Source organism: Setaria viridis, chromosome 4, assembly GCF_005286985.2.
Source record: "Setaria viridis chromosome 4, Setaria_viridis_v4.0, whole genome shotgun sequence".
Classification (NCBI taxonomy): domain Eukaryota; kingdom Viridiplantae; phylum Streptophyta; class Magnoliopsida; order Poales; family Poaceae; genus Setaria; species Setaria viridis.
In genome coordinates, this window is record NC_048266.2 from 10,753,537 (window position 1) to 10,859,883 (window position 106,347).

The window sequence follows — 106,347 nt, forward strand, 5'->3', positions numbered from 1 at the left end:
CAGAAAGAATTCATGAAGGAGTGCAGGCATAACCAGTATGTAGTCTTAAAACCGCTATTGTTCACATTATGATTTACCGTGTATACATAGCTTAATAGCATGCATTTTCTCTGCTGCCTTAAATAATTATGCACAGACAATTCTCTAGAAAAAGGAGGGCTAGAGGCAGACTCAAAGTTCTATTTAAATATATTGTAACAAAAAATTAAGGTGGGAGCGCTATAGAAAACACTTGTTGGCATTGTGGCTCACTTCATATGATGCAACTCGCTCCTCCTGTGCATGGAACCTAAAAGTCAAAAAAAAAAAAACTGGCGCGCACGAATCCTAGAGCAAAGTTGATGGACGAAATATTGCAACCGAGCATTTGTTATCCCGTGGTAGTTTTTCACGCATTTTTTTTTTGAAACTTTCGTTTTCTACGCTTTCAAGCTGTCGCTACACGGCAACATTTGCATTTTGGTTCTGCAAAACGATGGCAGAGCATCCAAATCCAGACCACAGAGGACAGAGCGCCAGGCTAAAACAGAACATAACCTGTTTCATAAAAAAGCCGCAAGAAAAAAAAGGTTTTCGAGTACGTACAAAGGCTTTGATGAATCATCCACCATCCGTCGTCAACGAGACGTGAATGGCAGGCAGTTTTACCTCGGTGCCGGGGATGATGACGGGCATGGCGGCCTCAGAGACGGGCTCACACGTACGACGCGCCTCGCCCTCGCCTCCCGCCACGTGGAGCGCCGCCCCCGCGGGCGGCCTCCCCCTTCCCCCTCCGCCCCCGCCCTTTATAAATGCGAGCCTGGCGCCGCGCCGAGCTCACCTGGAACAGAGACGGCAGCCACCGTCGCAGAGAGCCGCAGGCCCGCAGCACCTGACGACTGTGAAGAGGGAGAGTGAGTGAGGGAGGGATGGGGAGGCAGCCGTGCTGCGACAAGGTGGGCGTGAAGAAGGGCCCGTGGACGGCGGAGGAGGACCAGAAGCTCGTCGGCTTCCTCCTCACCCACGGCCACTGCTGCTGGCGCATCGTCCCCAAGCTCGCCGGTGAGTGAGATCCCCCCTGCTTCTTGCAGTTCCGCTCCGCGCATGCGGGCGTCGCGTCCCTCTGTCTGACCAGTGTGCGATTCGTGAGCTCCTGGTGCAGGGCTGCTGCGGTGCGGGAAGAGCTGCAGGCTGCGGTGGACCAACTACCTGAGGCCCGACCTCAAGAGGGGCGTCCTCTCCGACGACGAGGAGCGGCTCGTCATCGACCTGCACGGGCAGCTCGGGAACAGGTGATTGATTGCGAAAATTCTCCATGGTTTTTTTGGCCCTCGGTTTGACGTGGAGCGGCTTCGGGTCTCACCGCCATGGCCGACGCGTGCAGGTGGTCCAAGATCGCGGCGCGGCTGCCGGGGAGGACGGACAACGAGATCAAGAACCACTGGAACACCCACATCCGGAAGAAGCTCCTCCGGATGGGGATCGACCCCGTCACGCACCTCCCGCTGCAGGAGGCCCCCGCTCCTCCTCCTCAAGAGCAGCAGGAAGACCAGCCGCCGCCGGCGCCGCAGCAGCAGCAGCAGCCACCGCAGCCGCAAGAACACCACCAGCCGCGGAACGACAGCGGGCTCATGCTGCAGGACGACGACGCGGGGGAGGAGGACCTGCCGATGTTCCAGCCGCACGAGGTCGCCACGGCGCCACCAGCACCGCCGACCGCGGCGGCGGCGGCGGTGAGTAACTGCGGCTCCGTCTCCTCCGCCTCCGCCGGCTCTGTGTCCGTGGTCTCGCCGTCCTGCTCGTCCTCGGCCTCGGCCCCGGCGGCGTCCGGCGTGGAGGCGACAGAGTGGCCGGAACCCATGTACCTGTTCGGCATGGACGACGGCATCATAGACGCCGGCTGCTGGGACGGCCTCTTCCCCGGCGGCGGCATGGGCGTCGACCCGTTCGACGGGTACCCCGGCGGCGGCTTCGACCAAGACGACGACTGGCTGTGACGCGCGTGATCCTAATTCCTAGCAATGCACATAGATTCGCCGTGGCTTCTTTCTTCGAGCTCGATTAGCAGGATAGCTAGCCTAGCTTTAGCCTCCATGCTTTCTTAGCTCTCTTTCGACTCGGAGAGTGCGCTGCCATGGCCGTCGATCCCATGCTCTGCCGTTGAGCTTTAATCGAATGTTGATAAACAAAATTTGACAAAAATCGGAAGTTGATTGTGACGCGTCTGATGATCGATTCAGCTATCCAGTTCGGTCGGTCGGTGGACGCCATTGCCATGCCAGTCTCCACTCTCCGGAGCTAGCTCTGTGACGTGCGCGTCGCGGCGTGCGCGCGTGAGCCGGTGGTGTCAGCTTCCGAGTTCTCATGCGGCGGTGCTCCGGACTCTCTCCGGCCGGGGGTGATGGTGCCGGTTGTCGCCGCTTCTTGGACCGCTACCATACGTGGGTACACGCCAAGATCGTGGTTCATTCACTTCCGGTTAATCCGTGCTAGTACATCGTTTTTGATGTGTTTCGAAATGTGCGCCCATCCATCTACTGCCTCTGGTCAAACAAGCATGTCATCGTAAGAGAGTGCTTGCAGTCAACCTCGACGACTTTGGTCACTGCTCGTATTTCACTTCCAGGTGTGTGAATTTCAAGCTTCTGAATTTGGCGTGTAGGTACCTTCTCGTAATTTTTACACACTACTTGAATTCTTGACAAAGGAAGCAAAAGTTACCGGCTGTGTTATATAGTACTGTACTACAATACAAGTCAAATTTGATGTCCGATGGTAAGTTGGTAACGGTACCAAATAAAGTGGGGGCAGTTTCAGGTATAGTAAGGAGGGCAGGGACGCAAGGCTGATGAATGTTGCAAGGAAGGCTAGTTGGCGATTCTTGAGATGGATTACAGCTCCCTCATATCGTAATTCTCTTATTTGGATCCGACAAACGGCGATCTCGTCAGGATTTCATCATTAGGGAGGCCCGGAGGCTAAAGAAGTTGGCCAGAGCCTTCCGCCTTTTGTCGTCCAACATAGGAAGTTTATTTTCTTTTCGTAGAGCAAATCGTTGCTGGGAAATGTAACTCTGTTTATGAGTAATTTGTAACTCTGAAAATGAGTCATTTTTTTAAAGAAAAATTATGTTGCTGGTTGTGGTTTGAACTCACAATCACAGGCAACACATGGCGCAGGGGTTTCTCAGTGACTCAGCGTGACTTCACCCTGACGTCACGGTGGCGCCATCTTCCCGTGGACATGAGCGATCGAGCCCCACGAATCCACTACCTCTGTCTCGAGAATCTCTCTCTATCCTCGCTCGAGCTCCTCCTCATCATTCGCAAATCCTGCTGTCGATTACACACCACAACCCAAAGAGGCAAAGAAAGATCAAGTGACATCATGCAGCCGTGGTTACCTACAGGATTACAGCGCCTAGAGATGCTGGGGCAGAGCATGATCTCGCCTTTTGGGCACTATTACGTTCTGCTGCACTTCAGCTCGCGGAGGAACTGCAGCGCGGCGTGCGCGGCGTGTCAGGTGGGATGGTATGCGTCTGCCGGATTTGACATGCTCCGCTCTCGGTGAACTACTGTGGACGGCAATGTGCTTAGTGATGAACTGAAGATAAAATATGCTCTGGCTCGACCTCCTTGCTGTTGTCACGGGCCGGGGCACCCGTAAGATGTGAAATCCTTTCTGCTTGCGAGTTGCGACAAGTAGTAGTCCAACGTCACAAGTATGGTCACGGAAATTAAAGAGTACTACTGCACTGGTAACATTTATATTTTATTAAATTGGGGATCGCCGAAACGATGGTCACCTCGAATGCTGATCGTAGGTTAAAAGCCTTAGCCTTGCGGGTTCCAACAGGAACAGGAAACACCAAATCTCTTAACCTCGCATATCTCCGGTTATTAGGATGCTTCGAGGGTAAGTGATGTCAGCAACAATGTTTGGTCCCTCTTTGACTAACCCTCGAGTGTTCAGAAACTTCTCCAAACAATCAGCTCGTTGTGTTTTGCTTTTTACACAGGAATAAGCACGGGACAAGATCCCTCGAAGTAAAGATCCTTCATCAAAGCTCAACGAAGTTGGTGCCTCAAGATGCGGATGAAGTCCCAAGGTTAACAGGGTGGAGGTGTTGGAAACGTGAACACGTGGAGAAGTTCAATTTGTACACATATTCCCCAATAACTTTTATGTACAACATATTTTAGGAATATAGTGGTTGAACAAGGGTACTTTCGGAATGTAAAGTAGGCCAAAAGTCACTATAAAAGGGGAGCCTCCGAAAAGTAGGCCAAATGTTACTATAAAAGGGGAGTCCTACCCCGTTGTAGGAGGGGTCACTTTTTCCAATTGAGAAGCGAACTTTGTTCCCGTTATAATCCAAAGTCTGTTCAGTGTCAAATTCCTTTGAGACCAACAGGGTGCCCACCGTGTTCTTAGCCGTAAAACAACTCATGATGCCACAAACGAAGAAAAATAAAACCGCACCACAGGGAGCCGCCGAGGGTGAAAGAGAGAATCATGTGGCTCAAGAGAAAAGACCTGTCCCCATTGACCAAGATAACACATATACTATAGAGAAGTTAAAGAGAGTCGAGACCAACTTAAGAACAAGAAGCGAGAAAAAAAGAGCTGAAGCAGAAGCAGCAAACTTAGCACAACCAGAGTCAAGCACAAGAAATGATTAAGTCGGTGCAGCAGAAAAAGAGTTGGCCATTATTTTGGGGCAACTCGAGGCTTTGAAACAAGCAAAAGAAAAATTTTCTCAAGAACTAAAAGAACAGCAACTGGCTGCACAAAAGATAGCGAGGCTAAACCAAGCAAAACAAAAATTTGCATCACTACAAGAGGAACCAGATGAATTGCAATACCTGCGAACCACGCCTCAGCAACCACAACCACAAACAATACCCCCGAGGCAGCAGCGTGCCATCAACCCCACAAGCTTTACGTAAGCAAACCCAAGCTTCGCAGCACATAATGCACCAGTAATGACTGTGGCATATGTAGCAATTGACCCAAGCTCTCCACTCTCTATGGGCCTGCAAACTGCTCTTTGGCCACCAAACTACAAAACAATCTCTTTACCAACATTCAATGGGCAAACCGACCCTCGCCAATCCTCATGAGCTACGAAGCTACCATAGCCTCGGCGTGGGGAGATGATGTGGTCTTGGCCAAATCTTTGATCATAGCATGCGAAGGCGCAACGCTCAATTGGTACTCTTTACTTCCATCGTAATCTGTGTACAGCTGGATAGACCTCAAGACAAAATTAATTCAAAACTTCCAAGGTTTCCACAGAGCCGTAACAAATGAAGGAGATTTGTTCAATTGCATCCAAAGAGATAAAGAACCCCGGACAAGTTATATCAACTTGTCAAAAGATTTGTTCAGTTGAAATCCTAAACACTACATGTTGATGAAAGTGTAGCAATAGCAGCCTGCATTAAAGGGCTGAACCTAGGGCAAATAGCCTCTCATCTTTCAAGAGAGAAGCCCAAAACAATGGAAGCACTATTCGCGAAACTAGAAAAATACCTGCACATCGGATGAGGATCACAGGAAAAGAGTAATGGAAAGAAATAATAACAGGCAAGCGTATAAAGAGCAAAGATGGCCACCTCCGAAATACAACTTCCAATAACGCCAACAGCCATATTCGACTCATCACATATTACCGAACGAAGGTGCTCAAGCCTCATAGCAACAAAATTAGAACCAAAGCAGGCACCAATCACATCAAGAAAATCAAGGTAGTGGGCAGAGAGGAGGCCACACTAGCAGAGGAAGAGGCTGAGGTAGAGGACCTCCAAGACCAAGCAATCAAAACAACAAACCTTGAATGTTCTATTGCACCTTTCATGGCAAACAGCTGGATCACGCAACTGATTTCTGCCCAGAGATGAAAAAGACTTTTGAAAGAATAGCCGAAGAGAAGAGAGCAACCGCAGCAACAACACCTAAAACTATCCACCGTACTTCTTTCTGGCCACAATAGCCATATTACCCAGCTTACTCTAAGCCAAACTCCAACACCATTCCCACATCTACCCTCGCAAATTCATTCACCAACCCTTTAACTACCAACCAACTATGATGTGGAAACCATCGCCGCAATTTCAATCTCGAAGCCGACCAACCTCGCAAACTGCAAGTTTCGCTCCACCTCAGCCTCTGCAAGAAATACCAATACCTCCACCAAACTTGCCAAATCAAATACCAAAAGCTGAACCCAACAATGGCCAAAACAGCAATCCAAAAGCTCTTCCCTCCTACGGCATGATTATGCCAATATCAGGTGGCTCCTCTCAAAAATTCCAAGACACTCGCACCACCAAGTCCAATTCCTTGCCTACCTACGACATGATTATGCCAATAGCAGGTGGATCATCACTAGAATTTGAGAACAAGAAGCAAAAACAAAATTCCTTCAGGCAGATCCATTCAATCATCCCCGATGGACCACCAGCCAAACCAGAATGGGCACACATGCAAATCTCCTGCACGGAAGAAGACTTCAAACTCAAAACAGCCTCGCATAATGATGCGATGGTGATCGAGGCTATTGTTGCTGGACGGACAATTGGGAAAGTACTAGTTGACAATGGAAGCTTAGCAGATATCATTTTTGCAAACACGTTCACAGAAATGAAAATTGATCCCCACCTACTACAGCAAGCAGAGGTGCCATTACTTGGTTTCGGAGGAAAGCCAGTGCAAGCCTTGGGGAAAATCACATTACTAGTATTATTTGGAAACCTAGACAACATCAGAACGGAACACATAACGTTCGACGTTGTGGAAATGTACTATCCATACTTTACCATCCATACTTTACCATCTTTGAAAGGGTATTCATCAACAAGTTCGATGCAGCGATAAGGCAGTTGTTCTTGTGAATGAAGATCCTAGTTCTGAAAGGAGTCATCACAGTCTACGGCGACCAGTAAACAGCTAGGGATATTGAAAAAGGTGCAACCCTGGGGCAGAAAAATGTACACCACTTGGCAAGCTTCAGCGAGGCTGAACCCTCAGAGAAGAAAAAGCCATACGTCGAGCCTAAAAGAGATAAAAAAGGTGAAAATGAAGGTTGACGGCAAAACCAAAAGAGTGTTGCTAGACAAATATGTCCTCGATAGAGCTGTAACCATCGGTGCCAACCTCGAGCCCGATGAAGAAAAGCAGGTAATTGAATTCTTGAACAAGAACAAGGATGTGTTCTCATGATCCGCATATGACCTGCAAGGAATTGATAGAGATATAATAGAACATAAGTTAGAAATAAACAAAGGCGGGAGACCAAAAAATCAAAAGCTTCAAAAAAATGTTAGAAGAAAAAAAATTCAAGCTATCAAAGTAGAGGTTCAAAGGTTAGCTGATGCAAATGTGATATGCACGGTTATGTATCCTGAATGGTTGGCAAACATAGTTCCAGTCAAGAAGAAAAATAGCAAATGGAGAATGTGCATAGATTTCACGGACCTCAATAAGGCATGCCCTAAAGATGACTTCCCATTAGAAAGGGTTGACAAGGTGGTAGATAACGCTACAAATAGTGTAATGTTGTCACTACTAGATATGTTTTCAGGCTATCACCAAGTCCGAATGAAAAGAGAAGATGAGGAAAATACGAGTTTCATCACCCCATTCGGGACATACTGCTTCATGAGAATGCCCGAGGGGCTCAAGAATGCGGGGTCAACTTTCTCAAGAATGATGGCAATAGTGCTAAGCACACAGCTTCAAAAAAACATCCTAACTTACGTGAATGATACCGTGGTAAAAAGTGACAATTGTAAAGATCATATTTATGACCTCGCATAAACTTTTGCCAATCTGAGGGCAGCAAACTTAAAGCTGAATCTAGAAAAATATGTATTTGGAATTCAATGAGGCAAGGTGCTAGGATGCTTAGTCTCAACCAAGGGCATCGAGGCTAATCCAGACAAAATTCAAGCTCTAATTGACATGAAAGAACCGGTTTCAGTAAAAGATGTGCAAACATTGATAGGAAGAATAGTAGCCCTCAGCAGATTCATTTCGAGAGCAGTTGAAAGAAGTCTACCCTTTCTACCCTTTTCCCAAGTCTTGGGAAGCTCCAAAAAGTTCGAATGGGGAGAGCAGCAAAGCAAAGCTTTCGCAGAATTGAAAGACTACCTAACGAACATGATAAAATTGTGCCCTCCTAAACCAAAGTCTCCTTTGTTGTTGTATTTGTCAGCCTTGAGCTCTGCAGTCAGTGCTGCCTTAGTGCAAGAAAAAGAAGTTGAGGGCAAACCAAGACAAACTTTAGTATATTTCACCTCAAAAGCATTATTGGGGTAAAAAATGTTCTACTCAGAGCTAGAAAAAATCACTTATGCTGTAATCATGGCAGCACGCAATCTAAGGCATTTCTTCAAGGGCCACAGAATAGTGGTGGTCACCAACCAGCCACTACATGATATATTCACAAATAGAGAAGCCTCGGGGAGAATAACAAAATGGGCATCAGAATTGTCTGAGTACATGGTGGACTTTGAGAGAAGAAGTGCAATCAAATCACAAGTTTTAACTGATTTCATAGTTGATTGGACATCCCCATGCAATAGTGAAACCGATGAAATCGAGACTCCATGGGTTATACATTGCGACAGAGCTTGGTGTGAGAAGGGGTAGGAGTATCAGCAATAATCACTTCACCCTCGAGCGTTAAAATCAGATAAGCCATGAGGCTTAACTTCAAAGGCAAAGCAAAGTTCACCAACAACACCACAGAATATGAAGCAATGCTTCTAGGGCTAAGGAAAATGAAGGTGCTGGGTCAGCAAGTGTTCATAGTAAAATCAGATTCCAAAGTGATTCAGGAGCACATCAAGAAAAAAAGCGAGGCTAGAGAGCCAGAGCTGGTTAAGTATTTAGCTGCAGTAAGAGCAATGGAAAAGTATTTCAAGGGGTTCACTGTTCAACACATCCCAAGGGCAGAAAACGATGACGCGGACAAGTTAGCAAAAGCAGCTGCACAAAATCAAATCATGACACCCGATGTATTCTACGAGATCATACATTCCCCATCAACAAAAGAGCAAGCTCTGAGGGTTGTAAATGCAATCACCAGGTTCGATTGGAGGGATCCAATCATGGCCTACCTTGGAGGACACTACGAGCCTCATGACGAGGTTGAACTAAAGAGAATGAAGCAAAGAGCTAGGGGCTATGCCATGGTAGACGATGAGTTGTACAAATCAGGGTTATCAGCTCCTTGGCTGCGCTGCATAACCTTAGAAAGTGGCAAAGAGCTATTAGCAGAGATTCACAGTGGGTTCTGCGGTCTCACATAGGAACCATAGCTCTGGTAGGCAAAGCCGTGAGGCAAGGGTTTCTCTGGCCAACCGCAATCCTCGATGCCCGAAGCTTAGTAAGAACCTGCGAGGCCTGCCAAAAGACAACTAACCAGCAAAGAGCGCCCTCACTGCCCATACAACTCATACCACTGTCCTGGCCTTTACAAAGGTAGGGAATGGACTTAGTTGGACCACTACCAACTGCTCAAGGCAACTGCAAGTTCGCCGTAGTAGTAGTCGACTACTTTACAAAATAGATCGAAGCTAAACCACTAGCAAACATAACCTCAGGCTCTATGCAAAAGTTCTTTTGGCAAAACATCATCTGCAGATTCAGAGTTCCTAGAGAGTTAACAGTTGACAATGGAAAGCAATTCAATTGCAATGACTTCAGAGAGTTTTGTGAAACCATGGGAACCAAAGTAAAATTTGCATCAGTGTATCATCCACAGTCTAACAAGGCTATTGAAAGAGCAAACGGGATAATCTTTTTGAGTATCAAGAAATGTTTATATGACCAAAAAAAGGAAAGTGGGTTGATGAACTACCTAAAGTCATATGGTCTCACAGCACCACAACGTCAAGAACGATCGGTTTCTCTCCTTTTCCGGCTGCTTTATGGCTCTGAGGCTATGACACCAGAAGAAATAAAAAATGAAAGCTTAAGAGTGCTCAAGATCGAGGTTACATCAGACAATGAGAAGGTTGATAAAGATATGATAGAGCTTGATATACTCTAAGCAGCAGAAAACCTTGACAAGTATCAACAAGAAACAAGAAAATGGAGGAATAGGTAAGTAGTAAGAAAAGAAATCAAGGTAGGAGATTTAGTCATCAAAAAGAGAAAGAACTAAGAGAACCTCAGGAAGTTACAAGAAACTTGGGAAGGTCCCTATGTTGTCATTCGAAGCAACAGGCCAGGATCATTTGACCTAGCAGATCAGCTTGGAGCAGAGTTACCACATTCTTGGAATGTGGACAACTTACGCAAATACTACCCATAGTCGCGACACTTGTAAAAACCCTCGGCCTGTGAATCTATAAACAATGTCGAGGGTAGAAAATTTAATTTCTCGCATTTACTCTCTTGCAAACGGATCGTACTCTTTTCCTTAATAGGGGGGCTCCACACTGGAGGCAAGATTTTTAACGAGGTGGATCCATGTAAACCTTTACATTTTAATGAAGTACAGTTCCCCCTATCCTCGTGTTTTTCAAGCCTTGAAAGGGCTATTACATTGCGTTTCCGCGAAATCGAGACTTGTATTTCCGTGCAAGCTAAAGCCAAAAGCAAGAACAAGTTGTGGCAAAATGTTGCATTTCCATGCGACAAAAAACTTGCGTTTCCGCACAAGCATTGGACAGAAGCAACAACAAGTTGCAGCACCAATTTTACTTTTTGAATACTTCAGACTTGGTGTTTCTGCGCAAGCTCTAGCCAAAAGCAACAAGTTAGCATTAGTTTTACATTTTCAGCACCTTTCTAAAATTCTATCTAACCTCGCCGGACTCTAAGCTTTATGGTCGAAGCAATCAAGAGTTGCAATTTCGACCCGACTTATCGTTCGATTTTCTAAGTCCAGAAAACTCGGAACAAGTTTTTGTCGACTTATTACTAGCATACTTGAGTATGGAAACTTTGGTAAAAGATTACATCCAATCCGAGGATGACCCAACCACCGATCATGGGCATCAAACAACATAATCCTCGCACAACGGAATGAAAGAGGGGGTGACATTTTTTTGCAGAAAAAGTTTTCATTCCTTTGTGTGAAAATTATTTCATAGCACTAGATCAATGACCCCCTCGAGGCTAATCAAAGTTTTACTCATTACACAACTTACTAAACAAACATGCTTGACCTTTACTAACTACAACAAAAGCTTCACAAAAGGAATAAAGGGGGGGTGACATTTTCTCATGGAAAAAACAGCATTTATTCTTATATGCTATGATTTTTGTTTCAAGTAAGGATGACAATTTGATTACCTGACCAGCTTTCAAACCTTGGAACTCTGCAGCATCACACACATAGGCAAAGTCAAACTCATGACTTTGTGGGCTAAGGGGCTCTGTCTTCACCCTTGAAGCTTTAGGTATCACATCTTCCATCACACCTAGAGCATAACCATTGCGAGCCTCAAAATAGCAACCCAGCACAAAGCTTTGCACAGAAAAATGTTCATAGCAAAAAACACCAGAAATCTTGAAAACTAGCATCAGGATGAAAAGAACGATAGAGACGCCAAGCGTGACCACTAGCAACAATGTTTCCACGATGAAATTGAAGAGGGAGTACGTCCTACGCAGGCCCATCACCTAGGACCTGCGCAGGTTAAGTTACAACCGGTAAATGTTTTAGTTCTTAACCCTAAACTATACATCAAAAGACTAGTCCCCAATTAAATCTAGCCTCGAGCCTACACCTCTTGCTGCTCTGAACCTCCAGCCTCGTCCTTCTCCCTTAACTCCTCTTCCTTGGCCTGCTCAAAACAATACCAATAAGAAAGTAACCAAGAAAGGCGCAGAGTATAAAACAAGAGAGAAAAGTATGAACCTGCACAAAGGTGTTCACGGGGAACGTGCTGTGCATAATCACAACCAGAAGCTTTGCAAAACTCTTTCATGAAATTTCTCTTCACAACCTTAACTTGTTTCGATGTCTCCTGCGCATCGAGCTTCGAGGCCAAAGAAAACTTATAGCCACGAGCATCGAGTTTCATAAGGTCTGAACACCCTCCACCCACAAGCAGCTTCAATATACCCTCGCAACACAAGGAGGCCACATAGTCGCTAGCTCCTGCAATAACTAAGGGCAAGTACTCAAATTCTTGATCCATCCAATCAAACATTTCCTTGGCACCCTTATCAGCAGGGAAAGGAAGAGGCTCTGCCCCAAACTCTGCCAATGCAAGCTTATACCCATCATGAATTTGTGAAAAATAGGCTTTCAGCAGTTGTTTCTGCACCATCAATAAAACCTTTTTGAGCCTCGAGGTTCTTCCCCAATTTGTGAATCATTGTATCCTTTTCGGTGCAAGACTTTGCAAGCTCCTCATTGTTTTTCCTTAGAGGACTAATGGTCGTCGCATCTCTCTTGATGGTGCTGCGTAGCTTCTCAAGAACCTTGAGGTTGTCTTGTGAGTTCTTTTCCAAGGTTTCCACTTTATGAGCAAGATCGTTGCGTTTGTAACGTCCGTAAACATTTACCAAATTAAATCACTCGTTAAATATGCATTCCAAATCTTTTCCGACCGCTGAGCCCCGACAAATCTTTTCCTTTCCATCGGACCTGTCGTTCCGGCCCCGACGTCGTCAACCCTCTTTTTCCGCTCCCCGTAATTTTCGCCGCGTGCCCGTCCAATCCATCACGCGTGCCGTCAAATCCCGCAACTTTCGCCGAGCTGCCCCTCCCTTTTTTCTCCTCCTTTTTCCTTTTCTTTTTCCCTCTTCCTTTTTCCTCTTTTCCCTTCTTCTTCCTCCTTCTTCCTCCTTCCTCCTTTTTCTCTCTCTTCTTCCTTTTTTTCCCCTGCCGTCCTTTCTTTTTCCGTGGTGCTTAGCGCCTGGCTCCTGGCGCCTGGCGCCCGAAGCCTTGGCCGCGCCGGCCGTGCCCAGCCCCACCGGCGCGAGGGCCACACTGACCGGTGCCGCTCCCGGCCGCCCGCTGCAGGCTGCCCGCTCGCGCCCGCGCCAACCCGGCCGCCCACTCGCGCCCGCACGCTCCCGGCCGCCCGCACGCGCCTGCACGCGCCCGGCCGCCGCTCGCCGCACGCGCGCCTGCGCTCACGCGGCTCCGTCACCCGGCCGCGCGCGCCTGTGCCACGTCGCGCCCACCCGTGCACCTTGGGCCTTGCGTGTCGCGCCGGCGCCGCCAGCCGCGCCGGACCGTCCGTCGGCCGATCTCCGCCCGTCCCCTCCCGGTGCACTTCCCCACGAGGTCGCCGCCCCCTGTGCCTCCTCATCGACCACGCCACCACGCCATCCATGAGCACACCCACCCCGGCACGCCACCGGCCGGAAAAGTCCCGGCCACCATCATCACCACCGGCCGCCCCCTCGCTAGCCTATAAAAGGGGCAACGCCCCGGTTCTCCGCACCACCACCGCCGCTAGTCTCACCGCCGCCCCTACCCTGCTCCCTCCCGTGCGCCCAACCGCCACCTCCACCGTGCGCCGCCGCCCTCACCATTGCCGGCCGCCCCTTCTTCCACCTCCCAATCCCCAAGGTGAACGGCAAAATGGGACCTCAACGCCTCCCCCTCCCTTTCCCCACCGTCGGGGCCCGCCGCTGGCAAGGCTCGGCCGCCCGGCCGGCCACCGTCGGCCACCCCCCCCCCCGTTTTCCACTTCCTGTAACCGGCCAAAGGAAGAAGAAGCTCCTTCAATTTCGATCTACCCCTCTAGTCTCATCTATTTACAATCCGGCCCTCCTACCTCTCGTGGAAAAAGTCTCACAGATATGCCCTTCCACCTTTCAGAAATAATTACAAATAAGTCCCTGGTTCTCGCGGTTTAGTCCTAAATCTTATTTTAAGCCCTAACACCCCTTTAACCTGTCATTTCATGCGCCAAACTTCCTCCAAATGATCCCAAATTCGACCATGGCCTCCTCTCATATACTTCCGCCGAGGCATATCCAAATTTTATGAAAATACCATTCCTACCTATTTTCCGTTCGCATTTCCTGTTCGGAGCTCAACGGGTAAAATCTTTTTCCTTTTTATTTATTCTGTGCTTGTTTGTGTGTGCCGTAGATCGCGAAGCACCCGAGGAGGAGCACGAGGAGGAGTTTGACCGCGAGCTGAAGCCCGAGGACCAGTACCGCGAGTAGGAGCTCCCGGAAGGCTTTGAGAACGGCAAGTCCAACCTGATCCTTTGATGCATATTTAATACCCAGTTTTTCAAACACAACCTATTGGCCTGTTTTATAAAATGCATATTATTTTATTGCAAGACATGGTTGGATAGCCACCCCTTGGTTGTTATGATTATTCCTTGTTGTCCTATATTTATCTCTAAATATGAGTTGCTCTGTTTAGATGATAAATACTGCTAGAATGCTTAGGAACTCGTTACTCAAATTCAATCATGACAACATCTATTTATTCGAAAAATAAATGTGTGAGTGTGTTCAACTGAGGAGTTGGGTTTTCGGGTGTAAAGAGAGGTGGTGCGTGGATGAGATGGATGGGCGTTTCTTGTGTGGAATGCCGGATTGTTGAGCTCGTACCTTAGTGGTTGAGCAGAGTTGGGAGATATCCATCTTGTCGTAGCTAAGGACCAAGTTGATGTGTCATCTTGCCTAATTCCACCATCGTGCAACCACTCGACCGTTGTATGGGCAACGGCTTAGCATAAACCCCACTAGCTAAACTGTTAGGCTTCAGGTGTGCTGGTGAGCGACGGGAGCCCATGGAAAAGGACTAAGCTCTTGGTGACTTAGGTCCAGGTTTCGACCTCGTGGATGGGTTGCTAACCCCTTGGGTGCTTCCGTGTTGACTAGTCAGTGTTGGCTAAGGTGGGTAATGGCTTTGTTAGGATCCGCACCATCACTAAGGTGATCGTGAAGCGGTACCCTACTTGTGGGAAAAGTTTACAACCTCTGCAGAGTTAAAACCTATCCGGATAGCCGTGTCCACGGCATTGGACGAGTTACGGCTTGGTCACATACTAGCATTTGGAGGTGGTTGGTTTTTATGGTGTGTGTTGGATTTTGGAAGGGTCCGGCAGTTGTGCCGTGCGCTATGGCGGGCGGGGAGTCCAGTAGCGATAAAACTTGGATCCTTTGTGTAGGATCAACCCCACTTAATGTTTCGATTACTAAATAAAATGCATTGTGAAAATTCTTTGAAATAAAACCCTGCATGTGTCAAAAATCTAGCTTTATTGCAAATAAACCTTAACCATGTCCTTGTTGAATCCTATGCATATTCTTGCTGTATCCCCCTCCATGGATGGGGTTGGACTTGTTGAGTACTTTTGTACTCACCCCTGTTTTGTTGCTTCAGAGGAGGATCCGGACTTTGTTGCCGAGGACTTCGAGTAGGAGGTTGCGTCTGCACCCAATGCTGCCTGCGGTGTTGGCCCTTTTGCAGGATGCTCTCGCTGACGCATAGTTCCGATTGCAGCCCGGAGTCCGACTGGACTGCAACTTGGATTTATATTGTCATCGCTTTAGTTTTGCTTTGGGTGTGGCTTACGCGCCCGCTCCTTCGGGAGTTGTATGGTTTCTGAACTATTTGTTGAATAAATGTGTTATCAGCCTCCTGGGACTAATAATTGGATCACATTTAGTCTCTACTTATGTGGGGACGCTTCAATATCGTCACAAGAAGGTTTTTATTCTTCTTAAGCTCAGCATTTTCTTCCTTAAGTGAGGTACAAAGACTATCCAACATGGAGTTCTCTTTCCTCAACCTCGACATTTCAGTCTCGAGCTCAAGAATTCTAGCACTCCACCCAAGAATAACTTTCTCCTTATTTTGAAGCCTGTTAATAGCAACCTTACCAGTAGTTACAGCCTATAAAAAGCAAAAAAAGCAAAAAGTGTATCAAGGAAACAATTTCAAATGGTCAAGGAAAAATACTAAAAACAACAACAAAAGTCACACCTTGTAGCCGAGGGTAGCCATAATCCTCGCCAAATGGTCAGGTTCATAACAGCGCAAGGACTTTTCATATTCTACAAAATAAAAGTGAAAATCTTAAGCAAAGGTCACATAAGAAAAGAGAGGCAGAAGAGAAGTCCCATAAATACTAACCCTCGGGATCAAAATAACTGCCCCGGGTGTCACTTTGAACAGAAGCCTTAACCCTCGTAGGAGTTTGAGGATTTTTCTCTTCATCTTTAGCAAGTTCACCCTCCTCAAGAACCTTGGAAGAAACATTGATCTTAGATGTCTCCTTCAAAGCTACTTCCGCCGTCTCACCTACAACCCAAAGTGAGTCCCTCGATCCCCATAGTAGTGGAGGATTGAATGGATCATCGTCCTCACCTAACCCGGCACATGGACAGCCAGTAATTTCTCCTAAAGATCTGTTCCAAAAGCCTTATTGTAGTCTAACACAGACTGAGGCAGGCAAAACCCTTAAGCAAAGGATCCACCCTAAGAAGAAACAAGGGTTTGAGATATGGCTCCCCAGCCGTACCAACTGTATTTTGCAAATCCATAAAAAATTTAGAAGAGGCACTGCTAGCATCCGCAAAGCTAACACCAGCCAGGTTTGTATTTTCAAGATTACTTGTCTGAGTAGGCAGTGACTGCTCCATGAATTGCTTCGCTTCAGACACAACTGGCAGGACAACGCTAGCTTTTGATACGGCTCCAACATCCTCGTGCTGCGTTCCCCCATCAGCGGAAACATTACAAGCTTTATCTTCAACCAAACCTCGCAAGGTGAAACTAAAGAAAGATCCTCGTCCAAAAAATTGAAATCATCCTCTTCATCATCCAAGACATTCATAATTCTAACACCAGATTTTTTGCCAGCCTTCTTCACTTTCAGCCTAGCTAGGGCTCCAGCAGCTTCAAGTTTTGACTTCGAGGCATCAGACTTAGCCTCGGGCTGTGGTGTTGCGAACTCGGAACCCTTGACAACCTCGAGCCTCTTGCTGGAAGAACTAGATTGACCACTAGAAGAAACTTGGCCAAGCAGACTCTTTTTCTTTGAGAGCTTCAAGAACAGGAGTCTTGGACTTCTTGCCAACCTCAACCATGGGCATAGCAGACGAATCTTCTATTTTCTTTTTCTTTTTCCTTTACCCCCATTGCCACCAACCTCCATGGGGGTCACACCGGGATCATGCATCCGTTTCGAGGGTTTGTGAGGTTTAGCTTGAGGCTCAACCTCCACACCCATCTCAAAGAACACACGGTTCATACGATGGCCGTGTGTTACAATCTTCCACGTAGCATGATACTCATTAATATGAAAGGGCACAAGGATCTCAACAGTACACCTTTCTACCTCTTCCACAACGGGACCAGCACTCGTCCCTTTTGGCAAACTCAAGTCGAACCGAGGGAAAGGAACTGGCTTGTGATACCACGCCATAGTCTCCATTACAATCTCAGTGGGAGCCCACCCATCAGAAAGGGGCCAAATATCCGCAGCAAGGAACTCCTTGACAAGGTCCCAGCAACAGCCGAACAAGCGAGGACAAAAGCATCCTCGCAAGTCCAAAAACTTTTCGTCCTCCCAAAAGTAGGAACCGATATAATGTTAAGAGGAGACATCGAGCAGTAGAATGGGTAAAATGGTTCCCCAAAGCCACATACCTCGGACATGTCACAACCTTGACGTAAAACTAGTAAGCAAGCCACTTATCAGCCAATCTATTCTTCTACGCCACGGGAAGCTCGACCCTAGAAATCTTCTTGCTCTCATTTTTCCTCTGAGTAGTAAAGGTGCAACAACCAAATTAAGTTTCGTAAACCTCATCATCATCATCATCAAATTGAACTTCCTTTTTTTGAATATGAAGTTCATGAAGCCTCGCAAATCCATCAACATCTATCAACCCACCAAAAATGCGCTCGACCCAGAAAAACTTAGAAAGCTGCACAATCGCGTTAGGGGTAAGTTGGTGAAGCTTGGCCCCGTATCTGTCCATGATCTGCGGCAACATCTTATCACATGGGAAACGAAGTCTGATGGTAAAAAAATCTCTGAAAAAACCACAGCCTCACCGGGTTCGGGTTTTGGCACAAGCTCCTCGCTAGGCGGCCTCGCAACATCCTTGGGAAAATAGCCCTTGCTGACATAGAAATCTATTGTATTCTAAGAAACAAGGGAACATCCAAAGTGAAGCGTCGGCACATAAGTATCCTTGCTAGCCATGACTTCCGAGGGATCAGCCTCGACGTTTGACAAATCCTCCCCACTATCTGTATCAGACGAAACCTCTTGATGCTGAGAACCCTCACAATCTTCTTGATGATCAGAAATGTCTCGTTCCCTCGTTTGCTCCTCCAATTCTGAGGAAGTCATCAGCCTCGCAGTCTGTTTGGTATGAGCCAGCTGATGGGAAAGCAAGAAGAGAACAACTAAAACTTAAGTCAAGAAACCAAAATTAACGTAAAAGAGTAAAACGAAACAAACTGAAAGAGCATTACCTTCGAAGGAAAGGAGAATAAAAATATAAACCACATGAATCTCAAAGCACCAGACAACAGCAAAAGGGACTCTCAGCAAGATGCGAGGATAACCTCGAGAGCTCCCCCCCCTCCTTTTATAGGGGAGGAAGCATGCGCAAAAGGACACCTCGAACCATGATCCAAAGACGAAGAGGCACCAAATAAAAAAATGACATGTAAGGCATACAAGGTTACCATTGGCTCATTTCTCCTCCGACGTTCGAGGGTGACGTTTTTGGTAAGTGATCTCAAGGTTCGCGGGTTCGGCCCGTCGGAGTCGACCCTCGCCCTCGAGGGGCTACTGTTGGGGATCGCCAAAATGATAGTCACCCTCGAACGCCGATCATGGGTTAAAAGCCTTAGCCTCGCGGGTTCCTACAACAGGAACAGGAAACACCAAATCTCTTAACCTTGCATATCCCTAGTTGTTAGGATGCTTTGAGGGTAAGTGATGTCGGCAGCAATGTTTGGTCCCCATTTGATTAACCCTCGAGTGTTCAGAAACTTCTCCAAACAATCGGCTCGTTGTGTTTTGCTTTTTACACAGGAATGAGCACGGGACAAGATCCCTCAAAGTAAAGATCCTTCGTCAAAGCTCAATGAAGCTGGTGCCTCAAGGCTAGGTGCTCAGCTCAGGACGCAGATGAAGTCTCGAGGCTAGGTGCTCGGCTCAGGGCACAGATGAAGTCTCAAGGCTAAGCGCTTGGATCAGGATGTAGATGAAGTCCCGAGGTTAACATGTGGGAGGCGTGGGAAACGTGAACACGTGGAGAAGTTCAATTTGTACACGTATTTTCTAATGACCTTTATGTACGGCATATCTTAGGAATATAGGGGTTGAACAAGGGTACTTTTAGAATGTAAAGTAGGCTAAAAGTGAGTATAAAAGGGGAGCCCTACCCCGTTGTAAGGGGGTCACTTTTCAAATTGAGAAGCGAACTTTGTTCCCGTTGTAATCCAAAGTCTGTTCGATGTCGAATTCCTTTGAGACCAACATATATTTTCTCTGCTTTGTAAATTGTTAAGCTGTAGGCATCCACACGGTTTAGTTTGAACCACTACTTTTATATGAAAAACTAATTAAGAAAATTAAAAGACTACTCTACTGGAAGATGTTTTCAAAAAAAGAAATCCAATGGTGTTATGTCGATATGATAGATCCACATAGTTTTTTTTTCTACCACCAATTGTGGCAATTAGAGAGCTTCGACCGCATGTTCGTATGACACCATAATAAACCTATAAAGAAGCATAAGTACTCCTTCCAATTCAAAATACATGTTGTCTCACGATGAGAACGCCACCTTGTCCAGTCACACTTGAAGGTGTCATACGAACATGGCGACCTGTATTTATCTTTTTACCACTACTATTTACATATTGAAACAATTGTAAAAGTATATAGCATATCGTAGAAGTGTTTTATTACACAGTTAATTGTATATATTATTATCTTGTTTTCACTCCAAACTCGTGAGAAGACATTTGTTTTAAATAATGGAAAAAAGTCCAACCTTTTGCATTATATGATATGCATATGGCCCCAATTCATTATTACGAAGATTCCTTTTATGATAAGGGAGCAAACAATCTTAGCCTCTTAGGGTGGCAACAGGCTTAGCACATATCTTACGATTAAACCGTAATCCATTTCGGGAAGGACGGCCATTGCCATTTGGGAAAGCTTGGGTAGTAAAAAATTCCATATTTGATTTGAATTTGTATATGTCAAAATGACATATATTGATTCATGGTCGCTTCCAATAGTCCATTGTTCCCGGGCCATAGCACTAGGATTTTACACTAAAAAACTACATTCCATCAATTTTCGAAATGTTTATTACTTATTGGCTTACACTACACGCTGCAGTAAAGTTGTAGGCTAGCTTACTGTAAGAAAGATAGGGAATCGTTCTTTCCATACTGAAGGTCATGGCTCAACACCCGTTGCTTGAGGGGAGATCAAGTGATTGGCGGGAACACCTCAAGTCCTCAATACACGTGTCCTTTGAGCTGACTATCATATATGAAGCTCCAATGCCATCTGGAATTCAGCATAATCATACTACGATATCTCCGCACGGTACCTCACGTCTAGTCGTCTAGGCTCCACAACAGCGACGACTGTACAGTAGCACCTCTCTACCGAAAACCTTGCTGCTCCTGCTGCACTAGTCGCGCTGCGGGGCAGAGCGGGCGTACAGCGACGGGGGAGCGGCCGACGCAGCTCCAAGTGGCCGTCTTGCTGGCCTCTCTAGCGACCATTTTCGCTAATATTCTTCTGCTATATAGGGCCCAAAAGGAGTTCATCTTTTTGGGCATGTGTCAAACGTTACAATGATGGGGCAACTAAAATCCGGCCTCACTACTGCCGTCTCTCACTCCCATCGTGGGGCGAGTGACCTGTGGGCCCTACGTCTCATTGTCTCATCGTGCACATATGTCATCTGATCATCAGAACGGAGGTCATCATCGGAGCCGGGAGGGGCTTGTAGGGCCAGCATGGTTTTTGTGGAGGCATGCATGCATGCATACCTTGGGGCGGTGGCCCCCAAGCCGGATGTGCATGTGTCTGGTTCAAAGTTTTTGTGCGTACTCAGAGTTTGTACATGATATCTACAGCTATGAAGTTTCAACGACGACCAATGATTGCATGCCCGAGGGATATCGCGCAGATGAAAGAGACGGTCCACGTCATGTATTATATGTGCGATTGCTGGCAGGTGCAGACTTTCCTACGGATGACGTGTCATGACAAACTGCAAGAGACGGCATCGATCCCAGTCCCAGCTGGTTTGGAGGAGCTGGGACGAGGTGGCTCGAAACTACAAATTGTTTCCCGGGGCGGGGGGGAGTGGGCGGCTGCCATGCAAGAAAGGCAACCAAGGTGATGATTTTTCCTTTACTTTGGAAAACTAGAAACGACTCGGTCGATCTTTAACAATTAACATCTCTGAAGTTTCCTTGCCAAAAGATATAGCTCACAAAACACTTGGTTTTGTAGAGTACTGGGCACTGGCCGAGGGTTGTGGCGGAGCAAGCTAGGATCAGAGCTGCTTGGAGCTGCGCTGGTGCACAAGCTGCGCGTGAAGGGATGAGAAGTTGGTGATGCTTCTGCTTCTTATGTCCCAGATGCTTAGCTTTGTTTATCCTAAGCTATTACTTGCCTGATCCTCGTGTCAGTATCCTTTAATTAAGTAGTCCAGGACACTTTCGTGTGGAGTTTGTATTGTGAAAATCAGAGGTGCTGTGGAAGCGTTGAACCCCTTTAGGGGCCGCACCTTTGTTTATATAAGTGATAATAGCTATTACTGTGGCATGTACAAGATCAGCTGGCGGCCAGCCATGAGTTTGTTGGTAATCTAAACTAACCCTAGATTACATACAACAACCTTCAAGATATGCATCAGGTTAACAACAAACTATGGCCGGTCACGGTCACACCCTGAAATTTTCGAATTTCAGGATGTGAATAAAAAGAATAAATAAATAATAATTTTCTCATAATTTTAAAAATTTTCCCACCTTTATTTTTCTTTACAGGAAATTTAGTATAGGAAACTAATTGTTTGCTTTTCTAAATTAAATAATGTTGTTCTATGTCTGCGCATTCATGTCGCTGCATCTTGGTATTTCTTGAGTGCAAAAGTTTGGAAAATGCGTTTAGACGTTGCCCAGACTCTTGTGAGGATTTTCCATCTTTTTCTGGAATTTATTTTCGTTTTTCTAGAGCTAAATCCAATTTTTAGAAGGCTCTAGAATCCTTTTCACGAGCTCCAAATATTTTATTTGTATTCTTTGTGTCCCAATCCATCTCTGAGATTTATCTCAGATTTTTCGGAATTTTCTAGGTATTTTTCTCGCTTTAGAAAATGAGTCCAGCTATTTCTGGAATTGTTTTCGCGCAGATAAATAAAATCAGAAATTCCGAAAATAAAAAGTCAACTCGAAAATATCTTTTTCCGAGTGTGGCCTATATATATATCACCGCGTTCGTCTCGACGCGAGGATTTCAGATCTACAAACCTTTTCACGAGTAACTCCGTAGATCTGAAGTCAAAGTTCGGTCTTCGTCAAACTCCGGCGAGCTTTTCCGACGAAACCGTGGACTTCCGGCGAAAACCGACACCACCATGGAGTTCCTCTCTTCGAGCTCTACGCCGTGGTGTGGTGGATTGCATGAATCCGATGTCGGCTCCGTCGTCTTCCCCAACTCCGGCGAGCTTTTCCGCCGCCATTGGTCATCTCTGGCCGAAAGTGAGCACACCATCTTGTTCGTCTCGTCGATATCGTTCCATTTTGCCGTTCATGCGCGAGATCGGGCTTCGTTTCCGGCTTTCCCATCTTCCTCTCTCTTTCTCCTGTTTCTGTGCAACGGGAACCGTGACCATGCTCCTGGTTTCTGTTCGTGCGCACGCCGCCTGTGCGCCATCACCGGCCGTGCCCTTGGCCCCTAGCCCGGCCACCGCTGCACCATCCACCCGAAGCCCCGCCGCACCGGAGCCCCGGCAGGCCGACGGCCAGGAGCTGCGCCATGCTCCTGGCGTGAGGAAGAAGATGAAGGCTGCTTTTCGATCTAGCCCCTAGAGAATCTGTTAATTTTTGTTCATATTTCTTGTGTCTTTCAAACCTTGTAGAAAACCCCCTGTAACTTTCAGTTCCTTGCAATCTGATCCAAGCCATCCTCTTTTGCAGATCTAACCCCGAAGATCCATCTATTCGCAGTGACTATTCTCTGAGTCTTGGTAATCTTCTCAGCTAACCCTCCAAGTCTACGGTTAATTACGTTTAGACCCCTGCAACGTCGTTTAACCCATAGATTCTACGTTTTAGCTCCGTTTTAATCCATTCAAGTTGCGTTAGATGCATAACAATGTAAATTACACGTTAGTGGTAATGTTTTCCTTCACACATGTTTTTGAAAATAAAATTTATATTAAAATTGATTAATGCCTGACAAACGAGTTCTTCTCTAAATAAAATCCATTTAGTGTTAAACATCATTTTTCATAATAATTGTTAATTTGATTAATACCTACTTCATACCCTCTTCTAAATAAAAGCTAATTAAGTTATATATTGGTTTTTCATAAACTAAAGTTAATTTGGTTAATGCTATCTAAATAATTCTTCCAATTAAAAGCCACTTAGAGTTATACCTCGGTGTTACATAAATTAAATTCAATTTGATTAATGTTTATTCAATTTGTTTTCTGAATAAAATCTGTATAGGTTATATCTCGAGTTTTCATAATTAAATATTAATTTGGCTAATATAAATATAAATGTGTTTTGAATTTAATCTACTTAGTTGAACTCGAGATGTAAAGCTATACGCTTAGATGTCTACATGTATCTTATTTTTAAATTAAATGTTTAATTTGCATAAATTGTACTCAAATATTTATAAATAAAATTGGACTTAGCTTTACACCGTCTTTTCTTATGAAAATATAAATATGACTTGACTAATTCTAACCAAGGATATTCCTCTGAAATATCTTAACATTGCTTTTCTCAACTAAAATAAATGAATCTTGTAGCTCTTATCTTTCTTTTATAACTCAAAACTCTCGATAGCTTTATCTCTTCAACCATAGTTCCGTTTTAAGCGTTCCTTACGTTCGCGTGGCCTTATATCGAGCCTTGTTGTTTAGTACGTTCTTTTAAAGCTTTCCTTTTGTTTTGGTGTATTGTTCTTAGTTGTACTTGTTTGTTGCTTGCATGTTTGTGCCGATGTTTGCTCCGAGTAGAAGGATCGCTGTTCGGAAGTTTTGAAGAGTAAGAGCTTCAAGAGAGCAATAGCTGAAGAGCAGTAAGAGTAACTTTCCGTTGGAGAAAGGCAAGTGTCCCTAACCATCCCTCTACCTATGCTTTGTTAATAATAATATGATAATTGTTAATCGGAACATGGAGAACCACCCAGGAAAACAGTGCTACCACAAGACTAAATGGCTCTGGTCTTGGCTGAATAATTAGAAACCTTAGTCTGGGGTGACCTTACTCGTGATGAGGCAAGAGGGGGGACTGAGTTGTTGCATTTTTGCCTGGGATGGGTGGTGCACGCCAGACACCGAAACCTTAGCGGGTTACCACTGATTAATGAATCTTTGTAAAGGCCTCGTAGCGTCCCTATGCAATCACACCTCGGAAGTGTGGTATGATGCCTAGCTAGCATCGCATGGTTGGGTCCAAAGTTCTTTGAACTTTTACGCGACTTGTGGGTAAAGATGTGCCACCTCTGCAGAGTGTAAAACTGATCGATCAGCCGTGCTCACGGTCAAGAGCGGCCTGGACCCTCACATGATTAATTAAACTTGAAGATGGACTCAAATCGTTATTATGGTTATTTCTTGTGGCCTTGCTGAGTACCAACCATAAGTGTACTCACCCTTGCTTACTGCTGCTCAGAAGACGAAGGTGTGTGAAGTATTCCGAAGATGATGCTGAGTTCTAGGCGTACGCAACCCCCAGTCGATTGCCTGTGAAGTTTGGAGCCTCCGTCTCCAGTATTTAAGCTGTGTATCTCTGATGGTTTCGTAAGTCTTTATTTATATCTTTTTACGTGATACTGTTGCTGTTATTCACTTATGATGTCACTATATGTATGAAACTTGATCCTGGCATACATATAGGTAGCACTTGGTTTTGTCCTTAAAACCGGGTGTGACAGTCACCTAACTTGAATGACACGTTACATTGTTTAACACCCTCCCTCAATTACTGCTTTCCTAAGTTGAGATTGTACTTGAAGTTCTCCAATTGTCTGATCGGGAGAAACTTTGTAAATCCATCTGCCACTTGACACCTGACGGAACAAAGTCAACTTCCAAGAGTTTTCTAGCGACTCCCTCACAAAGTGATAGTCAACTTGAATGTGCTCCGTTCTTGCATGGAAGACAGGATTAGAAGTAAGGTATTTAGCACCCATATTATCACACCAAATTCATGCCATTGTAGGACTCTGAATGTGCAGTTCCTTCAAAAGAGTTTGCACCCACATAACTTCAGCAGTAGCATTAGCAATGACTTTATACTCTACTTCTGTACTCGACCTAGACACGGTTGCTTGTTTCTTAGCATTCCATGACACAAGATTATCTCCCAAGAAAACAACAAACCCTCCTGTTAACCTTCTGTCACCTAGGCATCCTGCCCAATCTGCATCTGTATATGCACTTACCAGCATGGATGTAGACTTACACAACTTTAAACCAAGCTTGGAACAGGATTTAAGATACCTTAATATTCTTTTACAGCCGCCCAATGAACAGTTGTTGGAGCATGTAGGAATTAGCACACCTTGTTTATAGGGAAAGCAATATCAGGCCCGGTCAATGTTAGATACTGGAGAGCACCTACCACACTTCTATACTGAGTAGAATCGTCTGGTCCCAAAGGAACTCCCTCATGTATGACAGCTTTTCACTAGTAGACAATGGTGTGCTTACCGGCTTGCAGTCTCCCATACCAACCTTCTTCAGGAGATCCGAGACATATTTTTCCTATATCAAGAGAATTCCATTGTGTAACTTGTGTACCTCTATACCAAGAAAATAGTGTAGATCACCAAGGTCCTTTAGAGAAAAGTCCTTTTAAAGATCCAGTAAGAGAGCCGAGACAGCTTCCTGTTTGGAGCTCACCACAATTATGTCATCAACATAAATAAGGACAAATGTCATAACACTCCCTTGATTATAGAAAAATAGAGAGGTATATGCTTTAGAACCTTTAAAACCAAGATCACATAGTTTCTTACTCAAGCAAGAGTATCATGCTCGGGGTCCTTGCTTCAATCCGTAGAGTGCTTTATCTAATTTACACACATAGTTTGGACATGTCTGATCCTCATATCCAGGTGGCTGCTTCATGTAGACTTCTTCTTCAAGGACACCATGAAGGAAGGCATTTTGCACATCTAGCTGTCGAAGAGTCCAACCCCTCAAAACAGCAATACAAAGAATAATCCTAATAGTAGCTGCCTTTACTACAGGACTAAAGGTGTCTTGGTAATCTATTCCATAGCTTTGCTTGAATCTCTTTGCAACGAGTCTAGCTTTATATCTATCCAAGCTGCCATCTTGTTTTTGCTTGATTTTATAAACCCACTTACAATCTATGACATTCCTACCCTTTTGAGGTGGAACAAGGTGCCAGGTTGCATTCTTTTGTAGGCCTATAAATTCACGATCCATTGCACTTTTCCAATTATTATCTTGCAAGGCATCTTCTAAATTATATGGCTCACCAGTTGTTGTAAGAAAACTGAACTTATTGCTATATTTAATGGTACCATCAGTGTAAGATTTCTCCTTACGAATACCACTTTGCAGGCACGTCTTCAGTCTTGTGTTCCCCATTGCCGAAGAGACCATAGAGGATCCGAGCTCCAGAGTCGAGGCAGATTCGTCGGGAGGCAGTGCAGGGGAAGATTCACCTCCAGGTGGGGCGGAGCCGGTGGCGGTGGACTTGTGGCGGGAGGGACACCATTGCCCGCGCGCTCCCCAATCGTCGGACACGTGGCCGGTAGAGACTAGGCGATGCGTGAGGTAGCACTGCCAGATGTCCCTGGAGCTTCGGACACGGTGCACGTGTCAGCCAGTGACGGGTCCACCGGTGGAGGATCCGCCCCGGCAGAGCCTGTCGCGCTTGGTTCGGTGCAGGAAGCAGATCCTGTATAGGCAGATCCTGTATAGAGGATGTTGGCGCAGGAGGATCTGCTGGCATAGGCGGATATGCTCCGGCTTCCATGCCCAGCCCTGTATTCTTAGTATTTGATGTAGAAAGCTCTCGAAAAGCACCAGTTTCTTCACAAAAATCATTAGCAGATAAATTAGGGAAATTAGTCACATGATTACTCAGTTGTGAGGCCCCATTGCCTAGAGTATTTGGATTTAAAAGAGATGGATCAAGAAGAGAAATTTATGTTTGTAACTGCCTACCTGCATTGGAGTGGAGTTTAGAGAAAGGAAATATGGATTTATCAAAGACCACATCTCTAGAGATAAATACCCGACCAGATGAAGGATCAAGGCACTTAAAACCTTTGTGCAAGCTGTTGTAACCCAAGAAAGTGCATTGTGTAGATCGAAATTGAAGTTTGTGAGAGTTGTAGGGGCGTAGGTTGGGCCAACATGCACAACCAAAGACTCGTAGAGATGTGTAATCTGGTTTCTGATGGAAAAGGTGCTCTAGGGGTGTTCCATGCTGAATAACTCAGCTAGGAATTCTATTGATTAGATAGATAGCAAAGAGAAAAGCATCACCCCAAAATTTGAGCGGCATGGATGCATGGGCGATACTTCCTTTCAGCGGATCCATTTTGTTGATACGCATGAGGACATGAGACATGGTGTGTGATGCCAATTTGTGTAAAAAACAAGTTTAATTTTTGATATTTCCCTCCCAAGCTAGTTTGCATGGCAATAATCTTTCTATCAAACAATCTTTTCAACCAAATTTTTAAACTCATGAAACCTTTGGAACACATCAGATTTGAACTTCAAAAGATAGATCCAAGTAAAGTTACTATAATCATCAATAAAACTAACATAATATTTGTCCTCCAGCTGAATTGGGTGCAGGACCCCATACATCAGAAAAGACAAGTTCCAAAGGATGAGAGGAAACACTAGAAGACTTGGGATAGGGTAATTGATGGCTCTTGGCCGTTTGACAAGCATCACACACTGATTGTTTATTCAAATCAAAGAACAAGGAAGATTAAAACTACTGATAACTTTCTCCACAACCGGGAGAGATGGATGCCCTAGGCGACTATGCCATTGCTCAATGGATGGCCTAACAGCTCCAAAGGCTTGCTTTTATTGAATGTGTAGATGGCAGGGGATACAATCCTTTATGGCAGCTCCACGTCCCGACCCGCCATGTTGGCCGAATAGTGGGAGGCAGCGCCACCATAGATCAGCTCCATGCGATGTTCGAAGCTAAGCAGCTACGCATACACCTCTCCGATGGACATCGATTCTGCCCTAGCGATGAGGGACGTCACAACGGGGTTGTAGTCATCGGGGAGGCCGGTGAAGATGTACGAGATGAGTTCGTTGTTGTCAAGCGGTTTGCCGGAGTTGGCCATGTCGTCGGCGTAGGAGCGCATCTGCTGACAAATTCAGCAATGAAGAGGTCACCCTTTTTTGTAGTGGCTAGGGTGATCCTTGTGTTGATGGAGCGAGCCTTTGTCATTGAGGAGAACATCACCTCGACTACGTTCCATACCTCTGCAGCAATTTTGCAGGATGCTACCTGGGACAGAATGTCCCTAGTCATAGATGAAAATAGATATCCCAGTACCTGTTGATCTGTGGCCACCCATTCTTCATGGGCAGGATTGACCGTGATGACTTCCTTCTCGGCAATCTTGGCCTTCACCATGGGCTCGGGGGCCTTGACTACGCCTGTGAGGAAACCCTCCAGACGCGCGCCCCTCACCACGGCCCGAACTTGCGCCTTCCAGATTGCATGGTTCGCCCTAGTCAACTTCTCGGAGATAGCTTGACCGATCAAGGGATTGACGATGGGAGAGGATGAGGAGCTCAACATGGCGAAGCTTCGGATGGGATCTATTGGTTTGTATTGGCTCTGATTACCATGTGAAAATTAGAGGTGCTATGGAAGCGTTGAACCCCTTTAGAGGCCGCACCTTTGTTTATACAGGTGATAACAGCCATCGCCGTGGCATGTACAAGATCACCCGGCGGCCAGCCATGAGTTTGTTGGTAATCTAAACTAACCCTAGATTACATACAACAACCTTCAAGATATACATCAGAGCAAGTACATTGCTATACGTCAGCGGTCTCATAGGTCGTCTCATGGAATGCCATGTAAGAATTTTGATGATGTGGAGAAGAGAGAGCGAGGAGAGAGAAAGTGGTCGTGGTTTCGCGAAACAACCGCCTCATGAGCTAAATTTTAGGACTACGAGACAACTCAACAACCATTGCACGATTTGTTGTTGCCATGCAACTTATAATATTTCTTTTTTCATAAGCACAAATTAAGGAATTATATAGCTCTACCAGAAGACAACACATTGTACGGGTTGTCTGTTGAATCGTCTCATAATTACGTGTTAATGCATGATACCGCCTATTAGATGACACCAATGTACTTGCCCTCGGGCTAACAACAAACTATGGCCGGCCACCTAACTTGAATGACATGTTACATTGTTTAGCATCTAGAGAGCGAGTGAAGGTACGGTGCATGGTAGTCGCCCAAAGAGAATCTGGAGAAGCTGGCAGAGAGAACTCAGGGAATCGTGGCGCACTCGAGACATGTGTGCATGAACGAGATAGATCAGCAGCTGCTCGAAATGGATACCCTCCAACTTTGCTAAATCCGTAAAGCACGCCTAACCTACGTACCATATATATAGGCACCATATATACGCCAATTCGTAAAAGCCTAGGACTGATCCACATCACGCAAAGCCCTATACACGAAAGACGAAATAAACGGATCACCCGTCAGAGGCTGATATCGATCTTCCCGATCCCACCATTCAATTACGGATATGTGCTTGCACCTTATCTTCTTAACAATCTCTCCCCAGTTTCTACCACATTCTCGTTCCCTTTTGCTCTATCTAGTCCGGATGCGTGTGTGCTTGCTGGATGCCATAGCTGCAAGCTGCTGCTAGCCATGCACGTACACACCAACAGAAAAAGTCATCTCTGTGTGCAGCTCAAGCAAAGGTGATGGGATCATGGGAAAAAGGGTTCTTGGCTGCAGCATGTTGCTCTCGTGCTGTGTCCCTGTCGTGATCTTGACCCGCGTCAGAATATTCGCGGCCAAGGATTGACAAGTGTGTGAAAGATGGGAGAAGACTGGGTCAATCAATGCAACTAGTAGCTGTCGTCCAGGCTCGCAGCTGACGGCGACGACGATCGATGCTAGCTAGTGGGTGCGCGCCGCGGCGGGTGTGAGAGCCGCCGGTGGTAGCTAGCAGATGGACAGCCGCGTTCGCCGCCACGCGTAGTATATCGTACCGCGCCTGTAAGGCAGTAACGACAGTTCCCAGCACGCATGGTGTGCCGTTAAAGATGGGCGTGGAGCAGCCGAGCAGGTCGAGCCAGCGGATTGTCGAACTGGTCCGTGAAAACATAGTAGAAAACGATCCTCCATAAAAATCTCGAAAAGAACTGGTGCAGCGAACGTGATCCTATTAGACCATAGTTTGTGATTTTGGTGATTAAGTGATAATACATTGGGACTAATAGTTTGTCAAGCACGTGCCTTGTAGGTTTTTCAGATTTCAAGTATGCAAACCAAACCATGGCAAGGTCCAAATCATGGTATTCAAGCATCCAAACTATGGTATTCTTGATAGCCAAATTATGGCATTCAAGCATCCAAGCCATGGTATTCAAGCATTCAAGCTATGGTATTCGAGCATTCAAGCTATGGTATTCAAATGACCAAACCATGATATTTAGGATTATTCTGTAGTATTCAAGCATCCAATTGATAGAGAAAATCCAGAGATGTTCCGATGGACCGAATCAAGCATCGGAGCAATTGGTACAATGGGAAAATCAACTTGAGTTCCAGGAAGCATCGGATGATCCTACAGTAGCGTCGGAGCCTTTCACAGAGAAGGCAGAAATTAACCTATAGCACCTGATGTTCCGATGCCCTATGGAGGTGACCGTCGGACGAAGCATATGTACTTTGCGAAGTTCCAGAGAGGTTTTGGACAAAAATCCTTCAACACCGGATGTTCCGATGGTACCATCGGATGAAGCGTCAGATGAATTTTGGATGAATCAGCGAAGAACTTCGCGCAGAGGCCAATAGCTAGTTGCACCGAATGTTCCGATGCATGCCAAAACAGACCATCGAAACAACCGATGATATACTTTAACTAGCTGTTGGAGCAACGGATCTTTGATGCCTTGGGCTATTTATACCCCTTCCACTCATCCATTTGAAATTGCTGGAGTGTGCAGGAATCCATTGGAGATTAAGACTCATCAAGAACACATTCAAGCCACCAAAAGTACTTAAGTGATTTATCAAAGGCTTAGCACAAGCTTAGGAGAGTGATTAGTGCTAGGATAGGCTTAGAGAAAGAGAGAGTGCAAGGTGTGCCTACCTTGTGATCGGTTTTAGGAATAAACCACAGTTGTAGAAGGTGTGCCGGAGCCTTGGAGCCTTGATGGCTCACTGGCAAGTCTTCAACCCTCCGGCTTAATGTGGAGCGGCGTCAACGACCGTGTGCGGGGGACGTGGAGACCCCCTTCCTTCGTGGAGATGGCATTAAGGTGACCGGGGAACTTGGCGTGAGCGTTAGTGGCCAATCCCTTGTGGCAAGTCAAGGGGTGTCCCGAAAGAGACTTGATGACCGAGAAGTAATACTCTTGTGTGAGTACTTCAACAACGTGGACTAGTGGTGGCCTAGTGCCTATCGATACCACGAGATAAATCATCAAGTTAAGAGTTTGCGTCCCTTGCCCTTACCTCTTACGTTTCCGCATTTCATACCTGCAATGCAACTCATGTGCCTTTACTTTCTTAGCGTAGTATCCTGGTAGGATTGGCTCTAGGTTGCAAAACTTGTTTGGGATAAGGGTTTCACACTAGATCAACTATAGTTGTACAAGTGTTTCACACTAGATCAACTATAGTTGTACATCTTGATAGCATGATCTAGTTTAAGTTTGATGCGAAAGTAGTGGAAGTCATAGGTTAAGGTTTTAAGTTGCCTAAGGGGGTGTTTGGGAGGAGAGGGCTAAATTTTAGCCCCCGTCACATCGAATGTTTGGACACTAATTAGGAGTATTAAACCTAGACTAATTACAAAACTAATTACACAACCTCTAGGCTAAATCGCGAGACGAATCTATTAAGCCTAATCAGTCCATGATTTGACAATGTGGTGCTACAGTAACCATTCACTAATGATGGATTAATTAGGCTTAATAGATTCGTCTCGCGATTTAGCCTAGGGGTTCTACAATTAGTTTTATAATTATCTTATGTTTAGCCCTTCTAATTAGTATCCGAACATCCGATGTGACAGGACTAAAATTTAGCCCACTCCTCCCAAACACCCCCTAAGTCACCCCTTCCCTTCTTAGACTACGAGCATCGATTCCTTTCAATTAAATTCGGGACTAAAGAGGTTTTAATCCCAGGTCTAAATTTCATAATACGCAAAAATCTCGAGGCACATTAGTTTACAAGCGATCGGACGGAAATCGATTTCGGGCAGGCTATCGGCCGTCCCTTCCACTGCACCTCCTCTTCCGTTCTCTTTTGAGACGTGCGCGAGAAGATATGTGCAACAAAAGAAATGAGTGAAAAAATTTCACAAACAAAATTTAAAAAAAATTGTCCGCATGAGAAAAGGAAAACTAGAGGGAAAATTTTAGAAAAAATAAACATTAGGGGAAAAAGTTTAAAGAAAATTTTAAAAAAATTAGGAAAGATGTTCTGGAACAAAAAATTGAAACAAAAATTTTGGAAATTTTTTTGAGACAAAGATTCATGAAAAAAAATTAGAAGCAAGATTTAGATAAAAAAATTTGAAAAAAAAAGAAAAAAGCAATCAACTTGGTGTCGGCGGGCGAGCTCGCCTCGGCCCAGCGCTGACGCTCCCGGTGGGGGAGCTCCCGCGGATGCCCGTGTGCCACCATCCCAGTGGGACCTCGGCCAGAGGACTGCTCGACACCGTCTTTGGCAGGGGAGCTCGCCCCCAACAGATCGTGCGCTAATCGCTACTCCCTCCATCCCAAATTGTAAGTCATTCTAAGAATCTTGGAGAGTCAAAGCATCTCAAGTTTGATCAAAATTATAGAGAAAATTATAAAGATTTATAACATCAAATAGGTATACTATGAAAATATAATTGATGAAGAATCTAATCATACTTAGATGGCATCATAAATGTTATTATATTATCATATAAATTTGATTAAACTTGAGATACTTTGACTCTCCAAGATTTTTGGAACTAGATGGATGAGTATCATTTAGCGCGACTGGTCGCAGTTAACCTCATCCTTCTAGTTTCTTTGAATGGGCTGGGATCTCCACCAGAATGAATAAACCACAAATTGTGTAGCTCCTCCTCACACATGGAGGAAAGTAACCACAGCCCAAATGAAGTAGTGGCACCGATAGGCCCAAATGAAGTAGTGGCGGACCATTAAACAACGAGCCCGATGCCACTTCCTTTCAATCTGCGATTAGCCCAATGCGGCAAAACTATTGTTTTTGCAAGGTTGACTGAGCCATGGATAAAGTAGCTCAACATCACAACAAATTTAACTATTGCTGGACAAAGTTTGATCTCTCGCCAACGCACAATTGTAAATCTACTAAATATGGCCCCTAGTTGAGGACGCATGTAGGCTAAGCCTGGGCGTAGTTGCATTTTCTTTGAAAAGCAAACAAGATGTGCGTTTATAAAAACTTGTGAAAAAACTTCAGAGACCTTGCGTAGCCATGGAAAACATTTTACACAAAATTTTCCGGAAAAGGTTGATCACATGTGTGCTAAAACAAAATGAGAAACTTGAAACTTGCAGCTGAATGTCTTATTATTAGCATACTGCATGCATTAGCATTCAGATGTAACATGTAATCACGCACTGTGTACTGCACCACGGATGTGTATTACTTTCTTAACATTTTTTTCAAGCCATCGTTTCATCACGTTTTCTTTCTTGTGCTTGGTGATCTGTTTTCTCGATGATCCACAAATAAACGACCCCAGATCAAACATGTGCTCTTTGAGGGCTCGAGAAGAAGCCTGTCTGCCGCTATCCGTCGATGCGCACAGCGGCAAAGGCCTCCAGTTTCTTCCGGTGCTGAATCATCTCCGGCTTGTAGCAGAAAACGACGTACTCGCCGTACTCGAATGGCCTGTAGGCGGCGGGGTGGTCTGCGCCCACTGCCTCGTCGATCGCACGAACGACGATGTCGTCTTTCGGGGAGGAGAAGAGGATGGAGGAGTACCGGGTCTTGTCGCCGCCGGCCATCACCACGCGGTGCAGTGGATTGAACACCCGACCATTCGTCAGGACCTTGAAAGTGTCGCCGGCGAAGATGAGGAAGGAGCCCGGGGACAGCGCCGGGCGAGCCCAGCCGCCCTCGCCGCGGCCGCACTCCACCTCCACGCCGTCGATGTCGTTCTGCGTCAGCACGGCGAGGAAGCTCGTGTCCCGGTGCGCGGGGAGGCCGACGACCCTCCCCTCCGCCGCGCCGGGCGCCGCGTACTCCGTCAGCCGGAGCTTGAACGCCGTCGCCTTCGCCTGCTCCTCGATGTACTCGGCGGTCGCGCCCACGCCCTCCAGCACCATCCGCCGCACCACGGCCTCCAGCACCGCCACTCTCTCCGCGTACGCGTGCATCGACTCGCTGCAGCAAATTAAATTTAACCCGTTAGCCCCTGGCAAGCGTTTGGACGCCGACGAGGACGACCTCGAGAGAATCTTCACCAGAAGGCGGTGTTGCCCGTGTCAGGCCACATGAGGTCGGCGAAGGCGCGGACGGCGTCGACGGAGAGCGGGTCCACGATGGCCAAGCTCTCGTAGGGCAAGCCGGGGATGGAACCGACGTAGCCGCGGTACGGCTTCTCGCTGGTGTTGCGCGCCTTGGCGCTCACGGGCAGTGAGAGGAGAGACTCCACCGCGCCACCCGCGCCGAGCACGGCGGCGCTGAGCTCCGGGGTGATGAGGCCGTCCATGACGGCCTCGAAGCAGCCGTGCTCGCAGAGCGCGTCCATGACGGCCCCGCGCACCGCGGCCCATTTGGCGTCGTCGGAGGTGCCTCCTGTGGCTGGATCGATGCCGGCGAAGTCGATCCTGGGGATGCTGCCGTGCATGTCAGCCATCGTCTCGATCTCTTTAGCTTCCGCGGCCGACTCCGGAGGAAGTTGGCTTTGTGATCGAGTGATTGTTGGCTAGCTTGCCAAATTCTGCTGTTCCCTAGCTCGTCAATCGTGCCTTTATAGAAGTGGATTGCTAAAGTCCACTGAGATTTTTTTTAAACTAATAACGCAGAAATTTTCACATCGTACTGAACCTCGAACAAAAGAGATATAGGGATGATAGTCCTCGTGCCTCTTTCACAATCCAACTCAATTTATCTATTTTTAACCCAAAATCATATATTATTATGGCACAACTCTTATTGAGCCCGATTGTTAGGTTAAATTAAAAGAGTACTTTTACCACCTCCAGATATACCGTATACGCTTTTCAGAATTGAAGTTTTGGTGCCAGCCATAGATTGGCTGCTCTTGTGTAGTGAACACAGGGAGATTCGGTTGTCTCGGGAGCTTCTCAGCTTGCAATATGCTTGCTCTGTTCTTTATGTTTGTTTTATACCCTCGTGAAGGTGCGTAGGGTGATTCCGTTGTCGCAGGAGCTTCCGGTTGAGATATGCTTCCTCTATCTTTTGGTTTGGTTTTTACCACACGTCCTAGCTAAGAACTGTTTTGGAATTGTCTCTTATGCAATCCTATAAAGGACAAACACAATTACATAAAAGGAAAAAAATGTCCATCTTACATTTTCACTACCTCAAACAATCAATTTGAACTTTTAACAATGAATTTGACAAAAACTAACTAAAGACAACCGAAGCAACAAAAAGGAAGGAAAGACAAGGCCCGGTTAGATTGGTACCCCAACACGCGTTCCACTCGAGCAAAGCCATGGAGCTATTCCCGTGGCCTTGGTGCTTCTTCATGCTGCTGCTCCTCGTCATCCTCCCTGCTCTTGCACTCCTCGAGCTGCAATCTCATCTGACTCGTCGAGCTTCCGCGCCAGGGACAAGGTTGCCGCCTGGCCCGTGGCGGTTCCCGATAATCGGCAGCCTCCTCCACCTGCTGACCACGGACGACCCGCGGCTCGTGCACCGCGCCTTGGCCGCCCTCGCGCGCCGCTGCGACGCCCCCGTCATGTACCTCCGGCTCGGGGAGCTGCACGCCGTCGTCGTCTCGTCGGCCGACGCCGCGAGGGAGGTCGTCAGGGAGCACGACGCCAACTTCGCCACCCGGGCCATGACCGCGGCCGTCAGGGCCACCGTCGGGGACAAGGTGGGGATCGTCCTCTCGCCCCACGGCGCCATGTGGCGGAGGCTCCGAAGGATCTGCACCGCCGAGCTCCTTAGCGCGAGGCGCGTCCGGTCCTTCCGCTCCGTCCGCGAGGACGAGGCCGCGCGCCTCGCCAGCGCCATCGCCACCGGCGAGCGTCAGTTGATCAACGTCAGCGAGCTGGTGTCTCGGTTCGTGTCCGACACCGTCCTGCGCGCCATCATGGGCGAGCGGTTCAGGTGGCGGGACGAGTTCATGGTGACGCTGGCGAAGGCGATGACGAGGGGCGCCGAGTTCGGCGCCGCAGACCTGTTCCCGTCGTCGAGGCTCCTCCGTGCCGTTAACGGCGCGGTGAGGGAGTCCAGGGCGCTGAACGCCAGGCTGTTCGAGCTGGTGGACCGCGCCATCGATCAGCGCCGCGGGAGGAAGGCTGGAGCGGATGCCGAGGACGTCGGCGCCGACGATGCACGCGACTGCTTGCTCGATGTGCTTCTGAGGTTGCAGGAACACGACGATGATCTCGATTGCCCTCTCACAATGGCGACCGTGAAAGCTGTCATCCTTGTACATGCCACGTCATAGCTCCTGCTCTTTCACTTTTCTGTTTCCGACCAAACAAAATACTGCTTTACACTCTTTAAACTTACGTACACGTAGGAAGTGTCGATTAGTGACGAACTTCAAGAAACACGAGAGGAGATCTTAATTTGACCTCTTCTTGAAACACCTTTGCAGGACATGTTTGGGACCGGGACAAGTACAACATCGACAACGATCCAATGGGCCATGTTAGAGCTCATGAAGAATCCGAAAATGATGCGGAAGGCGCAACTAGAGATACGACATGCCTTGAGATGCAAGTCACGGGTAACAGAGGATGACTTGATCAACCTGAAGTACCTAAAGCTTGTCATCAAAGAAACATTAAGGTTGCACCCACCAACATCCGTGCTTTTCCCAAAAGCTAGTCAGGAATGTTGTAAGATCCTTGGGTACGATGTGGCAGAAGGCATGCTCATGATCATGAATGTCTGGGCTATTAACAGGGACCCAAAGTACTGGGTTGATGCTGAGGTTTTCAAGCCAGAGCGGTTTGAAGGAACTTCGGTTGATTTCAGAGGCATAGACTTCCAATTCTTACCATTCGGGGGAGGAAGAAGGATGTGCCCAGGCATGACGCTTGCACATGCAAACATTGAGTTAGCACTTGCAACGCTTCTACATCACTTCGACTGGCAGCTTCCACATGGGGTCACACCCAATGAGGTAGACATGGCTGAGAAATTTGGCGTGGATGTTCACCCGAAGAGGGATGTTTACCTCTGTCCAGTCCTAGTTGTGCCACCTGAAATGGAGTCCTAGTTCATTAGTCTTTGCAAGTAATAATAGGGTATATATGATCCAATAAGTTGTATATTATTTGCATGTTCTTCAGGACTTGGTGCAACGCTTTACAATTTCAAAATATTGGAACTCCTTAAGCCATAAGCCACTACCGGAAACCGAGATAATGCCGAGTGTTTTTACAATTGCCGAGTGCAAACTATCGGGCACTCGGCAACATACATGTTTGGCGAGTGTATCTAAATAAACACTCGGCATTTAAAAAACACTCGGCAAAACACACGTTTGCCGAGTGCCACAAATAAAACACTCGGCAAATAGCGACGATGACACTCGGCAAAACGGCGCACTCGGCAAATCTATATCACGTGACAAGCACGCGCGGCCGCCGTTACGTAGCGTGGCCGGTGTTTGCACTTTGCCGAGTACCCGTTAGCGGCACTCGGCAAACCGTAACTTTGCCGAGTGTCGGTCCCAGCGGCACTCGGCAAAGGAAACCGTTTGCCGAGTGTTTCCCGGCGGCACTCGGCAAAGGAAATCGTTTGTCGAGTGTTTTCTGTAGACACTCGGCAAAATCGTAATTTTTTTTCCTCCCCTGCCCTCCAAACTTTTTCCACTCTCCACACACAACATGTGATACTACATGTTCAAATTTCATATATTTTTGGATCAGTTTGCTATATTTAATAAATTTATAGCACATATAGGATTTTTTCGGTTACGGGCAAATTTGAACTGCAAGTGTTTTAAATAATGGAATAAGTTCAGTGAAAAAAATCTTATTCATGTTAGTGAGTCCACTCTGGGGCCTTACCCAGAAAACGAAAAGAAATTTCGAACATCTTGGTCATAAAATACGACCACAAACGTGTGGTCCAATGATTTATAAATTCTAGAAAAAACAAACGAACTCTGAAAATCACGAGATTTGTCAAGATCTCATGATGTCATCCATGGAGACTTAAAAAAATTGAGAAGGTTTCGCACCTTCTGTCACGTACGACGCTAACAAATCGGAGCATCTCGAGAGAATAGTCTAGAAGTTCAGAATGAACTGTTAAGATTTGGAGTCAAAGTGACGGTCGAATTAGAGTTGGAATTCAAAACTTTTTGTATAGGCAATGGACAATATAGATTGGTTCCTTTCAAATTTTGCGAATTTTTCGTATCCGTTTGATAATTTTAATGTATTAACTCCAATTATAGATTTTAAATTGAGATAAATTAAATTTGAGCTATAACGGCCTAAAATAATGGAACAATATTCATAGAAAAATCAAATATGAATTGTTAAGTGAATTTGACCATGTTTTTTGAAGTACATCGAAAAAATTTAGTAAAGCACGTTATTGAAGGTATTTATACATGAAATATAAAAGGACTTTGCCGAGTGTTTTTGAAAATACACTCGGCAAACTTGGTGTATGAACCCACCAACAGCGCATATACCGTTTCCCCAGTTGGGTAAAAAAATATAAAAAAAATGTTTGCCGAGTGCTCTAGATCTGGGCACTCGGCAAAATGTAGTTTGCTGAGTGTTCTGGATCCGGGCACTCGGCAAACCCTGATGCCTATCCACCCGGCGGCATAGTCTCCTCACTCGGTGAGCCACATTTTCAAACAGTTTCCCCGCCGCCGCCCTGCCCCGTACGCGCCGCCGCCGCACCCGCCGCCCCGCACCTCCGGCGGACCTGCTCCGGCTCCCCTTGGCCGCCACCCCGCTCGGTGCGGCCGCCCCTCCCCGCCCGCGGCTGGCTCCCCGCCCGGCCACCCTCCCCTGCCCGTGACCGACGTCGGCCCAGACGCCCTTCCCTGCCCGCCACCACCGCCGCGGGCCCGGCCGCCCCTCGACTGGCCTGCGCAGCTCCGGCCGGCCGACCCTCCGCCTCGGCTCCTCCGGCCGGTGCCCCTCCATCGGCGTCCCTCCACCAGCCGGCCGCCCCTCCGCCCCGGCCGCCACCGCTCCCCTGCACCCGGCCGGCTCCCTTCCTGGCCCGGCCGCCCCTCCCCTGCCCGCGGCCGACAGCCCTCCCCCGGCCAGCTCTCCCCGGCCATCCCTCCCCTGGCAGCCGGCGCCTAGTAATTCTCTCTCTTTTGAAATTAGAAATTAAGAATTAGGAATTAGAAATTAGAAATTCTATTTTGAAATTAGGAATTAGGATTAGGAATTAGGTATTAGAAATTAGAAATTAAAAAAATAGAAAAGGACTTTCTTTTAGAAAAGATAGAGAGGTGGTATTGTAAGGACTTTACTTTTAGAGATGAATTAGAAAATGACTTTCTTTTAGAAAAGATAGAGAGGTGGTGTTGTAAGGACTTTACTTTTAGAGATGAATTAGAAAATGACTTTCTTTTAGAAAAGATAGAGAGGTGGTATTGTAAGGACTTTACTTTTAGAGATGAATTAGAAAATGACTTTCTTTTAGAGATGAAGTAGAAAAGGACTTTGTAAGTTAAAGTCCATGTCAATATAATGCAATTGTACCAAACACTTGCAATAAATATGGTTGTCGACCATTGTGCTGTCTCTTTGGTGAGAATGTGGTTGTCGGCCATCGTGCCATTTTTTTTGTTGCAGGTTTTGGAAAAACCTCCCCGTGCAGGGGAGGTGCTGCCGAAATTTTGACTTAACAGTACAATGTTTCTTTTCTTGCAGGAGAGGCTCACAAGGACCGTCCTCGACTCGTCATTTTGCAGGATAGCAAGGTGAGGCATCTTACACTTCTCTTTCCGTTTGATGTTCGTATATCACGTAACCTAGTTAGGTGTCTCCCGTTCGAAAGAGATATGGTTGCAAATATGCAAATATTTGCATATCTATAACTGTATCTGTTTCGAATTGTCCACGTTTTTTGGACAGCCTGAGGATGTGTCGGTGCGGTTAGTTTCCATGCTCTACTTCAATCCGTGACAGAGTTTTGGCAGCACCTTCCTGTTGTTCTCCGGATACACAATCTCCGATCCTGGACGTGTATTTGGAGAACAGTGGAGAGGTGCTGTCGAAATTCTATCATAGATCGGAGTAGGGCATGGAAACTAACTGCACCGACACATCCTCGGGTGGGATTAGGACCTATCTTCACCTATTAGACAGTGTAGGAACATGTAGGACCTATCTTCACCTATTACTCGCTGTTATGTTAGAGGATGGATGACCGTGAGTGGATGTACACGGGCCGCTCTAGTCAGGATTCATTGACCGATGAATGGATTGAAAAGACTGATGCATTCTTGGAACAGGCGTTTGCCAGGGTCAAAGGGGCTAGTGCCACTTGGTGTCCGTGCAGTAGATGTGCAAACATGCGTCGAAGAACCAAGCTAGAAATGGGCAAACATCTTGTAAAGAACGGATTTACGCCAGACTACACCAGGTGGATCTACCATGGTGAAGCCAATCGTGGGAGAGACGAAGTGTTGAGACAACGCATCGAGAAATATGATGATGATGCCGGGGTGGGAGACATGTTAAATGACTACCATGAAGCACAATTCGATGAGACACGTAGGGAGGAGGAGCTAGAGGCTATCGCAAAAGCGTATTACAACATGTTGTCTGCGGCACAGCAACCCCTGCATGGTCATACCAAGGTTTCTTAATTCGATGCCATTGCATGCCTAATGGCCGTGAAGTCCCAGTTTAGCTTGAGTCGAGACGCCTTCGACGTTATGCTGACTGTTTTTGGCAGCCTACTCCCGGATGATCACATCTTGCCAAAGAGCATGTATGAGGCACAAAAACTCCTTCGTGCGCTTAAGATACCATACGAGCAGATACATGCTTGCCCGAAGGGATGCATCTTATTTCGGAAAGAGTATGCGGAGGCTAAGTACTGTGTGAAGTGCGAGTCGTCTAGGTTTCTGGAGGTAGACTCTGGTGATGGTCAGAAGAGGCAGCTCGCAATCTCCGTGAAGATCCTACGGTACCTTTCTTTCATACCGAGGATCCAACGGCTTTAAATGACAGAGGAATCCGCGAAACAGATGACATGGCACAAAAACGGACGTCGATACAATCCTGAGAAGCTGGTACACCCATCCGATGGTGAAGCCTGGACAAGATTTGATGTGATTTATCGTGAGAAATCTCTAGAGGCTCATAATGTACGTGTTGCGCTGGCAATAGATGGGTTCAATCCATATGGAATGGCGGCTTCCCTGTATACCTGTTGGCCCATATTCGTTATCCCCCTGAATCTCCCCCCTGGCGTCCTTTTTCAACGACAGAATATATTTTTTTCGTTGATAATTCCAGAGCACCCGGGGAATAATATGAGTGTGTACGTGGAGCCTCTGATTGATGATTTGGTCCGTGCTTGGGAGGAAGGGGTATGGACTTACGACCGAGGTACGAAGACAAACTTTAAGATGCATGTTTGGTACCATTACTCCCTGCATGACTTGCCGGCATATGGGATTTTTTGCGGATGGTGTGTTCACGGGAGGTTCCCATGCCCAGTTTGCAAGGCTTCTCTGAAGTTCATTTGGTTCATGAAGGGTGGAAAATATTCTTCGTTCAACAAACATCGACAATTCCTCCCTCCTGACCATCCTTTCAGACAAGACATTAAAAATTTACGAGAGATGTCGTAGTTGAAGACCTCGCACCGGAGATGATGACAGGAGCCGCAATTCGTGCTCAGTTAGATGCTCTCGAGCTTAATAATAATGAAGGTGGTTTTGTGGGATATGGCGAGCAACATGCTTGGACTCAAAAGTCGTGCTTGTGGAATCTCCCCTATTTTCATGACCTTCTTCTTCCGCATAACATAGATGTAATGCACACTGAAAAGAATATCGTCGAGGCAATTTTTGGGACAATTATGGACATTCCTGACAAGACAAAGGATAATGTTAAGGCTAGAGTAGATCAAGCGAAGATATGCAATAGACCAAAGTTAGACATGGCGCCTCCCAGATCCGGCAAGTCGTGGAGGAAGCCTAAGGCTGATTTCGTCCTGATGAGAGCCCAGAGGAGGGAGGTACTAGAATGGTTCAAACGTTAATGTTCCCTGATGGGTATGCAGCGAATTTGAAGAGGGGAGTGAACTTAACTACTATGCGAATCAACGGCCTAAAGAGTCATATTACCACATATGGATTGAGCGCCTACTTTCAATGATGGTCCGAGGATATGTACCTAAGCATGTCTGGCAGGTGCTAGCGGAGTTGAGCAATTTCTTCCGCCAGCTTTGTGCCAAAGAGTTATCTCGTACCGTGATTGCAGAAATGGAAAGAATGACTCCTGTGTTGCTCTGTAAGTTGGAGAAAATCTTTCCACCCGGATTTTTCAATCCGATGCAGCATATGATTATTCACCTCCCATATGAAGCACGAATGGGGGGCCTGTGCAGGGCCGTTGGTGTTATTCAATTGAGAGATGTCAAAAGGTTCTGCGAACTAAATATAAAAATAAATGCAAAATTGAAGCATCCATTCAGAGGCATATATTTTGGAGGGGGTCTCAAACTTCACAACAAAATATTATGCTAACAACCTTCCTAGCGTGCACAATCCACCCCCGCGTTACAATGCTGGCAAAAATGAATCGAGCCTTAGCATTTTCCGAGGGCAACTCAGAAGTGCAAGTGGTGCGACCCCCAAGACCTTGAAACATGAAGAGTGGCGCATTATCATGTTGTACGTGTTGAGCAATCTATCAGAAGTGGAGCCGTATATGTTGTAAGTTCTCAACAACATTATTCTTAAGTACTCACTATTCTGGGTGCAACTGTTCATGATTTTCTTGTTGGTTTAGGGAATTTCATCGTTAATTTTGGCGTAAATCAAGGCAACCTACCCCACAAGAAACTGATACCCTTCTCAGGGAGGGTGCGGGAAATGGAAGACCCGATTTTATTTCTTGGTTCAAACAGAAGGTACAATCCATTTTAGCTCGTACTTAGTATGATATTACAATTTTCTCGTACACACGAATAATATAACGAACGACCCTATTTGAACTTGTAGGGCCAAACTGATGCGTCTATGAGTGTCGAGTTGAGACAGGTTGCTGATGGTTGTGACTATAGGGTCAGGTCATTTACCTGTTATGACGTGAATGGATATCGCTTTCACACAATAAGACACGAGCAGAGTCGGCCCAATCGGAGAACCACAAATACTGGAGTTTTCACGCCGGGCTTGGATGGTGTTGAGTACTACGGAGTAATTGAAGAAATATACGAACTCAAGTTTCATGGTTGCAAACCTCTTAAGCCAGTCATATGAAAATGTCATTGGTTCGATCCATCGGTTGTGAGACAGATCCCTAATCTTGGGCTAGTCGAAATCCGACAATCATCCGTCTTACCAAGAGACGATATGTACATTGTGGCTCAACAGGCCACGCAAGTTTATTACCTGTCATACCCGTATCAAACTGATAACCGTCTAAAGGGTTGGGATGTTGTGTACAAGGTATCGCCACATGGTAAATTACCTGTACCAAATAATGAAGATTACAACATAGACCTCAACACGTATGACGGAGAGTTCTTTCAAGAAGATGGGCTTGAAGGGAGTTTTGCGATAGAGTTAACCGAAGGGATTGGAATGGAAGTAGACAATGAAAGGGTTGCTGATGAGGATGCTGGAGACGAGGTGTCGAATGTGAAGGACTTAGATTTGCTTCAGCGATTACAGTTAGGCTATGATAGTGATGACGACATTCCTACTTCGGAGCACGGGCATGATTATATCGACACACGTGATAGTGATGATGAGACTTATGATCCAGTTAATCCTGATCATGATGATTACTTCTAATACATGTACGATTTTTTATTTGTCATACCATGTTATTATTTCAAGAATGTTTAGTTTATTTTGCATATGTTTTTAAATATTTTTTGTTTATATTATACTGATTGATTTACTCCTTTTAATTGTAGGCGATTGAGCAATGGTGGGCGGTATGAGGAAGGTCGCGGCTTTGTATCAAAAAGTTGCAGGTAAAGCTTCAGGGTTTTCTTCAGGTAGAGGTCGAGGGAAGGGTGGACGTAGGGGTCGAGGCAGGGGTGGGGATGGGGTCTCGGAAGAGGTCCAGACTCGAGGCAGGGGTCGAGGGAAGGGTAAAGGGCCGAGGCACCCGTCGTCTGAAATAGAGTCGGTGTCTAAGGAGGAGATACCTTCCGCGCACAGCTCTGGTGATGAGGAAGAGGAGGAGGAGGAGGAGCAGGAGCAGGAGCAGGAGGGGGAGGAGGGGGAGGCAGGGGGTTCGTAGACCCAGATCTGGTTGCGAGGTCCATCGTCCCTCCCGGCTCGACCGATACCTTTCCACAGACGCCCGCTGATTCCACCCAGTAGGAAGCAGTATGTGACTTTAGATGTTCTCAATAATTTTTCATTTGATGTGTTGAAAATTACAGTGGAAACTAATAATTGATCACTTGTGCAGGAGTTGGATTAAGCTCAGTGGGGGTGATCACAACCGCAAGGTCAACGACATCCTTGGCCTGTTGTGCAGGATACACTTCCTGGGCTTGGTTGAGCGCGGTGGACGGGTGGAGCCGGCCTACACGTGGGACTGTTGGAGGTATGCCCTAGAGGCAATCATAGAGATGATGATATTCCATTTGTATCTATGATTTGAATATTGTGTTCATTGAATATCCATTAAAGGCTACTTGAATTGATTTGCAATTATGTGAATTGTATGTGAAACTCTTTACTTGTATGGTTATTCTAAAGTTGTCCCTAGTCGGAGTTCATGTGAGGACACACATGAATATTAGACTAGCACATGTATTAGTTGATGACTATGTTTCACATCTTCCGCACCAGTAGTGCGTCGAGTGGTAATCCCGTGATCCTTATACGGCAGTTCTTCCTGGTTATACGCGGTAGAATTTTTTTTTGATTTGCGCTAGTGTAGCCTACCTCGTATCCCAACAGTGGTATCAGAGCCGTAGCTGCTTAGTTTTGGATTCGGGATGTGAGCATATGGAGATATGCGAGTTTTCTGTTTGATCTATGTCCTGGTTTCGTGCCCTTGCTGCAATGGTAGTGTAACGACATACTCCTACCGGTCGGTTTCCGCCATCGGAGTTAAGTGATACACGTAAATCCAGTTGCAGTGAGCGAAGATCAATATGATTGGTCGAATTGAAACCCAGGGTCATACGCCAGGCGCATTAGATGTGCAATAGTAGATGGGATTTTGCCATATGCGTATGCTTCGGTAAATCAGCCGTAACTTTTCGATACGATCTCGGATCAGGGCGATTTTTATATGAAAATTGATCTACAGAAAAAGTTACACATGAAATTCAACCGCTTTGCCGTTTTCAGCGAAATTAGATTTCCCAAATTCGGCTTGGAAGATGGAGTTTCGGGCCTCCGAAGTTTGGAACGTTAGGACGCCTAACTCTGTTTTGCAAAATGTATGTATGTATCTTGTGATCAGTATGGCCCCCTTGTGTATGTGATGCATGTGTGTAACTCATTCGTGACCTGCGTGTCGCGCGTACGGCAACACGGCAGGAGCCATATGTGTTGTCACTTTATCATATTTAATGGTCTGCGTACCAATCTGTGATGATCCAAGCAACTATGTAATCTTCATTACTAGATTCTTTACTAGCTATTAGGCGTAATAGCATGCTCTAGTTCTTGGAGGACTCATCACCAGGAGGATGGCGCACATGGAACATGGAGATGGAGATCACCATGGTGAACAGGTTCTATGGAGATGGAGATCACCATATGAAAACGGGCCATACTGTGTCACAGCTGTGTGAATGCTATTCTGTTTATGTTTTACTTTCTGCATGCTGTGATGTTAGAAGTAGAACGATCCCTCACAAAGTTTAAGTTAGTATGCCCTCCCAACTAAAACTTGCACCGTCCCATGTCTTGTACAATTAGTGGTGGGTCTATGAAATTAGGGTGCCACTAGTTTTCCTTGACTAGACGGGTTTGTGTCGGACACTTACACGCATAAGGGTTGGTTTGCTTAACAAGGTTATCTTAACGGTTAAGGACCTTGGGGCATAAAGGTTGGGCGCCGAGACATAGAGATGTCACCCAACAACAGGAGTCATATGTGATATAATTAGCAAAAGTTGCTTACCGATCTACCTCGTTTGCTAGCGGTGATGCCAAAGCTCACTAGTAGACTTGTTAGTTGTGGATCCTGAATCACTAAGTTTCAATAGAGGGATATTGATTTTAGTGGGAGTAGATTCTGTTAAAATAATTTAATGTAATTTGCTCTATCATGGATACGTTTGTCTTAGTGTATTTTGCATTACTTTTGTTGTAGATTAAATGGCACCTAGCAACACCACCGCATCATTTGTTTTGCGTTCGGTCCTTGAGAAGGACAAGTTGAATGGAACAAACTACTCGGATTGGATCCGTAACCTGAGAATTGTTCTCAGGGCTGAGAAAAAGGAAGATGTTCTAGACACCCCACTACCACCAGTACCTGCTGATGATGCATCTGCTGCCGTTAAGGCTGCTTACAAGAAGGCATTTGATGCTAATCTTGAGGTAAGCTGCCTTATGCTTGCTTGCATGGAACCCGAGCTGCAGATGCAGTTCGAAACAAATCATGAGGCACACGATATGATCGTGGCGCTCAAGGACATGTTCCAGCACAGGCTAGGACCGAAAGGTTCAATGTGTCCAAAGCCTTTCTGGAGTGCAAGTTAGCAGAAGGCGCAGCAGTAGGACCACATGTAATCAAGATGGTTGGTTACACTCAGCGATTGGAGAAGCTGGGCTTCCCAATGGGCAAAGAGTTGGCCACTGACTTCATTCTTTCATCTCTTCCGCCTAGCTATGGGAACTTCATCTCGAACTACCATATGCATGGGACGGAGAAGGGTTTGAATGAACTGTGTGGTATGCTCAAGACAGCAGAGGCTGACATCAAGAAAAGCGCTAGTACCAGCCATGTGATGGCGATACAGAACAAGCCCAGCTTTAAGAAGAAGGGCAATTCTTGGAAGAAGAAGGGCAAGGCTGGAACGTCCAAGCCAAACCCACCGCCCAAGGTTAAAGCTGGACCTGGACCTGCTCCAGACAAAGAGTGCTTTTACTGTCATGAACTTAGTCACTGGAAGAGAAACTGCAAGCAGTACCTAGCTTCCTTGAAGAATGGCGGAAGTAAGAGTACTTCTACCTCAGGTACGCTTGTTGTTAATGTTATAGACAACATATTTCTCGCTGATACAATTATTAATTCTTGGGTATTTGATACCGGATCGGTTGCTCATATTTGCAATTCGATGCAGGGAATGATAAGAAGTAGAAGCGTGGAAAGAGGAGAAGTTGATTTCCGCGTGGGCAATAATGCAAGAGTTGCTCCGTTGACCGTCGGGACGATGCAACTCCACCTCCCGTCAGGATTTATTATGGAGTTGAATAATTGTTATTTTGTTCCTAGTTTAAGTCGAAACATTTTGTCTCCTTCATGCTTGATGAAGGATGGCTATTCATTTGCGAGTGAAAACAATGGTTGTGTGATCTCTAAGAATAATATGTTTATGGCTTTTGCACCCATTGTGAATGGATTATTTGTTTTAAATCTTGATGGTTCACCTGTCTGTAATGTAAGTGCTAAAAGGCCTCGGCCCTAATGATTTGAATCCTACCTACTTGTGGCATTGTCGTTTGGGTCATATAAGTGAAAAGCGCATGAAGAAGCTCCATTCTGATGGACTTCTAACTTCGTTTGATTTTGAATCATACGAGACATGTGAGGCTTGCTTGCTAGGCAAGATGACCAAGACGCCTTTCACAGGATTTCCTGAGAGAGCAGTAGACTTGTTGGAACTCGTACATAGTGATGTATGCGGACCAATGAGCACGACGGCTAGAGGAGGATTCCAATACTTCATAACTTTCACTGATGATTTTAGTAGATATGGCTATGTCTACTTGATGAGGCACAAGTCTGAAACCTTTGAAAAGTTCAAGGAATTTCAGAATGAAGTTGAAAATCAGCGTGGCAAGAAAATTAAGGCCTTACGATCTGATCGTGGAGGCAAGTATTTGAGCCACGAGTTTAGCAATCATCTAAAGAGTTGCGGAATTGTTCCACAACTTACGCCGCCTGGAACACCTCAGAGAAACGGTGTGTCTGAGTGACGTAATCGAACTTTGTTAGACATGGTTCGATCAATGATGAGCCAGTCGGACCTACCGTTGTCATTTTGGGGATACGCTCTAGAAACAGCAGCTTTCACACTTAATAGGGTACTATCTAAATCCGTAGTTAAGACACCATATGAGATATGGACTGGAAAGGTTCCTAGTTTGTCTTTTCTAAAGATTTGGGGATGTGAAGTGTTTGTCAAGCGACTTCAGTCGGACAAGATCACACCCAAGTCGGATAAGTGCATTTTCGTGGGATATCCAAAGGAAACTTTGGGATATTATTTCTACAACCGATCAGAAGGCAAAGTGTTTGTTGCTCAGAACGGGGTTTTCCTAGAGAAAGAGTTTCTCAAAGGAGAAAAGAGTGGAAAGACAGTGCATCTTGAAGAAGTTCAAGATGAGCCGATCGGGCAAGAATCAATGAGTGATGCTAACGTAGTAGAACAAGTTGAGACACCCATGGCAAGAGAAGCACCGCCACAACCACGAAGGTTGGCAAGGCTCCGCGAAATGCGGGAAATATTATTGTTGGACAATGATGAGCCTGCGACATATGCAGAAGCAATGATGGACCCAGACTCCGAAAAATGGCAGAATGCCATGCAATCCGAAATAGAGTCCATGGGAGACAACCAAGTTTGGAACTTGGTTGACCCGCCTGATGGTGTTAAAGCCATAGAGTGCAAGTGGATCTATAAGAAGAAAAAGGACATGGATGAAAATGTTCACATCTATAAAGCACGACTTGTCGCAAAAGGTTTTCGACAAGTTCAAGGAGTTGACTACGACGAGACCTTCTCGCCCGTAGTGATGCTTAAATCCATTCGGATTATTCTAGCTATAGCTGCATATTTCGATTATGAGATATGGCAGATGGATGTCAAGACAGCTTTCCTGAATGGAAACCTAGCTGAGGTTAGTGGGAGCTCTGTAGTATTTCTAATCTTATATGTGGATGACATATTACTGATTGGAAATAACATTCCTATGCTTGAGTCCGTAAAGACTTCACTGAAAAATAGTTTTTTGATGAAGGACTTAGGGGAAGCGGCATATATTCTGGGCATTAAGATCTATAGAGATAGATCGAGAAGGCTTATAGGTTTAAGCCAAGATAGTTACATTGACAAAGTGTTGAAGCGGTTCAGCATGGAAGAGGCAAAGAAAGGGTTCTTGCCTATGTCACATGGCATACATCTCAGCAAGACTCAGTGTCCTTCGACTGCTGATGAGCGGGATCGCATGAGTAGAGTGCCATATGCCTCGGCTATTGGATCTATCATGTATGCAATGATAAGTACTCGCCCAGATGTTTCATATGCGCTAAGTATGACAAGCAGACACCAATCTGATCAAGGTGAGAGTCACTGGACAGCGGTGAAAAACATTCTTAAGTACTTGAGAAGGACTAAAGATATGTTCCTCGTCTATGAAGGTGAGGAGGAGCTCGTTGTAATAGGTTACACCAATGCTAGTTTCCAAACCGACAGAGATGACTCAAAGTCACAATCAGGATTTGTGTTCACACTAAATGGTGGTGCTGTTAGTTGGAAGAGTTCCAAGCAGGAGACGGTGGCCGAATCTACGACAGAAGCCGAGTACATCGCGGCTTCGGAAGCCGCGAAGGAAGGTGTTTGGATAAGGAATTTCCTCATTGAGCTTGGTGTGTTCCCGAATGCGTCCAGCCCATTGAATCTCTACTGTGATAACAATGGGGCAATTGCGCAAGCAAAGGAGCCAAGGAACCACCAGAAGAACAAACACGTAATGCGGCGATTTCATCTCATTCGAGACTTCGTTAACTGGGGTGAGATCAAGATATGCAAAATACACACGGATCTGAACATTTCTGATCCGTTGACAAAACCACTCCCGCAGGCTAAGCATGATGCGCATGTAAGAGCTATGGGTATTAGGTACCTTCTAGATTGACTCTAGTGCAAGTGGGAGACTGTTGGAGGTATGCCCTAGAGGCAATCATAGAGATGATGATATTCCATTTGTATCCATGATTTGTATATTGTGTTCATTGAATATCCATTAAAGGCTACTTGAATTGATTTGCAATTATGTGAATTGTATGTGAAACTCTTTACTTGTATGGTTATTCTAAAAGTTGTCCCTAGTCGGAGTTCATGTGAGGACACACATGAATATTAGACTAGCACATGTATTAGTTGATGACTATGTTTCACAAGTCATGGACATGGAGATGTTGAACTAATAATGTGGACACATGTGGAGACATGTGCTAGGACTGACCCAACACGAGAAGTAGTTCTCTCTTTAAACAACATATACGCTTTGTCCTTAGACCTGAGATTGTCGCATGTATTCTAGATGTGGATCGACCTACTTAGGGGCTATCAAACGCTACGCCGTAACAGGGTAGTTATAAAGGTAGTTTTCGGGTTTGTCAAGAAGCATGCTATGAGACATGGTCAATCAAGATGGGATTTGCCCCTCTCTGATTGAGAGTGATATCTCTGGGCCCCTCGAGTGACCGGATCCGAAAATGCATGGCCATGCTACGTACGGTTAAGAGTTAACCTACAAAGGGATTCCGAATCACAGGATCGAGAAAGAGCGGTCGGCTTGAAGCTAGACCAAATATCGTGAGGCAAAGGGAATAGCATGTATATTATGTTGTGATGGTTCGTCTGATATGATCTTCGTATGCGTATAGGAGTTGGCACGTCTTGCTAGAGGCCGCTACCGACTATTGGGCCGAGTAGGAGTACTCGGGCCATGTCTATACGTATCCGAACCCATAGGGTCACACACTTAAGGGGCTGGAAGCCCAATTCGGATTTGATCCGAGTTGGATTAGGTTTAGGAGTACTAATGGGCCTCGGATCCAGAGGCCCATCAGGAACCTCTATAAATAGAGGGGTGGGGGCGCCCTAGGGTTTACACCTTTTGGCTGAACACACTTGCCGCGCCTCCCACGCCCTCGCCTGTTGCAACTCGCGGATCTAGCAATCCGGCTTGCGACGCTTCCTCCCTGCACGTGTGGATACCTTGGAGGTGTTGCGCCTGCAGCACTTGGACGAGCCATCGACGAGCCGCCGACGAGCCACGACGAGCCGACGACGAGCCGCGGCACCGGAGGCGATCTTGCTGCACGTGGACGAGCTGCTGGACGTGATCGACTACGTACGACTACGTGATCGTCTTCACTGCATCGACGCATATCTACATCTTACGCACCAGTAGTGCGTCGAGTGGTAATCCCGTGATCCTTATACGACAGTTCTTCCTGGTTATACGCGGTAGAATTTTTTTTGATTTGCGCTAGTGTAGCCTACCTCGTATCCCAACAGGGACCACTACGTTGCTGCCGATGACTTTGCTGATCGTGAAGGACGGTCATTTCCAAACAAGGCGTCGCGGGTGAAGGGCGAGCTGTGGGTAAGTATTGCTCAATACATCACGTACTGTACAATCTTGAAATAACAACTATATACACCTCTATATATATGCAGGACTTTTACAAATGCCAGGAGGGTTTCGAGGCCCGGGCGAACGCCGTCTGTGATGAGGTCGCCAAGAAGCTTGTGAAGGATATGCACTACGAGTCGCGCATCCAGGCCATTATCGAATTCTACGCTCAACACAATGAAGGTCAAAAAAGTGGAGGCCAGGACAATGAACCTCACGAAGGACCAATTCATGGCGGTAAATATAGAACGCTGATACTTACTTTATCTGATAATAATCACACTTAATTTCTTTTTTCACATGTCACACTTGATGATGTAGGTGCCTGCGTGGTGGTGCCGGGCGCACATGCAGTGCTGGGAAAGGATAGTCGATGTGTGGGTCGAGCCCGGGTGGTTGGAGAACCACCTTGGTTGCCATCAGCGGTGTTTGATGATGCGAGGTGCATCGCACCATCAGGGCAGCTTGAGCCTTGATGAGTATAGGGGAAAATGGGTACGTGATTTTTTTTTGTCTAACGCTCAATTCAGCTAAATTTCTAATAATTTTGTATTTTTGCCGCAATCGTCCTCACATGATGGCCAGCCTTGCTCCCAGTTCAAGGGATGGATTCTATCCAAAAAGGGTAAGGCAACGGCCAACATTGACGTGAACCTGGATGACCCGCCCGAGGCGTACTCCAATCCTAGCATCCACAACCGCATCACCTCCTACACGGCGATGGCAAGAGAGATTAACGGGCCATATTACGATCCGAGCACCCAGGATCTAGATGGAGAAGTGGTGATGAGGGTGGGAGAAGGGAAGAAGCATGGTCGCTAATGGATTGGCGATAGCGTAATCGACACGGCCTCTACTCCCACTCTCTCCCAGATCCGAGCAAGGAGCACGGATTCGAGCCCAGCGATACGCCCACGGCCGACCACTACACAGTTTTAGATGGAGGCTCTTCAGGTTCTTTCTATTTCATTCATCGTTTGTTGGTTGTTACGTACTTTACCTTTGCATTGTAATATTGCGATGAAAAATTGTAGGCCCAAGTGGAGAGGCAACAACAGGATATGGAGGCGAGGGTTGAGCGGATGGTTCGGCAGAGGATGGAGGCCGAGCGGCAGAGGATGGACAAAGAACATCAGTTGAGGATGGAACAAATGCTTCAATACATGCAAAATTTTGCTACTGCTACGAGTATGGGTACACCACTGCCACAGCCACCGGTGATATTCCCTCCACCTCAGCCACCCACACATACTCCTGTGAGTCACTTGAACTTTAGTTTCAATACTTGACTTAGTTAGCTCAAACTTGACTTAGTTACCTCACAGATGACTTATTTAGCTCAAATGATATCAATCTTGTTCTCACACGTCTTCTTTTATGTGCAGAATCAATCGGTGGCTTCGAATTCCCAAGCTCAAGACCTAGATTTGATGCAGCCGTTTGCAGGGACGCCACCTCACTGACTTATGCATTGTTTGTGAACTTCTTGTTTAATCTCGAACATATACTTGTGGAATTGTGGTTTGTTGAAACTAGAACATGTACTCAGTGATTTGTGTGCATGTGACCTAAAATATATGCCCGTGATGCTTATTATATACCTGTGATGTAATATACATGCCTGTGATTTTTGTTTGAGAGGGGTCTTTTATACGTAAGAAATCAATCAAAACAGGGGTGGATTTGCCACTTTGCCGAGTGTTGCACTCGGCAAAGGCCCGCTTTACCTAGTGTTTTGGCTTTAACACTCGGCAAAGCGGCAATAAAATCAGGTTTGGACGCGCCAGTTTGCCGAGTGTTCGCCCCTGGCACTCGGCAAACTCCCAACTTTGCTGAGTGTTTGGCACTACGGCACTCGGCAAAGCGGCAATACAATCTAGCCTGGACGCGCCTGTTCGCCGAGTGCTTCGCCCCTGGCACTCGGCAAACTCCTCGCCTTTGCCGAGTGTCTGGCAGTATGACACTCGACAAACTTCTGGCCTTTGCCGAGTGCCGTTCTGTGAAACACTCGGCAAAGCGCCCGTTACCATGCCGCGTCGTTTCTCCATCTTCGCCGAAGGTATTTTTTTACCGAATGTTTACTGACACTCGGCAAAGTTCTGTTCGCCGTAAATTTTTTTGCCGAGTGTCAGATGCCGAGTGTTACACTTGGCAAAGCCTTTGCCGAATGTTTGTAGGCCTTCGCCGAGTGCCCCGGGCACTCGGCATCTTCCCTGTTTCCCGTAGTGAGCCATCCTAGCTAAGGCGCACCCGGTACGATATTAGATTACTAATCCTAGTATTTGTGGCACACCACACTCATGGTTTGAGGTGGTAATGAATTAGGATCCTCGTACATTCTTCACAATCCAACTACTCTTGAGTAAACGATTGAATATAACATACACGTAGCTTGTAAGTAGTTTGGAAGACGCGAATTGACCGTAGCTCACCTGGTAAGATTTCCTGTGGTGGAAATGCCCACCAGGGTTCGAGTCTCTTAGAGGTGCTTGTGAAGGCAGAGTACGTGCATGTATGTGAGCGTATGCGTTTGTACTCTGTTTCACAAATTTCGCAAAAAAAAAGTTTGGAAGTTCCGAGTACAGTTCAGTTCATTATGTATCTGCACCATTTCTTTTGAAAAAATAGTTTACAAGTCCCGAGTATAGTTCATTATGTATTTGCACCATTTCTAGTATTAATTTGGGCCATCTTCGTTCATCAGGTCGTCACACATCTTATTCATGTAAATCTCTTTCACCCCAAGTACCTGTAATTTATGGTCGTGCGCGTGGGTGTATGCAGTAGGGTAGCAGATCCTTAAAAAAGCTAAACAAATGGTATCACTTAACAAGATCCGTAATTTTTTTTTGGAAAACACAAGATCCGTAATTTACGGACCCTAAAAGACTAAAATACAACTGCACCAGAAAAATACAAAGCATATGCACAAGAATGCATTGTTAATCACCAAAGTCTGTAGCTCTGTACAGAAAATTTTGCAAATCTGATCCTGACGCTGTACTTCCTGTGGCGCCGCCCGATGTTGTGTTGAGCATTCAGTCGGAAACGAACGGCTCAGATTTCGTCAACCGCACGATCTCCGGTGGGAAGACGGCCCGGAGAAAAAACACACCGCGGGATCAGAGTATCAGATAGGCAGGCCCACTTGCAGGGAACACCACGTGCGATCTCCGTCACCTCGCGCTTCCGTGATCCGCTCCAAAATCCAGGCGGCTCCTTGTCATCTTCCGCCACCGGACCCACCTGCCGGTGACACGAATCGCCCGAGTGGGAAAAAAAAAAAAGGAAGTCTCCAACAGTGACATCCTCGTGCCGGTGGCCCATTTCGCTTGCTCACTCGATCCGCTTCCCTGCTTCCGCTCCGCTCCGCTCTGCTTCGGGTCCTCGCCGGCGGGAGCAGAGCACACCCACCCCGCGCGGAGCGATGTCATCGGCCGCGGCCGCGGCTGCCATGGCCTTCGTCGGCTGCGACGAGCTCAGCGTCGAGCTCGCCGCCTCCTTCCTTCGCTCCGGCGCCTGCGTCCGCTGCTTCGTCCCCGACCCCGAGGTCCGTCTCTGCTCCCCCCCCATCGCCGCCCTTCCGCGCTTCCTCCTCCCGCATGTCGCTTCGTTTCTCCCGGATGGTCACGAGTGGTTAATTGGTGACTCACGCGCAGGCGGCGGACCAGTCGGCGTCGGCGGCGCTCGCGGAGTTGAGCGGCTTGCTCCGGTGCGCGAGCCCCGCGGAAGCGGCCCGAGGTGATCCTGCACTCTCGAGCTCCAGTACTGGCCCGTTTTGATTCGAGATGGAGGCATACGGGTGGTGTGCGTGATGAGTGGGTGTGGGTCGGTAGGCGTTGGGAAAGCTGCTACGCTTCGTGCGTGCGTGCGAGGCGTTTGTTGGAATGCCGGCCGAGGAGGTCATGCTCAGCTGATCGATCGCATACCTATCGGTGACTGCAGATTCCGAGTTGGTGATCGTGCTGACCGACGCGGATGGGGTTGATGAGCTGTTCTTCGGAGTTGAGGGTATAGCGGAAGGTACGTGTGGGTCTTTTATCAGTTTGACTTTTGCATGCCACCCTTGTGTTGGGAACAAGTGGTAATTTGTGCCATGTTTGTTTGAGCATTGTAGGTTTGAGCCAGGGTGCTGTTGTATTGATTCGGTCGACACTGCTTCCTAGCCAGCTGGAGAAGCTGGATCAGAAACTTGCAGGTAAAATGTTTTGTTTGTTGACTCGCCTGCAGGACCTCCTGTAGTAAGACTAAGACGTCTAGGTGCACTTTAATTACTAGGTGTAGCAAAGCTGCGCATTTAAAAACCCAACACTCGTGTATAATTTTATGAGTTTATATTTGACTTTATTATTAAAGGGAGCACATTTGACAATTTGAATGCTGTGTCCAAAGGTCACATGTATACCTTTTTTCTCTATGAATGTACTATACCCATTGCGATCACAGAGGATGTTATTTTGGAGATGAATGACTGTGCAGATGAAAAGAAGGATGTCCTTCTTCTTGATGGGTACATTTTCAGTGGTCTTTCTGATGAATTGAAGCAACATATTGTTGTAAGCAGTGCACTTATGAGAATTGGTCTTGCATGCATGTATGTTTCCATTTCTCTTATCATTATTTACTTTAAGAATATCAGGTTGTAGCATCTGGGAGACAGGATGTAGCAGAAAGAGCAAGACAGTTTTTCAATGGTAAGTTCAAATATCTCTGTTCACTAATATTCCAGTCTTCTGTCATATCTTATGATATGCGCAAGGTGTAAGAATGCTAATACTTTTATTTTTTTTGGTGGGAGGGAGCTAAAACTTTAATATATTTTCTGAATCTTTTCAGGTCTAGACAAAACCATTTACTTTGCTGAAGGTGAATTTTGCACTAGCAGGTTGCTCTCCCTTTCTGACAAGAGTAATAATATTTTTTCTGTTCAAGACTATGTAGCAGAGTTGCATATCTTATCATCAATGAAGGACAAACAGTCCAATATAAACCTATAGCCATGCTATGGAACATCTACCACAAAAGCTATATTCATACCAGTTAATGAAACTACTATACATCAATGTTAACTATACATATCATTTCACTGTGCATTCTTTGCTAATTAACATGTAAAAGGCACTCCAGTGCCTTTCCTCACTATGTATATCATTTGTCTGCAGCAAAATTAGGCTAGTGAATGATTTGCTGGAGAGCATTCATTTTATTGCATCTGTTGAAGCAATGTATCTTGGTGTTCGAGCTGGGATTCATCCATCTATTATCTATGACATAATATCAAATGCTGCTGGAAGCTCAAGGTTATGGGAGTTTTTCTATTGTCTGTGTTATATCTAATAAATAATACTTGACTTTTTTTTCAAGTAAAAGTTTATATGATTACAGGATATTTGTGGAGTTAGTTCCTAAACTTCTGACTGAGGATCCTTTGCTTATTGACTTTTTAAACTCGTCAAAGAAAAGTGCAGTAAGTTCCTGTTCTTTTTCTTATGAGAGTTGCAGGCAATTTCATGCTTACTTTCACGTTCTGGTCCTCTTAATCATTTATACGTGCCATTCTGATATTGCTAACAGAAAAAGAATTATCACTACTGCATGGCCGAATGCTTCCAGTTCTGAACTTCTAACAGTTTCACTTTTATAAAACATAGAGCTATGTGATGGATATGGCTAAAGCAGTAACGTTTCCACTGCCACTTCTGGGTGTTGCTTATCAACAATTGATACATGGTATGCTCAAAGCTTTTTTACATGTCAGCCTATTTGCTAGCCAGAGTGGATAGCATATGCGAAAACACTGTCCTAATGTCATTAATGTTTGGAATCAAAAGCTTGAGATAATCCATCCATGTGTACTATCTGCATTGCTTTCATAACAGAACTACAATTTCTGCAAGCTTGCTTATGCTTTTTTTGGTTCATGCATTCTTCTCTGTAAAATTTGCAGGTTCTTCAGCAGTAATTGGAGATGGATCTGCCTCACCCCTGAAGGTGTGGAGTTGCTGTTTGCACTCAAGCTGCTTTATCCCCCCGTGCCCCTTCCCCCTCCCCCCCCCCCCCCCCCCCCCCCCCCCCCCCCCCCCCCCGACCCCATCCCACCCACCCACCCACACAAACAATCTATCTTAAAATTTGGAACTTAATATTTCAGGTTTGGGAAGCATCATTTGGAGTAAACATCGTAGATGCTGCCAGTCAACAAATCTATGATGCGAGCAAATTAGCTGACCAGCTTGTTATGGAATCTAAAGCAGCAAAGCGGATTGGCTTCATTGGTCTTGGAGCTATGGGCTTTGGAATGGCATCTCATTTGCTGAAATCAGGGTTCCATGTTGTTGCTTATGATGTGAGAACTCTTTTGACTTTCTTATCCTTCCCAACTTCATAATTAGCTCTCTGTGTTGTTGCGGTAAGGGAAAAAGCACTAGACACGAGTTTTTTCTTTCCAATTGCACATGTGTTGTTTTAACATGTTTAGTATGCCAGAAATCTGAACAATTCTCTCGATGATTGCTGGATTCAATCACTCATCATAGGCTTTTGGCTGTTACCTGTGTTAAGCGTAACAATGAATGCATTAGATTTAGGTTTTGCTGTAACGACTTTACATGAGTATGTCTATGATAGAGCTGCTACATGGAAACCCTGCCCTCCTTTTCTTTGTTTGTGTGCGTGCCCTCAATGAATAGCTTTTCTCTATTTCCCATTTAGGTCTACAAGCCAACAATGGCCAGGTTTGAAGATTTAGGAGGATCAACAAAAGGTTCTCCGGAGGAAGTAGCAAAAGGTGACAAGTTTTTGGCATATGTTCTACAAATGTGCATCCCATAAAGTTCTCTGAATCATAATTTTATATTTGCCATGTAAATTAATTTGGCTGGACATAACTGTCAAAACGTGTTCTAATGTAAAAATGTAATCCTGTATCATTCAATCTTTCAGGATAGATCATCTGTATCTAATTAGTTTTTATTTACTCATATGACCATATAACTTTTTCTTGGGAAGTATTCATGTACAAGGCAGGGACGAAGCTAGGATTTAAAGATGAAGGGAGCCAGCTATGTTAATTCATAGATTAAATACTAAACATGCATCTAATTTGTTCTTAATCTAAATGTATTCAATAGAAAAAATAAGACCATGAGGGGGGCCATGGCTCCGTCTCTGGTACAAGGTATGAACACCAATGTAATTGAGAGCATACAACTGGTCCTATCTGTTCAACTACAAGAGTGGTTAAACAAACACTGATACCTTGCACAAAGTTTTAGCTAACTAGTTATTACTTGTTAGAGACAGCATTTATGATGTACTAACCAGTAACCACAACCTTATTGCAGATGTGGAAATACTTATTATCATGGTTGCAAATGAGTTTCAAGCTGATAGTGTTCTTTATGGAAATGCTGGTGCTGTACCAGGTAATCTGTAAGAGCTTGCCCCTTCTGTTCTGACTTTGCATAGTAAATGCATCTACGAAGTTGGTTTACTGTTTGATGAGCTTCAATTGCACTACTGTGAATGTCCTTGTTTTCAGTGCTGTCAGCTGGAACATCTGTCATCCTATCTTCTACAGTTTCTCCTGGATTTGTGATCCGCCTCAACAAGAGATTAGAAGGTAGCAGCTCTTAGCAAGTTTTACTAACCCAAAAATAAGGTTTTAGGGTATTTTCAAATTGTTTGCAAGGTTTATTTATTTATCTTGCTGGTTCTATCTTCTAGGAGCCCCAATGTTTATTAATGTTGCTCCATGTTAATTTTTTTTAAAAAAATAGAGAACAATTTGCAATAACTTGGTATTGATTGTATTGAAACCATCTGTTATAGCCATGGAGACTATAGCTTTTAGAAGTGATGGTGTTGCTAAGTGTTTTTATGTTCGAAATTTAGCATGCTGTGTATGGATTTCTGCGATTGAAAGGTTTAGTGTGATTGACTATACTTCCATACAGCTGAATGCCGAGATATAAAGTTGGTTGATGCTCCGGTATCTGGTGGTGTCAAAAGGGCAGCAGATGGGACACTAACTGTATGATACAATAATACATCAATTTAATATGGACATGATGTTATAGCCCTAATTGAAATGACGTTGTTCATTATTTTAACAGATAATGGCTTCAGGAACAGATGAAGCTCTGCATGGCACGGGTGCTGTTCTATCAGGTAATAAACAAGACTACCTGAACACCATAATATGTTAGTTCCTAGACAAACATCTAGAGATTGTCCAGTGGCTTATCAGTTTTACATAACAGCACTAAGTGAGAAATTGTATATCATCAAAGGAGGATGTGGAGCTGCAAGGTGATTCTTCTTGGCTTGCAGCTTTTTATCAGCACTGAGTGGTTTTTTACATGATATACACTTGAAACGAATTATTATTAGTTTTTTTTTTGCATAAATGGGTGTATATTTTCTCGTTCTTTCCAGCTCTGTTAAGATGGTGAACCAACTTCTTGCTGGGGTTCATATAGCCTCAGCAGCTGAAGCCATGGCATTTGCTGCTCGACTAAATTTGAGAACAAGAAGAGTTTTCGAAATTATGCAACACTCAAGAGGTTATTCATGGTATATTTATTTGATTATTTCTTTAGTCATGGTCACATCTCAATCCTTCCGTTTTAAACTTGGATTTCTTTTTATCATGTTGGTTGACTAGCAAACTGATAAGCAAAAAATTTGAAACATTCAATGCATCTAGTTTTTGCTAACTAACAGCTCTTTAGGTTCTATAATTTAATATGTATACGATGCTTTTACACTTTATAATGTGTTAAGCTGACACAATCAGTATCCATCCTGCAGGATGTTTGGAAATCGTGTGCCACACATGCTCGATAATGATTATACACCCTATTCTGCAGTGGATATATTTGTCAAGGATCTTGTATGGATAACCATCCTTTAACTTATTGATGTTCTTAGTTACTATCAGCATATTATAAAAGCTCGTATCTTGTCCTTTACAGGGTATAGTATCTTGTGAAAGTTCCAATTCGAGGATCCCAGTGCATGTCTCTAATATTGCTCATCAGCTATTTATTTCAGGTTGTTTTTCTGTAAGAAAACAAAGAACTCTCATTTAATTCTGGATTTTTGTTCCAGATGGTTCTTGCTTTTACATGAAAAATGTCCTGAGCAATGACATTGCATCGTATTCTAGAAATTAAACATCAAGCAGTATCTTTTCCTTGGATAACAAATGATAAATTGTGGTGCTACTGTTTAATTTGGTGATGCATTTATAACAGGATCTGCTTCTGGGTGGGGCCGATATGATGATGCTGCTGTTGTCAAGGTGTGTATTAGTTCTTTAGGAAGTTGAAATTTGATCAGGCTGGAATATGACAACCCTAATTTGATCAACCACTCAATCTTTACTAATTTATTGTACATAAATTTTATATCGCTCTGATAAGAGGGTTGTAACTGCAGGTCTATGAGACATTAACTGGTGTTAAAGTAGAAGGGAAGCCTCCCATGCTTAGTAAAGAAGATGTCCTTCGTTCTCTTCCTGCTGAATGGCCAGAAGATCCAATGGATGATATTGTTTCTATTACATCTTGTAGTAGCAAAAAGATTCTTGTAGTTTTAGATGATGATCCAACTGGGACGCAAACAGTACATGATATAGAAGTTTTAACTGAATGGTAAAACTCGGAATTTATGTTTTGTTTAGTCCACTAGCATAAATTTATATATGAGCTTCATTCATGTTCTTTAAATACATGGTTTCTTAAGCCTAGCATGGAATTTGAAACTGCAGGCCTGTTGAAGCTCTTGTCGAACAGTTTCTGAAGCTACCAACTTGCTTTTTTATTTTGACAAACTCCCGTTCAATGACTGCTGATAAGGTAAGGGAATGATGTTCTAAGCAGTTGATTAGTTAAATTTGGAGCCCCTTTAAACATATATATTTAACTGTTTCCACTGTAATAGGTCATGTTGCTAGTACAAACTATCTGCAGAAATCTCGAAGCTGCAGCAAAGAATGTCCCTGGTGTTAGTTATACAGTGGTCTTGAGAGGTGATTCAACTCTACGTGGTCATTTCCCAGAGGTTAATATCCAAAGTCGTATATGTTTTGATTTTTTTTCTTCTCTCTTTCATTTCCATGTTCATCTTTCTTCTTCTGCTTTCCAGGAAGTTGATGCAGCTGTCTCAGTATTAGGGGAGATGGATGCTTGGATAATCTGTCCATTTTTCCTCCAAGGTGGACGATACACTATTAATGACATCCACTATGTTGCAGACTCTGACAGGTAATTTATGCAAACTATTTAAATAAGAAATATCACAAAAGATTGATGGCGCCAATATTATCAACCAGATTAATACCTGCTGGTGAAACTGAGTTCGCCAAGGATGCAACTTTTGGCTATAAATCCTCCAATCTCAGACAGGTCAGTTTCTAGAGGTATTGCTTTGGTAAATGGAAGAGTAATACCTAAGAACTTTTTTTTGTACTTGAACATGTAGTGGGTTGAAGAGAAGACTAGAGGACGCGTTTCCGAGAAACAATTATCAACAATTTCCATAGATCTCTTGCGTAAACAAGGACCAAATGCAGTCTGTCAGCATCTCTGTAGCTTGGAGAAGGTATTGCATAAAATGTTATTTCATGGGAAAGTTAATTTGTTATTCACTTTTTTTTTCAGAAACTCGCTGTCTAAATTAACAAACCTTTTGTAGTGTGCATTGTGAATGCACCTGTCATCATTAGCCAAACAAGAACGAAGTGGCTAAGTACTATTATACTTTCCCTAAACAATTGCACTTTCACTTAAGAACCTCTTGAACTTTTCCATTAATCCAATCACAATATTACCATAATCCTAATTTTCTTGTTATTCCTTCTGTTCTTGGTTCACAAATTTTCTGACAAGGTGCTTTTGTGTTGTAGGGCTCTGTGTGCATCGTCAATGCTGCTAGTGAGAAGGACATGGCTGTATTTGCTTCTGGAATGATTCAGGTATGTTCTGTCACTCCATTTTTAGAAATACCACTTGCACATAGTATCAAATTTCTATCAAGTGATATATGATAATATCTTACTCTAGCATGTGCGTCGGTGCTCCATTTGTATCTGCTTTTGTTCTTTTCTTATTATGTTAATTTGACAGGCTGAATTGAAAGGAAAGAAATTTCTGTGCCGCACTGCTGCAAGTTTTGTAAGTGCAAGGATTGGGATCAAGCCAAAGCCACCTATCTGTCCAATTGACCTAGGCTTAAAAAGAGCTTTAACTGGAGGCCTCATAGTTGTTGGTTCCTATGTGCCAAAAACTACAAAGCAGGTCAAACTTCTGACGGTTTAAGATTCTCTCTGTTTTTTCTTTTTTCAGATTGAATTTTCTCATGTATATTTGCATTTATTAGGTTGATGAGTTGCGGTCACAGTGTGGGTCATCCCTTCGAGTAATAGAGGTAACTCATATTTTTGCCCTCATGCCTAAGCATGAGACATTGACATCTCCCAGGATCAGATCTAAATAGTTTATTTATATTGTGTTTTAAATTTGGACTGTTTTATTTGAGATCATCTCTATACAATGTGTTCTCTTGCCTCTTTATAGGTGTCTGTTGAGATGGTTTCAATGAAATCAACGGAGGACAGAGACCAAGAAATCAGCCGAGTTGTTGAACTAGGAAATGCTTACATACAATCCAGAAAAGACACTCTAGTTGTCACCAGTCGCCAGCTCATTACTGGAAAAAGTTAGCATCTTTCTGCTTCCTCTACATCCTATTATATTGTTGCTTAGCATAACAGTGATGAAGCTTGGATGCAGTCTTGTAGCTTCTTAATGTCCTAAATTCCTTGAGCCACGTGCCACTTGTCAAGTGTGAGCAAATTGTGCAGTGTAGAGGATCAGTAATAGCATGTTAAGCATCATGACAAAGAGTGCCTTTATCTATTATATAAATAAGACCCAAGGTGAACAACCGTACCAATGATATCATGCTTTCTTAGCATTTTTTGTTGGCACATAGGAGGAGATACTTCTACCCAAGTTTAAGACATGATCTGAGACACTATGGGAAGGCCAACCAAACTTTGTCATGGATAAGCTGAAAATGCTGATTCTGTCGAAGTCAATCACACAGATATACCACGGAGTTCTGTATAATTTTGTTTATTTAGGAATTAGGAGTTCTGTATTTACAGGCAAGCCCAAAGAAGTGGATTATTCAAATCAATTAAATAGAGCATCTCTAATGAGCATTATAACCTTATATAACATCAGAAGATTAGCCAAATCAACTCTGTAGGACAGAAAATTCTGTGCTGGAGTCTAAAAACCTATGTTTTCCAAAATATGATGTATACCTACTGATGCTATCTCCTTGAGCTGATAACCATTAGCAGCCCATGACTTATGTCTGGTAACTGATATCTCCCTATTCTCTTTCTATGCGAAACATAAGAAATGCTTTTTTCTTCATTTGATGTTTGTCATGAAATAGTTTGTACCTCCTTATAGAGCTAAAAGGAGAATACCTATTGTGTTGCAGCTCCTGAAGAAAGCTTAGAAATTAATTGTAAAGTGAGTTCAGCGCTAGTGGAGATTGTGAGAAGGATTGATAGTAAACCTCATTACATCATCGCAAAGGTAAAAGTTAAATCTTAAATGGATATTTTTTATCCTCCTAACCATATCAACTTGTTATTTGTTACTTAGTTCATCATACTGCACCTGATATACATGTAGGTAATTTGCTGCAGCTTTTCATGAATTTGCCATTTCTGGAATAATTGCTGTTCAATCAATGCATTGGTTCTGTTTTCTTTGGCTTTTACTATTAAGTACTTAACGGAACTTTGAGATGGAGTTACACTTCAATCCATCGGAACAAAACCAATGCATACATGTTCTACTGTTCTAGTTGTGAAACAAAAAGATCAGTTGTGAATGAAATTGACTTCTGAAATAACTTTTTATAATGTCATTCACATAGGGAGGAATCACGTCATCTGATATTGCTACAAAAGCTTTGGAAGCTCGGCGTGCCAAAGTAATGGGACAAGCATTAGCTGGTGTACCATTGTGGCAGCTTGGTCCTGAGAGTAGATTCCCCGGTGTACCTTACATTGTTTTTCCTGGTGATAAACATTTCAGTTCATAATCCATACCAACACATAAACATAATATAACCTTTTAGCTGAAGGTACTATCTTAATCCTCTAAACAGGTAATGTTGGTGATAACAGTGCTCTTGCTAAAGTGGTAAAAAATTGGGCTTCCCCATCTAGAAGTTCTACAAAAGAACTTCTTCTTGTAAGATTCTCTCCATTTCAACATCTTATCAAGGCTAATTTGGGGATGATTTACTCGTTTTAGATTCTATGTTGACCATTTTCTTATTGTAAAGAATGCGGAGAAGGGTGGTTATGCCATTGGTGCTTTTAATGTGTATAACCTTGAAGGAGTTGAAGCCGTTGTTGCAGCAGCAGAGGCTGAAAATAGTCCTGCAATCCTGCAGGTTAGAAACTTCAATATGCTGATTTTTCAGAAATCATGTAATGCAGAAAACATAATGAAACATTTTAGGTCACATGGATAGAAGCAGTACCACATATTTTTCGAAAATCACATAATGCAGAAAACATAATTTAACATGTTAAGTGCTCATGGATAGAAGCAGTATCACATAGCTCTTGATTGTGGGCTCCATGGGAATATGAAAATTTAGTAGATAGCATTTTTTTCTCAACTTATACCTTGATTATTGTGGTTGCCATTTAGATTCATCCCAGTGCTCTGAAGCAAGGTGGAGTCCCATTGGTAGCGTCCTGCATTGCTGCTGCAGAACAATCCAGTGTAAGAGAAACTTGAGAATTTACAATTTTCAAATAACATTTCACAAATTAAAATGTCAATAATCTTAAATAAGATATTTTTTAAAAAAAATTGGTTAGTTCTCTAGAGGTAAGCATTCTGTGATTCTCTTATCGCAGGTGCCTATAACTGTTCACTATGATCATGGCACTTCCAAATCAGACTTGCTTCAAGCTCTTGAGATGGTATGTGAAGAAAATCCACCTCAAATATAAACTACCAAAATATGCACATGCATTTCCTAACCATGAACACTTAATCTTGAGTTTTTCTCCTGGTCCGATACTGTGACCCTTGAATTTTCAGGGATTTGATTCAGTCATGGTTGATGGTTCCCATCTAACTTTAGGGGAGAACATCTTATACACAAAGAGCATATCTTCCTTGGCTCATGCAAAAGGTTTACTTGTGGAAGCTGAATTGGGTAGACTCTCAGGATCTGAAGATGGCTTGACAGTTGAAGAATACGAAGCGAGATTTACTGATGTTGCTAAGGTGCAATTCTTCTGTAACAGTGTGAACTGAGTGGCTTTATATTGCTATACTTGTGGTGCCTATTTCTTAAAACGTATGTGGTATATATTTCCAGGCTGAGGAATTTATTGATGAGACAAGCATTGATGCTCTAGCAGTTTGCATTGGAAATGTTCATGGAAAATATCCATCGAGTGGACCAAATCTCAGGCTTGACTTGCTAAAGGTCAGACAAATTCAATTACACTTGCATGTCGAACGTCTCATGAAAAATTTATTAGAGAGAGATATTGTTCTATTGCCTGCTTTAATTTGAGTAATCCTTACAAAATCAGCACATTCTTTAATTAACGACAGGACCTTCGTGCATTAACCTTAAAGAAAGGAGTTAGCTTGGTTCTCCACGGAGCATCTGGTCTTCCTCATGAGCTTGTACAGGTGCATTACATTTTTTCAGTTTTTCTTTCTCAGATGGGAGGGTGCGAGAGAGCTGCATGTCATTTCATTTTTTTTCTCGAACTACGCAGGAGAGCTGCATGTCATTTCATTAAGAGAGAAAAGAGAGTACAAAGAAAGGGGGGAAGCCCCAAACTAAGTACAGAACACACCCCAACACACACAAAACACAACACACACCACCCACAGAAGGATCACCTCTGGAGCGCGACAAAGAAATAGGAAAACGAGACCCTAAAACACCAAGCCTAAGCAGCTGGTGTAAGCGACCTAGCAAGCAACTCTCTGAGTTTAACAGCTCCTGCCAAGCACCAAAGGGTGCATTCATTTGTTATAGCCTGAAGGAGAACCTGGGTGTTAGGGAGAGCGCCCTCAAACACACAGGAATTTCGATGCTTCCAAATTTCCCACGCCACCAAAATGATGAGGGAATTCAAACCCTTGCGCAACTCTTTTGGTGCTGCTCTGATTACTCTTCCCCACCAGGCCAAGAAACTAGATGAGTCAAGCGGCACATCAACAACCGGATTTAGATGTAAGAAGACCAAAGACCAAATCTGTTGGGTAAAGACGCAGGATAACAGCAAGTGATTGGCTGTTTCTTGTGCCTGATCACAGAGCAGGCAGGCAGGGTGATGCTGCAGCCCCCTACTGGCCAGCCTGTCAGCAGTCCAAAGCCTCCGCTTAATGGCCAGCCAAACAAAGAATTTGCAGCGTAGAGGAGCCCAACTTCGCCAAATTCTTCTCCATGGGATAAACTTGATAGAGCCAATGAAAAAGGCTTCATATGCTGACTTGCTGGTGTATATACCAGATTGGGTCAGCTTCCAATGATATTGGTCTGGGGTATTCTGTTGTAAGATCACTCCGTCCAATTGGTCCCAAAGCAGCTGGTGCTCCATCAGGACCTCAACTGAGAGGCCTCCTCTAATATCTGACACCCAGCACCTATTGGAGAGAGCCTGAGTGACTGTTCTAGATTTGACAATTCTCTTAGGAATATTCTGGAACAGATTTGGAGCTATTTCAGCCAAGGTCTTTCCCTCCAACCATCTATCTTTCCAGAAGAGAACTGTCTCACCATTACCAACCACTGAGACTACTGCCATATTAAACAAGGCTTGAGCTTTGTGAGGCACCTGGATGTGCAGACCAGCCCAAGGACATGAAGGATCTGTTTTTTGCACCCAAAGTCACCTATCCGCAAGGCCAAGCCAAAGGATTCAAGGTTGTGGATGCCCAGACCTCCATATTCCAAAGGGCGCTGTACCTTTTCCCATGAAACCAAACAGTTCCCTCCATTTGCCTGTTCCTGCCCTTTCCAAAGAAAGCCGCGCCGTTTCTTGTCAATTTCTTTGACAACCCATTTGGGTAGATCAATAGCAATCAGATGGTGAATCACAGATGCAGTTAGAACCACCCTAGTCATAATCAGACGGCCTGATCTATTCATCAGAGAAGCTTTCCAGCTTGGGAGGTAATCAGCAACCTTATCAATTAGGGGCAGAAGGACTTCCTTAGTTGGTTTTGTTATTGTGAGGGGCAAACCAAGATAAGTACATGGAAACTCCTTTGTTGTACATGCCAGTAGCTCAGAAGTTAGGTGTATCTCTTCCTGCGAGCAATGAATAGGGAAAGCTGAACTTTTGGCGAAGTTAGTATGAAGCCCAGATGCATGACCAAAGATATCAAGTATCAGCTTTATCACTCGGAGGTCTTCTTGGTTTGGACGTAGAAAATTGACTGCATCATCGGCGTAGAAAGATGCCCTGTTTAAGACCTGCTGGACAGCAAGAGGTTGCAAAAGGTGTTGGTGGCATATTTGATCAAAGAGTTAACACCTCCATAACCAAAATGAATAACATAGGCGAGAGCGGGTCTCCCTGCCTGAGACCACGGTGGTGGAAGAAACCAGCCCCCAGCTCACCATTAACAAGCACCTAAGTAGATGATGTGGACAGAATCAGACATAACAGGTTACACCATCGTTGGCCAAAACCTAAATGACGAAGCACTTCCAAGAGAAAAGGCCATGAAACCGAGTCAAAAGCTTTGGAGATATCCAATTTAAGAAGAATATGAGCTTTTTTTTTGTCATGCAACACCTTGACCATCTGCCGGACAAAAAGAAAATTATCATGGATGTTCCTTCCTTTAATGAATGCACTCTGATTGGGAGGGATCAAGCTTGGCAATAGAGGGGCTAATCGATTTATGATTTTGGTAACCAGTTTAGCAAAACTGTGAATCAAACTTATGGGTCTGAAGTCTTTGACTGAGAGGGCATCCTGTTTTTTGGGCAAAAGAGAAATGAAAGCTGTGTTGAGTAGCCTGAAACGAGACACATGACCTCGATGAATAGTCAACAGAGCCAACATGATGTCCTCCTTGATAATATTCCAGCAAGATTTATAAAATCTGCCGGTGAATCCATCTGGTCCTGGGGCCTTGTCCAAGGGCATCTCCTTAACTGTGGCCCACACCTCCTCTTCTGTGAAAGGAACTTCCAATGAGGACAGATCATGCTGTTGGATCCCAATTTCAGCAAAATCTATGGTATGTTCCCGTTCCTCAGCCGTGCCCAACAAATCTTCATAGAACTGAACCACTGCTTCCTGTTTATCCTTTTGATCGAAGACAGTTTGATCGCCCACTTGTAATTTAGCAATGAAATTCTTTTTCTTCCTGTATCAGGCTTGCTGGTGGAAAAAGGATGTATTAGCATCTCCTTCCTTGAGGTATAGCACTCTAGAACGGAGGCGAGCAATAGTCTGTTCCAGAGAGGCCAAGCCCAAACAGTGAAGCTTAAGTTTTTTCCTCAACCAGTCCTCACTAGGAGAAAGATCCCTGGAATCTCTAGCAATCTTAAGGTGACGAAGAATTTCTTTGGCCGTTCCCAGCTGGAGCTTGACATTACCGATTTTTCATTGGCCCCATTTATGCAGGTCCCTGGTAAGTCTCTGTAGTTTGAGGAATAGGCGCTCCACCGCACACGGAAGATTGTACTGGAGCATTCCAGTTTTGCTGGACCGCTTCTGAGAAACCGGGAAGTTTAGTCCAGAAGCTCTCAAAATGGAATCTGCGCTTGCCACTTGTACTGACCTTCAGTCCCAAAACAAGGGGGCAATGGTCAGAAACAACAGAAGCATTGCTTTGCAGGACCGCATCAGGGAAAATATTCTCCCAATCAAGACAGCAGAAAGCTCTGTCAAGCTTCACGAGGGTGGGTGAGGATCTTTCATTTGACTAGGTATATTTTCGCCCTAAAAGCGGTATTTCCTTGGCCTCCACATCATCCAGAAAGCGCCTGAAACGACCCATCATGGCACGATCCAAGTTGGCATTGTTTTTATCAGTAGCTTGGTAAATTAAGTTGAAATCCCCTACAATCAGCCACGGACCCATACATAAAGCTCTCACATCCCGAAATTCTTGCAAAAAAGCTATCTTATCTTCATCTTGAGGCCCATATACCCCTGTAAACCACCAGTTACGACCTTCTTGTTCCTCAAAATGGACAGAGACAGAGAAGTTGTCAACTCTAGAGGCTAGAATCTGACAGATATTACTCTTCCAGGCAATCAATATTCCTCCTCTTGTACCAATTGCTGGCAGTGCCACATATTTATCATAAGCAGTGCTGAATACAGTGAGGAAAATACGCTGGTTCATAACAGCAACTTTGGTTTCTTGAAGACAAACCACTAGAGCATTTGTAGACCGGATGACTTCACCAACAGCATTACATTGGATTTTTTGATTAAGACCACACACATTCCAGATCAGAATAGAAGACGGATTCATTGTTAACACAGTAATGGAGAGACGACCATCAGCCAGCAGACAGGGATTACAGGATGTCCCCTGCTCGTACCTGAGAGTCTTCTTCGAGGCTCCAGCCAAAGATTGCCGCCATGGCAGCCACATGATTGTCCGCGAAACGACTTCCCATGATCTTGAAATATGCATCCTGGGTCTTGGGATCAATTTTTGCTTTGCACTCAAACCCCAAACACCGCATCACTCTCCTTTGGGATTTAGTAGTGATAGGCCCCGGGGAACAAGGGTCAGCACCTGCCACCCTTCTGCTTCGCCGAGGTAAAGAGCCCGGAGCCGCAGCTTTGATACGCCTCTTGTGAATTACAGGCTGCGGAAGGAGCATTTCGGTTGGCTTGCGAACCTTTGAGAGTTAGGGGACTGCCGGTGTTGAGGTAGCGATGTCAGCAACGTCCCCGGAGATTGCGGAGGTAGGGGGGCTTGGTACGGACGCGCGAGCGTGAATACACCCGCAGTGCCCCAATCCCGGAGCCTCCAAAAGTGGAAGTGGGGGGCGCCGCCGTCCGGTCTGGAGACAGAGCAGGCGTCGCCGGCGTTGTCGTCATCTCACTGAGTTGCTCGACAGTGGTTGAGGGCCGGAAAGGATGACCCATGAGAAAGTTTTCCGTTACAGGGTCATCCACTAGCAATTGGGCCGTTTCATCAGGCCTGTCATCCAGCCCAACAGCAGAAACAACCCGAGAGTTCACCAGGGGCCCATCCTCACCCGAAGATGACTCGCGGGCAACAGGTGCGGACGAGCGGAAGGTAGAAAGCCCCGGGAAAACGGCGACAAGTTGGGGCGCTTCAATCAACGAGGGCATCGCCAAATCCTCTTTGTCCAAGCCAAAACGCTGGGCAATCGTGGCCTTGATGGATTCTGGCGACTCATTGAGATAATTCCCGAACACTGACACAACCAGGGCACGAGAAAGCTCTTTCTCCCGTTGCACTAGGGTAACTGAGCGATCGATGATCCATTGAGGTCGCACCACCGGGGCTTGCTCCTCGTCGCTGGATGCCGAGAGGGGAGCATCACCGGCAACCACCTCATCAGGGGAGGTGTTGGGGACGCTGGACGAAGCTTGACAGCACCAGCATCCGCACGCTGCCCCCGGCTTCGGCGCCGTCGTCATCGTCCCGGAGCTCCCGCTTCATCTCCGGCATCCTGGAGGCTCGCCATGGAACACACAGGGGTAGGGGGCGCCGCCACGCAGGACCTCACCGGCCGCCAGACCATCCAATGACCTGAGGAGGATTCCGGGTGTGGCGCCGAAGGTTGGCGCCGGCAGACGTAGGAACGGTGACCGATTACTCGGCAATGGAAACAACGTGGCGCCGAGCGGTAGCCGGCGGCCCGGTGCTCCGACGAGAAGCAGTTGAAGCATCTGCCTTGGACCGGTCGACGAGGCGGGTGAGCAGCACGCAGGCGCGCGCGGCGAGTACAACGACTCTCCGCCGTCCACCACCCCCCGTGTCTGGTCCACGACGAACACAGGGACGATCCTCGGACGCAGCACGATGCGGGTTGATGGCTCCTCCAGCGACAGGGCCAGCACGACGCAAGGCGGGGGTGCCTCCAGCTGCGGGGCCTGCGCGAGGCGAGGCGAGGTCGTCCCCAATGACGAGGCCAGCGAGGTCACATGGTTGCAACGCTAGACCGCCGCCAGAGAAGCATCCTTGAGAAGAGCATCCTTAAATGATAATGGGGACACGCCGGATTCGGCTTAGGAAGGCGAACCATCAAGCCACCATTGGGCCTTGGAACGACCAGTAGCCACCCCGAACGCGACTACCGGGCGGCGAGCAGGGGAAGGTGTTCCTGACGCCGGGAAGGAAGGAGCTGGTCTAGGGAACGTGGCCGCCGTGCCCGGAGTAGGCGCCGACGTGGGGCTGGTGGTAGGGGAGGCGTTGGGAAGGCGAGCGGGGGAGGGGGGGGGTTAGGACCTGAGCCATCGCGTGTCATTTCATTAAGAAGAAAGTACTAAAAGTACAACATATCACACACAAGACGCAAGATCCAAATACTCTAGACCACAGATACATGTGTGGCATGCTTAAACAAGGAAATGACCAAATCACAAGAACACCGACCCTAGAAAAGGGTCTAGACTCTAGAGGCCATGAGCCCCCAGATGTACAGCATATGGTTCTCTCCTCTACTTTCTGCACCACCAAAGACAGACTAGGGCTAGCATTGTTGAATACACAGTCGTCTGTGTTTTCCAAATCTCCCAAACTATTAAGATGATCAATTCAATTGACACCTTTTCGGTGCTCCTTGTCCAATCTCTTGAATGCCCTGTTCCACCAGCCAGAGAAGGAAGCAACATCTGGTTGTGGAGATATAGCCTGCAAGCCAATTTTCTGAAAAACAGTGTACCAAACTTCCCTCAAGACCACACACAAAATCAGCAGGTGGTTAATGGTTTCAGGGGATTGATCACAAAGTCGGCATGCCACTGGGTGTGGCACTCCCCACTTTGACAACCTATCAGCAGTCCAATAATGATTAAGGACAGCAAGCCATATGAAAATTTTGCGCCATAAAGGAACCCGAGACTTCCAAATCTGCTTCCATGGTGCAAATCTAATGGCCCTAGCAAAGAACACATAATAGATGCCAGAGCTTGAAAGCTTCCAAATATGCTGATCCTGGGCATCTAGCTGAAGGTGTGTGTTTTCTAGCATCTCCCAGAATCGGAAGTATATATTCATCCAATTCACTTACCAAGAGTTCTTTCAGTTTTTGATTCATTAGATTAGTGATGCTGTGGCTTGTAGCTATTGTTGCTAGAGTTTCCTCAGCCAACTCCCCTAAGAGGTCAAGGTGTTGGGTAAAAAGAAGGCAATCCATCACCCACCATTTTCTAAACTTACAGCAAAGCTAGTTTCTGCATTAGGCTCAACGTGGTATTGGAACTTATAATTTTTTGTTCCACTCATTTAAGGCATTAGCAATGGAAATTACCGACATACAGAAAGTTTTCCTATTGATGAGCTCATATTTCAAGAAGTATTGCTATGGTTGAATTGATTGTGGAAGTGTGGTAAATGATGTACTAATTTCTGGAGCAGGAATGCATAAACTTGGGCGTGAGGAAATTCAACGTGAACACTGAGGTCCGAAACAGCTACCTGGAGTCCCTTAAAAAGCCAGAAAAGGACCTCATCCAAGTTATGGCATCTGCTAAAGAAGCAATGAAAGCTGTCGTCGCAGAGAAGCTACACCTCTTTGGATCAGCTGGGAAAGCCTGAACGCAGCAGACCCCACACAAATAAGTGGCGCCGGCAACCCACACGACAGCTTCCTCTGTTTGGTACTAACGTTGTTCAGCCGCAGTACCTTCAAGCGAACTGCAGTTGGAGCCTATGTAATCTGAACTTCTGAATTTGGGACATTGGCTCAAGTGTTTCAGGGGAAATTCTGTCATTGTGCATACCTGCTACTTCATTGCAAGTTTGCAACATGATCAGATGGCACAATCAAGGCCTTTAGTAATAATGTTTTGTGGCAAAATGCTCCTTCGTTAATAAATGCTGGCGTGTTTATTGCCGTTCAATTGATGCGTCTTTATGCGCTCTTTCTTTTGGGAGCTTTCAATATACTGCATTTGTCTTTTGTGCAATGTAATACTATTCAATATACTGCTTTTTTTTATGGAAAAAATATGTATTTTTCATCACTCAAGTATTGCAAAAGTGTGACATTCATCCTTCAAATTTTATTGCTACAAATCAATCCCTTAACTAAATAAACTGGTACATTAATCATCATCACATTAGTTTAACAATGTTTTAGTACCATCTAGTGGTAGTTTATGCCACGTAATCATTTGACTAACCCTACTTAGCGATGTAATATGTAGAGGTGACGGTATAGAGCTCACAAAAAATTTAGTAACTCCTCTAAATTGGCTACCCATAAAAATTTAATTAGAAAAGTTAATGGAACCGATTCACACCGAAATATTATAGCAATTGACTCGACATTAGATGTGGCTAAGCGATGATTAATAAGATGATTACATGAACTAAATCGATGACCTAACCTGATATTATATGACACTAAATCATCGTTAAACAAGGTGGAGATGTAAATGCATCGGTTTAGTTAGTTAAGGGGTTGATTTGCACCAAATGAAATATTAGGGATGAATATCACACTATTGCAATACTTAATACACTTTTTCCTTCTTTATGTGACGTTCTAGGAACCTGTAAGAGTTTAAAATTTTTGACTAACTTCGTAAATACAAAATTAAAAATAAGTTGCAGGTGCTTGCATGAAGCCACCACGTTAGCAAATGATGAGCAAGGAAGCCTTTGGGTGGTGGAGGTATTTCAGAAACACATGTAGCTGCCTAAAAACTCGTTATATCTGTTCATTTCTATCATCATCGGAAAGATCTAAAAGAGACTAGCAATTACATCTTAGGAGATACCCAAAAACAGTGCCTTCTAAGTTATTTGGTATAGATATTATTTCTCAGCCATAAAGTACATTTCATAGAGGATGAAAAGAAGTTAACCATCAGAAGGTAGTCTTGCACTGTGATAACAGCATCAGATCTCAGGAGCAACACAGAATCCAAGCCACAAAAGCCCAAATTGTAGCACTATTAAAGAACTTGTGTTATCGCGTATTTTTTTTTCTCATTTCTTTGCATTTCATGTTACAATGTAGGGTATGTACATGTATTGACTCCTAACCTCTGCCTGGATGGACAGCAATCGCCACAATCCTCTACAGAGTTCATCCTGCCTGTTGCGGACAAAAAATAACATACAAGAGGCACAGATGGATCGATTGTTCTAACAGAAACAAGGGGGAGAGAAAAAAAAAATAAAAGAAACCAAAGTGTCCTCCCATCACCCTTGAATCGCCTGAATGCATCTGAGGCATCACGGTGACCATTGGTCAGGGAGAGTCAAGAAGTACTTTGACATGGCCTTCCTGAACCTCTTCTTGTACTGATCTGGGGATATGATTGTTGGCAGACCATCTTTGGAGCCACCCAGGAAAGCTGACGCCTTCACCCAAGTCTCTAGTTGTTTATCCCAAGTGTATTGCCGAAGATAGTCAATGATCCCCATCACAAGCTCTTTCCTTTCTTCATCAATGCCGACTAAAAGAGAGTAGTCCATCACGTCCACTGACTGAAAGAAAAAGGGGGATGCACAACAGCATGGGTTAGATCACACTTAAGAATGATGAGAAATTAAACTTCATGTGCCAATAGCTTGGGTGGCACCATACCATCAGAAACTAGTAGTCAGAATGGTACCCACAAAAAGAATCGGCAATCAAATCACAACATGAGTGGCTTAGCTAAGCCATTACTCCTATATTGACTCGTTGAACAGTATTAATCAAATAATCAAGCCCATGGAGACTACATTTGCTAAAGCCATATCCAAGTAGCCAATTTTATTAGTCAGTAGTTGCTGTGTAGACTACCAATACTGAAAACTGAGCTATATGGCATCCAGTTGGTACTGACACCACTCTTTCCATGTTATGCAACATACAGAGCTCTTTTATGGTACACAATACTAGGCTATACTAGTGTTCAAAAGGGACTAGTATAAAAACATCTGATGGTCAAGATTAATTCTATACTACTGAAAACTTCACTTGTGGTATGGGTAGTATACATGAGTAGTATAGGTAGTATAAGAGTATCATGGTAAAAGAACACAAAATAACATCACTATAATATTTTTTTTGACACTAGCATAAAGTCTACAAGATAATTCCATTTGCAATCTCACTTTTTACAATGTAGTAATTACTAAATTACCCATAATAATGGACGGCTAGATCTTCTCTATACTATATATCACTAAGTGGTAGTATTGTGTACCGTAAAAGAGTTCAACGTATAACAATACTAGTTTTCTTTGTAAACAAGTGGAAACAGGAGTGTGGCTCTTTACTATACTGAACATGACACCACAAAGTCCACGTGGGGATCAGGACACGATGCAAAATTACTAGCCAACAGAAGTCAGTGGCCCTATAATAGGTTGCTGCACCCTAGGAGTATCATATATATTACCTTCATCAACGATTTCACAACAGAAAAGGTGAGTTTACTTACTGCCAGAAAAGACGTATCATTCCAAACAGCTCTTTCCAGCCTTCTTTTTGCTTTGCTTCCAAGAAAAATGGGCTTTGTGTGAAGTGTCTCTAATAGATTCAGATCTAAGAGAACCTTGTTTTTCCCTGATGTATCAGGATTGTATCGGGAACGCAAGGAGCCTTTTAGGTCATATATTCTTGATACCTTCCTCTTGAAAAATAGGTTTTCCATGACCATTACATCCATCTTCAGCTCCTTTCCATCTCTCAAATTCTTGGCAGTGATCTGGTGCATTAATGTGCAGTTAAGTCCACGATTCAATCTCACAGGACCCAATGAACACAGGAAAGTAAACAGAATAGTTAACACAAACCTGGTAAAGACCAAGGATTTTAGTGAGGCAAGTCGGGCTTCCAGAAGATACAGATTCTGTTAAATATTTGAAGTACTCAACTGCATAATCCTCGAATGAATCTAATTCTGTTCGAGTCACTTGTTTTATGACAAATCTGTCATCTAGTGTTTTGGCAAAGTAGACATTACTCTTGCCACCTTGAGCACTCCATCTCTTGCAGCGACTTAAAGAGCGGATATAATCTAACTCATCTGGACAGCACTTTCTCCTGATTGCATCAAACTGCTTTGCAAAATAACATGTCACAGAAAATTTTGCTTTATCAACAGAATTTGAGTCTTCATCCTCAAAAGAAACCGTCAAATGGTTATCCTTAGAATCACTTCCAGTTATAGCTTGAGACTGATCAGAACCATAGCTCCGCATTGATCCATCAAAAGTGCTCCTAGAAGATTTATGTGCCACATAATTCAATACGCTAGATTCATTATTCTCATCCATCAGTGGCAACAAGAAGCTGTGATATTCTGGAACAGTCATGGCATGGGCTATCATGCTAGATGGCTCATCATCATAAATTGGAACGACAACATCTGAATCATTTTGAGACAGTAGCAACCGTCCCTCACCATCTACCACACCAGAAAGTGACAAGTTGCTCATGAACGTTGGAGACCGAGCCCTGCCAGTTTTCTCAATAGCCTTTGGGGGCCTTTGAGAATAAGATCTTCTTATGCTAGCATTTGAATCATCAACAGGTGATAACCTATTTCTGGAACTGACAGCAGAATCAAATGATTTTATTCTAATTGGCGCTATAACCTTCTGGTATGCAGGATCATCCTTCAGAGCAGCAGGTATGACTGGAACTGTCTCCATGCTACATTGTGATGGATCAATAACAAACTGACCAGAGCCAGTCCATGCTAAGTCAATTCTGTCAGAAATATTGGAGGCAGAAGATTGAGACTTCTGCAACATCGTTTCAGCTTTAAGTTCATCAGCCAGCACTTCTTCACTCTGTATTTTACATGGGCCCAGGGCAGAGCTGATACCAGCTGAGCCAGAATGCAGAGATACATCAGCTGCAGTGTTTGTTTTCAGTCCCAAATGTGACCCGCTAGTGTTGTTTTGTTCCCTCATGGGGAATGGTTTTGCTGAATCTGTGGGCAGTTCCAATGCATTTGGGTGTGTCTGTTCTAGAGAATTATTGATAGTTCCATGTTTACTGGACATCACATCCTTGGGCTCTTCTAATACACTTTCAGTAAGCTTCTCAGAACATTGTGTCTCAGTTGGCACAGTATGACAGTTTTCTTTAGTGAGGGAATGCATCATGTACAGTCTGCGGTCCCATATGTGAATATCAAGTGCAAGCTCTCGCCTCAGATGATTGAGATCTAGAACATCTAAAGTTGGTCCAAATGTCTGCAAGTTATCTATGTTGGAAAATCCCGACAAAACCTGAAAAGGTAAAGGGCGCTCATGACACAGAAAATATTGGAAAAATTAACTCCAGAATGACATGTAGGAAACCTATTGTACAGTTTAACAGCAATGTATAAAACAAGTAGCATTTGAACTTACATCGTACTTCTTCCACTCAACTTTAACTAACTCCTTAAGATCGGCAACATGTTTATACAAGCCTGACTTCATGGTAACATTCTGGGCTTTAATTATCTGTTCAATGCAGTCGAGTTTAGCCACAATTTCCTTATAAAGGTGCTCCTTCCTAGAGGCTACCTGCAAGACAAAAATATTTAGCTACAGCAATACATCCCCCAAAAGATTATGTCAAAGGAGGACTTTTGGCATCAGTATAAACAAGCATATGTAATATTAACATCGACATACATCAGCAGCCTCTTTGATGATCCAATCTTGAGCTGTTGGATAAGAAAAGTCCAGTACTGAGGGCGGTAAGTTGACAGAAAGAATGTCCACTGGTGAATAGTGGAAGACAGCAACCATGCTTCCGAGCCTGTTGATAGAGGATGCTAACATTTACATTGATTGTGAATCTGAAGAGCTTACAACAAGAAGCAATCACATACCCATAAAATCGAAGACAGTCCCTCTGCAGGGAGTGTCCACAGGAGGCAATTCGATTTGCCGTCGTGTGATTTGAAAAGCTAAGTTCCAGAAACTTCCCAAAAGATAATCCACGTGCTGCATCCGACATGATTACCCTTTGCGTGGCCGGAGGGATTCCATCTTTTGGTTTGCACCTGAGACACCTATGCCACATCCATACCTTCCCATCATGCTCCCCAGGTAACTTGACAGATGCAAGAGTTCTGACACTGATTGTGAGACTGCCTTGTTGATGAGTATAACATCGCACATGTGATTCCGCAGGCTCCTTGCAAGATTCGCAGCATGAAGTCTGCAAATATAATCTGGATGTATTAATAATGACCTGTAAAGCCGATAATGGTAAAATAACAGATAATGAATGAAACTGCAGCAACCTGAACAAATAAATCTTCACGAAAATATCTTCCAAGTGGCTTATCAAAAGTACCATAAAACTTTATGCGAAAGAGCTGAGATTGCTTGCATACAATCCCTCTCAGAGGGCAAGCAACTGACAAGGAAACCAAAATGCTCTGTGGATTGTCAGATGTTGTGAAGTTGTGATTCTCATTATGATCACGTATTGCTACACGATCTTCATCTGATATATGATTCCAACCATTATCCAAGTCACTTTCAACCTTTAACATTTGACCAACCAGTTCACCTATGTGACCGTTATGATCTGCTGGCGTCCTTTTTCTGGCACATGTCTGAACTGTTATGCCTACAGGTGGTATGCAGCTGTCATACAATGAAGCTTTTGTGGAATAAGGGTACGTGTCAATGGTTTCACCAGTATAAGCTTCCTGACTTGAGTCAGCTCTTGGATGGGATTCTACATATTCCGCATTAATTAAGTCAGCTCTTGAATGCTGTTCACTTGCAGAAGAACCATCAAGGCAAGGCATGATGCACCCATTTCCAGAAGTTCTATCAGCAATAGTTTGTAAGTCATTAAAATTCTGCTGACAATTACTTAGGGAAAAAATCTGCTTCTCAAGTTGAAGATCTGAAGGGACTTTTGGAAGTGTTGCACCCTCATCAGCAAGATATGATGTTTCAAGTGACAAGTGGTACGCTGCAAATAAAGCAAACTGGACAGCAAGTTTGACCTTCTTTAACTCTTCGTAGAATTTGCCTCTTAGAAGAATCTAGGAAAAAACATGCAACTTTTGTCATATATGACATAATTACAATGTAAGATAAGACATCCAAAAAATAATATAGTACAGGATTTCATCATCGAAACAAAGCACCTACCAGCCACTAAAGAAGATCCATTGCAATGCACAGATCATTGTCAAAGGTGTAAAATATGCCACTTCTATCAGATTGGTGCAATCACAAAATAATAAAGAAAGAAATCTAAAAAAATTAGTACAAAAACTAGTACAGGATTGAGATAGAATCAAATTAAAGCATTTGCGATGCCAAGAAGAGCTATTGCCATGCATCAAAGGGGTGAATGCGTGCCGCTTCTATCAAATATCATGTAATCATAATACAAATAATGACATCCAAAAAAAAAGTTTCAATGTAGTACAGAATTAGGAGACCATTGAATCAAAGCATTTGACATCAACCAAAGAAGATGCATTGCAATGCACAGAACATCATCGAAAGTGTAAAATAATTAACAAAAAAGAGCAACAGAAGCACTTATATTCAGGCCGCTCAATTGACAGTGGTACTGAATAAAAAAAGTTATCTTTGAAATGCAAATATGAGCGTTACCGTGCACCCCAAGCGTCTTGGGCAACCATCAAAAAACATTAGTGTCTTGAATGTTTTTTTGTTTGACATCCTTGGTGATGAACATTCTGTGACTCTCTCAATCCAAAATGTTTGGCAATGTCCGACCATTGTAGAAGTGACATTCTCAACGGATGATGCAATTTGAGCACCTGTGCAGCGTGATATTCTTTCCAAGAGTGATCTCTTGACATTCAAAACTAAAGAAATATCTTTTGAAAGAAGCTGTTGAGCATCCAACGGTATACTTTTCTCCACTAGCAAGACATGAGGGTGTTGGGCTTCTATCTTAGCAACAGCATTCTTAAGGTACTCTTTTTCCTGTACACATTGCACTTTAAAATCAATATTAAGAACATATTGAGAGAAATCAGGTTGAACATGTCATGAATGGAAAATGATGATGTGACCTGTTCAAGAATGCTGTTTATCGATGCTAGTTTGTTTGCAACTTTCTGGTGTTCCAGTGCTCCTCCCAAAAGAAGCAACCTAGGGTTCTCATGTTTTGACACCATGCGTTTATGTTTTACATTCTTGGAGCAAACAACACCTTTAATGAAAGCACTGCGAACAGATGAAGAATCATTTAGCTCCAAAACTGGTGGCAGAGATTATTTAATGTGATTCTTCAATAGAAGTTACAAGTAAAAAACATACCTATCATTTGGATTTCCTGATGCTACACATTTGACTTTAACATAATCTGTGGGATCCATGCTACCACCTTTGCTTGTGTCTGGCCTAACAAAGGTTGCTGCCTGCCATGCTAATGAGGCCACTATGTCTGACCAGCCATCCACAGGATCAATTCCATGTCCTTGGAGCAACTGGGACACGAGAGCCCTGAAATGGCCATGTAAAGCATTCCTCAAGGACTCTTTATGAGCTATATTATGTTTTCCCTTGGTCCCTAATAAATCATCATCAGAACCATCGCCACAATCATGGTTAACATCTTCAAAGACCTTCCCATCACAAACATCATTGTCATCATCATCATCATCATCATATTTCAAAAACCCATTTTCAAGGTCATCGCCCTCATCCTGAGGTGGTGGAGGATACCAGATGTGTCTACTCTCAAAATCAACTGGCTGTACAGCATCCTTATTCTGCTCATCATCACGAGGGAGTGAATTCAAAAAGCTAGAATCGACATCATCTGATACCCGGCCAGAATTCCAAGGATAACAAGGAGAATGGGCACCCCTCCTGGAAGGAGGACTCGTGTCTCCTACTCCCAGTTTTTTGATAGGACTATCTAATGGGCTTGATGTCCCCAACCGAAAGGTGTACATCCTACTGATACTTGTGCTCACTGAATCCGTGTCAGAAGTGTCTTGAGAAAACTCACTCTGCGGGGAGAAATACCGGTCCGAGTCCTCACCATCATCGTACCCAACGCTCCTGCATCCACCAATTTCATTCAGTGAAAAGACCATCAACGGGTTATCCCCTCCAAGGCATACACAGGAAAGTCAAATTGCTTACCTCGGCGTCGAGCACCGTAGAGGACCAGGCGACGACATGCGCCGCCACGCAGCCATCCTCGGCACCGGCGGCGTAAAGACCCGCTCCGGTGGGGACACCGGAGGCCCATTCTCGCCGGATTCACGCTGCTCCACGGCACCCCCTCGGCCTCCGTTAATAGGCCGGACGCCGAGGCCGCCGCAGTCCGCCATCGCGAGCTCAGCACTCCAAGAATCGGACTTGTGCGCGACGGGCACTCCCATAAAAGCACCAGAACCGCTAAAAAAGGCTACTGGAAACCCAGAATGGGCAGCTCTTGATTTCTACGGAGACTCTGCACCAGGACACCCACGAATCACACGGGACACAGCCACACCAAACAGGAAGCCTACGATTCGTTAGAGGGGAACTAAAAGGGACCCCGGGAGGCGCCTAATCCTAGCGTTTCTTGACTCCTGCACAGCCGAGGAATTCCGTCGAGCACGTGGCGCGCGAGAAGGCAGCATGACTCAGAACTCTCCAATCCAGCAGCAGCAAAACAAGGCTGGAGGCGGCGGCGGCGGCGGAGGGCTTGCGGTGGGGGGAGGCGGAGGGGAAGAAGGGAGCGGTGCCCATGGGGCGAGGAGGAAGCTTTTTGCTGGTGCGGGAATGGAGGTAGATATAGAGTAGGGGAAAAGGTGAGCTGGTAGGAGAAGGAAAAAAAATTGTTGGGTGGGTGCTGCTGATTTTCTTATCATTTTCTCCTTCCTTTTTAATTCTTTTCCTTTCCTTTTTTTCTCTTCTCTTTTGCCTTTTTACTTGTTTTATTAGTCAAAGCCAATGGGCAATCGACTGGTGTTTCTTAAGCGAAAAAATCTCGGAAAGTTTTTTTGCTTGCTCATCTTTTTTCCCCCTTCCATATCACACACGTTGTCACTATATCCGAATTATGAAAGTTTTTTTATTCGATATATTAAGTGGATTGTGAATTATACCTCCTGATCCTAAATCTATATTTATTAGGGAATAGTCAAATATTTCAACTTATGATATCTATAAAAATTATATTATTGTAAACAGAGAGTTATAAATCGTCAGGTTATTTTTTTCCATTGACCAATCAATATGAATTTTTTGGAACTTATATATCGGATTGGAGGCACAAATTGCTGGTGAATGCTACTGAAATTCTGCCAAATACGTGTAGGCATGTTTGGTTTGAAGCCACTTGTTGCCACAGCTGTCGTGCGTGGTCAAGATGATCAGATTTGTGTTTAGTGTTTGTTTGGTTATAACGGCCACAGTTATAGAAGGATTACTTTTATTCTACACTGGTCCCATGCGTTAGTGACTTGGAAAATTATACTAAGTTTTCTCTTTCCAGCCAAAGATTGGCAAATAAATGAACGCAAAACAAAGTGCGGTAAATGTTGGATATACTCATAAGAGGAGAGAACCAAGCAATTGATTGGGTAGTTAGCGGGTTGCATCCCCTGCCCACCAAGGACTCTCGTTTGGGCTTCTTAACTAGATTTAAAACTTTCAATCTTTATTCAAAAGCTTTCAGTTTGTAGACTTGAAATGAGATCTGGAAAGTTACAATTGATATTGGAATATTCCTAGAATGAACCGGGAGGCGTGGAGATGAAGATAATAAGCGACCCAGATTTTTGCTGCCTTTTTTATTCTTGGCGAATCCCAAAATGGTGAGCAGATTCTATGATACTATTTTGCATGGCGTGACAGAGCAATACAATTCCATTGTCATTCTCAATCACGCATAATTTCCTTCCCTAATTAAAAAGCTAAATCAAACATGCCAGCCAGGGGGTAATAACTTGCTATTTACAACACCACGGATTTTTTTCATCAATTTGGGTCACATCCAATCTAGGAAAAGCGGTACAGTGCTTATAGAAAAATCAAGCAGCAACCAGTTCTTGTTAGCCTTATGATTGTGATGTATAGGTTTTGTGATGAAAAGATGGGCTCTCGCTCACCAACGGCTTAGGTTGTTGCTTGTCGAATTCAAATTTGAAACTGAACTCTCTGGATTTAAACAGGTCTTTAAACAGATCCCTCAATCCCCCACATTTAAACAGGTCTACCAATGTGGAACATTGCAAGCAAGTTCCAATTCAAATTATATATACGATGAGTGATTTATGGCGCAAAGAAGAATATGTACCGCGTTTGGAATGCAGGAAGATCCAAGCTAAAACTTTCAAAGGATCATTTTTTCGTCCTCCAAAAATCAGTCCTTAATTTTGTTGTTCAAATCAGTCATACTAGCAGTTTTTTTTTAGAAAATGGAGGCATCTCCAGCCTCTGCAAAAATGCGCACAGCCGTTCTCTTATTACAAAGTTTTCATACTAGCAGTACGACTATAACTGAGTATTTTTCCTCCTGCACCAGACGCAATGTTGCTCTCTCATCATCCATTTCAAGACATAGCAACATCAGCAAAAAGGTGTTTAAGAATATGAAAACTCTTAAACGTCGCTTTGAGCCACATGACACACGATCGAGATTTATACTCATCGGAAAGCGACACGCTTGATTGGCGTCAGATCGTACTTACGATTGATGAAGGATGTTGCTCTTATAAACAATAGGTTCATCAGAGGAGCTTAGCACCGCAGCAGATGTCTTATTGGTGACAGTGCACCTGCCGAGGTCTTTTTAATCCATTGGGCCCTTCAGGAGGTTGGAAAAGCACAATCATGAAAGAAAAACCAAGAAATAATTTGAAAGGAATATGTATAGATGCAGAAGAAGCTGGGATAATGTTTTATTCCATCATGTAGAAAAAAATTATAAAACCACAGATTCTATATGCAGAATAGTATTTCATAGAATTCATATCTTTCAAGCAAGCAATAATTTTTCATGTCACCTTTTGTGAGGCTGACAAGTGGGTCTACCCGTCGGACATGAATAAAATACCGGAAAATGTAGTTTAGGGACACGACGTGGAAAGACTAAAGAGGTCTAGGGTCTCATCTCCATTCATTCAGTGGTCGGGACCCATATGTTTTTGTGGACACATGACAGTGTTTTTAGGTCAGATGTTGGGGTCGTTGGGTGAGGGTGACCTTGGACAGAAACGGGGCGGCAGCAAAGGTGACTGGTGGATCAGGACTGCACATATCAGATCGAGGGGATTTGTCCATTCCGTATCACATATCATTCTCTTCACATGAAAAGAACAGTGTAACCTCGTGATGGCAGTGGCAGGCACGCTGCAACAACCAGTGTGGTTAGGGGGAAAAATATCAAGTTAACAGTCAACGGAAAATAGTAGTTGCAAGCATCTACAGCCTCACGCGTGACATCAACCTAAGGTGCCTTTTGAACCATTTTTTTTTACTCGAACAAGCATAGTAAATTTTTTTTATAGGGTCCTTATTACCGGATTGAAGAATTGACTAAAATGATTCCCTATATAAGCTTTTATTTTGAATACAATTTTGTCCCTAATAAATTATATGTCTTCAAGTGGCTTTGATTGTACATTGTTAATTAGAATAATGGCATATACGTTTACAAATGGATCGGAGATATTACTCAACTACATTCGTTAAAGTGATTTTGATTAGCATATTGACATCTTCTTAATTTGCGAGGAAACTTCTAGGCTGAAAGATGGATACGATCTTACTATGTTTATTTGAAAAGTCTATATTTATACGGCTACGTGAAACATTTTGTGCCCTCTAATAAGCTAGCATTGTATACAAATGTGATGTGACGTGCTGTTATATACTCCTATATCTGTACTGTATGAACATATACTACTTTTTCCCCAGCTCAGCATGCTCTAAGCTACAAAACGTGTTTTGGCTAACGGCATATGGTTTATCAACTTCAACAGTACGCACTAATTGCCATATAAAAAGGGAGCAAGCAACAGCTAGGTATATTGGCCCATTTTCAATGGCAGAGACTGTTTCTTATTTGAAACAAAATAGCATGGTTTGTGTTGAAAAGCAAAGAAAGGGTAAACGTTTCATACATTTTTTCTCTTAAAATAACAATCTATAGCCGGTTTTTCTCTTCTGTTCTTATTCAATGCATCTGAATTTTGACCATCTAATAAAAATTAGAAAGGAGGTGAAGGAAACCAAATAATCTCTCTAGGAGAACCTATGTGCCTTTACATACTGTTGTTGGTATAGCCATTATGAAATTCATGGTTAATTGTTGCATTGTTGGGAACTGAATATCTAACTTGGGCAGCATTTTTTTAGTTATTCTTGTCATTAAAAATTAAATTCATGTGCAAAAGAACTAGCAAAGACAAAGACATCTTTTCGTGTCATATCCCCCTTTGCTGGACCTGGCAACAAACAAAACAACCTTGTAAATTAACGAGTAATACCACTGCACAGAAACTAGATATCATTGGTTAGTTTCGTCCAAACCAATCAAAATCCAGTGAGAGTTGTGAACAATTTGTCAATGATTCATGTTATGTCATTGTTGTTGTGGAAAAAGGCCCAATGTCTTCAGCAATCCGTTCTTTTAGCGGTTATACGACTGCAAACTGCATAACCTTGGATTCAACCTCTGCCCTCGCATTGAACCGTCGTCGTCAGTGTTTCATCCACGAAAAGAGTCATAGCTAGCAAGAGCTGTCATTTGTGGTCATGCCACACAGTAGCTATCATCGCCAGGGGTTACTGCCTGTCCAAGGTAGAAGGCTCTGTCCAATGCTACTCGGCCTGGACGCCACACAGACGGTTGGTCCAAATTGCAGGGTTAAAACTTAAAACCACATCCATCCAAACTCCAAAGGCGCCTAAAAGCCGAGCAGGGGATCAACACGAGACAAATATATAAAACATCGTAGGCAGTAGAGTATTGGATGATGTCGGAGATTTTGCCATGCGAATTGACAGGGGAAGTTGCTGCAGCCGCAAGCAGGGATTTGTCTGTGAGGTGCGTGTCGCTGGATGGTTCGCTGTTGACTTGCGGCAGAAGGGGCCTAGCAGAGGCATGATTATCCTTGCGCAAAGCCCCGTCTCGGTCACAGTTCACGCTCTCCACTCGCAAACGGAAGGCAGAGAGTGACTCGACGCAGGGAAAATTCGCTTTTGAGAGGTTTCATGCCGTTATATTTGATTTGCGTGCATGTTCCCCTTCGTCCACTTTTCTAAGTCGTGCTTTGATTTGAAAAGGAAAAAAATCAAACTTTGTATATATTTTTTTTGGTCAACAATAGTTTTACAGATAATTTCACATTGCAAAGTATTTTCGTTGATCTATGATTATAGTACCCCCTATATTGTATAAGAGATTAAAAAATCGAGATGTACTTTGGAATTCTTTCTCACATTGAAAATAATGGGCCCTGCAAAAATGGACAGACAAAGTACCAGTTTTATTTTTTAATGCGCACACCACAAATACTTTGTTTGGACGAGCCCGACAATTAATTTAATTTATTTTTTAACAAAAAAGATTGGGAAGCTCGGGACCAACCTGACAATGCCCATGGGATGATTATGGGTGCAAAATTTCGACCCAAAATGAATCAAGCTTTCTTTTCAACCTAGTCCGCGAAATGCTACAATTTTAAAGAAGAGCTCTCGAAAAGTAAAACCAAGTAAGTATGTGACTAATTAAGTGCTAATCCACTCAAAAGATGACCACCCGTGCTGGTGAGATCTTCATAGCCATAATCTACAACGTGCGGCAAATCCACTTCAGGAGTGGCATGTTGTTCTTCTTTTGCTGGATACTCCAGAAGTGTGTCCAATAAGTCACCTGAAAATAACTAAATAAGAGTATAATCTTTTTTTTATCAAATGTCATGTTATAGATATTAATGAAAAGTTGCAAAAGTGTGACATTCATCCCTCATGTTTGATTTGGTGCAAATTAGACCTTTAACTTCCCTCATGTTTGATTTGGTGCAAATTAGACCTTTAACTAACTAAACCGGGGCATTTATCAGTCCAACCTTAGTTTAACAATAATTTTGTATTATATAACATTAGTTTTGGTCATGTAATCATTTTTCTAATTACTGCTTAGCCATGTCTCGTTTTGAGTCGATCGCTATAACAGTCGGACGGGCGGGCGGCGCGGCTGCGGGCAAGCGGGGGTGAGCAATGTAGGGGATTTCCCGAGGAAGGTGGAGGGTAGTTTGATCTTTTACAAGTTTAGCTGGTTTAGCTAGGTTCAACCAGATAAAAGAATCTTTAGCTAGCTAAAGATTAGCTAGGTTCTGTTTGAATCCATAAGAGCTAAAATTTAGCCAGCTAAAATTTAGCTTGGGGATCTAAACATGACCTAAACTTACTCCCTTAGTTCTTAGATATTTTAGCTCGTAGATCCAAACAGGACCTAAGCTTACTCCCTCAATTCTCAGACAAATAGGGTTTAGGAAAAACTAATTAATTCAAAATGGATGCTATACATAACCACATGCCATCCATATGTTTCTTTGAATTATGAGAACAATGCCATAAACTAAACAAACTAGCCACTCCACCGTGCGTGTTCCTCATGCCTTTCATCCACATAATACATATATGCAATATATCCCCGTTAACAAACGCCGCATCTTGAATTGAAATGATAATGTAAACAAGTTTTGAGATGACTCCGCTCCAGTTCTTTAAGGAGCTGCACGCCGGGCATCTGCACGCCGATGATACACAAGCCCACAAACGATCGAGTCACCGCACTGCTCTCCTCAGCAACCGCTGCACCCGGCCGGATTCTCATTACGCGATCGATCGCGCAAGGAGGCGTGCGACTGAAATTAAAAGGAGCCAATCATGAGGCGGGCGTTCCTTGTTTATCTTATCCGCATCGCATTATGTTATCATCACCTCAGCAATAATGTAGGCTACTGAATTATGCTTTTCCCATTTCCCATTTGGCGAGGTGAGGGTCGGGCGGGCGTTCGGGCCCCACTTGTCCCTGCCTGATGTTGATTGGACGGACGACGGGGATAACACATTCCAGTGCGGCTACTTGACGCCGGTCGGTTCCACGTAGAGTGATGCTACGGTTCAGGTGACTGGTTTTGTTTTGTTTTGTTTTGTTTTCTATTAATCGAGTATCTGGGGCAGATCGTGATCCGAGACTTCGTATATCATTTTCACGAGTCCGATAATTGTACGTTTGCCTTGACATTCTAGTTTGGAAAACCGGAAGAGAGTTACAATTAGTTCCGGTTGATTAGTCTTGCTTTGACTTTTGAGCTATCTTGAACTTCTAAATGGCATCTTTTTATATTATTATAGCTCCTGTTTGGCATGGCTCCAGTTCCGGGTGGAGCAGCTCTACTCTAGAACTCCAGGTGGAGCCAGCTCCACTCCAGAACTTCAGAATTAAAATGGGGTGTTTGGCTAGATGGGTGCTCTCAGCTCCAAAAAAGACTGATTTCAGTGTGGATTGCCATTGTTGCCCCCCAATTCAGGCCCCACTTGTCATCCTCTCTATCCTCATCTTTTTCTTGCAGCTGCCACAGTACAGGGAGGACGGGTCATAGTCGAAGGCGTCGTAGCAGGCTTGCGCGAGCTTGCCGTACCGGATGAGCTCCGATCGGAGCAGAGGGTCCATCGACGACGACATGGCTGAACCGGAACCCCACCTCGAAGCCGCCGCACGTGAACCCCACCACCAAGATTGCTGGTTTGGGCGAATCGAATCAGACGCCATTGCCAAGCTGTTGACCTCAATCGATTTTGCCAGAAGAAAGATTCAATCTTTGATTGTTCTTCACCTGGACGAGGAGGATAAGTGAGTCCTCGGGGAGGTCGGAGGCCGGGTAGGTGGGGTGGGGGAGGAGCTCATGAGGGAGGGAGGCAGTGGCCGGCCGACGACGTGAGGGAGGCGCGGCCGCCCGCCGGCGGAGGCGCGCCCGACGAGGCGACGACGAGGCCGCCCGCCAGACATGAGGGAGGGGCCGGCGGCTTGGTCAGGCGGCGTGAGGGAGGCGCGGCTGCTTGCTGGCGGAGGCGCGCCCGACGGGGCCATGGCGGGCGGGAGTACGGGGACGCGGGCGGGCGGGAGTACGGCGAGGCGCAGTAGGCAGGCGGAGAAAGGCGGCCGGCCGACGGGTCTCAATCCGGCGGCAGCCAACCCTAGCGGCGGCGCCAGGAGAAAGGAGCGCGCGACATTGGCTGGCGCGGGAAAAAATAGGGCGGCGCCTCACAGAGGAAAAAGAACCAGCGTAGGCGTCGGGAGAAAAATTAGAAACGAAACATTTTCTTGTGTAATCGGTGGCATTGATGGGTAATTACCCACCAACTCCACGAGGAAGTTCAAAAGAGGGGGTTTTGGAGCAGTAAAAGAGGTGCTCCAAAACTCCACTCCCATTTGCACTACAGCTCCATGGAGTTTTGGTGTTAGGGTGTTTGGCTGGATTTTTTTGATGGAGTGGCTGGAGTTGTGAAGTGAAGCCATACCAAATAGGGGTATAATATCAAAAAATCTAAACCTATATGGCTCTCCATTTAACATTAGCACGAGAGCCCTCCGATTTATCATAGACAAGGAAGCAGGATGTCCGAGAATGAACAAATGAAAAAAAGACTGAGAAGTAACAAACGGATAAAAGGAACAACAACATACAACATCGGATTGGCTCCTCTAGCGACCACCTCCTTCTCCGGCAACCTCTTCTCCAGCGACGAATCCAAACCCTGGGAAGCTCCAATTTAGATTTGGATTTGAGGTTCGGGATAGGATTTTGGGGTTGGGGAGGGGATTTGTGCCTACAGGATCTAAAGGGATGAACGGGAAGGCTGCTGGCCCAGCGGTGAAGGTGGATTGTGGGCGGGATGGCCAGGCCATGGCGATGGTGACGCCGTATGCTGGGGTTGTGGGAGACAACTAGTAGCACTACTGGAAAACTCGGCATTCGTCCTGAACTTAGTACCGGTTAGTTTTTGACCCGGTACTAATGTGAGTATTAGTACCAGGTCTAACAGTCAGTTCCCCAGGAGCCCCCCGTGAGTATCGGTTGGAGGCTCCAACCGGTACTAACTTCCTTCCTATAAATCAGGCGTCTTCTTCCTCTTGCCCGAGCTATTTCCTCCAGCTCGAGCTTCATCCATTCATGGCGAAATAGGGGAGGTGCTGCCGGATTTTTGACTATTTCGTGGGGATTTCACTCATTCAAGTGTTATAAAGGTTAGAAATTTCACTCATTCAAGTTTTATACTTTAAAGCTAGAGTAATTTGTGATTTTTAGAATAAGGTACAATGGAGAAATTTTTTATTTATATGCATGTGTTATTTAGAGATCATATTTGTAATTTTTAGAATAAACTACTATTTTTTGGATGCTATGTTTCATATTAGTCAAAAAAATTGATATGAGGTTAGAGGATTAATTTCATAATTTAGTCCTTTACAATATGAGCTAAATAAATTATGAGGAAAAATATATTTTTTCATATTTTAGTCAAAAATATTTTTTCCATATTTTAGTCATTTGCAAATATGAGCAAGATAAATTGTGGTACATAGAGATAATAAGATAAAATAGAGGTATGTAATTAGTCATTTTTAGAATAAGCTACAATGGAGAAAAATTTCATTTATATGTTATGTTTAAACTAAATAAATTGTGGGGAGAAATATAATTTATTCATAGTTTAGTCATTAGCAAATATGAGCTAAATAAATTTTGGTACATAGAGATGATTACTGCTGCTAGAGGTAGTGGCGATGGTGGGGGCGATCGTCATTCCTTTCGCAGCAAGGGGAAAATCATAGTTGGCCCTCATAATAAGCCGAAGAAAATGAGCATGTGGGAGAGAGCAATGCTTCATTATTTGGAAAGATATCGTGAAGATGTTGTTGCGGCGGGTCATGAACCTCCTTTTGGTGGTCGTTATGCTCCACCGCTAGTCCTAGGGGTTTCAGGTCCACTGAGTACTACCATCGCAGGAGGCACAAATAAACCACAGGATGAGGCTGGGTCAGCGAAACCTTCGTCTTCGTCGCCCAAGAATACTTAAAGTCCTCCTAGATAGTACTCAGTGGATGGTTTGATGAAATTTGTATCATGATTCATATGTTTCATGTATAATTCTATGGATGATCAGAATATCTTTGGTCCGGTAATACTTTATAGATGAATCGGCAATGGATGCACAACACGGACAAACGCTCCATGGAGTACATTAATGGCTTGCGTGGTTTTCTCGATCTGGTAGAGTCCAACAAGCCGCCATGTAGTTTCATTTGTTGTCCATGCCGAATTTGTAAAAATGAGAAGGGTTACTCATCCAGAAAGACTATTCACGCCCACATATATAGTTCGGTATTCATGCCTAACTATTTCGTTTGGACCAAGCACGGAGAAAGAGGAGTTATGATGGAAGATGATGATGATCAAGAAGATGATAACTATTCCTGACTAGAGTCAAGTAGGTGCCTTTGCAGATACTGCAATGGGCGAGGCTGAAGAAGAGATGGTTGCAGAAGAAGGTCCTACCAATGATCTAGGTCAGGTGTTGCGAGATGCAAAGGAAGACTGCTAGAATGTGAAGGAGTCAAAAAAGTTTAAGTGTATGTTAGATGATCATAAGAAATCATTGTACCCAGATTGCAAATAGGGGCATAAAAGTTGGGTACCATACTGGAAATGCTGCAATGGAAGGCAAAAAATGGAGTTTCTGGCAAGAGTTTTGATGAGTTAATGAAAATCATAAAGAACATACTTTCCGAGGGTAATGAATTGCCATCCTCAACGTACGAAGCCAAAAAGTTTGTTTGCCCTCTGGGTTTGGAGTTACAGAAGATACATGCATGTCCTAATGACTGTATCCTCTATCGCGGTGAGGAATACGAGAAATTGGAGGCTTGTCCTGTGTGTGAAGCGCTGCGTTATAAGATCAGGTGAGATCACCCTGGTGATGTTGAGAGGCAGACCGGGAAGAATAAAGTTCCTGCGAAGGTAATATGGTATTTCCCTGTAGTACTACGCTTGAAGCGTTTGTTCAGAAACAAGGCACATGTAAAGTTAATACGTTGGCTTAAAAAAGAATGTAAGTAAGATGAAATGATCAGACACCCCGCTGATGGGTCCTAGTGGAGAACAGTTGATAGAGAATTTTCTGAGTTTGAAAAGGATGCAAGGAACATACGGTTCGGTTTAAGTACGGATGGATTCAATCCATTCGGTGAGTTCACTAATGGTCATAGCACTTGGCCTATGACCTTATGTATGTTCAACCTTCCACCCTCTGGATGTGCATGAAGCAGAACTTCATTATGATGCTGGTAATTATCCAAAGTCCAAAACAACCTGGCTACGACATTGATGTTTACCTAATACCGTTGGTTGATGAACTTTTACTGTTATGGAAGGAAGAAGGTATACGTGTGTGGGATGAGGACAAAAAGGAGACTTTTAATCTACGAGCTTTGTTGTTCATAACCATCAATAATTGGCCGGCACTTGGTAATCTATCCAGACATACAAACAAGGGATATCGAGCCTGCACGCACTGTTTAGATGATACTTGCAACATGTATTTGAAACACTATATGAAGGTCATGTATATGGGCCATCATCGATTTCTTCTTGCTAAGAACCCGTTAAGAAAGAAAGGGAAGCATTTTGAAGGGGAGGAATAAAAACGTACTAAGCCCGTTCACCGTAATGGTAAACGTGTATTTTCTATAATATAGGATGTGAAGGTAGTCTTTGGCAAGGGCTCTGTTAGCCAACCTGTTCCAAATGACGAGGACAGATATGCACCCATGTGGAAGAAAAAGTCTATATTTTGGGAGCTACTTTATCAGAAGGTCCTTGAGATCCATAATGCAATTGATGTGATGCACCTGATAAAAAATCTTTGCGTGAGTGTGCTTGGCTTCCTAGGTACATATGGAAAGGCAAAGGATACAATTAAAACACATTGGAACCTGAAACGTATGAAATAACGAGATGACCTACATCTAGAAAAGAGAGATGATGGACATACTTGTATCCAGCCAGTTACACTCTCAGCAAGGAATAGAAGGAAAGCATGTTTGAGTGCTTGAATAGTATCAAGGTCTCATCGAGCTACTCCTTGAATATACAGGGAATAATAAATATTAAACAGAAGAAATTTATAAATCTAAAGGCTTATGACTTCCAAATTCCCGATGACACAATTGTTGCCTATTGCACTGAGGGTATTCTACCGAAGAATGTGAGAATGACAATTGTGAAGCTATGTGCATTCCTCAACATGATTTCTCAGAAGGCAATCCATCCAAACAATCTACTAAAGCTGCAGAATGACGTGGTGCAATGCCTTATTAGCTTTGATATGGTCTTTCCACCTTCCTTCTTTAATATCATGATCCACCTTCTATTCCACCTTGTTGAAGAGATTTTTATTCTCGGTCCTATATTTCTACACAATATATTCCTTTTCGAGAGGTTTATGGCAGTTATGAAGAAGTATGTTCGTAATCGTGCCCATCCAGAAGGTAGCATTGCAAAGGGATATGGAACAGAGGAGGTCATTGAGTTTTGTGTTGACTTTATTGACAACCTGAGTTCGATTGGAGTCCCTGTATCACGCAATGAGGGGAGACTCAAGGGAAAGGGCACACTAGGGAGGAAAGCTTGGATGGACATCGATGAGAGTACATTTCGTAAAGCACACTTTAAGGTCCTGCAACAATCATCCCTGGTGGCTCGATACCTAGATGAGCACAAGATCATTGTACGGTTCTTAGATCAGGAGAAGACTGAGGCCTGGATTACACGTCATCACATTGACACTTTCGCCTCTTGGTTGCGGCGACGATTGATGGGTGATGACACGATTGAAGAGCAACTAGCATAGTTGGCTAGGGGTCCATCTATCTCAGTATCAACATTCCAAGGATACGAGATAAATGGGTACACATTTTACAGGATAGCCTAAGACTAAAAGAGCACAAACCAAAATAGTGGTGTCTGTATAGATGCAATAGACAACAATTGGAAAAAAAGACAGATACTATGGTGTCATTGAGGAGATATGGGAACTCGACTATGGACCTTTAAAAATCCTTCTATTTCGATGCCAATGGGTGAAACTTACTGGAGGAGGCGTAACGACAGACAATTATGAAATGACAATAGTGGACCTCAACAAGATTGGATACAGTTACAGACCATTCGTCCTAACCAATGATGTGACTTAAGTTTTCTATGTGAAGGACATGTCAAGCAAACCGAAACAGAATGGTGCTAATAAGTTAGATGAGCAGCCAAAGCGCCACATAGTTCTTCCAGGGAAAAGAAAAATTATTGCAGTTGAGAACAAAACTAACATATTAGAAGATTATGATCAGTTCGATGATCTTCCACCATTTTCAATCGAGATTGGCCCAAGCATTCTGTTAGTCAAAGAGGACGCTCCATACTTACACCGCGATCACAACCAAGGGACGTTTGTCAATAGGAAGGTTATTAACATTCCATTAAATGATGATGTGTAATGTATTAGAACCATTATGCTGTGTTTTGTGGTCAAGTGACAAATTTATATGATAACACATTGTAATGATATGTAATACATTCTATGGGTTTATTAATATTACTAAATCTATGGGTTTAGTAATTTCGGGCTTTCATTAGAGGCATGGAGTTGGAGAAAAAGAAAAAGCCAGCGAAACCGCTGCTATCGACTATGACCACACAATAACAAAGGCTTTTCAGAAGAAGAAGAAAAGTAGGTCAAGTATTCCACATCTCGGAACCCAATCCAACCAATCGATTGCCCCGTTCCAAGTGCTTTAGGAGTTTGATAAGAACATGCTTCTATTCGCCAAAGATACAAATCTCATCGCAGCTCAACTTCGAGGGGAGGATCACATCCCAAAGCACACTGGGGCTGGTAAATGGAAATTTGAGTTAGGAAAAGAGCTTGTGTGGCTGCAGTTGATGGACCGTCTTCCAACGAAGATGTACAAATTGCACCAATGGTACATGGAGGGTTCAGCCACTTGTTTACTCATGCTAGAAGTTCGGATTGGAGATCAACATTATTTCCGTGGTGATACCATTATAAATGTGCCACTCGACAAACTTTATTTCCTTTACAATGAAGACATACTTGATAAATCACTTATCAGTTCCTAGGTTCTGTAAGTGTTTAATTTGCTCTAGCTTCAAAATCCCCGCTCTAGTCATTATGTGATGTCTTATCTCCTATTATATTTTGTATCATGCCGGATGGAGATTCAAGCTTGTCGGAGGAAAGGATTGTATGACGTCAGCTTCATGGACCCAGATGTTATAAATAAGGCAACTGTAAGAGATAAACTAAATTGAACCTTAAAGAATATATATAATTTCTTGGACAAGCAACATTACAAGAAGTACATACTTCTGCCGTACAACTTCAAGTGAGCGTGTTTTCCATCTCTTTTATTTTTCGAACTAGCAGTTAAAAATAAGACTAAATAGCTTTCCACTATGCATATATGTACAACTTCCACTTGATACTTCTTGTTATCGTGGTTGATCGAAGCATGGTCTATATCATGGACTCTCTAAGGAGACCAAGAAATCAATACACCGACATCATAGACATACTTAACAGAGCATGGGCTCGCTTCCGTCAATATCACTCAGGTGAATTCAACGAGCAATTTCATATCCACTCTAAATTCCAGGTATGTATTGAATTTGTACATCTTGTGTCACTTCCTTAAACACAACAAATATTTCATAACTTCTTTTGCCATACATATAGTATTTGAAATAAAATCCGAGGAACAATTTATGCGGTACTACGTATGTGAGTTCATCCATGGATTTGTAGGTCCCAAGTGTATAACCGACCACGAATTTAGAGTATGTATACAAATTTCATAACAATAAATTAGTTCTAATTGTGCAGATCCATTATCTAATATAATAACCTCTGCTAATAACATAGATTATGCACATGAAGAAATAATTCCTCAAGACGGAAAAACTCAGGCAATTCAAGAACAATTTAGTGGATTTCTTCTGGACGAGGTAGTAAATTCAACGGGAGAGTTCCATAATGATGGATCAAATCTGCATCATAGTTGGGACTTGGGTTCAGAATAGTTGATCCAAAATGTTGAACTTGCAGAGTTGATGCAATGTAATATTATTCATAAATATGTATGCACAATATGTCAATGTATAATATTATCTCAAATGTAATATTATAGATCAAATATAACTTTATATATATTGTGTATTAGAACTAATATACATAAAGGAAACAAATAAGAAATACTAATATAGAATAAAGTAATAGAAAAGAAAATGAGAAAAGAAACATAAAAGAAAAAAGAATTTAGTACCGGTTGGTCTCCCCAACCAATACTAAAGGACCCTTTAAAGGACCCCTTTAGTACCAACTTAGCAATAGCGGTTGCACAACCGGTACCAAGGAGGGTTCGGATCCAGTACTGAAGGCGCTTTCCCTAGCAGTGTGGGGTGGCCGTGCTGGGGGCCTTGGTGCCGAGTGGGTAGCACCTCGCTCGCACTGGCAATGGTGGTTCTGGTGGAGCTGAGAGGGAGGCCCAAGCTCCATTGATTCATGTGGACCGCGGTCATGGGGTGGTGGCGGCTCCGTGGGTGTCGCCAGTCCGAACAGGAGGTGGCACCGGCAAGGGCGCTGGATCCGTTGATTCACGTTGGCTGCGGTTGTGGGGAGCTGCAGCGGAGTTGTCGGGGCGAGGACTGAGACGCGAGACGAGATGAGCTGGGGGAGGAAGAAGATAAGGTTGAGTTGGGCTCACACGGTAAATATCTGAAGGTGTTCTCGTTTAAGTGTTAAAAGTTAATTTAGGTGTATAGTAAAAATTTAGAGAAGTCAAAACTTACAATTTTGGATGGAGGGAGAAATCAGTAGTAATAAGAGTACGTGCTAGTGTGTACACATCGTTTACTTTCGCGCTTACGTACACTAAGCGAGAGCGTTTAACGGCTACTAGGTACCCACATGACGGTGGCCTGCTACCGAGGTCAGCACCAAATGACTCGCCGACACGCAGCTCCGAGGCGCATCACTGCCACCAAAACCGTCTCCAGCAGTCGTAATCACCGCATGCGTACGAAGTATACATGAACCCTATATAGTATTACAGGAAGCCTACGCACAAGTGGTGAGATTTGCACACTGTAACGTTGCACCCTTGCACCGCGGCCGTATCTGTACATCCCGTCGTAATCACTGAGCAAGTCAACGGGGAAACACATCATTGCTTGCGATAGGGTTTGGAAATTAACTGCACCGGAAGCAAAGCTAGTCATCGGTGGTTCTCCGAAGTCCCATCTCAAGGCTAGACTATATGGAAGCATTATTGCTGTTCCCATTCAAACTAAATCCATGTTGCAGGATGGTAATGTGACCATCTAGACTCCAATTGATGGCCCGTATCAGCTGCCATCATGGTCCTATAGTTTCATTATTTTTTCCATGGAAACATGTTCGAAAAGTTTGCTTTGAGGTTCTCAGGCTAATTCCAGTTGGTAGTGCCATCCATACTAACTTTTTAGAAAAAAAGATATTTTTTATTTCGATCTCTCTGCAATAGTTTTACTTACAAACAATCCTCATTACAGTCCACTGGTAGAGAACTCACCTTCCATCCAACATTTTTTTTATCCTGGTTGAATTTGGACTTGAGATTAAAGGGCCTTTAGTCCCGGTTCAAAAATGAATCACCCACGGGGGAAGCTTTAGTCCTGGTTGGAAAGACCAACCGGGACTAAAACCCTCCTTTAGTCCTGATTGTAACGGCTAAAAATCTGGCCACCAAGGGTGGGAGCTTTTGTCCTAGTTGGAAACATTAACTGGGACAAAAGCCCCCCCTCCCCATGTCCCGGTTGGGAATTCCAATCGGGACTAAGGGGGGCTTTTGTCCCGGTTAGTGTTTCCAACCGGGACAGAAGCTCCTCGCCATAAATTCACCTTCTTCCTCCCCGAGCCCGAGCCACTCACCAGAACTTCTTCCTCCTTCTTCAGGCGAGCAAGCAACCTTAGGGAGGTGCTGCCCGATTTTTTTCCTCATTTCCATGGGGATTTCACTCATCCAAAGTGTTGTAAAGGTTAGCTAATTCATCCTTCCTTCATTTATTATTATTATGCTTTATTTTATGCTTTAGAGATAGAGAAAAATGAGTTTTTAGAATGAGGGAGAATGGAGAGGATTTTATTTATTCATATTTTTAAGCTAGAATTTGATGGATAACTTGCTTGTTATAAATGATTCGTATTAGGTAAAGAACTTAATCAATATTCGGTATGGGAAAAATAAAGTAAATGCATTTTTAATATTTAGCCATTGTAATAAAATTAAGGTAAATAAATTGTAGGTGTAAGAAATAGAATTTGATCATTGCTACAATTTTTCATGTCACTGTAATTTAACAATAATTGTATTTTTTAACTAATAATTTATTTATCTCATATTTATTGCAAGGACTAAATATTATAAACACATTTACTCTATTTTTCCCCTACCTAATATTGATGAAGTTATTTATCTAATGCGAAGCCCTATGTTCAATTTTCACGTAATACGATGCAGATGGAACGGCAATAGATGTACCACCTCTGCTGCTCCAATCCCAGAGAACAGTGTCTACACATGTCATGAATGTGTTTACACTATTCTCTGTTATTGGAGAAGCGAAGATGGCCCTCTATTCTCTAGTACTGGAGGAACATTCCAAAGAGCCGATTCCTCCGCTCCTCCAATACCAGAGAACACTGTCTACACATGGCATGAATGTGCTTACACTATTCTCTGGTACTGGAGGAGCGGAGGTGGCTCTCCATACACTTCGTAGAAGATTGAGTCATGTGCAGAGATGGCTTGGAGGGTGAACATTCTGCTATGTTCTACCATTATTTTAGGATAATTGACTACGTGAAGTCCACTATAGAGCATCTGTAATTTTTAGTGTATATGTATCTTTATTATCTTATTCCAGAATCTAGCATTTTTCTTTTTGGCGACCTAGTGAATGTTATGAATGTTGATTGGTGTCATTTTCATATGAATTATTTTTATCTTTATGAAGGTTGATTAGTATAAATTATCAATATTGATCAAGTTCTTTATCTAATACGAAGACCTATGTCCATTTCTCACGTAATAATTTATTTATCTCATATTTATTACAAGGACTAAATATTATAAACACATTTACTCTATTTTTCCCCTACCTAATTATAACGACCCCGATTAATCCTTCAAGTTACCCTTAATCCGAGTCCCCCAAATCCCTCTTTCTCAGCCCTCCCCTGAGCTTAAGCGCTCCGCCTCTGATCAGGGTCCCGACCCCTGAGACCCCGACCCACCCCGTCGGTTCCTTCTGAGTTCCCCAAGGCAGTGTCCCTTCGATCTTAAGCAGAGGAGAAACCGAGAATGACCGGTGGATTGACGGGTGGACCCGCAAACCTTTTTCCCAGATCTCCCGAGGCAGATGCACTCGAGCGGCCTGCATCGCTTCAGAGCTCTCCCGCCGCGTGGCTCAACTTCTCCGACGCCCGCCGCTCCGCCCAGTCGCCGGCCGCGACCGAATGGATTCTCGCGCCCTTCTCCGCAATCGCTGCGGAAGTCCCTCTGCACCCCTTTCTGCAGCGCCTCGTCTCGCTCGCGCCCTCACCAGTCGCGCCTTGGTGCTCCGACGCCGCTATGGCAGAGCTTTGCCGCCTGCTGCGTCCAAACTGCCTCGCTGCTCGCGCCCATCATCACCTCACCGGATCCCCTGCTGCAAGGCCTGATGCCTTCCGGCTTTTCCGCCGCCTCTCCACAGTCGCGCCGCCCCGAACTCGCTACGCGACGATTCCTCCATCGCCAACCCCGACTCCGACCGCTACAGTTCTTTTCCACCTTGCCAGAACTATGCCCGGCAAAACCGCTGCTTCGCGCTCGCTCGCGCAGCCGCAGCCCGCCTGTCTTTTCATCTGTGAAACCTCGCTTGCAGCGCCGTTCCCCCTGTCACACCCATCAGATCCGCCACACGAGGACGCCCACCTCCGCCAAATCTCAACCATCGGCAAAACCGCGCCTGCGCCGCCTTGTCTCCAGTGCCCAATAGCTGAGGACGCTATCTTCGAAGTCCTGTTCCGCCGCCCATCGCTGCTCAATCGCCGCAATGGCAGTGCACTCCATCCTTTTCTTCTGGTCTTCGTGCTACCCCAACTCCCTCTCTCTCCGCGCAGCTATAAAAAGGGAATGCCAAGGTCCTACTAGAGTTCCCTTCGCCATCGTTGCCTCGCCGCCTTGTTCCCTGTTTTGTGCTTGAGCGCCGCCACCTAAGTTCTTGAGAAACTCTCATTCCCGCTCAACACCCGCACCTCCCCAATCCACCCAGCCGCCTGCTCCTCCGCGCTATGCTAGAGCTTCCTTGTTGCTCACAAGAAGCTCCGCCGCCACCGGAGCACCGCCGGACATCGCCTCCACCCAAGCCTTAGTGCTTAAGTGCTTAAGACCTTCCGCGCAAGTCTACTCCTTCCCGACCCCAAAGCTTCACCTATAAACCGAAGGTAAGCTGCCGACCCCTCACCGGTTCGCCCGACCTTATCTGTTCGCCCGACCCCTTTTCCGTCTCGCCCGACCCTGTCTGTTAGCCGACCTTTATTTGCTTCGCTTGAGGACTCGGCTGTATCTTTTTCCTTGACCCAAGGGTATCTGTGTAAGATTTTGGAGACTTCTCTGTAATAGGTCTGAGGACCCCAGCCACAGTTATTCCTTAAGGTTTAAGAGTCAGATCATAAGTTTCTTCCAATCCGACCCTTGGTCTTGTTCTCTATCCACTGAAGCTTGAACCCCCATACTCTTTCCGTAGCTTTGCTACAAGTTTTTGGGCTAAGACTTGCAAGTGTTGCTGTTGAAATAACCGTCTGAACACTAAGTCCTGCATTGCATGCGTGTAGAGTTTTGTCTTGCTGACGGCGTCTACGAGCTACACCCGGTGCCAGAAGACGGAGCCGTAGCTGAGCTACCAGTTCCAGAAGCCGAAGTCACCCCAGCTGAAGACCAGCTTCCCTCCCCTCCACTTGAAGGCAAGCCCCGGAGCATGAACCCCAATGTTTTTCCCAAACTTGTGCATGCCTTCTTTCTCATGTTTGTGCATTTACGTATAGGAGTTGTTTGCAACCTTAGATGCATGACATAGTTCCTTTGATCTGAACACTAGTTGTTGGGTCGAGTAGTTGCACTGCTTAAATAGGTATCGGTAAAAGCCGAGTGATTTCCTGTCACTCGCGAGTTATAGGAGCTGTTTGTTTTCATGCTGTTACAACTATAAGGACGATGGGCGGTGTAGGGTTTTGGTTAACTCTTTTGGTGGTCGGTTGATTGCCCCGTCTGTCTATGGAACTTGTTAAGGCCCGACAGTGGTGGTGTTCATGATCAAGTGTTTGAAAGTACTAATCTCATACCTATTATGGGATGGGGAAGCCTAGTACCTGATTGAACTAGGGTATGGCTTATACCCCTGCTGTCCCTGGAACGAGGTTCCCATGGTGCATCATGTGGGTGCAAGTGCGGTCACAGTATGGTAGAGGTCGGGACTGTGGAGCATTGCATGCCAAGGAAAGTTTGGACCTGACACGTGCCTGGGAATTGATGGGGACGGCCGACACAGGAAGCGACCCTGGTGGTGCGCGGATGTCGTGAGGTTAGGTTCACCATGCATGGTTAAGAAACCCGAATCGATTTGTCTGCCTCTCATAGTTTGAGACTGCTTGATCGCTATGCTACACTGAGTAATGAAAGAGTCTGATGATGACATGGTCTTGATGATGAGTTTATATACATAAAGCTGGATCCATGTTTGCTTAGAGTAAGATGCCAACATAGACTGGTTAATGAACTTAGAATTGGAGCTAAAAACATGGAAGTAAGGACCTAAATTAGTCGCTTTTGGCAAACAAACCCTCAGCCAAAGAGCCTTGCATGTCTAGACGTGGTGGAGTAGTTTTACCACCGGTCGCTTAAGTCTTGTTGAGCTTAGCAGCTCAACCTTGTTTGTGGCTTTCTTTTCAGGTGAAGTCGCAGCTCCTGAGTTCGCTTCTGTTGGCACTTGGCCGTCCCAGCTCCCTCCGGGTTGGACGGTTGAGTGGGATCCCTCCTCGGACAGCGAGGAAAGGGATCACTGATGTCCTAATCGGCCTCATCAGGGACATCCGACCCTCGGCGCTAGCTTCCGTTATTTTACCCTTTCCGCTGCTTGAACCCTGTAAAAACTCTGATTTTCGTTTGGATGTTGAACTAAATGATCAAATTTGGTTAACTCAGTGGATCTGTTGTATTCTCTGGAACCACTCACCTTCGTGTGAGTTCGCTAAACTCGGTCCTGTTGAGTGGTTTAATCGGATGAAATCCGACAGCACTTCGAGTTAACTTGACTAAGGCATGAGTGTCGCGTGTCAGGCGACTTAACTATGCTTTAATCAAGGTAATCCGAGGTGGATCCGCCACATAATATTGACCAAGTTCTTTATCTAATACGAAGACCTATGTCCATTTCTCACGTAATACAATATAGATGGACCGGCAATGGATGTATAATGTGGACAGACGGACCAAGGAGTTTGTTGATGGCTTGCATTATTTTTTTGAAGTGTCCAAAGCCAACAAGCCAGAGAAGGAATTCATATGTTGTCCATGCTTCCATTGAAGTAACTATTTGGTTTGGACCAAGCACGGAGAAAGAGGGGTTATAATGGAAGACGACAAAGAAGAGGAGGATGATAACAATATTCCAGACTGGGCTGCAGGCTAAGCTTTTGCAGATAGTACAATGGGCAAGGCTGATGAAGAAGAATATGCAGAAGATGACCCTATTGATGATCTTGGTCAGGTGCCATGGGATGCATAGAAAGGCTGCAAAATTGAGAAAGAATCAGAAAAGTTGCAGCGCATGATAGATGATCACAAAAAATTGTTGTACGCAGATTGCAAGTAGGGGCATAAAAAACTGGGTACCACACTGGAAATACTGCATTGGAAGGCAAAAAATGTTGTGTCCGATAAGGCATTTCATGGGATACTGAAAATTGTAAAGATTATTTTTCCCAATAATAATGAATTGCTATCCACAACATATGAAACTAAACAGGTTGTTTGCCCTCTGGGATTGGAGGTTTAGAAGATATATGTATACCCTAATGATTGTATCCTCTATCATGGTGATGAATACGAGAAATTGGATGCTTGTCCTGTATGCGGAGCGCTGCGGTATAAGATCAGGCAAGATGATCCTCGTGATGTTGAGGGGCAGCCTCCCAAGAAGAGAGTTCCCATGAAAGTGACGTGGTATTTCCCTATAATACCACGTTTGAAAAACTTGTTCAGAAATAAGGTGAATGCTAAGTTGATGCGATGGCAAAAAGAAGAACGTAAGCAACATGAGATGTGCTGAGACACCCCGCAGATGGGGCACAGCAGAGATCAATTGATAGATTATTCCTGAACTTTGAAAGTGATGCAAGGAACATAAGGTTTAGTTTAAGTACTGATGAATTCAATCCATTCGATGAATTGAGTACGGGTTATAGTATTTGGCCTGTGACCCTATGTATGTTCAACCTTCCTCCTTGGTTGTGCATGAAGTGGAAGTTCATTATGATGCCGGTGCTTCTCCAAGGCCTAAAAAAACCTGGCAACGCTATTGATGTGTACCTAAGACCGTTGGTTGATGAACTTTTACTGCTCTGGAAGGAAGAATGTGGACATGTGTGGGATGAGGATAAACAAGAGAGCTTTAACCTTTGAGCATTGTTGTTCGTAGCCATCAATGATTGGTTTGCACTGAGTAACCTTTCAGGACAGACAAACAAGGGATATCAGGCCTGCACCCACTGTTTAGACGACACAAACAGCATGTATTTGAAACACTGTAGTAGGAAGGTTCCATCTGGGTTCTCCTCAAATATAAAGGGGATAATAAATATGAAAGAAAAAAGTTCACAAATATAAAGTCCCATGACTGCCACATGTTGAAGATCTAGTTGCTTCCGATTGCACTGAGGTGTATTCTATCAAAGAATGTACGATTGGTGCTCATAAAGCTATGCACGTTTCTCAATGTGATTTCGCAGAAAGCAACCGATCCAACCAAGCTACTAAAACTACAGAACGATGTGGTACAATGTCTTGTCAGCTTTGAGTTGGTATTTCCACCGTCCTTCTTCAATATTATGACACACCTCCTGGTTCACATAGTCAAAGAGATTACTATTCTTGGTCCAGTATTCGTGCACAATATGTGACCTTTTGAGAGGTTCATATCAGTCCTAAAAAAGTATGTTCTTAATCGTACCCGTCCAGAAGGAAGCATTGCCAAGAGATATGGAACAGAGGAGGTCAAGTTTTGTGTTCATTTTATTGACTCAATTAATTTGATTGGGGTTCCAACATGACACCACGAGGGGAGGCTATGGGGAATAGGCACCCTTGGAAGGAAATCAAGTTGGAGCAATGATGGTGATTTATTCCAGAAAACACACTTCACGGTTATGCAACAATCATCCTTTGTGGCTCTGTATATCGAGGAACACAAGCAGATTCTATTTTCCCAATACCCGACGAAATCCGATGCCTGGATTATACGTTATCACATGGATACTTTTACCTCTTGGTTGCGTCAACACCTTATGGGTAACTCCGCGAT

General features: G+C 44.5%; 5 protein-coding genes, 1 non-coding gene and 1 pseudogene across 9 annotated transcripts; 4 read left to right on the top strand and 3 right to left on the bottom strand.

Moving 5' to 3' along the window:
• Positions 1 to 706: 706 nt before the first annotated feature.
• LOC117851819 (uncharacterized) lies at positions 707 to 2,202 on the top strand. The gene is made up of 3 exons (XM_034733719.2): positions 707 to 1,041; positions 1,142 to 1,271; positions 1,364 to 2,202. Exons 1-3 carry the CDS (start codon positions 909 to 911, stop codon positions 1,974 to 1,976), a joined length of 876 nt encoding a protein of 291 aa, XP_034589610.1. The 5' UTR covers positions 707 to 908; the 3' UTR covers positions 1,977 to 2,202.
• A 26,176-nt stretch (positions 2,203 to 28,378) lies between these two features.
• LOC117854359 (small nucleolar RNA Z247) lies at positions 28,379 to 28,517 on the bottom strand. Its single transcript, XR_004640286.1, has one exon. It is a non-coding gene; the product is annotated as a small nucleolar RNA Z247 (small nucleolar RNA).
• A 5,327-nt stretch (positions 28,518 to 33,844) lies between these two features.
• On the bottom strand, positions 33,845 to 35,319 carry LOC117853420 (probable 2-oxoglutarate-dependent dioxygenase AOP1). The gene is made up of 2 exons (XM_034735790.2): positions 34,906 to 35,319; positions 33,845 to 34,825 (listed from the first exon to the last, which is right to left on the bottom strand). Exons 1-2 carry the CDS (start codon positions 35,298 to 35,300, stop codon positions 34,228 to 34,230), a joined length of 993 nt encoding a protein of 330 aa, XP_034591681.2. The 5' UTR covers positions 35,301 to 35,319; the 3' UTR covers positions 33,845 to 34,227.
• An 806-nt stretch (positions 35,320 to 36,125) lies between these two features.
• On the top strand, positions 36,126 to 37,868 carry LOC140220088 (zealexin A1 synthase-like). Its single transcript, XM_072293405.1, has 2 exons — positions 36,126 to 37,070; positions 37,242 to 37,868. The coding sequence occupies exons 1-2, from the start codon at positions 36,126 to 36,128 to the stop codon at positions 37,866 to 37,868; spliced, it is 1,572 nt and encodes a 523-aa protein (XP_072149506.1).
• A 3,129-nt stretch (positions 37,869 to 40,997) lies between these two features.
• Positions 40,998 to 52,870, top strand: LOC117853421 (uncharacterized; annotated as a pseudogene).
• A 2,861-nt stretch (positions 52,871 to 55,731) lies between these two features.
• LOC117851287 (uncharacterized) lies at positions 55,732 to 74,547 on the top strand. 4 transcript variants are annotated; one of them, XR_011898016.1, is made up of 43 exons: positions 55,732 to 55,944; positions 56,054 to 56,135; positions 56,340 to 56,417; positions 56,512 to 56,592; positions 56,874 to 56,950; positions 57,034 to 57,088; positions 57,231 to 57,279; positions 57,557 to 57,694; positions 57,780 to 57,861; positions 58,046 to 58,124; positions 58,342 to 58,385; positions 58,546 to 58,740; positions 59,106 to 59,181; positions 59,738 to 59,818; positions 59,935 to 60,015; positions 60,350 to 60,426; positions 60,509 to 60,563; positions 60,656 to 60,704; positions 60,831 to 60,968; positions 61,206 to 61,287; positions 61,370 to 61,448; positions 61,652 to 61,698; positions 61,836 to 62,050; positions 62,167 to 62,254; positions 62,340 to 62,459; positions 62,544 to 62,662; positions 62,731 to 62,803; positions 62,880 to 62,999; positions 63,304 to 63,372; positions 63,524 to 63,694; positions 63,777 to 63,824; positions 63,974 to 64,115; positions 64,914 to 65,011; positions 65,358 to 65,502; positions 65,592 to 65,677; positions 65,772 to 65,882; positions 66,146 to 66,220; positions 66,358 to 66,423; positions 66,545 to 66,733; positions 66,828 to 66,938; positions 67,070 to 67,150; positions 69,863 to 70,038; positions 70,114 to 72,168. XR_011898016.1 is itself a non-coding variant. In XM_072293119.1 (42 exons), exons 1-42 carry the CDS (start codon positions 55,822 to 55,824, stop codon positions 69,968 to 69,970), a joined length of 4,083 nt encoding a protein of 1,360 aa, XP_072149220.1. In that variant the 5' UTR covers positions 55,732 to 55,821; the 3' UTR covers positions 69,971 to 72,170. The 4 variants fall into 4 exon arrangements, 3 of the variants coding, with proteins under 3 accessions (XP_072149220.1, XP_034588973.1, XP_034588972.1); XM_072293119.1 differs by having other exon boundaries at positions 69,863 to 72,170; XM_034733082.2 differs by lacking the exons at positions 69,863 to 70,038; positions 70,114 to 72,168 and adding an exon at positions 67,240 to 68,036 and having other exon boundaries at positions 55,733 to 55,944.
• A 1,048-nt stretch (positions 74,548 to 75,595) lies between these two features.
• Positions 75,596 to 83,388, bottom strand: LOC117851286 (putative 1-phosphatidylinositol-3-phosphate 5-kinase FAB1C). The gene is made up of 11 exons (XM_034733080.2): positions 82,751 to 83,388; positions 81,917 to 82,666; positions 81,670 to 81,823; positions 81,242 to 81,580; positions 79,900 to 80,658; positions 79,483 to 79,814; positions 79,283 to 79,409; positions 79,013 to 79,171; positions 77,444 to 78,889; positions 77,089 to 77,355; positions 75,596 to 76,144 (listed from the first exon to the last, which is right to left on the bottom strand). Exons 1-11 carry the CDS (start codon positions 82,990 to 82,992, stop codon positions 75,890 to 75,892), a joined length of 4,830 nt encoding a protein of 1,609 aa, XP_034588971.1. The 5' UTR covers positions 82,993 to 83,388; the 3' UTR covers positions 75,596 to 75,889.
• Positions 83,389 to 106,347: the final 22,959 nt, after the last annotated feature.

What these genes read in the sequence shown, in the direction of transcription:
- LOC117851819 (XM_034733719.2), top strand. Translation starts at nt 909, where the DNA reads ATGGGGAGGCAGCCGTGCTGCGACAAGGTGGGCGTGAAGAAGGGCCCG. An exon ending in CATCGTCCCCAAGCTCGCCG is followed by an intron (nt 1,042 to 1,141) that starts GTGAGTGAGATC and finishes CTCCTGGTGCAG; the next exon opens with GGCTGCTGCGGTGCGGGAAG. An exon ending in CACGGGCAGCTCGGGAACAG is followed by an intron (nt 1,272 to 1,363) that starts GTGATTGATTGC and finishes CGACGCGTGCAG; the next exon opens with GTGGTCCAAGATCGCGGCGC.
- LOC117853420 (XM_034735790.2), bottom strand. Translation starts at nt 35,300, where the DNA reads ATGGCTGACATGCACGGCAGCATCCCCAGGATCGACTTCGCCGGCATC. An exon ending in ACGGGCAACACCGCCTTCTG is followed by an intron (nt 34,826 to 34,905) that starts GTGAAGATTCTC and finishes AATTTGCTGCAG; the next exon opens with CGAGTCGATGCACGCGTACG.
- LOC140220088 (XM_072293405.1), top strand. Translation starts at nt 36,126, where the DNA reads ATGGAGCTATTCCCGTGGCCTTGGTGCTTCTTCATGCTGCTGCTCCTC. An exon ending in CCGTGAAAGCTGTCATCCTT is followed by an intron (nt 37,071 to 37,241) that starts GTACATGCCACG and finishes ACACCTTTGCAG; the next exon opens with GACATGTTTGGGACCGGGAC.
- LOC117851287 (XM_034733081.2), top strand. Translation starts at nt 55,822, where the DNA reads ATGTCATCGGCCGCGGCCGCGGCTGCCATGGCCTTCGTCGGCTGCGAC. An exon ending in CACGGGTGCTGTTCTATCAG is followed by an intron (nt 60,564 to 60,655) that starts GTAATAAACAAG and finishes TTTACATAACAG; the next exon opens with CACTAAGTGAGAAATTGTAT. An exon ending in TACGTGGTCATTTCCCAGAG is followed by an intron (nt 62,460 to 62,543) that starts GTTAATATCCAA and finishes TCTGCTTTCCAG; the next exon opens with GAAGTTGATGCAGCTGTCTC.
- LOC117851286 (XM_034733080.2), bottom strand. Translation starts at nt 82,992, where the DNA reads ATGGGAGTGCCCGTCGCGCACAAGTCCGATTCTTGGAGTGCTGAGCTC. An exon ending in CTACGGTGCTCGACGCCGAG is followed by an intron (nt 82,667 to 82,750) that starts GTAAGCAATTTG and finishes TGGTGGATGCAG; the next exon opens with GAGCGTTGGGTACGATGATG. An exon ending in AAATCCTTGGTCTTTACCAG is followed by an intron (nt 77,356 to 77,443) that starts GTTTGTGTTAAC and finishes TTAATGCACCAG; the next exon opens with ATCACTGCCAAGAATTTGAG.